The sequence below is a fragment of the Carassius carassius genome, chromosome 38, assembly GCF_963082965.1.
Source record: "Carassius carassius chromosome 38, fCarCar2.1, whole genome shotgun sequence".
Classification (NCBI taxonomy): domain Eukaryota; kingdom Metazoa; phylum Chordata; class Actinopteri; order Cypriniformes; family Cyprinidae; genus Carassius; species Carassius carassius.
In genome coordinates, this window is record NC_081792.1 from 23,951,140 (window position 1) to 24,095,318 (window position 144,179).

General features: G+C 35.8%; 6 protein-coding genes across 12 annotated transcripts; 1 reads left to right on the plus strand and 5 right to left on the minus strand.

The window, feature by feature from the left end:
• The first annotated feature begins 213 nt into the window (after positions 1–213).
• Positions 214–9,272, plus strand: LOC132119596 (speckle-type POZ protein-like B). Its single transcript, XM_059529696.1, has 13 exons — positions 214–434; positions 2,246–2,361; positions 3,181–3,288; positions 3,667–3,791; positions 3,876–3,997; positions 4,907–5,058; positions 5,155–5,282; positions 5,369–5,546; positions 5,738–5,793; positions 6,542–6,664; positions 6,781–6,923; positions 7,299–7,352; positions 8,243–9,272. The coding sequence occupies exons 4-13, from the start codon at positions 3,714–3,716 to the stop codon at positions 8,385–8,387; spliced, it is 1,179 nt and encodes a 392-aa protein (XP_059385679.1). The 5' UTR covers positions 214–434; positions 2,246–2,361; positions 3,181–3,288; positions 3,667–3,713; the 3' UTR covers positions 8,388–9,272.
• A 1,242-nt stretch (positions 9,273–10,514) lies between these two features.
• Positions 10,515–14,504, minus strand: LOC132119078 (neurexophilin-2-like). Of its 2 annotated transcripts, none has more exons than XM_059528828.1 (3): positions 14,072–14,504; positions 13,334–13,470; positions 10,515–11,466 (listed from the first exon to the last, which is right to left on the minus strand). In XM_059528828.1, exons 2-3 carry the CDS (start codon positions 13,382–13,384, stop codon positions 10,720–10,722), a joined length of 798 nt encoding a protein of 265 aa, XP_059384811.1. In that variant the 5' UTR covers positions 13,385–13,470; positions 14,072–14,504; the 3' UTR covers positions 10,515–10,719. The 2 variants fall into 2 exon arrangements, with proteins under 2 accessions (XP_059384811.1, XP_059384810.1); XM_059528827.1 differs by having other exon boundaries at positions 13,334–13,455; positions 14,072–14,503.
• A 7,909-nt stretch (positions 14,505–22,413) lies between these two features.
• LOC132119597 (phosphorylase b kinase regulatory subunit alpha, liver isoform-like) lies at positions 22,414–42,766 on the minus strand. Of its 2 annotated transcripts, XM_059529697.1 has the most exons (31): positions 42,486–42,766; positions 41,530–41,688; positions 38,338–38,385; positions 35,668–35,836; positions 35,252–35,334; positions 35,089–35,169; positions 34,923–35,021; positions 34,520–34,666; positions 33,830–33,883; positions 33,614–33,736; positions 32,710–32,805; positions 32,046–32,153; positions 31,746–31,824; positions 30,914–31,048; positions 30,667–30,776; positions 30,414–30,558; positions 30,244–30,322; positions 30,012–30,145; positions 29,581–29,751; positions 29,373–29,493; positions 29,167–29,289; positions 28,894–29,050; positions 28,184–28,263; positions 28,025–28,103; positions 27,817–27,946; positions 27,635–27,736; positions 25,366–25,484; positions 24,380–24,433; positions 23,674–23,901; positions 23,119–23,319; positions 22,414–22,835 (listed from the first exon to the last, which is right to left on the minus strand). In XM_059529697.1, the coding sequence occupies exons 1-31, from the start codon at positions 42,561–42,563 to the stop codon at positions 22,662–22,664; spliced, it is 3,666 nt and encodes a 1,221-aa protein (XP_059385680.1). In that variant the 5' UTR covers positions 42,564–42,766; the 3' UTR covers positions 22,414–22,661. The 2 variants fall into 2 exon arrangements, with proteins under 2 accessions (XP_059385680.1, XP_059385681.1); XM_059529698.1 differs by lacking the exon at positions 24,380–24,433 and having other exon boundaries at positions 29,167–29,300; positions 29,393–29,493.
• Positions 42,767–49,969: 7,203 nt separating this feature from the next.
• Positions 49,970–73,347, minus strand: LOC132119598 (collagen alpha-2(VI) chain-like). 4 transcript variants are annotated; one of them, XM_059529702.1, is made up of 28 exons: positions 73,181–73,344; positions 69,055–69,153; positions 67,686–68,293; positions 67,480–67,500; positions 66,890–66,955; positions 66,721–66,774; positions 66,535–66,579; positions 64,742–64,768; positions 64,619–64,645; positions 61,276–61,320; positions 61,137–61,190; positions 60,999–61,061; positions 60,839–60,901; positions 59,618–59,671; positions 59,492–59,527; positions 59,346–59,408; positions 59,105–59,167; positions 58,931–58,993; positions 58,694–58,756; positions 58,555–58,605; positions 58,324–58,422; positions 58,173–58,235; positions 57,249–57,284; positions 57,116–57,161; positions 56,883–57,035; positions 56,283–56,738; positions 56,152–56,190; positions 49,970–51,291 (listed from the first exon to the last, which is right to left on the minus strand). In XM_059529702.1, exons 2-28 carry the CDS (start codon positions 69,143–69,145, stop codon positions 50,690–50,692), a joined length of 3,051 nt encoding a protein of 1,016 aa, XP_059385685.1. In that variant the 5' UTR covers positions 69,146–69,153; positions 73,181–73,344; the 3' UTR covers positions 49,970–50,689. The 4 variants fall into 4 exon arrangements, with proteins under 4 accessions (XP_059385685.1, XP_059385684.1, XP_059385682.1 ...); XM_059529701.1 differs by having other exon boundaries at positions 69,055–69,149; positions 73,177–73,344; XM_059529699.1 differs by having other exon boundaries at positions 73,177–73,344.
• Positions 73,348–89,423: 16,076 nt separating this feature from the next.
• LOC132119203 (collagen alpha-1(VI) chain-like) lies at positions 89,424–118,670 on the minus strand. The gene is given in 34 exon segments (XM_059528996.1): positions 89,424–90,040; positions 90,230–90,413; positions 91,235–91,421; positions 91,609–91,718; positions 91,997–92,121; positions 92,232–92,240; positions 93,684–93,720; positions 94,915–94,950; positions 97,284–97,349; positions 103,427–103,489; positions 104,145–104,180; positions 104,261–104,311; positions 104,407–104,469; positions 104,574–104,636; positions 107,251–107,313; positions 108,022–108,084; positions 108,227–108,262; positions 108,402–108,455; positions 108,644–108,706; positions 109,313–109,375; positions 110,822–110,875; positions 112,116–112,160; positions 112,247–112,273; positions 112,421–112,447; positions 112,555–112,599; positions 113,781–113,834; positions 113,997–114,041; positions 114,129–114,149; positions 114,248–114,268; positions 115,544–115,657; positions 115,990–116,149; positions 116,266–116,466; positions 117,095–117,224; positions 118,431–118,670. Coding segments are annotated over 34 exon segments (3,021 nt in total). The 5' UTR covers positions 118,519–118,670.
• A 17,439-nt stretch (positions 118,671–136,109) lies between these two features.
• Positions 136,110–139,944, minus strand: tdo2b (tryptophan 2,3-dioxygenase b). Of its 2 annotated transcripts, none has more exons than XM_059528829.1 (12): positions 139,854–139,944; positions 139,625–139,727; positions 139,390–139,480; positions 139,191–139,261; positions 138,660–138,787; positions 138,088–138,274; positions 137,869–137,976; positions 137,667–137,778; positions 137,169–137,226; positions 136,993–137,072; positions 136,830–136,920; positions 136,110–136,567 (listed from the first exon to the last, which is right to left on the minus strand). In XM_059528829.1, the coding sequence occupies exons 1-12, from the start codon at positions 139,886–139,888 to the stop codon at positions 136,408–136,410; spliced, it is 1,224 nt and encodes a 407-aa protein (XP_059384812.1). In that variant the 5' UTR covers positions 139,889–139,944; the 3' UTR covers positions 136,110–136,407. The 2 variants fall into 2 exon arrangements, with proteins under 2 accessions (XP_059384812.1, XP_059384813.1); XM_059528830.1 differs by having other exon boundaries at positions 139,814–139,893.
• Between the last annotated feature and the right edge of the window lie 4,235 nt (positions 139,945–144,179).

A 144,179-nucleotide genomic window follows, 5' to 3' on the forward strand; every position in this document is an offset into this window, starting at 1 on the left:
TATCTTTCATCAGTCTTCGTGTCATTTAATTAATTGCCCTGATATTATGGGAGCTGCGAGTGGCTATGCATCATAAAATGTAGATGCACGTCTTATCGAAGTCATGGAAGCTGACCTAATTAAAATAACCACGATAATTACTCCATCCGTAGTGGTAAATCGCATTTCTAGCCATTGGAATTTAGCGTACGCTGCTAACTAACTGGGCTTCTCTAGAACAGATGGTTTGAGAGGAAGTTCTGTGCGCATGCGCAGTGCGCCTGCATAGAGCTGAAGCGCAGACAGCGCTATGAGAGACAAGCGAGAGAAAAACACCCCTTATCTGTAGAGAAAGGCTCAAAAGTTCACTCGTTTCGCACAAAATTCCTTCTACGACTCACTCAGGTCACATATCGTACCGTGTTTCTATGTCTGTGATGCGGAGTGTCTGAGAGGTTTGTAAAATTATTTTTATCTTATATTTTAACCACCGCTCTGAGCACTGACACAAAGACAGATTCTTACTCGATCCATACCATGATGTGCTGCTTTCGGACAAACAAATCAGATACGTGCGGGGTTTGGTAGAAGGATCTTTCTTTGTTTCGGCCGTAAATCAACATAGTTGACTCGGCTTTGTTATGGTTCTGTCTCTTGTTTGGGCCGTGCATGAAATTTAGGCCAAACGAGACGAGCCGTGCTTGGCTAACTTGGTTTCCTTCACTCTTTTTCTGTTCGTTTTCCGCATCAATTGCACTGCAAGCGGATCTAACGGAAAGACGAGAAGTGTTCGTCGCTCATATGTATGTGCAAAGTTCTTCGAACGCGGTAAGAAACGCGGTTATCAATTCATAACAGAAACTTGGGGCGGAGGGGCTGGTTTCGTAGCGCATTACACCGCTCTCCGAATCGCGAACGAATGGTTCTTTTGAATCGGATCTTATTAGTGAATCGTTTGATCCGGCTCACAAAACAGGTATGAACGATTTGTTCGCGAAACGAAATCGTTTCGAGCGGTTCTGAAGTATGGAAGCATATGGGTAGCAATATTCAATTTGGGATGTAATAAGCAAAATGACAATGCAATATGTAAAATGACAATGCATTTCTGTATTTACATTTACATTTTCCAATACATTTGTGCAACGTTTGGTGCAAAATGAAAATGAAAATTAAATTACATAATTTTAATTTGCCATTTCATACACCAGTTTTAATATGTAAAATGAATACTAATTTGTAAATGTAAATACAGAAATGCATTGTCATTTTACATATTGCATTGTCATTTTGCATATTACATCCCAAATTGAATATTGCTACCCATATGCTCCATACTGAAGAACTCACTCGTAATGAGCTTATTGATTTATAGAGAACCGATTCTTTCAGACTCGATTGACTCATTAATTCGAGAACTCCTCTTTCAAATGTCAATTATTTTATGTGAAATTTTTTATAAAGTCTATTTTATACAGCACATTTCTAGAAAAAATAAATAAAGACAAAGCTCCTAAATTGAAATAGGAAAAATAATTTTCCTTTGACAATGTCTGGACAGTTGATGCAATAACAATATCCGAAGTAACGTTAGCTGAAGATGGAGGGATGTTTTGTGACTGTTCCAGTGGTGACATGCTGATAATTGGTTGATTTTCTTTTCTTTTTTAAAAAAAAAAAGGTAATTTCCTTTGGCCATAGACTTGTCCACTTTAAACAGGGGTTCTTCCTTTTTGTTTGAAGTTATTTTATTCCAGATGTTACCAACAGCCTTGTTAGTGGATAAAATAATAATAATAATAGTAAAACATTTTATTTCACCAGACTTTTAGTGACCTTGAGTAATCTGTTCCTGTCAAGGTTTTTTGTTTGTTTGTTTTTTAACCATAGGTGCACTGCATTGTTTTTGAAAAGGTATTTTCATAAAGTTATACGTATTTTGTGGCTGTTTTAGATCTGATGGCCTCCTTAACTGTTCTACAGCTGGCTTATCCATTTCTGTGCTCTTCTGCATCAATTAAGCAAACGTCATAATGTCCTTTGCACTTTTTGCTGTGTTCTTTACATTCTCAGATGACAGAACGTTCCCAAACACGACTTGTATTTTCAATTAGTTCTAGATCATCTTGTTCACTGGACTCGACATTTGAATGCCCATATCAGTGTTATGTTGTCTGTAGTCAGAAGTGTGGGCTGCAAAGCGTTTGGGACAGAACCTGATGCTGTCCCAGTGCATGTGGTGTTAAAATACTGTTATTCCTGCCAGGGTTCATTGAGTCTCTGCTGAGAGTGGCATCCCACAGAACTGCCCTCGGCTGCCAAGATCTCCAGTCTAAAAGGCTCGCAAAAATCCCACAAGTGAGATTCAGCATTCTTACTGAGGTGAGTGTGTGCGCTTTTTTTCATGAGGTCAGTCATGGTGTGTAGACGAGTTAAATGAAGACTTGATTGTACAGAATGGTGAATAATGACTTGTCATGTACAGCCGGATTGTTTTATCCAATACAAGTTATGCTCCGTTGACCGCTTTTGTAGCATAAATAATCAGTAAATCATACAATGGAAGTAAATGGGAGCAAAGCAATAAACATTAAAATATATAGTGTTTATCATCTCAAGATATTATACATAATAGTGACAGAACTGCCCTTGTCTGTGTAAAGTTAAATCCATATTTGTGTGTGTGTGTTTGTGTGTGTGTTATCATGACAAAGCTAAGCTAATGATCTGCATATGTTCACAATATCCGGTGTTGAAAAACAGTCAAAAATCATCCAAATGAAATCCGTTTGCTTTGTCTTTACAAACACCTGTTCATGTTATGGCAGCATTCACAGATATTATTTTAGGTAACTAATATAGCAGCTCATTCATGTAGAAAATTAGTTTTCTACCTAGAAGTAAATTTACAGCTCAAACAATAAATTGGAGGAATTAGTGTTTTTACAAAAAGATGAGTTTAACATATTGCTTGCATTCCTTTATCAAGCGATTTTTGCAAACTAATGGACAAGTTGAAATTGTGTTCTGTGATAATCAACATTATGCAACAAATGCCCTGGATTGATTATGTACCGAACATTCTGGAAGTACTATACTTTATTGTGCTTTTGTATGCGGAGTTAAGTTAAATGGTGTAGAGTTTTGCTGGTGTTCATGGCATGGATGCATGTTTGGTTAATTCTGCGTCTGTATGTTTAGGATGGCTTGTTTGGAGCCTGAGGTCAGTTTGCACTGTTAGTCATTGTTTCCAGTCACTCTGGCCCAGGGATGACATGGAAACACAACCTGCTGGTCTCTGAACACAAGGTATTATTTGACTTTATATATTCCCGATGACCTCCTGTATTACTCACTTTGGGCTATTACTGTTGGTCATCTGTTTCTATCTACAGTATCAGTCTTTTTATGGTCAGTAAACATTTTTTGGTGGTTTTTCCTTTTTCAGAAAATGCTAAAATCTAGTCTCTTAGTAGAACATTGGCTAAATCTATAATTTAATTAATTTGCTGTTAGCAACCATTACATGTAAACTTTGACCTAATAGTGTACCTCAGTTGTGGTTATTTATAGACGTTTGAAAGAGCTGCCTTGTGATTGTAACCAGTTCTCATATTGGGAAATCATATTGACTCACTGACCTGTTTCGACTACCGTTACACAGTTTTGTCTTGGTTTTGTGTGTAGGCCGAGCAGTGAGCTAAATCAGGGACGTTGAAGGGTGAAAGCAGGCCATGTCGCGGGTTCCCACACCCCCCCCCCCAGGGGAAATGACATCCGGACCTGTGGCAGAAAGCTGGTGTTATACACAGGTGAGAGAGACTAAGCCAATGGAAAATTAATCGTTCTGAGTTGAGAACACCAGTCATATATATCCCTCTGTTTTTTTTTCACAGGTGAAAGTCGTGAAGTTTTCTTACATGTGGACGATTAACAACTTCAGCTTCTGTCGGGAGGAGATGGGAGAAGTCGTAAGGAGCTCGACCTTCTCCTCGGGGCCCAACGACAAGATGAAATGGTGTGTTTTTTACTGTGTTCGGAGTGTTGTCGAAAGCTCTCAAGTGGCCTCTTAATTCTTCTCTCTAATGCCTTGCCTTCCTCTTCAACCAAACATACTCGCACAAATACAGGCTGGACCTTTCCTAATATCATTGTTTGTGAAACAACAGTGGCCCATTTTGATTTAGGTTGGGATTACACTGAGTCGTCTGGGACAAATTTTAAGAACTATAAAATATTTTTTTGTCACTGACAGCCAAAGAAATGCTTTTATCGATATATCTTTGTCTCTGAAGATCTAGATATTTCCATCTCAGTCCTGGAGTGTGACTGCTTCTCCGATGGCCTATAAATAAAACAGTGCCGATAAAAAGTTTAGAATAATTCCGTTTTTTTTTTTGTATTTGTTTTTTGAATGTTGTTGAAAGAAGTTTATTTGATTTTAAAAGTTTCCACAAAACTATTAAACAACAGAAACAGTTTTCAAGATTGATAATAGTAAGAACTATTATTAAATTGAGTAGGCTACTGATGATAATTGAACAGAAAATCAGCATATTAAAATAATTTCTTGTAACACTGGAGACTGAAAATTCAGCTTTGCCATCACAGGTAATAAATTGCATTTTATAACATATTCAAATAGAAAACCGTTATTTTAAATTGTGATAATGTATTGCAATATAACTGTTTTACTGTATTTTTTTATCAAATTAATGAAGTCTTGGTAAGCATTAGATATTCCTTCCAAAAAAATAAAAATTCAAACATTTGTCCTCTAGTATGTATTTAAGTTAGCATTTTATTTATATGGATACATATAGTGTTTTCCAAGTTCTTAACAGTTATTTATAAATGATTACAATTATTTCAGATTTTTACAAAAATTGTTGAAGACTCTTCTGGTCTTGTTTGTCTTTTTCTGCAGGTGTTTGCGAGTGAACCCAAAGGGACTGGATGATGAGAGTAAAGATTATCTCTCTCTGTACTTATTGCTTGTCAGTTGCCCAAAAAGTGAAGTGAGAGCAAAGTTCAAGTTTTCTTTGCTGAACGCCAAAAGAGAAGAAACTAAAGCCATGGGTAAGAGTTTTCCAGACACTCACAGGATTGAGTTTGGTAGTGTGGAATAACTGTAAGATTCATAATTGTGCTTCTTTTGTTCTGCCCATATTTCAGAAAGCCAAAGAGCCTACCGCTTCGTCCAGGGAAAAGACTGGGGCTTCAAGAAGTTCATCAGGAGAGATTTCCTGCTGGACGAAGCTAACGGACTTCTTCCTGATGACAAGCTCACTCTGTTCTGTGAGGTACTGTAACATGTCACAATTCAAGTACACTAAATATTTGGATTTAGAAATGTCCTTGCTTCAAAACCAGTGACTTATTTGTTTAGGTAAGTGTGGTCCAGGACTCTGTAAACATCTCTGGCCAGTCGAACACAAACATGCTGAAGGTTCCGGAGTGTCAGCTTTCCGACGACTTGGGTAACCTGTGGGAAGGCTCCAGGTTCACAGACTGCAGCTTGTTCGTGGGAGGGCAAGAGTTCAAAGCGCACAAATCCATACTGGCAGGTAAGCTTACTCATCCCAACACGGCACTGACACACGTTTGGGGTAGACCCAGATTTTGCCTTGCTAAATGGCAAGCTGCACAGACAATAGAGAATGTTCAGTGAAATGATAATGAGGGACATGCTGAATTTAGCAGTACTTTACACACAGATGATTCACTTGACACTGATGATTCGTGTTTCCTTTGCCAGCGAGGTCGCCAGTATTCAATGCCATGTTTGAACACAAAATGGAGGAGAGTAAAAAAGTAAGTGATACGATGAACATTACCAGTCAGGAATGAATCAATCTACTCTTGATTCTTTAGAATGACTGTTTACCACATTTTACAATAAAAGTAGCTGTAAATAAAATTACATATATTTATGTAACTAATTATTATTATGTTGTCATATAATTTAAATAAAACTTTTTAAAGTAAAATTCTATTATAAGATGTATATTATAAAATGAAAGTACACACACAATGTATAAAATGCAATAAAAATAAACAGATATATATATATGATAATATTGATGTATGGTTAATTAGGATCGGCATTATTTGGCAGAGATAAAACTTTGAAAATCTGGAATCTGAGGGTGCAAAACAATCTTAACATTGAGAAAATCGCGTTTAAGGTTGAAATGAAGTTCTTAGCAATGCATATTACTAATCAAAATTAAGTTTTTATATATTTACAGTAGGAATCTTTACTTAATATCCTAATAATGTTTGGCATAAAAGAAAAATCGATAATTGTGAAAAAATCTTTAAATTTTTTGACTATTTCTAAAAATATACCCAAGCGCCTTAAGACTGGTTTTGTGGTCCAGGGTTACCTATGAAAATTATCATTTTACACACACTGTTATTACATACTATTAGTTTTAACTAAAATTGTTATAAAACTTACCATGTTTAAGCAGCAATGAAATGTATATATTTACAAATATTTTATTCAATTCAATTTTGAATCAGATTTTCTAAAAGTTTTTTTTCAACCCCATTGCAGAACCGTGTGGACATCAGCGATGTGGAACCGGATGTATTTAGGGAAATGATGGTATTTATTTACACTGGTAAAGCTCCTAACCTGGAGAAAATGGCCGACAACCTGTTAGCTGCTGCAGACAAGGTAACACACTTTTGCTCTGAAGGAAGAGCGCTTTTGTTTGTCTCCGTGCTGCTTATGTGTGAAAACACATAATCCTGTGATTTACCCGCAGTCTGTTTTCTTCTCTTTCATTTCAGTATGCTCTGGAAAGATTAAAGGTTTTATGTGAGGAGGCTCTCTGTAACAGTTTATCTGTGGAGAATGTGGCTGACATCCTCATTCTGGCTGACCTTCACAGCGCAGAGCAGCTTAAAGCACAAGCCATAGACTTCATTAATAGGCAAGAACACACACTCAAAAACATCCTTCGTATACTTTACTGTTCTTTGTTTTCTGAACACTTAAATTTACATTGTAAATATTTGCCAATTTAATTACTCCCAGGTTTAATTGGGCTGTTTTGAAAGGATACATGCTAGAGCAGTAATATAATATCTATATTATAAAAATAACCTTAATAAATACTATATTGAGTTTGAAGGTAAAACCATGTGCATTTTTTCTATGCCTAGATGACTGGTTAAAAGCAAAGCAGACAATTAAATTAATTGGAATTATTTGGCTGCTATATATCTAATGGTGATAGCGGTGATAGCGGTGGCTGCAGTGCATTCTGGGAGCTCTGTGTGAATTCTGCTCTGGTCTCTTTCCTCAGATGCAGTGTTCTTAGACAGCTGGGCTGTAAAGATGGGAAGAACTGGAATAGCAAGTATGTGTGGCAACATGTTACCATCTCCCAGAGTCCTCTGCAAATAAAAAGCACATCTGTATTTAGCAGGAAGCTCCTGTTGCATAGCAATTATGTGACTAAAGATATCCGTAAAACATAAGATCTTATTGTATGATCACGTTTTAAAGGAATGTTCTGGGCATCAATGCACTGTAAGCTCTGTCGACAGTAAAGTAACTGTGCAAACCTTTTTACTGTGGTAAATTCACTTTTACACGAGACCATGGCTATAGCTTTTCAAGCTATAGATTTTTTTTTATAAAAAAAAAAACAAACAAACTTCCAAACCACAATATATATTGCGATTTATTGCATCCAAAATAAGTTTTTGTTTACATAATGTGTATATTATTTATATATAAATACACATACATGTGTATTTCTAAGACAAATGTTGTTTATATATTAAATTTATTTACATATAAAGTATAAGAAAATGAATATATAAATGTATAAACATAAATATTTTCTAAATATATACTGTATGTGTGTGTATTTACAAATACATAATAAATATACACAGTAAACACATTGTAAACAAAAACTTATTTTGGATGTGATTAATCGCGATTAAGTATTCGACAGCACTAATATTAATTAAATTAAATGTGTTTATAAATTTTTTTTTTTTATTTCTATTATTTGGATCAGTTTGCAACATTTCTTTACTGTACATGTCATATTTATTTTTTTATTTACAGATTCTGTGGATAAAGCTTTACTTGTTTTGAACCCAGAGCATTCTTTTAATTGGCATGATTTCACAGAATTAATAAAAATCCCAGATTATTTTTTACTAATTTCATCAGCGTGAGACGAATGTTATATCATTGATAGTAACCTTCAGGCTTGTTTTTGCTCATTCACAGTCATGCCGCAGACATAATGGAGACTGCAGGTTGGAAAGCGATGATTCAGTCCCATCCTCACTTAGTGGCCGAGGCTTTCCGGGCTCTTGCTTCAGCCCAGTGCACCCCTTTTGGTCTACCTAGGAAACGGCTAAAACAGTCTTGACCTTTGCCCTCACAGACTGCTTAGAACAAAACGCATGAGGAGGCAACTACTCCAACGAGCCCTACTTTCCCCTCCCTCTTCACTCGCCCGTCGCCCTTACCAGAGACTGGATAGAGGAACTAGTTCAAACCACAGTGCTCAAGAAGAAATGGACTTTCGCCATGCTGTTTACTCTGGACGTCATTTGAGAAATGGCCTTAAAGGATCTGCCCCTCCGCACCTTTGTGTCTCTACGTGTAGCTACGTGCCTGCTGCGACTGATCCCAGACATGTCTGGATTGCACTAGCTCCCACATAATGCAGTAGTTTTAACATGGTGGTGTTTAGGACCTTATATATTACATGTTCTTGAGGGGGAGGGTTGCATTAGCCCTTTTTGTGAACTTGTGGTCTGACGTTTCAAAAAAAACAAGTATACACTCACTAAATGCATACCCATGCACATGCATCGAGTGCAAAGATCGTCTCCACTGACACTTTTAAAGTGATAATGTTGCCTATATTGCTGGCAGAATGTCGCATTGTATGTTTAGCATCATTCAAATTGGCGTAAGTATTAACTGAGGTCGTGCTGTAGAATACTTGGGCTAAATTACACGAAAGAGTATTACACGAAAACGGCTCAAGACGTCGATATTTTGCACCAACTCAAACTAATGGTAAATATGAAGATTTGTTTACCGTGTTGTTTACAGAACTTGTTTTCCCCTCAGTTTTCGCACAGTTAGTTCTGACTTTAGTTGAAGTTCTTTTCAATGGTTTAACGTACTCTGGATCAGGAGAGTTCTTTGTGTTGGGGAAAAAAATGTATTGTGGTACAAAAGAACTTTGATTTATTGCTTTGGAAATAAAATGAGAAAAAATGTCCTGGCTTTATTGTGATTTCCTTTTGTTTATTTAAAAAAAAAAAATCCTCCAAGACTTGATTTTTGGATGTTGTAAGCAAACTCTTTTACTTTAACCACTCTTTTTCCAACGGCCACACTGTATAATTCAGTTTTCTTGACCCATAAAAAAGTTGGCAGGTTTTTGAGAAAAAAGTGAACAATTATTTTAGAAGTCAGTCCAAGTTGTAAAAGTTTTAGCTTGAATTTTTTTTATGGTAAGTTTACAATCTTTTAGAAGTTTCAGTTTATATATCAGTACCTGTGTGGAGCTGTATGATCTTTAACATTCCTTAAGGATCAATCCCCAATGGACACTAGCATGTTGCAAACACTCCATATATTCTTTTTTGGTTTGTGGCTTCCAAAATCATTTAAATGAACTTATAAAACTTTTTTTTTCTTTTAGTCTTCAAACATCTGGAGACGACTAAAGCTGAGATCAAAGCCAGCGTGCTGCAAATCCTCAAACGCCCTGTTCATCAAGCCATGAGATTACACAGACATTATGTGTGCATTTTTTCAGATCAGAGTTTGCACATACGATCAGACCTATGTGAATGAAACCGTTCTTTCTGCTGACGTAAAACAATGTCATCAACAATGTTTTCATATGGCTGAATTTATAGAGGTTAAATTGATGAAAAATGTCTGTCCCGCAATGAGACTCTCCTCCGGTAGTCAGAGGGATATTGAGGCTTTTAAGATTTGGTAACAAATGTGGAAGATTTAAGAAGATTTGGTAACAGACTTGACCTAAGCATTGTCTAACTTCAAAACTGTTCTTTGTTTGCAGCATCTGTGCAAGGATTTCTTAAGCTGTACACCAACAATCTGCTAACATTCTTGGAGTCAAAGAAAAAAATAATACACAAGGGAGCATTCTGAAAACTAAAATCGAATCATTTGTTTAATAACAGAAACAAAAGACAAAAGAAATGAGGACCACATTATGGCTTCAACATCAAGCTTAGTTATTGACAATGTTTCTGTGAACACAAAAATATGCTGGCATGAAAAGGAGAGCATCACAAATGGCTGCAATACGAGATGTTTTCTTTTTTTCTGTTCTTGAATCACAGCTTACAAACATCACACTGATGACATCACAAGAGTCACTGAGAAAGAGTGAGGGGGTCACTATACTGTGAATCAGAAATCAGGACTTAGCTGGGTTAAGCATGGGTTTATCCAAAAATGAAAATTCTGTCATTTATTCGCCCTCATGTTGTTTGACTGACAGAAATAACGTAATACTTTTTTGGGTGAACTATTCCATTCCTCGACATAGAAGGACAAGTAAGATAGAATCAAAAGAGTGGTTCCTCAATCTGGCCTTGCTTCCATTTCTGGTTCTTTGTGGAGCAGAACAAGGAAACTACAGGCTAGAGAGGCTGTAACAATGAGATGACGCCTCAGTTACCTCAACACATCCAATCTAGGCTGTGCTATCCCACGGAGGTATAGGGAGTGTCACTGTGGTAGTTGTAATCTGGGCAGACCTTCTGTACTAGCTTGTAGTCTGCACTGAAGAAGTCAATGTAGATGCAGATGACCTTGAAGGGCTTGGAGCAAAGCCAAGACACATGGCTTTGGGTCTGTTCCTGGAAACATACCCTGTTCGGGAAATCACTGCAAACAGACGTCCTCTTGCTGCGGTCCGTCTTCTCATATTCCACTCGACAGTTGAAGGCCTTATTGTCTTTAGGTACATCTATGGTTTCCTGTTGAGTGATCTCAAAATCGACAGCCTTGGAAGGTGGGACCAGGCTGACAGACACGTTGCCCAGACCGGTGGAATTGTGTCGGAAATACACACTGAAGGTTCCGTTGCCATGGTCAACAATTTTCCCAGTAATGAGAAGGTTTAGCTTGACTGTTTTGATGTTCGAATGGAAGTCGCCCCAGCCAAACATTTTCTTAAACTTGCCAGTTTTCACATAGGGACGACGTTTGGCCCTCGAGAGGGTTCCTTCAGTATCAGTGTGGTTGGATAACCAAGCCCACAGATCCAGTGCCCCAGAGTCCTGAGCGGTTTCACGGCTCTGGCTGTTAGATTGGGACGTGTGGGAGAAAAGCCGCAGGGATTTGAGAATCCCTGAATGAGAGCCGTAAGGAGAGACGCTTTCCTCCTTATCACTCTCTCCCCAACCCAGAGGAGACACAGCTGCTCTGAGCTCTGCTCCACATGTCACCTTCAAAGACAAAACCAGGAAGGGAATTGTTAACCAAAGTGGTTGTAGATGCTAATGTATCTCAAGAAAAATGCAATTCCAATCCAGTCCAGTGGTCAAAAATAAAGCCATTCAAAAACTACTCTACTTCCATTTTCCTGCAGGACTTTATCTATTGATTCCCCAAATAGCATGTCCACATTCACATCTCAGATGTGAAATAATAGATGAATAATCTACAGTACAACATGACTAAAATCATGGCTAGCATGTAGAAGAACTCAAAGGAAATAAATCACTACATAAATAATCAAAACACAAAGAGGGGATGGAAAACTGAAAACTGTGTGAGATAGCCCTTTTTTAAATGATGCAAACAGGATGTAACATCTCACTGCAATGCAATTTTTCTACTTACTCAATAAACACTATTTACCTCAAGCATAAGACAGTGACACCCACACAGTCACAAACTCCTACTATCATTTAGTGTAAAGTTTCATTTTAATACTACAGCCAATCAATGCGACATCTTTGTTTTACACTGCAGTCGTGGTGAAAAATGAATGAACAGAAAACAGCCAAAGACCAAAGGAGGAAGATCAGGGAGGAGCTGCCCTACTCTCATTCTCTATCTTTCAACCAAGCCCAAAAGCCTCTCACATATACTTTCAAAGGCATAATTTGATAGAATGAAAGAGCGTATAAATCCCAAAAGGCTGTTTAGTCCCCGTCTCCCCAAGTCTGTCTTCATCTTCTCCATTATTTCTCTCTCATTTTCAAAGATAAAAAGCCAAAGGGGGTAGAAATTTAGGAGACCTATTTGTGCTGTACACTTCACAATTCAAACCCGTGATGGTGATTTATAATTAAAATCCAAATCTACTGTATGTTAACGCTGATTTAGTGCAAACTCATGATCCACAGAACAAAGAACTACCGACATCCTCTGCAGGTAAGGAGAGACAAGAGATGCCAAATGTGAAAAAATATTACCAGAAACCAAAAAAAAAAAAAATCTTTGTGAAAAAACTAATTCATTTTGGTCAATCATAATTAATCTGTGGAGATAATTATTCTGAAGACAAAATTATTTAAAAATAAATTATAATAATGATGAACAAATTATGATTATATATATATATATATATATATATATTATTTTTTTTTTTACAACTTAAGGATGGCAATAAATTGAGGGGGAAAAGGACTAATAATAAAAATCTGACTTGAGTGAGGGCAGTGAGAGAAAATTCTCTTGAGAGAGGACTTAAGGCTGAGCCATCACAGAGGTTGTCATTTCATCTTAAACTGGCTTAAACTGGTTTCAGGGATAAAGTCTTAAATTAAACTCTGCGTTGGGTTTGTGAAGTCAAATCATATGTATTAAAATTAATCTTTGGAAATAAAAACACAATCACACATACGCACATTTTGTTCTCCTGAGAAATTAGCAAAACTGATGTATTAAGGGTCATGAGGAAACTGGATTATTCAAAGATTTACAGAGGAAATGAGACGAAAAGCCAAGGCATATTTGGGTTATACAAACAATTTTGTCTCTTTACAGTAAATTAATAGTACAATGCATTAACATATTTAAAAAAACCCTGAAAATTATTTGTTTTTTAATTCATACCTCCCTGTTTAGCAAATACTACACTACTTTCAAAAACATAGCATGACAGTGAAGACACCTGGTATATAGAGATAAGTATTAGTTACAACAACTACAACAACAATAATAATACAAAGTGTCTTTTTCCATCTTTCACAAGTAATGCACCCTGGGAGAAGAAAAGGTTCATTAACTTTGTCAAACCAAATACCGCAGTAGTCACATATAATGTTTTTTATTTTATTAAAATAATTTAAATAAAACTCATACCATGTACAAGCAGCTCATAAGCAGGGCAGAATAACACTGACACATCTTCATGTGTTTTTTGAGTCCAGATCTGGCTTAGTAAAGATCAGGTCCACCCGTTGCAAGGTCTTGTGTCAGTATTCCTAAAAGCACAAAACCTATCATGCTCAAGATATGAGGAAATATAGGAAATTAGTGTTAACATACAAACAACAAATAACAAGAAATGGCTAAAAGTTACATTATTTCATACAACGGTATAATTATGTTTGCATGTCGTTGCCAACAAGTTCAAATGTATATAAATGCACACAGAAAGTAAAAAGATATAAAACTGTTTTACGGTTGTAATTAGGCTTTTCCCATTTTATTAACCTCTTAACGTTTTTTGCAGATTCTGTGGTTTGACAAATAAATGTTAAAAACTACAAACACACCATGTAGTCTCTCAAATAAAATTAAGTCATAAAAACTTTCAATAAAATTACAGTAATGTTGTTTAAATTAGCTTTAAATGGAGCATAGAATGACACTGCAGGAAACCGCAGAGCTTTCACAGCTTAAAATATCAAGTACCCGAATGTACTGAGCAATATTAATGAACAAGCAATTATTTTGAGAAGAGGTTTATAGTTATTTTTTGTTATATAAAGTCATATTACATTAAATAGGGGCACCAAACAAAATAATGTAAAAGCATTACCATATAAATGAATAAATAGCAAATTATGTGTAGTAATCAGTTGTAGTATAACTCACCCTTTTACTGTCGAGTTGAAACCATACATCTCTGTGCAGTGAGCATACTTATAGTGTAGTTAACGGAGTGCATAAAGAGATGAAGACAAACATCGCTCCTCGACAGTCCAAACTCAAAGTGACCAGCAATAAAAACTTATTGCATTTGATTAAAACTATACAATCTTCTTCTTTACTCAGCATGGGTCATGTCCAGCTGCATTAAATCCTCTTAGCTCTGATCATTTGGCTGCATGCCTTTCCTCTGCAACACTCATATATCCTAACACGATTATGTGTGGATGTGATTGTCCATCCAAAAGAAAATAATGATAATAATAATAATAAAACTGCTCTCTAAGCAGTCCCCTGGGTAAAAGTCCGGTTTTGCTGCATCCTTGCATGCTCGCTCTTCCTAAACGGATGTTGTGTGATGGATCAGTGCGCTTTTAGGTTGTGACAGTGGAGTCACTGAGCCCAACCCCTCAACATCAGCACCAATAACAGCACACATCACACTTCAAAGCTGTTTATCTATGTAAATCCATTTAAAACCACTAAGTGTTAAAACAACAGAATACTTGCCTTGTGGACAGGTGGTTTTTTTTTTTTTTTTTGGGCTATTCAGAAGCATTTTGACTCTTTTATCATCATGAGGCTCACCAAAAACAAAATACATTTTATGCAAATATAACACATCATATTTTTACATATTTTTACATTTCCATAGTATTATATTAAGATTTATTTATTTTTTTACTAAATATTGGGATAGTTAACTGGGATAGTCTTAAGATCCAGTAAATGTTTCTTAGTATGGCTTGGTAAAAAAAGCTACTGAAAATTGAATCCCCAAAAAAATAAATATGAATGTATGTTTATCTTATGCTACTGGGGCTAAATGTACAATTTTAACTGTACTGGAGTTAAAATTACAGTAAGTAAAAAAAAAAAGTAAAAAAATCAAATAAAAAAAATTAAAATTCAAAGCATTGCATTTTCACACAAATAATACATTTGCACAAGTTTATAAAATTTAACTCATGTAACTTTCCCCAACCTTTATGAAAAACCACAAATTAAATCTACCTTTCATAACATAGTTGACCCTTGCCTTCCTGTATACAAATGTAGTTTTATTGTCAACATTCCAAATATTATATTAGAATGTTGGTTTGGATAAAAAATAAAATCAAAATTTAAAAAAATAATAATTATAAGCTGTACAAAGAAATGTCTGAAACAAAACAAAAAGTGAAATTTTAGAAAATCGGAAATTTCTATAATTGATCCTTTGACACAAAAACCTTCTACTTCTATATATTATATCATATTTAATACATCAGCCAGAATCTCAATAATAAGGTATTAGGTATAGATGTCTAATAATCAATAACAATAAAATTTGTCCATTAGTGTGTCTGAAAACAGTGATGCAATAGAAGAACAATTTTGTATTCCCCAAACAACCTTCCAGTGAACCGTTCTTCAAAGAACCATTTTTTTTTTCTCCTAGCTTGAATATTTTAATAACTTTTCCATCATGGAACCATCAATTAATATATATATATATATATATGTGTGTATATGTATGTGTATGTGTGTGTGTGTGTGTGTGTGTGTGTGTGTGTGTAGTTTATGTATTGCTGACTCTATATGTATCTATTTAAATAAAGTTTAAAAACCATTTTCCCCGATCCACTGAAAAACACGAATTTGATAAAAGTGTGAGAAAATATTTTTTTTCAAGGTCATATATATTGTAATATTTAAAAATACAGGAGAGAAGATATGCAAGTTTGTTTGGAAACAGCTCCTCTCTGTGGTTATTACAGTAACCGCAGTTCAAGCCACTGTGGAACCAACAGCATACACAAACCGATCATTTAGAACAAGTTTTATATATTAATGCAAATGCAAATGTTAGAACATAAACAAATGGAACAATAAATAAACATAAGCAGACTATAAACAGAATTAGCAAAACTTGATAGCAGCGACGTATGTCTCTTCAGTAAAACAAGATGACTAAAAGAACTTCGACAGAGACTCATTTGCAGGATTCCTTAATAATCTGGTTCCGATTCTTCACCAGTGTGGCTAACATGGATATGAAGTTGGGCTTCTGTATAGGAGGTTTTGTAACACCAGAGGCAGAGACTTTCTTCTGGTTCCCTCGTTTAATCTTGGGCTTCACGATCTGTGGTGGTCCTGAACCCTTCCGAATCCTCAGAAATCTCTTCCTGCTGCTCATTCTGCAAACCATTCTGAGCTTCACGAATCTCTCCACATTTGTGCTTCTGCTGAGGGCTTTTCCTCTGTTCCGCAGTTTCCACAGCAACAGTTTTAGGGGTGTCATCAAACTTCAGCACCCGCCGTGTTCTGTCTATGCCATCAGACACTTACTGCTTGTTCAATTTACCCCGGACATTAGTCGTCCTCTGTTTGCTATAGAGACCTCTGAGATCTGCTTCAAATCTGCATTTAATCTTGAAATCTTCCCATCTACAAGAAGTTTGTCCTTCTGCTTCACACTAAGGTCGAGTGGATAAAGCCGCTGAGGTAATGTTCTGTTCAAGGAAGGCTTCCTTTTCGCAGAAGATTGCCAGCCAGCAATGGGCGGCCAGACCAGATCGTGACCTCTTACGATGCAGTGGTTTGGCCTTGGTAATGGACACATTGGTCTGAACAGAGAGCAGATCCTTGCAGCGACGCAAATTTCTAAATACATATGCACATAAAACAATATTTTACTAAATATATATGCATAATACTTGAGTATATTTCATCTTTCTTTGAATGTTACAATATTAATAAGTTATAAATAGTTATTTGTCATTTTTAGTTACTTTGCTAACTCTAAATCAAACTGAAATGAGAAATTGTTGGAGTGTGCACAGACTGTTAAAGTGATGCACTTGAAATTAAAGCTCCAGAATTTAATCAGTCCACCTGGCAAAGGTAATCATGAATATTATTAAAAAATAAATACCAGAAATATAACACTATTTTGTTCCACTTATGTACACTACTGTTCAAAATTCAGTCGATAAGATTTTATTTTATTTTTTAAGTGACAGTACAGACATATATAATGTTACAAACAATTTCTATTCCTAAATGCTATTCTTTTGAAATCTCTGTTCATCAAATAATCCTGTAAAAAATGTATCACAGCTTCCTTTATGTGTAATCGTAAACTTCTGAAGTTCTTATTACTTTTCATGTTCAAGTGTTCCTGGTCAAAAATGCATGGCCTACAAAAAAAAAAAATAAAAAAAAAAAAATAATAATAATATATATATATATATATATATATATATATATATATATATATATATATATATATATATATATATATATATATATATATATATATATATATATATAAACATTTTTTGTTATGTTATAGGCCTATTATTAAATGGATTCAGTCTTTTTGCAAACATGTTACATTTTAATTAGTGCAGGTTTTGTATTTCTTTTTGGAATTGATTGATCACTCATAAACTGAAGTGCATGACCTCAAACTAATGAGGCCCATTGATCTGAGTTTATTTACCTCAGCTTATGAGTGAAACACAGCCAAAATTGGGGGTGGGGGGCTATATAGATCTAAAATTATTAGCATATTTATGTGCTGATATTCAGAAAAGTACATCGCTTGCAAAGAATATAAAACAAAACTCATACATGGGTACTTTTTCTTTCATTGCTTTTTTTTTTGTTAAAGTCGGTGACACTCATCGCTCTCCTATCGTCTCTCAGTCCCTCACAATACAATGACATTATGTCTTTAAATTCTAATCAATGAAAAAACATTCCTTCTGTTGTCTTCTTTTTAATGAACATCAAAAGTTGCGCTTGAATCATTTTGCATGACGAATGACAGAAACTTGCTTCAGCTTGCTTCAGCTTCAGTTACAGTGCTGAGTTCTGATTAGCCAATCACTTTTATTTAGTTCATGAATTATAATACGTAGATCATTTTAACATTTAATTTGCACAATAAATTTTACATAATACACAACTTATATAAATCTAAAGGGGATGGTTAGGGGGGATGCTTTATATCCTTTTTTTGCAGCCCCCTCTAAATTCGAGCCCTGCAGAAAACCGAGAAAAAATGTCATTTTGCCATAAAGTTAGGGAAACTTCAATGATCCTGTCCTTTAAGACATTTTGGACATTTCTTGACCATTTTCTTTATACAATAAATACTCTTTCACTTTCTTCTTGTTGAGTGTTTAAGATTTTAAACTTCACAAGCTTGTACTCATTGTTCTGGACAAACCATAACTGGCTTCCTATACTAAACACAGCACTACAGTAAGTCTTCATAATATCAGTGTGATATCAGTGCAGAACATAACATAGCCCTTCTCCCAATGGAGGCATCTCTGAGGGTGCCATTCCTTAAGAAGAACCCACACCACAAGATAAAGATGCTGGATCTAATATACAAAGAAAAAAATGTTTGGTAACATTATAACAGGTGCTTTATATTACATATTAATCTCTTTTCAGTCTCATTTCCATAAACAGCACATCTGAAATGTTTACTTGTATCTCTGCTTTTCTGTTTTGGGGTCGTCTGTTTTCTTATCTTGGAGAAAAGTCTTTGGAATTCTCTGCATCTTACAGTATTAACATGACAAGCACCAGCTCTACCCTTTCTTACTGGCCCCCGCCCCATCATATCACGAATAAAAGACACCTGGGCCCGGTTTCACAGACAGGGCTTAGACTAAGCCAGGATTAGACCATAGATCAATTAGGACATTTAAGTAATTTTTATAAACATGCTTAGAAAAAAAACATTACCGATGTGCATCTTAAAACTAAAAAGGCACTGATATATTTTTAAGATCAGTCAGTGCAAGTTTATTTCAGTGGAAACAGCTCAGACTTACATTTTAGTCTAGGACTAGTCTTAAGCCCTGTCTGTGAAACCAGGGGCTGGTCTTTTATTTCCTCCACTCTGTCCGACTGGCTAGAGTCAGTGTCACTCAACCCCACACAGATGCTCTCAGAGTCCTTCACGTGTTCTTGCTGTTGAAGTCTTCGGCTTCTCAGGACTGTGTTGTGCCGCAGTTTCATAGAGACAGATTTGGTAGTAACCTCACTGAGAACCAAGATATTCACCTGTGATGAAGAATTAGACAAATCTAACAATTATCAAACATTATCATATCAGAACAGGCAAAAGTTTTTGATGTTGTTGTTGTTTTGTTTTTTGACTAATTAAAGTGATTTCTACCTCACTGTAGCATCCTGACTCTTGTCTGAGAGACAGTAGTAATATGCCATCAATGACTAAATCGCAGTTTGTTTTATGAACAACTAGTCAAGGTCTGGTCAAAAATCCAAATAAAAAGTAGCACATTTGATTAACTAATGTATAACTTAACCTTGTTATTTTTTCTTAGTGTGCTGTGTTAATGTAGAGACGAGGTCTTCAGCTGTCTCTTGATTGAAGAACCATTACTTCAAATAAGTAATATTATAATGTGCAATCTGTTAATGAAGCACTTAATCACGTATTTTGCCCCCTTTACGTTACTTGACTGTCTCCTGAAGCACTTTTTGAATAGCCATAACACACATTTCTTACTCTCTCTCGGAATGTCGACAGTCTGTTTGTTGTAATAACATGTCCAACATTTTAAAAAACCGAGAGACCTGGCTGCCATCAACCGGAAACTGTAGTTCAGCCAGAGTAGCCGTAAGGGGGCGCTGCAGGTTATTTTATTTTAAATTATTGGTCTTGAATAAGCATGCATATATATATATATATAAAATCATATATTGAAAAAAAATATTTCATTCATTTTTTATTCTACGTCCTTTGACACCAGGACTAAGTTATTCTAAACAATAAAAATATATGATAAAGTATGTATATAGGCAAAAACAATATTTTAACAATAATTTTTTTCATTCAGCAGTCAGTTTTTAGGTTTCAGGCTATTTTTAACCAAAGTTTGTACAAAGATGATTCTCAACTGTTTTATGAAAGAATGATTTAATATACTATTTTACTTTATGCAATACGTGCATAAAATGTCCATAGACATTCCCATTCTATACAATGTATCTATACATTGCATTTAATTTCTATATGAATGTGTTCTTGGGGCAAACCATAATGAAAAAAAGAAGCATTATAATGGGTTTAATAACTTGGCAACATCTCATATTTCATAGGAATATCGATCTATAATTTATTCCCCTGTTGACCCCAAAATACCTGACTAACATGCCATTTGTTCTGGTGTCCTCTGCAGAAGACACGTATGAAAATAATGCCATGTTTTAACAAAAAGTCATATTCCGATTTGAAACCTCATAACATTATTCTGAGACATTTACTTACGACAAATAATTTGAAAATTAGTCCATGTGGCATGTATGCTCTAAGATAAATTCACCAAAATATAATGTCCTCTACCAGGGTCCCAGGAAGATATTTATTTTACATTTTGAATTCTAACTACAATTTCTGACTCAGACTCTTCCTAGAGCTGTCAAGCTACCACAACTTTCTTGGATCAGTCTGCCTTAAAACATGAAGATTCTAGGTTTTAACTTTCTATACAGCCATAAAAAGTAATGATTACTTAGATGTAACAATTAGATTTTATTTGTCTGTAGTCATACAAATGCTTAATGTATGCTAAAATACAGTACGTCATTCAAAAGTGGTAATTCTTTTTTAACGCACTGAGAAACAACAGGACAAGAAAAAATAAAGAACCAGAACTCACACATCACATCTCTACTATCAATGTCCATAAAGAAGAAAATTTAAAATGTCATTTTGCTCTTCAAATGTCATAGATTTAAACCTACAACAAAACTTAAAACATTTTTCTTGACTAAAACAAATGTATTTAGCCAAGCTAAGTTCTCATGATTTTTTTTAAATTGACCCCTATGAAATGAATAAAATCCGATTCCGATTTTATCCTAAACAAATCACTAAATGATTCAAATACATGATTTGCCAGGTTACCAGTGCAAAATATCACAATCTATAGATCTATATCACAATCATTCTTGGCTTTGCCATGATTTATAGAATGCTGCATGTTTGCATGCTAAGATCAGACCATTTTTACATGATTTTTAGAGGCATTACATTTTGTACTGTATGTTTCGTTGAGTAAAAAGCACATATTAAATAACACCACTCGGAGTAATTTTATACTGTAATAAGTTATAGCATACAGTTACAGGGGTCATCGGATGCCCATTTTCCACAAGTTGATATGATTCTTTAGGGTCTTAATGAAAAGTCTGTAACATAGTTTGGTTAAAATTTCTCAATGGTAGTGTAAAAAACATCCTTTTTTACCATGTCAAAAATAGCTCTTTTCAGAGCAAGCGGTTTTGTAGCATTTTCCTTTAAATGTTAATGAGCTCTGCTGACCCCGCCCCTCTCTTCCAGCTACTCTCTGAGGGACTGTTTACTTTAGCAGTTGTGAAATTTGCTAATTAGCACATTATTAGCGAAGCCAATTTGCAAAGATTCATTAAAAAACCTTATACTCACCTCTTCTGTTGGTGAAGCTGTATCACGAATAATTCCCGCAAACATAGACGCATTTAGGCGCATTCCCTTCAGAAACAAATGTAACGTTAATCCACTGCGGCTCAGATGTTGGGAGTAAATGACGACTGCTATGTTCATTAATACATTCAACAACAGAACACCTCAACTGCTCAATCAGGTTTTATGAGGTCGCCGTGATTTTGCCAAGTAAGACATGTTCCTGAATCAACATCTTTTGATGATCTTGGATAAACATTATTGTCCAAAAATATAAACTTAACCCAATCCCTACCCCTAAACCTAACCCTACCAATAATTCATTCCTAAAATCAGTGGGAAATGATAGCTGATTAACAAAGCTGTAGAAGCACCTAACCCTGATTTTAAGCCTAAAACATATTTCTTGAAAAGTTATATCTCAATTCTGATTGGTTGATTGGAATGTTGTTCCAGGATCAACAAGGATGTTGATCCAGGAACATGTTGTACTTGGTGAAATCACGCTTACCTTGTGTACACACACTGCCAACACACATTTCAGTTCAAACAACTTGTAAAAGTGCATGTAGCATTCGATGACCCCTTTAAGTCCCAAAGCTTACAGTAATAATAGTGTTTAGTTTAACTAGAGACACAGTACAGATCAGCCTATAAGTGCCCTATGGACACACAATTTACATACCAATTTAAATAAAATAAAAATATTTCTATGAACATACAATTCTAAACTATTTAAATTTAAACCGAAAAAGGTCATTAAAATTATGAGTTTCTGTTAAATATATAATATTATATTAGTTATTTGCATTTAAATGAGTGTGAATGAATTAATATTGTAGACTTCAAACACATAACAGCACAGTGGTCCATTTCCTGCAGTCTGTCTGCTTCACAACATATCCTGTGATGTTTTTTAGTGGCTTCCCTGTTGATGCTTGCCTTTGCTACTGAACTGAGGTCAGCTAATTTTTATTTATTTTTTTCACTGTTAAGATTAAATAAAAACCGGTCAGAGATCCATCATGAAGGTCGCAGGTTTTCTGGGAACTGCCGTCGTTACTGCATTTGACAGCTGCTGCTTGGCAGGAAGTCTTGAACATATGTGACCACAGCTTTTGAAAGATAAGTCATAGTGCCATAGCTGCCGCTAGGAGCACTGTCATAAAACAAGTTACAGATTCCTGTGGCAGGATCCTTTTCCAAAAAATACTCATTGGCCCCGCTGGATCTCTGAAATAATAAAACCACATTAGACAGAAAGCCCAGATGTGCAAAGCTGGAATCTAGACAAAACGGGCACGGTTTGGTACGTTTTGATGTTTAACCTTTTTTCAGCAGTACATAATTCCCATAATTCCATTTGTGCTATATCATAGTTTTGATGACATTACCATTATAGTGAAATGTGGAAAACCGTAATAATGAAGAATAAGCAGGTGTGTAAATCCATGTGAACATACCAAGCTACATATTATGAGCATCATATGTAACATATAAAAAGGCATGATGATACCTGATCCTGTTGAAAGAGATCATTGGCCATGTGAACAATGCAGTCGATGTGAATAATTCCCCCAATACTGGGAAGCTCCATGTCAGCTACAAGGGTCAACACCATAATGGCCTCCACCAGCAGCTGTCTGTACTCAGGCTGTGGGACATGATTCAGTACAGACTCCACGTGAACTGCGAACTTGATCTCTCCTTCTGTCATCTACAGTAAAACACACAGACAACAGTCCATGATTATGGATATTTAAAGGAAAATTCAAAGTTTAAGATTCAATTTAATATAATATAGTAATACAGCAGATCAATATAAATAATTCTTTTTAAATGTTTTTGAAAGAAGTCTCAAACTTGAAAACAGTTGTGCTGCTTAATATTTTTATTGAAACTGATACATTTTTCAAGATTATTTGATAATACTAAGTTCAAAAGAGCAGTATTTATTTGAAAGAGATTTTTTTAAACAATGTAAAATACTTTACTGTCACTTTCGATCAATTTAATGCATTCTTGCTTATTAAAGGTATGAAATGGTGTGTATGTGTGCAGGTGGATGCACCTCACGGGTGGTGGAGGAAGGCAAGACGTATCCGGCAATGGAGAGGCCATGACATTTCTGTAGAATCTTCCAGAGCTTCTGGTAGAAGCCCATAGGCACCCTGTTTATGGCCCCATCCAGTCTGCGTCTCCTCAGCCACTGGCCCTGGCGTTCCTCCCACTGCAGTTGGGGGTCATCTGCACCGGTCGGAGACAGGATCCCGCTGGGAGTGGAGGGGCTGCTGCATCGCTACAGACACGCACACATTTACATCAGTATATCATAAAGTTATGAGCTGAAAATCTGACTAGTGGGATGTCAGCTTTACAGTGACAACACTTATCAGCACATAAAAAACACTACAAAGCATGCTTCAGGTTTAGTAAGAAGAAACTAGGACAAACATAGTTAAGATGTTACAGTGCCAGCCCATGCGCAGAAAGTGAAATGACCACAATAAGACAAGACTGACTTGTGACACATTAGAAATGTTAATTAGCTGTTATGGCTGGAAGTTTGTTCCATTTCAAATCAGTCAACTAATCTGAGGCACTGAACATTTTTTTTTCATTAAATCTAATTTATATTTATTGAGAACCAGCGGACTGAATAGACCCCTCCAAGTTAAACTGATTTTTAATCTTCAAAATTGTAAAAAGTAGTATTTGACAAAGTGGAGAGCAGGTGTTAGTGGAGAGGGTTTTGGTTGGTTTTTTCTGTAAGTTACCGTGGAACGAGGGGATGTGAAATTACTGCTGATGGAATGACTGCTTGTAAATATCTATGAGAATAGAAGCAGAACACACAAACTTTTCAAATTAAAATAACAATGGAAGGTATTTCAGATGAACGAACACTTGAGGCATCATCATACAGAGAAACAGTCAAAAAGATGCTTCATATGGCTGAAAAAGATGGTTTATGATATGGTCAAACTGAATATTATTCAAAATGTTCATGCTAATACTGATTTCATGGTCTAGACCAGTGGTTTCCCCCCCCCAAAGGGGTCGCAATGGTATTGCAGGTGGGCCGCCAATTACGATTAAAAGAAATAATAATATTGTTAATATATGTAAAAAATGTCTAAGTCATAACATAACATCATTTCATATATATAATTAAATAACAAAAAATAAATATTAAACTGTAACTATACTTCCACTATTGGAGCTCGCTGATTGGTTTAAGAATAAATTGTGTCTTTGATTTAGTACTGTGTACCCACTGCCGAGCTCTGCCTGGATCCCGTTTTGCGGAGCGGTGCCAGCCCAAGTTATTTTCTGTTCATTGCCAGTTCATTCAATAAAGACAGTTAACAATCTAGCTTCTGAGTACTAAGATATTAACCCAACAAAAGCGGGGTCAGTTAATTTTTTTGCAGTGGGCCATGCAAACATATGTGTTTGGTTATGTGGGCTGCGAGTTGGAAAAGTTTGGGAACCACTGGTCTAGACAAATGTGCTGTGACTTCTAGACAGAATGGGCTCTGCACAAAAAAGCTACTGTAAAGTATTAGATCAGCATGCCAATTTTACAAACTCAACACACTTATGGGTCTGGAGTCATCAAGCTGAAAACAAAATATTAGAAATGTCATTTAAGGTACGGTAGTATTATTTATGATATTTAAATTGCACAGTAAATATTTCACAATTTATGAAACAAAAAAACACTTAAAAAAAATTACAGATATTTCTTTTTTCACTCCACCTGTTTGATTTCAGTCTTGAGCTTTCTGATGCCCGTGCGCTCTGTCTTGGTGGCCCCTGTGTGTCCAAGCTCACGGATGGAGATGGTGAGACTGGTCGCCGAAGACTGAATCGGACGCACTTTCACACAATACAGAGCGATTCATGAAGAACAGATCACACAAAAGTGCCCATGCCCATTTTTGAATAGGAGTACAAAGTGTGTGTGTGTGTATCAGTGGTGTGTGTTGGTGTTCTGAAATGAGGAGGTCCTCAGTTTTTTGTTTGTTTGTTTTTTTAAAATGCAAATTCATGTCCCAGTCACATTGTCTTGGTTTAATAAACATTACTTACACTATCAAAAAAAAAAAAGAAAAAAAAATCTATTCTATTTTATAGTTTTACATTAAAAATGTAATCAATATTCTATTTATTAAAGCCAAATATGAATCTAATCAAGTTAGTGTTTTAAGCATTTTAAAATTATTCCAAAATAATAACTAAAGGAAGTAACGATTTAAAAAATATATTTGATTTGTGAACTAATGTTAAGCTATTCTTTTTAATAGTTAACTTTTTTTTTTAATTATACAGTTCATCAAAGCTCAAATGTTGGACACAGACGGAGATCTACTTTAAGTTTCACCATGCTGATTACTAGATAAAAACAAAAAACTCCCACAGATCAAGTTTTCAGGCCATTTTAATTCTTATTTTGACATAAAAAAAAATTTATATCTAAGTGTGCGAGTTGTTTACTTACTTGTTACAATTATGCAAGAGGCGGGAGGCGGGATTTATCACATGAACCAATCACAACCGAACATAACCAGTCATATTAAATCATATCGCGATTGAGGCATTTCCTTCTCTCAATGTGACTTTCACAAATTATAATAGCCTATATATAGGATATAGGACACCTTATTGAATTCCATGGTGAATACATTCATTCTCAATTACCTCCCACAAAACTCACCGCACGCTTTAGGGGGTCTGTTAAAACTCAATGGGCTCAGGGAGGCGAGAGAGACACAGACTCCTGCTGTTACTTTACCTGTCGCTGTTGGATGTTTCTTTAGAAAAAATAATGATGCATACAATTTTGAATGTTATATTTTGTAATATTAGCGATGTTTTATTTTTGTACTATAAATATTTCTCTGATCTAGTATTTTGAGGAAAGACTGCCTCCTCAGAGGAAACCCATGATATATAGTAATATAGAAAACAGAAGAAACAGCCGAGCAAGAGATAAGGACAGCAGCTTGTGAGTGTTTTGCCTCGTTTTCTCATTAAACTACTGTGTGATCGTCATTGCTAGGAAAGTTTAGTTTAATTACTGTGTGTCTTACCCTGGTAAATGCTGAAAGTGGTGCTTGGTTTTGCGTTTGCCTATCGCAGGACTGCCCAGTCTTGGTCTGCTAAATAGTGAGGCGTGGCCAGCTGACTTCTATATTTGCCTGATTACCTGTGATTGAAGCGGTCGTTTTCACCGCGGCAGCCCTCGCGTAAATCCTCCTCGTGTGAAGACCGAGTGTAAAGACCATCGACTCTACCTGCACGACTCCACCGAGCAAGGACACTGACAGGGCACTTGAGTATTGCTTTTTTCCCCTTTCTTCAGGTACCTTACTTTTTGTATAGCTTGTTCTCAAATACTTATTTCGGTCACTTGTAGTCACTATGTGCTTTCAGATCTCTACTATCACCACTAACACTCTGAGAGCACACAATGTACGTCGCAGGAAGGCCTATCCGACAAACCTATGGCCTGTCCCTCTGACCTCTACTACTACGCTCTCTATTCCAGTTGGTCTCTGGAACTGCCAGTCTGCTGTTAACAAAGCAGACTTCATTTCTTCTATTGCTACTCATTCCGGTCTCAACCTCATGCCACTGACTGAGACTTGGATCAAACCTGAAGACACTGCCACTCCGGTCTTTCATATTTAAAAAAAAAACACCCTGGCTATGCGTTCGGTACTAGACTAACTGAGACTTGTCATGGCACTTGTATACTGTTGTTGTTCTCTTGTTGACCTGACTGCTTCTATTGTTCTCATTTGTAAGTCTCATTTGTAACTCATTTGTAAATGGAATTCAATAAGGTGTCCTATATCCTATATATAGGCTATTATAATTTGAAACAGCAGGTTCCCATTTTGTCACTTTACCTTGTGAATGTTTATTAATAACAATACTCATAATAATACCCAAATAATAAAACCTAAATAAATACTCAAGTATTTCAAGTAAGAGCTTGAAAACTAAGGTTGATTGATACTCACTGCTCCTCTCTACACCAAACTCTTTCCCGCTCAGGATGTGATGTAAGAGATTCATCATGTCAAAAGGACTGAGGCTCATCAGGCTCTCTGATGCCTCCTCACCTGTAGACATCATATGGACAGATTTATTGCACTGAATGAAAAGAGTGGCATTCTAAAACCAAAATTTCGATTGGCTGTACCTGAGCAGTGTAAACTGCGAGCAAGTTCTGTAGCCATTACTTGAATGATGAGGCCGATGCGCAGACGCAGCATGTCTCCAAACAGAGACGGCTGAGAGCGCACATACATGGCCAGATACACCATGATCTCCTGAGTTCAGAAGTTTAATAAGTGGGAATGCTAAGTGTAAGATAGCAACATAACTTGAAGGTTTAAAATTAGCACTACCTGTGTGAGGACAGCAATGCTAATGTCTTGTCCACTGGCCTCATAAATCAAGCTAATCAGTTCTTTGGGAGGAAGAGGACTACAAATAAATGAATTGGTTAAGTAAAAGGAGAATATTAAAGTTATTGCTTTATTAAAATAATGACTAAAGACACTCACACTGTGATGACCTTCTCTCTGGGCTCAGGCGGAAGACCCACTGTCAGCTGTTTGTGATGGGAGATTAGATCTGTGCAGGACTGAGTGCATACAAACAAACAAAGAGCAAAAAATAAATAAATAAAAACAAATTAGAAGCATAGCTGTTGCCACTGAAGGTTAAACATATATAAATCATTTGTACTCTTTGTTAAGATTATTGTAGTTTTAGAAATCTAATAATGTATATTTTAAGACAATTTTCTTAATTTAGGATTATGATTAATGAGGAAAAAATTACTGTAAAGGATTTTTTTTTTTTGCACTTTCAATTCATACAAAGAAAATAATAATAATAATCCTTTAAAAGGTATAATGGTTTCCACAAAAATATTAAGCAGCCTAACTGTTTTCAACATTGATAATAATAAGAAATATTTATTGAGCAGCAAATCAGCATATCAGAGTGATTTCTAAATCATCATAATGATGCTGAAAATTCAGCTGTCATCACAGAAATAAATTACATTTTTAAATATTTAAAGTTATTTTAATTTCACAATATTTTTACTGTATTTTGATCAAATAAATGCAACCTTGGTGTGTATATGAGACATTTAAAAACATTTGCAATTCTTACTGACTCCACACATCTGAATCATAGCGTAACAAAGTTTTTAAATTTCAAAATTCTGAATATGTGCATTTTAATTATTGAAAAATAAAATCACCTCAGCAAGAACTTCCACCCTCTTCTTCAGGATGCCTGAAATGTAGCGGATGAGGCCCCATTCCTTCAACGATCCCGCCCGAACATAAAGCTCCTCCAGCAGGGAGCGAACAGTCGCCTGACCTTCTCCTGACAGATTTACTACCCAATCCGGACCCCTAAACACACACAAACACCAGAGAGGAGAATGATTTAATGATTGATTTTTAGACTTAGATTAAAGTGTAATATAAAATAAATTATAATGGATATGCAGTTTTACAAACATTCTCACTTCATAGCATAGAGGACATAGAGGATATCTCCCTGGTCCTGGAGAGATGGACAATGCTTTAGCTGATTGACCAGAAAGGCAAAGTCTGTGTTCCCATGAGAATCATGTGGCAAGTGCAGGTCAACGCTATCGACCTAGTGTGAGTTTCAGACAAAAACAGACATAAATCAAAACTATGGGCCATTTATTTCATTTATTCACTTTATGTTAGAGTGTGGAGACTTGCCTTGGTGGGATTAGAAACACTGTGCTGAGGAACATCCAGCAAGTTCAGAGACTTCCTGTGTTTGCTCATGATGGGGACAACGGGCAGATACATGGAAGCCTCTGAAAAACATAATAGAATGAGACGGCTAGCCATCCTCTAAAGGAAAGCATGTAATCCACTTACTGAAGATAAACCTGAGGGCTTACTGGGCATGTTGTGGCCCTGAACCTGGGCCATGAAAGAAAGGATGTCCCTGGTGGTGTGTTCAGCACTGAAAACGTGGTGCTGCCCCCTCTGGATGGGAGGTAGATCATATTTCGTAGCAGTGCTGTGCAACAGATATGTGAGATACTGGTCAAACATGTCTCCAGAACCTCCTGCGGGAAAACAAACCAGCACATATCATCTTAGTATTGTGCATATGTTATGTTTAGGATGATAGTGTCCCCAATAGACTTATTAACTAGCTTTAACCAACAGGATTAAGAATAGAGATGCACCGATATTTAAATTCTGGACAATAATGATTATTAAAATTCTACACTATCCTGAATAAATTAATTAAAAATAAAATGTATTTATTTATTTTGGGGAGAGATGCTTTCCAAAACAGCTGCATGTGAGTCAGCAGGGATACCTGAGGGCCCAAAACAATCTTCCTCCTCCTCTTCATATTCCTCTAGCAGATTCTCTTCAGAGTCTGCGTCTAAGAAGCTGAGCTGGGTGTGGAAGGAAGTGCTGAGGAATGAGGAGAGGTTTGCCATCTGCACCCTAAAGAGCAAAGGGATTTGTGGTGTCAAATAAATCAAATTTGTGCCTTCAAGATCATACCACGGCTCTTTTGCTTATCACGTCAAAATTTTTCTGACCTTGCACCGGCAAGATAGCCATCTTGAAGCTTCCGGATGGTAGAGAGGATACAGGGGTCAATACCGTCACCATTCTCAACTAGCCAAATAACAGAAACAAAGAAAATGTTAATATTAACTGGTGCATATTACAATATGTTTAGAGGGTACCATCGAACGAGAAGTTTTACCCAGCATGCTCTGTGTGATAGGGAATGTGAGGGTAGGTCTTCCAGTCATCCGCCAGCAGGATGAGAGATAAGCAAGCTCTGTACGCAACATCTCCACAATCATCTGGTTATCCAGAGCCAAATAGAAGTGATGCTGGTCGATGAACTATGGGAAAAAATATATATTGTATAATGTTTTTTTTTTTTTTGGAGTCTGACTGTAAAGTAGTTCTTTTACAATAAAATACTTCCATGTGAAGTCATTTTTATTTACCTGTGGAGTGAATGTGTAAGTACCATTTCTGATCTCATAAAACTTTGAAGTTCCCAAGACACCGATGTGCCTGTATGGTCGCCCACTCAGATTCAGGTTTTTACAGTTACCTGTGCAATGGAAAAAGGAACTGGTTTGAATTCAGTGTTGTCAGCTAACTTTCTTCTTATTGCAGTTTTACAGATGTAGCCTTTGCTTACTCTGTCTGCCTCTGTCCTGTTAGTCATGGTGGATCTGGATCACTTACCCAGTTTCACATAAATGTGGCTCAGGATGCGAGCTGGCATGACCCGGATGGGCGAAACATCAGAGACGGTCTGAACCTCAATCCCTTGATCCTTCAGAAGCTGCTGGATCTGCACTGACTCAGCCACTACACTCACTAAACACAACAAATAGAGCTGCTGGCAAAAGGTCAGTCGTCTCTATTCAGTAAATTATAGTGTCAAAATCAAATTCAAGTAATGAACTGAATCTGCTCCTTAAATGGACTTCAGCCCAATGCAACCAGCTGAGTCCTTCCTACTATGTAGAAGATTTTTATATCCCTGAACAGAAACTATTAGATACTAATACAATATCAAATTCACGCCTTAAAAAAAAAAAAAAAAAAAAAAATATATATATATATATATATATATATATATATATATATATATATATATATATATATATATATATAGTCTCAAACACATTGATCATTGTTCCCATATTCCCATAGATATTATGATACAAAGTTCTATAATATAATAATTTGAAAAGTTAACTTTCACATTACCTAATTGTCACTCACTTAAAGAGCCACTTTTGCCCTTTATCTGTTTATTTCCTTAATATCTTCTCGTAGCACTTTACATCTTATTAATTTTGTTATAAAACCATTGTGTAAGTTATCAAGTTATACAGAAATTCAAAAAAGCTTAAGTGCCTGAGTCTGACCAAAACATATTTCTAAAAATCTGGCATATCCTTTTTCCATAAATTACAGAAATTCAAAAGACGATCGTATAACTTAAGATAGGGCACAAATAGGTCTGTGTCTAAATATAGCAAAACTTAAAGCAATAATATTTGCAAACCTTGAACAACAACATCTGGCTTGAATTCTTTAGAAAATCGCCTATTCAGAGGATCGATCTCTCCAGGGGCCAGAAATCCCTAATTAAAATGAATAATTGGTCAAATATCAGTAAAATGAGCAGAATATATAAAACACAAAGATCTGCACAAGAAACACTGGAACTACTGTATTTTGGCATTTCCCATGTGTACATTATCGATAGATACCAAAGGTAGTGCTTCAACACCTGACATCATATCTCATTAATTTGCTGATTACATATAACATTTCATATGAAAGGGTATTCAGGATTTAGCACCTCTGCCAGCAGACAGCCCAGGATATACAAAGACTGGCCCCACATGTGTGGGAGCTGGCCAGCGACCACACGCTCCACAGAGTGAGGGTTCCTGTACTCCTCCTCAACCTGAACAAGAAATAAGCAATAGATGAAAACATTTTATTTACACAGAATCGTTTATGTCACAGTCACTGAGCAGAGTGCAAGCACCCATTCAACATGAATACATTTTCTGAACTGGCATACACATTTTATGCACCACTGTGTTTTACACAAAAATATTTGAGATGATAAATGAAAGTGAAAGGGAATGAAAGTGAAAGTGATGTGACGTGTAGCCAAGTATGGTGACCCATACTCGGAATTTGTGCTCTGCATTTAAGTGTGCACACACACACACACACCGTGAACACACACGTTGGAGGTTCGATGCCTTGCTCAAGGGTCTCACCTCAGACGTGGTATTAAGAGTGGAAGAAAGTGCTAGCCATTCACTCCCCAAACTGACAATTCCTGTTAGTACCGAGATTCAAAACCGCGACCTCTGGGTTACAAATCCAACTCTCGAACCATTAGGCCACGACTGCCCCCTGCCCCATTGTGAATTAGCATGTGTATGATAAATGATGAAATTATAATTTGTTGCAGATGAAAATTAGATATCGATGAAATGTGCATTCACTTTGTCAGCGGGTACAGTGTAGAGTTCAGGCACCAGACGAATCCCTTGTTTTCCCCTGATCAAAACTCCATCAAGAGCCTCTCTGTATTCCTGCACCTGAGGAATGACACAGCTGTCAATCATTACTACGTACTGTCACCATGTGTAAATAGGAGGGAGTTAAAGAGATAGTTCAATCCAGGGTAATACTTTCATTTAAGGTGTCCTTGTTACACAAATTACGTGTAAGTACTATTATAATAACAATTAATTATGCATAATTACATGCAAGTAACCATAAGCCAAAGCCTAATCCTAAACCTAACCATATTGTAAGTACATGTAGTTAATTAATATTACTCAGTACTTCAATATATAATTACACTGTAACAAGTACACCTTAAAATAAAGTGTAATTTCACCCAAAATTGAAAATGACCTCATGATTTCCTCACCCTCAAGCCATCCTAGGTGAATATGACTTTCTTCTTTCAGATGAATACAATCAGAGTTATATTAAAAATGTTTATAATAGCAGTGAATGGGAGTGGAGAATTTAAAGCTAAAAGAGGGGTTAATAAAGACCTTCTGAAGTGAATCGATGCATTTGTGTAAGAAAAATATCCATATTTTAAAACTTAATAAACCGTAATCTATAGCTTCTGCTGACAGTTTTACGGACATTCACGAGAGCGTGGTGTTTCAGCAGATGATGTAGGACGTAGGCATATCGAAAGCTCTGGTGCTTACAAACCAGGACAGTTTTTAATAACTCTGATTGTATTTGACTGATAGATTAAATTCATATACACATAGGATGGCTTGAGGGTGAGTAAATCATGGGGTAATTTTCATTTTCAAGTGAACTATCCCTTTAATTCTCATTCCTAAGATTTACTTTATTTATAGGATGGCCTGTTCGTACCTGCTCATGGTCTTCACTGAAGATGCCATCGAGTATAAAGTAAGTCCAAAACACTGGCCACTCACATTCAATGTTCTCAAAGAGCTTCAGCTCAGCTGGATCATAGTGAAGGCGAGTGGGGTCCTATCACAACCATAAAAACATGGAACACTCAAACTGTCAGAGAACTAGCCACAAAAAACTTCTTTTGTGTAAAACAAAAAAATGTCTTGTTACCTCTTTTGGGGTCCTATATCCATCTCGGATGAATCGACAACAGCCGTAACGTCCCTACAATGATTGAAATTTGCTGAAAATTGTTTTGTTTTTTAAAAGGGGAAACTTCACGTTTACTTGCAAAATAACTAAAATATGTTTTTTCCTCACACTTCATATTATTTCCATCATTAAGGAGTAAATGCAACATTTTTGCAAGCTAACTCAAAAACAATTAAATATAATTCTTGCTCCCATATCTCGCTTCATTTTATTTTATTTTTTACCATCACCATTTCCCTTTATGGGCTCCACAGAAAACACATCTGGCATGGTGTTATTGTTTTTTCATAACACAATATACATGGCTCATTCAGTCTCAAGTGGTCCAGAAATTGCAAAGTTGGTTGCATGATCATTTTTAATTTCCCCCCACCGGAGATAATCAACCTAAGAGTAAGGGGAATAAAAAAATAAATAAAATAATTTTCTTACACATTCTCGCACCCATAAAAATACAAATTAAGTAATACACCTAAATTACATTTGAACCCAGAAATGTACTTTCCAGAAAAAACATTACTGTCTTATACTTCAATCCTTCCTATTATAAACTGAACCTAAAAATGGAACCTTGAGCAACCTTGGATAAAAATGGTAAAGCATCCTCCGCTGGACCACTTGAGATGGATAGCATAGCCTTTTCCTTACCTGCAACTTGGAGATGATTTCACTCTTGGTGATGTTGACCAGATCTTCATCCTCCACTGCAAATGCAGGAAAGGAGATAACAGAGAGCAGACCGGCATCTATCTCTTTAGAAGTGGAAGCTCGAGGAAGCATGGAGCACAAGATAGACTAGAAACACAAAGAGAAACAAGATGTTTGACCCAGAATATCATGGATAACTCTTACTGATTGGAAAAAGCACAATTTTAAATGTGAAATCACTGACTTAAATACTCCAGAATAAACCTGAAGTGCATCTCCCAAAACCATTGCCAGCTTAAGTAGATCATATAGATCATTGGTGCCAATAATATTTTCGGGGAAAAGCAGCCCTGGTCTGTAAAATAATAGCCAACTAAAAAGCAAATACAAATGATTAATTTACCTGACAATGTTCTACTTCATCTGGGAGAACATGAATCACTGATTTTGGGCCTCCATGAGCTCCAAACAAGTCAAGTTCATCAATGGCCTCCAAAGCTGCCTAAAAGTGAACAAAAAAACAACTTCTACATGTGCAAACAGACCAAATGAGACCAGATGACTCCTACCTTAGCCATTCCAACAGAGCTGCCGTTCAGTTCAGGAATTCCTTGATTGGTTTTGTCTCCTCTCTCCCACATCCCATAATCCTGCAGAGAAGTGTGAACAGGACTGCAATGCCAGTTTGGTATCTCTGTTAACTAAGAACTTTTTAAACCAATGAGAACTTACAGCCACTTTGTACGCTGCCTCGATGTAGAACACCAGGTTCTGGATAAACGCCACCTCGTCCAAGTTAGATATGATCTGCAGACCTGAGATACCATTTTTAATGATCATGAAAATGGTTGCTAAAAAGAGAAAACACCACAGCACAGCACCACAAGTGAAGGCTAAATTTAAGACCCCATGGAAAAATGAAAATCATTTATTCACCTTCATGTCGTTCCAAACCTCTGCAGAACACAAAACCATATATTTTGAGGAATGTTGGAACCCAAGCAGTTTTGGTAAACATTTGGTCTCAAAATCTTGTTTTGAGTTCCAAAAAAGAAAAAAAGATCGTACAGGTTTGGAATAACATAAGGGTGAGAAAATGGCTGAACATTTTTTTGGGACCAATCCATTCTATAGATTGTTCGTCTCACCTGAGGCGGTCATCTGAGCCAATGTGAGCAAGTACAGCGAGGTGGCATCCACCTGCAGGTGCCCCCACTGATCATCTCCAACCACTATGGCACAGGTAGGAGTGTGATATTTGGCATGCAGGCAGTCCTTTGTGCTCTGTGTGTGTTTGAACTTCTCTACCTTTGTCACCTACAGTAATATGCACATACTTAGCCCGGGCCAGAAAGCTACGTGTTCAGATGTCGGCAGACATGAGCTCAAGAATGAATGATTAACAGATGAATAAAAGAAAGTATAATAACTATATAGCTCAATGGATGGGGTTAGTATTAGGGATGTGCAACAGTGATCGAGTAATCGAGTACTCGACCGCGACAGTGATGATCGATCACGTAAATGATGATCGAATTTTTTTTTTTTTTTTTGATTGGTTATGGCAGCACGTTGGGCGGCGCCCTGAGCTCTGATTGGTTAGCTTCCCACTTGATGCCTCAAAAGACGTAAGACGACAGATAATCATGGCCTCAAAGTCACGTAGTGATGGCTGGCTTCCCTTTGAGAAGTATGATGAAAATACAGTTCAGGGTAAGCTGTGCAGCGCCAAGCTGTCATACAAATCTACAACAAATACAATGCGCTATCATCTAAAATTTGTACATAAAATATCTGGCGATAACAGAGCGGCAAGTCAGATGAGTATTGAATCACTTGCCGTAAGACCTAAATGCAACGCAGGCAGAACCGAGAAGACGACAAAGCTATTCGCTGAAATGGTGGTGAAAGATTTGCTGCCCATTAGTTTCAGGAACAGAGAAGGTTTAAAGTTTTCCTTAACTGTGGTGGAAGGTAAATGAGAATCAGTTTCCAAAGCTAAGCATACTTGTCCAGTGGTACCTGGCTGTTCCTGCAACATCTGTTCCAGCGAAGAGAATTTATTCCACTAAATGTGAACAGGCTGCGCACTTGGCTCTCATCTGAGCACGTAGACCGACTTATATTTTTGAATAGACATTTGAATGTTTCACCGGTTGTGGTAAATATAATATCCATTTTTTTTTAAATAATATTATTATTTTAGTTTTGAGTTTTAGCCATAGTTAAAATATCTAGGCTATTTGGTCTCTGTTTTATACCTTATAATAGTTGTTTTGTTAAACTTTGGTGAACTTTTTTTCTTTATCTTTTAAAAACTAAGTTTCACCGCTGGATCAAAATATGCTGCTAAAGTTATACTGGAAGACAATGTTTTTTGTAAAAAAATTCTGTTGAATAAAGTAGCAAAAAAAGAAAATATATATATTTGTAGCCTAATTACATTAAACATATTCGTAGAGATGACGAAAATCAAAATTATTTGTTTGTCATAGTTTTTATCTTAAATACATTTTAAATTGTATTCAATTATTTAGCAATAATCAGTGATTTCCATGCTGTTAAGTAATATTTAAATAATATTTTGGTTGATCAGAAAGTGCAAATTGAATACAAAATATTAATTAAATATTAGAATACATAAAAAAAATAACGATAGTGACACTAATGTGAATTTATTGTACTTTCGTGTTTGTAAAGCGCATTCCGAGTTACACTTTCGGGCAAGCTCACATCTGCATCTGCAAATTTTTTTCAGATAAAAGTTGCAAGAGCTAGTCTACGTCTGATTAATTAACATAAACAATTATGCCGAAATCGCAGCATATCAGCAATTCGTTTCATGCTCATATAAGCAATGCCCGATGATAATGATATTGCTCTTAAATGTTTAATTTTTCTATTATTATTGTTATTATTTTAATACTGATGTTATAATAATGCAGCAAAGCTTTTTTTCCGTCATGTTTGTGGGCATAATTCAATTCATATGGCTTCGAAAACGCGCAGGGGGTTTATGGAAAATAAAACTTTAACTTAAAAAAAACTTAATTACAACTATTACACTTAATAACGTAGATGAAAATATAGCACAAATCTGGCATACATTTATAAATGGAACTTTTTAGGAATCTATAGTAAAAATCTATCTTTGCCCATCTTTCACCGAGCTGTCATGAAAACGGATCAGAGGGAGCTCGCGCGTGCGACGTATAACTTAGCATCCTATTGTGCTGATACAAGTTGTAATGTTACATCTGATATGTATCTCAGTTATCTGATTTATCATAGGATGTATCATAGAATTGGCTTCCGTTTATTGGTAGCCTATACTCTTCACCTCAGGCAGATATTTCTTGCTTCTTTATTAATAACATTGCTTGATCATAATCATAATCTAACCTGTCCTAATCATGTGTTCATGTTTTCATAGACAGATTTTCATGTCAGATTTTTGTTTTTATTTTTTCTTCATTTTCACCGACTTATATTTTTGAATAGACATTTGAATGTTTAACCGGTTGTGGTAAATATAATATCCATTTTTTTTTAAATAATATTATTATTTTAGTTTTGAGTTTTAGCCATAGTTAAAATATCTAGGCTATTTGGTCTCTGTTTTATACCTTTATGGTCATGCCACGCCCCCACCCCCCCCCCCCCCCCCCCCCCACCCACCCACACACAAGCCCCATCCCCGGTTAATCGATTAATCGTTTTTGAAACCTATCTATGATCGAAATGAGAAATTTCCCAAAATGCCCATCCCTAGTTAGTATAACAAACAAGCAAAGAGACCAAAGAGTTAAAGGCTGTACCTGTCTCATCATACACTGCAGCAGCCCCTGCATCAGCTTAACCACACTCTGAAAAAGCAACGAACATAATGATGTTAATAACACAAGAATTGATTTAATCTGTAAAAGAAATATATACACATATACACACACACACACACACACACACACACACACACACATTATATATATATATATATATATATACGCACGCACACATATACAGTACAGACCAAAAGTTTGGACACACCTTCTCATTCAAAGATTTTCTTTATTTTCATGACTATGAAAATTGTAGAGTCACACTGAAGGCATCAAGGGCTATTTGACCAAGAAGGAGAGTGATGGGGTGCTGCGCCAGATGACCTGGCCTCCACAGTCACTGGACCTGAACCCAATCGAGATGGTTTAGGGGTGAGCTGGACCGCAGACAGAAATCAAAAGGGCCAACAAGTGCTAAGCATCTCTCGGGGAACTCCTTCAAGACTGTTGAAGACCATTTCAGGTGACTACCTCTTGAAGCTCATCAAGAGAATGCCAAGAGTGTGCAAAGCAGTAATCAAAGCAAAAGGTGGCTACTTTGAAGAACCTAGAATATGACATATTTTTAGTTGTTTCACACTTTTTTGTTATGTATATAATTCTATATATAATGCCACATGTGTTAATTCATTGTTTTGATGCCTTCAGTGTGAATCTACAATTTTCATAGTCATGAAAATAAAGAAAACTCTTTGAATGAGAAGGTGTGTCCAAACTTTTGGTCTGTACTGTACATATATACATATATATACGTGCTAGGGCTGGGATAAACGATTATTTTTTAAACGATTAATCTAGCGATTATTTTTTCGATGCATCGATTAATCTAACGATTAATTTTTCCAGACCGATTCGATTATCTCCCCATTAATTGACTACTAACAATTTATACATTGTTGATTTACATATCTGAATGAAAAAACATGAATTCCTTAACATTGCAATATATCTTTATTTCTCTTAAAATTACAAAATAAAAGACTGACTAAGAATGCATTACTTTGCACTTGTATAGAGATAGCATTCAATAAAACCTTGAAGCCTTAAAAACACATAGCTTACTGAAACAAGCTTACTGAACACATAGGATCTAGCTTACTGAAAAAAAGTTCAGATGAAAATAACAACAACTTGATGTCTAGCATTCAATAAAAAAGTTCACCCAAAATACTTGTTTAGAGCAATTGAAAGAATACAGTAACCAATGTAAACTTAGGGCTTTAAGCTAATACAGAGATTGCTTTTCCAAAAAATAAAAAATAAAAATGAACAGTGGGAGCCAGCAGCCTGTCATGTAGAAAAAAAAATCTCCGAATGCTCCACGTGAAACTTTGGCGTTCCGCCCTTTTTCTATCGTGTCTAATGATTTTGGTTTATATGCACGATGGAGCGAGAGAGAGAGAGAGAGCGAGAGCAAGACAGCGCTCGTGTAGTTTGAAGACTGTGAGTGCGCGAGCGCGCGTGAAACTTGGGTGTTTCGCCCTTTTTCTATCGTGTTTAATGATTTTGGTTAATATGCACGATGGAGCGAGAGAAAGATAGAGAAAGAGCAAGAAGCGCTCGTGTTGTTTGAAGACTGTGAGTGCGCGCGCAGCCGGGGCTCTCTCTCGTACGCGCCCTGTCACTGTCACTCACTGATCAAATTTGACAGCCGCCAAAAAGAAAGATCAATGCAGAAAAACCCCTGGATTGGTTATATAACGTTGGACAGAATGTTGATCCGGCCATCGCGTATATTCAGCGCACATAAGGTAAACGTTTTGCAAACGGTTTTTAGAGAAATAAAAACAGGTCGACGAATCGATGCGCATATTTTGCGTCGACGTATTTTTTGCGTCGACGTCATCGATGACCTCGACGCGTTGTCCCAGCCCTAATACGTGCACATACAGTATACATATACAAAAAAAAAAAAAAAAAAAAAAAAAAAAAAAAAAAAAATTATATATATATATATATATATATATATATATATATATATATATATATATATATATATATATATAGAGAGAGAGAGAGAGAGAGAGAGAGAGAGAGAGAGAGAGAGAGAGAGAGAGAGAGAGAGTACAGAACAAAAGTTTGGAAACATTACTATTTTTAATGTTTTTGAAAGAAGTTTCTTCTGCTCATCTAGCCTGCATTTATTTGATCAAAAATACAGAAAAAAAATGTTATATTGTGATATTTTATTACAATTTAAAATAATTGTTTTTAAATTTATTATACTTTATCATTTATTTCTGTGATGCAAAGCTGAAATTTTAGGATCATTATCACATGATCCTTTAGAAATCATTCTAATATGATGATTCATTATCAAAGTTGGAAACAGTTCTGCTGCTTAATATTTTTTCAGAACATGTGATACTTCTTTAGGATACTTTGATGAATGAAAAGTAAAAAAAAAAAAAAGCTATGTTTTTAAAATATAAATATTTTGTAATAACAATATACACTACTGGTCAGTAATTTGGGGTCAGTAATTTTTTTTCTTTCTTTTTTTTTTACATAAAATCAATACTTTTATTCAGCAAGGATGTGTTAAATTGATAAAAAGTGATAGTAAAGAAAATATATTATTAGAATATATATTATTAGAATTTTTTTTTTTTTAAATAAATGCAGTTCTTTTTAACCTTTTATTCATCAAATATATTAGACAGCAGAACTGTTTCCAACACTCATAATAAATCAGAATATTAGAATGATTTCTAAATGATCATGTGATAGACTGGATGTTACATGTGACACTGAAGGCTGGAGTAATGATGCTGAAAATTCAGCTTTGCATCACAGTAATAAATTATTATTTTTTAAGTATATTCAAATAAAAAAAAAACTATTATTTTAAGTTGTAATAATATTTCACAATATTACTGTTTTTTTCTGTATTTTTGATCAAATAAATGCAGGCTTGATGAGCAGAAGAAACTTCTTTCAAAAACATTACAAATAATAATGTTTCAAAACTTTTGGTCTGTACTGTATATATACAATATATATATATATATATATATATATATATATATATGTGCAATATATAATCTATGTACACACTCATTCATCATGGCAGCTGTTACAGTCTTTGGTATGTGTAGTCATCCTGTTACATAAGCCTACTCAATACTAATGTACCACTTACAGCTGGTCATGCATTGAATTTCCAGTCACCTGTTCAAGTTCGTAGGCTTTAGCTTTGTCCTCATCACGGTCTGCATTCTTGCGGTAAGCCATTCCGAGTCCCCACACTGCCAGGATGCTGTAAACATTATCTCTGACCCAGGCATCCTTCTTCTGCTCGCTAGCTGGCAGTAAACCAGTCACTGGATTCTATATGAAGAGGTCAAATCCATCTTTATTAGTTCAAACATACAGCATGTTCTTTACTGACTTTATTTTTAGAAATACAAGCTCCATCTGATTTATGCAAATTTTCAGAGCATCTTATTTTATTTTTTACATTTTTAAACACTAATTCCCTGCTGAAAAAATAACAAAATAAATAAACCATTCAATAAAAAAAAATATTATTTAGTTATTATTACTTATACAGTTTCTTGTGGTGTGCATAAAGCATCAGCTCTGCTTTAAAGGAATTCACATGCAACAGATAATACAAATATTTTCCTCACTCATGGGTTATTTAAAGGTGACCTCATTTATTTTTAGCTTCCTCCTGTCAGAATGGCCCCAGTGGTGCAGAAGAATCGAATCTCAACCACAAGAAACTAGACAGGATTGTTTTTATTTGAGCTGGATTTTTATTTTATTTTATTTATTTATTTATTATTAATAATTCAGTTAAACATTACAAACAATACTGATTGTTAAGAACAGAGTACTGCAGAACACAATTCTATTCTAGAATAAGAATAGATCAGATTATAGAATAATTGTAATAAACCAGAATATATTAAACAACATATATAATATAGATTATAACAATGGAGTAAAATAGAATATTAGGGAGTAACATAGCAAATCCAAGCAGAATAATACATTATATAAATATTTAATAGAACAGAACAGAAAAGACTAGAGTAAAAGAGAACATCATATATAACACACCTGACTAGAATAGACTAGACTAGAATAGAAAAGAATAGAATAGAATATTTTTAACAAACCTGGTGGCATAATATTGTTTCTTGGACAAGTCTGGAAAATCCATCCAACCTCACTCCTGAATTACTGCGGCTCCTCATTCTGTCATCTATTTATGATCCTGACAGGTAATTTAAGAAGATATGAAAGTGAATACCGTCTCTTGCATGCAATCAGATCTTTACTGTAACGTTAGCTTAATAGTGATTCGTGATGACTAGCAAAGTCATGTGCGCGGTGTTGTCCATCCATTTAGTCCATAAAAAATCTATTAAAATTAACAGGCCCACCACACAAACAGTATTTAAGCATCATTTTCCGATGTTGACAGCAAACGGGGGCCCGCCCACATGATGACGAACGGCTGTTTTGAGTGACAGGAAAACCCGGAAGTTCAGTAAGCCTTTCGCCAGTATACAGGGACAGATGGAAGATTTGTAGCTATTTTAAAGAAGCATTCCATTTCACACGAGCTTGTTTAGGTTGTGAATGTATTTTCTTACCATTCAAACTTATTCCTCGTGCTGAGCGCTACCTAGACCTTAAATAAACGTAAATTAAAGAGTCCGTTTAGGTTATCTGTTTGTCATTGGGGTCTGCCTACGGTGTGCGTCCTGGACCAAACGCGATTTGTTTTTATGTAGAAGCTCGTCTTTTGATTGGTTCACAGTGAGTGGAATAAAGCCAGTGTTGCCAAGTCCGCTTATTATATACGACTTTGGGCTTGTTTATCTGTAAAGTCGCTTACAAATATTGGTAGTCGCGGGTCGCGTTTTTTTGGACTTGTTTCTAAAGTGTAGTTGGTTATTTGGGCTTGTTCCCAGCTCCATAATAAGTTATCAAGCAGATATTTTCTATATGTTATTTAAACGTAGTTCTAGCCTGTTCTCTCTGTCCCTCCCTTTCCCCCATACACAAAGGACACAGCTGAGTTTTTTTTCCCACCCACATCCTGCTTCTAATTGGCTCTGACCGAGATGGCAACGAGTACTAGCCAATTAGAGGCAGAGCAGGGCAATCTGTTTTTTTTTCTGGTTAGGAAAACGTCGTCATTGAGTGATGTAAACTTTAAATAAATGCGCGCGAGTTGCTACTGATGGTGACTGACTGGACTTTCTAATTATAAGATGTTTACTGTGTATATAATGTACTCGGTACATCAGTCTATATTTGATATCCCATCAGTTTTCTAATGTTAAATAATGTTAAAAGGCGGTTTAACTCCCTCTTGTGGTCATTGTCCTGAAGCTCAGGGGGGAGAAAAATAAATAAACTACCTTGTAAAACTGCGCACAGTTTACTGTCCACATGGATGTAAATTGACAGTCTGTACCCACAGTTTAAAATCCGTCCCCACGAATTGTAAAACCATGCACACAGTTTATTTATTTTTTTCTTCCCAGAACCTAGGGAGTGTTCGTAGAAAAAGTCGCTTGTTTTGGGCTTGTTTTCACAGGCCTGGTTGCTTATTTGTCTCGCGAGATCTGGCAACACTGATTAAAGCACTGTGAGGGCATTGACACTGACAGCTAAAAGTAAAGTTTCTCTAGTTTTATGAGGCCAGTGTGATGTTAGCCTGGGTCATGTGCGTTTAAAGAAACGGTTACAATATGTTATATTTATGGGAGGGGCGCGCAAGATGGCGACCGGTGAGGAGGTAGTTTTGAGATGCTGAGGAGAAAAGTTTGTCCCTTCACCTCATATCGTTCTTTTTGTTTAATAAATTGACCAATCTGACAGCTAAATGTAAGACCTTAGTTTTTACCAGATAATTAACACGGAGAGTTGCTGTAAATTGCTTTTGAACGATTATCTAGAGACTGTAGCATTGAATGGCGGAAAAACGAGAGAGGGAGAGTAACGTTAAGGTAAATAAAAAAAGCTTAACAAAGTCGCTGACAAAGATGAAGAGCAAAGATGATGAAATGAAAATTTGCAGCGCTGATCCTCAAACAGAGCACGCATATGTAGCGCAAGGCATCACAGTTTCTTTCCCGGGTTCAACGCCCAGCACCCCTGAGCCGAAGAAAAGTAAAAATGAACCGTCTCTGTCTGAAATTCAAGAAAACATCATGCGATGCATAAATGAAAGAGTTAACGGATTAGAGGAGCTCTTAAGGGCAAATACGGTGAGCATTGAAGCTTTAAAGAAAACGACGGAATTCCTCTTCAATGAAGTAAAGGATGTCAAAGATGATGTGAAAACTTTGAAAAAGGACACGAAGGCGATGCATGAGGTCAGTGATGCGCATAGTAAGAAAATGACGGAGTTCGATTCCAGGCTTAACGAGGTAGAAAGGTACAAGAGAAGATGGAATCTGAGATTGTACGGTCTGATTGAGCAGACAGGTGAAGATGTAAAGGCACAAGTGGTGGATATCTGTTGTGCAGTTCTTCCAGAGCTAACCACCAAAATACAACAGGATGTAGATATAGTACACCGGCTCGGAAGAAAACTTGAAGGAAACGCCACGAGAGGGAGAACCGTTATCATCCAATTTGTGTCCAGATCCTTACGAGATATGCTTTGGAAAGCGGCGAAAACCAGCACCTACCTGAGATCCAAGGAGCTACGGTTCGGAGAAGATTTAACGACTATGGACAAAGCCTTACGCAGACAGCTGTGGCCAAAAGTGGAGGCTGCTCGGCAGGTAGGGAAGAAGGCTTACTTCGTCGGCGTACGAGCCTTCGTTGATGGAAAGGAAATACCTCCCTAGGATTTTGAACATGATTATATGTGCATAATTCCTGATAAAGAACTGCATATGGACAAAACTTCTGCACGTGTTAGTACACGGTTACAAGTGCAGTCACAATCTGGACGGAATTTTGGGTCTTTTACAACAGAATATTTCTTTCAGTTTACGGTCAGAATGGATCTTTGTTAACTGATCTACAATATATTGCACTTGCACAGCATAGTTTTCGAAAGGTTTTGATTTAGTTCAAGTATTATTAAGGTCAATTTGGGTTGTAAGTTCTATTTTTGAGGTGTAGGAACTTGTTTTGTTTCATATTTGCTTAATCTTTAATTGTTAATATAGCATACTGGTATCTTTGTCAGTTTTATCGTTAAATGTCAGGGGAATTCGAGATTTGCTGAAAAGGAAAGCAGTTTTTTTGTTTTGCAGGAAATTTAAATGTGATTTTTATTATATTCAAGAAACACACGCATCTTTGTCAGATTATAATTTTTGGAAGAGCCAATGGGGGGATGATTTATGGATGTCATATGGGAGTAATCGATCAGCTGGTGTTGCAATATTAAAAGGTACATTTAAGGGGAAAATAATTCAAAACAAAATGCATGATTCAGGTCGATGGGTGATACTGGTTATAGAAAAGAATTCTGAATTTTTTATTTTGGGGAATATTTACGCAAGTAATTTTACCACACAAAACAAAACTTTATTTTTGGATTTTGAAGACCAGATTGAAAAAACAGTGGAACAATATAGCAATGCGAAATTAGTACTTGGAGGGGATTTCAATACAATATGGGATTCTGAAAAGGATTGTTTTCCACCTCGTCTGAGTAACAGGTCTGTTCTTCCGGAATTGAATAGTATATGTTCTACTCTGGACTTGATTGATATATGGAGACATACGTATCCAGACAAAATTCAATTTACATGGTGTAAAGGAAACCTTTCTCAACAGTCACGCATAGACTATTGGTTAATTTCAAGGAATCTATTGGATTATGTTAATGAGGTCTCTATAGAGCCTTCTGTTCTTACAGATCACAAAGCTATTTTTCTCTCATTAAATACAACTAAATCCAAAGATACTAAAAATTTTACATACTGGAAAATGAACCAGAATATATTGACAGATGTGCAGTTTAGAGATAAAGCAAAAGAGATTATAATAGATTTTTGGAAGGAGGCAAATGTAACGAATTTATTTGGGGTAAATTGGGAATTAATGAAGTATAAGATTAGAACTTTAGCCATAAGGAGAGGAAAAGAAATAGCCAAATATAGAAGAGAAAACGAAGAAAAAATTATACAGGAAATTATAAGACTTTCTGGAAAGTGTAATATAGATCAAGAAAATAAAAATAAATTACTACAACTACAATTAGATTTAGATAAAATATATGAATATAAAGCAAAGGGTGCCTTCATAAGATCAAGGAAGAAATGGTTAGAGGAAGGAGAAAAAAATACAAAATACTTTTTTAATATGGAAAAAAGGAAGGTAGAACTTGCATCTATGGTCAAATTGAATATTAATGGACAGTTAACAGAAAATTTTAAAGAAATATCAAGATATGTGGCTGAATTTTATGAGAAATTGTATTCTTATGATAACAAACTGAGTAATGCACAGTCATTCTTAGATTCTATTAAAGATGACATTCAAAAGATAAGTGAGTCTTCTATTGAAATGTGCGACCAAGAGATTTCTTTAAATGAAATATCTCACTGTATTAATAAACTCAAAGACAATAAGTCACCCGGAAATGATGGTTTAATTAGTGAATTTTATAAATATTTTCAAAATGAATTATCCCCGTTTTTGTTAGCTGTATTTAGAGAAGCGATACAACAAGGTTATTTACCCAATTCACTGAGACAAGGTTTGATAACTTTATTACCAAAGCCCAATAAGGACATTTTATTTGTAGAGAATTGGCGTCCCATTACGCTAATCAATAATGATGCAAAAATTTTTGCACAAATATTTGCAGAAAGATTGAAGAACTGTCTTGATCCCATAATTGATGAATGTCAATCAGGGTTTATGAAAGGTCGTCACATTTGTAATAATATTAGTCTCATTTTGGATTTAATCGACTACAATGAATTTATTACAGATAATAGTTTTGTTTTATTTGTTGATTTCTTTAAAGCGTTTGATACTATCGATCATAACTTTATGTTGGAGACCTTAAATTATTTTGGTTTTGGAGTATACTTTAAAAAAGCTATTAAAACACTGTACAATGACTGTAACAGCTCAGTTAAGTTATCATATGGAACGTCATCAAGGTTTAAAATTAATAGAGGTATACGACAAGGCTGTCCCATTTCACCATTTCTTTTCTTACTGGTAACACAAACCATGGCCATACATATTAAAAGAGATACATTTTGTGGTATTAGATTTTTGGAGAAAGAGTTAAAATGCTCTCAATTAGCGGACGACACTGCTATTTTTTTAAAAAGTGAAACTGAAGTTAAAAAAGCTATTGAGTGCCTTAATGTTTTCTCTTCTGTATCTGGTTTATGTTTAAACATTAAAAAATGTGTGTTATTCCCCTTGAAAACATGTAATCATAATAACATTTTTGGTATTCCAGTAAAGGAGTTAGTAGATTATTTAGGTATTAAGATCTGTAAAGACCAAAAAGAGAGAAATAATTTAAATTTTACACCAATTATAAGGAAAATTAAACAAAAATTTAATTCATGGTTAATGAGAGATCTCTCATTAAAAGGAAGAATATTATTATCCAAAACTGAAGGATTGTCACGCTTGGTATATACAGCTCTTGCATTAGATGTTCCACAATCAATTATAAAAGAGGTGGATACTGTTTTGTTCAATTTCATTTGGAAGAACAGACCTCATTATTTAAAAAAAACTGTTTTATGCAATCCAATTGAGGATGGTGGTCTAAATGTACTTGACTTTAATACTGCTAATTGCGTATTTAAAAATAAGTGGATAAAGAACTACTTTAACTCTAAAGGCAAAATTTGGAATATCATCCCTGAGTTCATTTTTGATAAGCTGGGGGGCTTAGAATTTTTTTTGAGGTGTAATTTTGACGTAAATAAGATTCCGATAAAGCTTTCTTCTTTTCATAAACAGGTTTTTCTATTATGGATGCTCATTTTTAAGCATAATTTTTCTCCACACAAATCTGTGATTTGGAACAACAAATATATTACATTTAAAAATAAATCTTTATTTTACAGAAATTGGTACAATAACGATATAATTTTGGTCAGACAGTTATTTAAGAATAATGGACATCTTTTTAATTACTGTGAATTCCTTGACTATTATAAGATCCCTGTAGCGGCTAAGGAGTTTGCAGTGGTTTTTGATGCCATTCCTAGTGGCCTTATTCAACTTTTATCAGGCAATATATCTTCCGAAGCTATCCCCATATATACTACTAATCAGTTAAGTATTGATGGCGTGAAAATTATAGATAAAAAGTTTAATAACTTTTATATTAGAGAATTATGTAGGATTACGTTATTGCCTAAATGCAAACCTTTTTGGAACTCAATGTATTATCAGATTGATTGGAAAGAGGTCTGGAACTTACCCAGTAAATACTGTCTGACCAATAAAGTTAAAGAAATTACATATAAGATTATTCACTTGATTTATCCAGTGAGACAAGTAGTCTCAAGATTTTTTAGAGACATGGAAACTACATGTAACTTTTGTAATACAGAAGAAGAATCAATAAAACACTTATTCTTTGAATGTGTATTTACCCAACTGTTTTGGATTGATGTTGAATATCTGATATTTAAATTCACAAAATTAAAAATTCAACTATCTGGTAAAGATATATTTTTGTTGTACAAAAATAAGAGTGTGGAACAAAATTTTGTTGTTAACTTAATAATTATGTATGGAAAATACCATATACATAAGCAGAAATGGACAAATAATAAACCTAACATTATATTATTTAAAATTGAGCTTAAACATTATATTGAAGCCCTAAAAGATGTTAGAAATAAAAAAGCGAAACAGATGTATACAATTTTTGAATCCTTTTCTTTGTAATTTTTTTATTTTTTCCCGTGTTATTTTTTTATTTTATTTTAATTTTATTGTTTCTTTGATGCTATTATGATTGTAATAGATAATAATACATTATGTTTCCTCTGTATATGTATATTGTTATGCAATAAAAAAAAAAAAAAAAAAAAAAAAAAAAAAAAAAAATATGTTATATTTATGGTCAGCAGGATGTGACAGACCATGTTAGGTTGACTTGTGAGTCATTTGTTTGTGACGTCATTGAGATGCGCAAGCACGTGAAGTAAAGTGTAAGCAATCACTGAGAAGCATACATGAGATTCTTTATTATTGTAATAAAATGATTAACAACAAGAGCAAAACATATAACTGAAACAGTTTCATCAACACTATTCGACTGTTCAGTATATGTACTTATAACTTGACACTCACAACAAAAGTGCCACACATTTCTGGTCTGTATATTTTCTTCAATGTTCAGAGACTTATTTCTGTTTTGACTCATGGACCAATCAAATAAAAAATAAAAATCCATGTGCATTTAGTGATGAAAGCTCCTCTGCCTCCAATTTCTCAGTATGTTTTTCAGTTTTAAAAAAAATCTGCTTCTATAATACGTAATATAGAACAGAATAGAATATAACAGAACAGAGAAAAAAATAATATACTCAAGCAGAATGGAACAGAATTAGAGTAGAATAGAATAGAATTCTCATTCAAAATCTAAACAAACCTGGTGACATTGTTTTAAAAGCCAAAGACGCCTCAATTGTGTTACCACAGATTTATTTCTTGTACTAAATTCATAATTATCTTTTACATTAAAACATAGTTGAAGAAACTTTATATATTTCACTGTAAGTCTATGTTTAATCTGAAACACTGGACTTCTATGCATGTGTTGGCTCAATAGTGAACATGCTGTGGAAGGTGCCATTGATTTATTTTAGCTCCTTCAGGCCCTGTTTAAGGTCATAACAATTAAATGTAACAATGATTTTAGACATAATTTTATCTGAGGTGATACAGAATGAATTCTTGTACCCCTAAATTAGTGCACTTTTTACCAATGTGCATTTGATAATGATATGCAGGAAAACTCTAGTCATACTCTGGTTTAGCACCTTGTGTTGAAGAATATATAAAACAGTAATTCAGCTAGAGGCCTTTTAGCATAAAAATACAGAAACTACAATTGCAACTTAGTCAAAATACACGTTCAGTACATATTCCTTGCAGTATTACTAGTAACTTAACCTCTTGGTTTACTGCTGTGTCTTCCTGGACCCAAAGCCCATCTCCACTGGTGAAATCTTTGAGTTGAAGCCAATGTAAGAGTTGCAGGTTATCCTAAGCTGTCATAAATCTTTTACCAATATATAAAAGCTTAAATTGCATAGGTTTAGTGTAAATAAAATGCATCTGTTCTATTGTACTGGACCCCTCTGACACACCAATCCCAACCTTTACTAAAAACCCACCCCACACCTCAGCAGATCCACTGAATGAAACGGTTAAAAAAGCTGGCTGTGTTCACACTGGCAAAATCCTTATCCCTGAAAACAGCCATCTGGTCTCCCAGTGAAAGCTTTTCTAGGATCTTCTTGTTATCATCTTTGCCTATGGTAATCACAGTGGGAACGCCCTCTACTCTGCGCAGTGAGCTAATGCCTTCCTCCAGGTTCGTGTCGTCGGTGAACCCATCAGTTATGAAGATGAACAACAGCTCAGCATTTCGTCTAGCCAATCGGGAGCCTCTACTTGTGACAATGTTGTTGACGGCGTAGATAATACCACTTCCCACATTGGAAGCAGAATCCAGGTACCTCATGTTGGCAAGGCCAGAAGTGATGAGGGTGATATTGTTGGTAAGTCTGAAGCCCAACAGATGTTGGTTTTCAACACTATACTGCAGAAGAGCCACCCTGGCATTGTGGTCATCATTTTCTCCCTGGGCGAGGGTCAAGCGCTTAGCAACATTCAACACGAAATCATGTGCATGGTGGAAATTCTCCTGACCCAAGCGCTCCGAGCCATCCAGCATGAAGATGATATCAACAGGGCGCTGGATGCAGCTGGCTACAGCTGGCTCTATAAAATACAAAAACAGCAATTATTGTCTTGTGTGACATGCTTTGCACTTAGATGGTAGTTCGAGCTTGATTTGCTCCAGTGGAAAATTCATGAATTAAAATAATGAATTGTGAAAAAAAATGTATAAATAAATTTAACAAAATAAGCATTTCATTTGTAAAGATATTAATTTGTTACAAATAATTCAAGTTCATTCATTCATTAATTTCTTGGAGTCCAAGAGGCTTGCCATTTTTTTCATTGCACATTTTTGATATAGTGTCATGTACATATAAACTTGCTACTAAATATACATAATCTTGTACTACCAAGAAAAATCTCATTATTGACCATGGCAGACTGAAAAAAAAGTATTCTGAATTGTACACAGTCCATTTTTCTTTCACTCAAGGACAGTCAGTATCAGGACATAATGAACATAGCTAATTCGCACTGATATGTATTTCCATTCAAAAAGATTCACTGAGATAATCATACATGCAATATATGCCACATAATTTGCCATTAACAGTTATATAAGAAGGCTACAAAAAGTATTACTGAATTGCCATTGTAGTACATGAATGCTATTAGAATTATACGTCAGAGACTCTCTAAAGTTTTCTGTTGCCTAAAAGCAGATTCACTCTTGGGGCAATTGAGAAAATATACTTAAATTTAACCAGAATAATTGTTGAATTATTTTTTTAAGAATAAAACTGTATGCTAATGGTCAAGTGGTTTATACAACATCCCTAATTGATCATCATACAGATTATTTTGTGTCTTTTTTTTAATCTTTTAAGGTCGACAATGGTAAAGCAGCACTAAAAAGCTCCACAGATACTTCACTTACCTATGAGAAAGGGTTGTAAATGCAGCCTTAATGTGCAAAACTCACAGTTTCAAATTGTATGGTTCATTAATGTACAGATGCTTTAAAGGAATAGAGCGATCAAAAATAAAAATGTTGATTTTGTCATTTTTTAAACCTGTATGAATTTCCAATTGCCGATGTAATACTTTTACAGAGTCTTTATTTTCCTTTCTGGAGTTTGACAGCCCCTGGTCACACTATATGTTTTCATTATATGGAAAGTTTAAACATTTCCTTTCCTTTTTTTTTATGTATACTACCCTTATCAATTACCAATATCTTTTATATTCAAAACACCAAAACGCCATATTTATAAAAGATCAAAATGCAAAGCCTAGAGGACCTGAGGATTCTGTCACGGTTGGTAAACCGTGATCTCTGGGTTTTGCACTTTGTGGGTGAAGTCTGTGTGTCACGCGTCAGCACTGATTAGTTTGTGGGCGTCTCCATTAATTGTCATCAGCAACAGCTGTCACTCATTACTCATCCCTATATAATGGCTTGCCTAGCATCTTGTGTTCGTGAGAGCATTGTTTCCTGTTTGTAACCCGTGCCTTGCTTTCTTGTGTGTTTCTGCGTTGGATGTCCATGTCTTCCCCGGAACCCCTTCCACTCTTCGGGACCACCATCAAGCAACACAACTTATCTTCGGCTCGCTTCCCCGCAGTTCCTGTGTCACCCTCTCCTGCTGCCTACTCACTTCCGCCTTCCGGATTCATCACTCCTCACCACCATCTTGGACAGTACATTCCTCCCAGCGTTATTTGTGTTCCAGTTTTGTATTGTCTCCGTATTCTCATTAAACATTATTAACCTCGCACTTGCTTCCCGCTCCTCCTTCACCCAGTCATCACAGAACGCTCTCACCAACCATGGAAGCAGCGAGCACCACTTCACTGTGGGAATTTATTCACCACAGCGTCAACCGCATGGATCAGCAGCAGGAGAGCATCGTGAACACCGGACGCGCAATCCAAGTGCTGGTGACACAGGTGTCCGAGCTCACCCAGCAGATTCATCAACTCACCGCTCCCACTGTGCCCACCAGAGGAGTCCAAGGTTGCGTTTGCGCTTACTCTACTATCTGGCAGAGCTGCCTTATGGGGGACGGCGGTGTGGGAGAATCAACATCCGTGTTGCGCCTCATTCCACGCCCTCTCCGATGAGATGAAACAGGTCTTCGATCGAGCCGCGGCCGGCAGGGAGGCCACCCACCAGTTCTCGGACCTGAAACAAGGAAGATCATCAGTGGCGGACTATTCCATTCAGTTCCGCACCCTGGCGACCGCGTGCCAGTGGAACGAGGCATCGCAGTGGAACCGATTCCTGCATGGGCTGGCCGACGGTGTTCAGAAGGAGATCTACCTCCTCGAGCTGCCCCCAACGCTCAATGGCCTTATCGATCTGGCCCTTCGGGTAGATGCTCGGATTAACTGCCTGGGTAGACAAGTCAGTCCTACACGCCATCCCATCTCTCCGGAAAGGGGCCGCTCGAGTCGAGAGAACATGGTCGGTCCCGTCGACAATCACGAACCCATGCAGCTGGGTAGAGCTCGGCTTTCCCGGAGGGAGATAGAGCGGCGGAGGTCCCAAGGACTGCGTTTATATATAAGTTTGAGGCTACTATCGGGTGGGATCTCCGCCGGGAAGTCCTCAACCACATCATCGACTCTCCTTCCGGTGAAACTGCGGTGGGAGAATCACACTCACAACTGTCACGCCCTTCTTGACTCTGGGGCTGAAGGTAATTTCATTGAATCTCTCATTGCACGTCACTTGAACATTCCTGTCCTTCCTGTGTCTCATCCCATCCATGTCACCGCACTCAATGGCCAGGAACTGCCACACGTCACCCACTACACTGAACCCAACACTCTGCTCACCTCAGGCAACCACAGTGAAACCATATCCTTTTACCTCATGGACTCCTCTGTAGCTCCCATTGTTTAAGGTCACCCCTGGTTAATCAAACATAATCCACGAGTGGATTGGGGTTCCAACACTGTCACATTGTGGAGTGAAAGTTATCATGAGTCTTGTCTGGTTTCCGCTTGTCCTGTTGTGCCTGTTTCCGTCTTTCAGAAAGAGAACATGGTGTTATCAAATGTGCCCGCAGAGTACTTGGACCCGAAGGAGGTGTTCAGTAAGTCCTGTGCTGCTTCTCTTCCTCTGCATCATCCCTACGACTGTGCGATAGATTTAGTGCCATGTAAGTCTCCGCCTAAAGGCAAACTTTACTCTCGTTCTATTCCAGAGAGGGAGGCCATGGAGAAATACATTTCTGATTCCTTGGCATCGAGGTTCATCCACCCTTCCTCTTCTCCAGCGGGGGCGGCATTCTTTTTTGTTGGTAACCTTTTGACACATTTGACGTTTGACGTATTGACTACCGAGAGCTGAACAACATCACGATAAAGAACACCTAAGAACAAACATTGAACAAAGACTCAATTCCAGGCAGGCTCGGTGGGCACTTTTTTTCGGTCGTTGCGATTTTACTCTGTCGTACCGCCCGGGTTCCAAAAATGTCAAACCCAATTCTTTGTCACGTCTTTTTGATCCCTCCGCCCGCCCGCCCGGTGACAGTCGTCACAGATTCAAGCAAACCAGGCAAAGCTTATGACAGCATGCTACGCAAGCTAACAAGTGTCAAAAATCCATGCAGCTATTCAAAATGTTATCATTTCATGTATTTGAATTACAGGGCAGCAGGCATCAATGACAAGAGGCAAAAGTCGCCATTTCACATTTTCATTGCAGGAATTGCTTTTATCAGAGGTTAGCAAACAAATGTAAGTGGTTGGCCATGATGTTACCGATTTAAATTCTATTTCTTACAAATTAAATTATACATCTTTGAGAGGGGTAATAGCAACTGCCTTTGAGTATTGTCAACGCAAATACTACATTCATGCATAGACCGGCTACAGTAGCTTTTTACTTGCTTTTTACTTTACAACTCGACAAGAGAGTACAACTGTACAGCAAGGTCAAATGTATTCTTTCACTTAAGCTATCAGTTTGAAAATGCCCAATCCCATGCTTCCTAACACAAGCCAAGAGGTTTGTTTGGGTCTCCCATCATATCAGAATAGATGTTTCTAAATGAGTCAATGAACAGATCAGTCCATCTCTGTTTGTCAGGTTCAGAGGACAGTTTAGCCATCTGGGCTGCGTAAGCCAATGTAGCTACAGCCTTGGTGTAGGTATCGGGGTGTTTGGCCTCTTGTAGATTGTTGATTAAATTTGGGACGCTTAGTATATTGGATGGGATGGGACTGTCCTTCCACTCCTCTGCAAAGACGTTATCTGCAAGTGAGTTTTAAAACAATAGTTTTAGGGCCTCCTAGCATCTGGCTCTGCCCTGGTTACTGTTTTGATTGATTTTAGTTTTTGATTTGATAACTTTTTTCGTTGCACATTGTGCATTTAGCTGACACACTCAAAAGGAAATGTCACTAAACAACTGTTTGCACACCACTGTTTTGATAATGTGCCATTTCTCTTGTGGCTGATTATCACATATAACAAGTGTATGATTAATATTCATAACATATACATTTATGACTTATTATTATAAAACAGTATTATTATGACTTTTACAGGCCAAATACAACCTGTTTATCATTATTAGCATTCTATCTGTCATGGCTGACACTGAAACTATTAGGCTGCATGCCCACCAAAGCATTTTTAATGACTAAAACAAAAATAGAAAAGTAAAAAATAAACACAAAAACGAATAAAATGATAAAAGCACAGTCACTAAAATGTAAACTAAATTAAAGTCAAAATACTAATAAATAGTGTAATAGTAAATAAATAACACTATTTGGATGCATTGTATAGAGTATTTTGCCCCCATTCTAAACCTGTGAAAAAAAGGCAATTTAAAAACAATTAAAAAAAAAAAAAAAAAACCATACCAAATACTTGACTGAAAGAAAAACATTCAGAATGTCTTCTCAGCCATTAGGAAAGTTATGAATAACAACACTTACCCATTTGACATGGAAGATCTGGGCAAACAACCACTGGATCTAAAACAAAGAAAAGAAAAGTAATGAAAAGAAATCTCTATTTCTAGATATTAAGACAGCAAGCTAAAAAGCATAGTAAAGTCAGGACTCACCTGGGCAGAGTACAGTCTCAATCTTATCAATGAAATCCTCTGCAACCAGATCAGCGAAACGCCTCATTCCCATGACTCTTCCTTTTTTGTTGCAAGTGATGGACTTCAGGCTTTCATTCTCCTCCGGCTGGTCAAACATGTCACCAATACCGATGGCACTCACATCAATGTTATTGGTTGTGCAGAGGTAACCGAGCAGTGAGTCATCATCACGGGGGTCATACCGCCCGTCTGTGATCACAACCACTGTCACATTAGCCTTAGAACGACGGCTATCGCGAATCAAGTTATCGTAGGCAAACTTCAGGGCTGAAGGCGTCCAGGTTCCTCCAGCGATCCACTCGAGGTTCTTCACAGCTTGTTTGAAGGCGGACATGGAGTCGATCCTGGAGTCGTTGAGGCGAATAGCCTGGAATGTTCCATTGTGACTGTACTGGACAACGCCAACTCGAATTCCTGACAAATTGTTAGATTACGTTAAACCACTTTACTGCATTGCTATTTAATATATTTAAAGCTAATTGGCACTGTAAAATTGACTAGAAGTAAATATGAATGGTGCTTCTCCATGTAAACGTTGGCTCCAAAATGTCTTTTTACCTGTTTCAGAACTTGGATCTTTTGCCATTGAGCCCAGTCTGTTGATGGTGTTGATCACAAAGTTCTTCTCCAGGGTGAAGTTGGTCATGCCCACACTTTCAGAGCTGTCAATCACAAATACAATATCCAGGGCACCGCATCTCTTTTCACAATCTGAAACATACAAGAACATTTAGTGAATATATACTGTAGCAATCCATTTATTTTTACTGCAAATAGTATGAGAATCTTACCACAGCATCCACACGTCTCTCTGATGTAGCTCATGACATCACATTCCTGAGAAAATGTATAGTATGTATACAACATTCTTTCTTAAAGTAATTGTGAGCAATGTCTTTTGGAAATGGGAATTTTAATGCTTACAGTAAGGCCAGGGTCTCCGCCTGGTCCAGGGCCACCCTGTAAAGGACACAATTTGAAAAAATTTGATTACAAGTTCACTTAAATTGCATACATTCAGACCTTGGTTTATTGCTACCATTTACTGTTGTTTAAGCACTTTTCTACGACAAAATAAATGAAATATCCCAAACGTAAGGCTGGGCAATATAGGCAAAACTATTGTTTTAAATATCAACCATATCAATATTTATTTCCATATAACAATACTTACCATTAATCAAGCTTGTTCTGCGTGTCATACGTCATTACGCTATTTTTATGTCTCTGCGCAGGCACAATACTTTTCACTTTTGTTTTTTTTATCCGATTTAATTCAAATGTTCCCTTAATCTTTAATATTTGGCCACTTCTTTAGGATAGAAATGCTACAGCCACTTTTTATTTCTTGAACAAGAACGTGTGGACATCAAAAAATAAAAAATCACAGCAAGTTTTTTAACTTTTATTTTGAAGTTGCGATGAACCGTTAGCATATTTAGATAATGATGTGTTATCCTGTGTTGGTGTAGGTTTATGAATGATTTAAGGTATTTTTTCTCAATCTAAATGTTGAATTGCTAGTGAAGTGACTCTGAGCAGCTCTGGAGATGAAGTTCATGTGGTCATGATTTCATATATTGAGACAGCAGTCACTGAAATATTCTTTGGGCACCACGCTTGCTTGAGTTTGTGTAGTAGATGAAAGAGAACATGCACTGCGACGTATTAGCGGCATGCACTGGCTAGCTGGTGTTGTGTTTATTTCTGCTGTGTGAAAGACTCAAATTAATCCATATCGAGAGCTTATCATCTTATCATTATTGCAATCTCAATATGATATTGTTTATCACCCAGTCCTACCCAAACTTCCTTTAAACATTAATATGCACTAAAAATTTAACTTACATCTCTTCCTGGACCTCCTTTAGGGCCCCTTGGTCCAGGTTCTCCTGGGGGCCCGGGCTCTCCCTGAAACAAAATGAAAAGATATTATCACACTATGAAAGTAAAACTGGTTGCAAATGGAATTTTATTTCTGAACAGCAAATTTTCTGACCGACTCTCCAGAAGTTCCCTTTGAACCCGGGTCGCCCTTTGGTCCGCAGTCTCCTCTACTTCCCCTGGGTCCAGGCGAACCTTTATCACCCTTGTCACCCTGCAGAACAAATATATAGTACATTGTAATATTTTTGTTGTATAATATCAAATCTTAAAACATAATGTGATCTAAAGCTCTGTAAACTGAAAATTCATTCAGTACAAGTACACATTTAACTCATTGCAGTACCGTAGCTCCCCTTGGTCCAGGATAGCTGAATCCAGGTCTGCCAGGATCACCCTACAGCAAAAGAATCAGCATCTTGTATTTACAACAGACATGCTAACATTGATTTTAAAACCATCAGATTTTTGTGTGTGTGATGTACCTGTGGTCCTGGAGAGCCAGGATCACCTCTAGGGCCAGCATCACCTAGGTCACCTTGAGAACCCTATAATAGAGCGAAACATGTTCTCTGTGGCTTGTTCATCCAGCAAAATAAGTTCATCCTCTGCCGTAAGCAGCAAGACAAAAAGGCAGCTGCTTTTGGTTTTGGACATTTGTAGCCTATGTGTACCATAAAATGGCTGGCAAATATGAAATTTAGCAAAATTAATTTTTTTACACTTCTGCCTGGTTCTCCAGGAGCTCCTGGTGAGCCTCTTGGTCCTGGAAGTCCGTTATCACCCTAGAAGTCAAAAAATAATTATTTTTTCAGTCATGTCCACCATAAAACCAATAAAACTCTATATTTTACTACACTCACCTATTTTTAAGCAGCCAAATCAATGACTCTTACCTTGGAACCTTGGTTGCCAGGCTCGCCTGCAAGACCCCTTGTTCCCTCAGAACCTGGTTCACCCTGTCAAACATTACAAATACTTCAATCATTCAGGACATTGTTAAAATAATTGTTTAATTACATAACATTGTATCCCCTCATGCAATCTGAGTTTATAGTACAATAAGGACCACACACTAAATGTACTAAATTGAGACCCAATTTTTTGTAAAATTATAATTCTTACAAAAACACTTACCTTTTCTCCTTTTAGCCCATTAGGCCCAGTGCTGCCTTTAAGTCCAAAGTCTCCTCGTCTTCCCTAAAAATACAATTTTAAATATCACCAAAAGTCCACCTACTGTAGTTTTACAATGCAAACATGACCGAAAAATAATTCCTCACAGGGTCGCCTTTAGTTCCAGGTCCTCCAGCTATCCCCTATAAAACAAAGCAAGGTTCTTTTTAACATCATCTCTAATTTACAATGTTAAAATAACAATAATGACTATAATTAAAACAAATACATACAGCAGCTCCTTTCAGGCCAGGCTCTCCAGGTGATCCGGGACTTCCTCTCTCTCCCTGTAGGGGGTGTCAGAGAGCACATTACAATATGAATCATTTAGTTCAGTAAAAGAACAGACACTGCAATTAAATACTTAACGTGGCTGCTCAATGCAGCCTGCCGAGCAACTGTCATTGTGTCATTTCTCCAGTGAGGAGAGTGAGTCGAGTTGACTGACAGACAAAAAGATGGCGGATGATTTAGTTGAGATGAAATGCAAAAGTGCATGTTAGGCAATATTTTGGATTTTGAAAAGCCTGTTGACTTTTGGTGGTTGGAGGTGATTTTGGAAGTTTTTTTTCACATTGTTTCATTTTTAACTGGTTCCACACTGTTTGCTGAGTTTTACTTTATTTAAACTTTGTCATTCACTTATTTTATTTGACATCAAGGTGTAAGCCATGCTGACAAGCGTTCTTATTCGTTTATCTTATAAACGTTCTATGTTTCTTATTTATTTGGTTATATATATTATATATATATATATATTGTATATATATATATATTATACATGTACTATACTTAGCCTATTTCCAGTTTTGTATACCTATTTAAACTTTATGTAAGTTATTTTATATTAGTCATAGCCTGCCCTAAAGCATGGTGTATTTGTATTTGTTTTGTTAATAAAAGTTCTATGTTTTATATACAGACTAAAGTTGAGTTTTACGTTTTATCTTGTTGTTGCATTCAAGCAATTGATGCTGAACTGCCGCTAATTCAAAAGTGAAAGTAAAATGCGCACTTCGCTTTTAAGCCATTTCACGAGTTCACACTTACATATAATAAACAGATTGAAGTGTTATGCGTATTTGGTCTGACTTTTTTGGTAGGACTTCTTTAGTTATTTATAATGGTTCGCACTTGCGCTGATTGGATAGATGGATGTGATTACTGATGATAAATTGGCCGTTTTAATTATCTGCGTGTGCTCCTCCCAAAATGTGTTATTAAAACATCACTTAAAAGCCAAGGAAAGTGAGGAAAAGAGGGAAAATTCAAACAAACTTAAAACGAACCATTGCTGAATTGCCGCTATTTGAAAGTGAAAGCATAATGCACACGCTGCTTTTAAAAGCTAGGAAAGCGATGAAAAGAGGGACTGCCCCGTCCCCTCAGTGATACCGGTGTTGTTACACGTCGATTTACCATCACAACCCTACTCTGTGGTTCTGAAATCTTACTTTGGATCCAGGATCTCCACCTTGCCCGGGTGGGCCTGGTCTTCCTGGACGACCTGGATCACCCTGAGAAGAAAGTGAGAAACCGTGACACCTCAAACCAATTTCCTAATTAATGTCTTTTAAATGTCAATGTTTCTTTTGTCTATAATTTATCAGGTACCTTTTCTCCCGGACTCCCTCGAAGACCAGGTTCTCCAGCAGCTCCAGGATAGCCATCAGGACCCTGCAAAAGGCACATTCATCAGTTAATGGACTTGCATGGCAAGAATCTATTACTCAAAGGAAAAGACTCACACACCTTGTCACCAGGGTCACCTTTGCAGCCAGGAGCGCCAACCCTGCCAATTTTTCCCTGTAAAAAAAGGTCATTTTTATTTTATCTTTTGTTTTGTTTTTTACTATCCACAATTCACTACCTCACATATACCATAACTAACCTTCTGCCCATCTGTTCCATTTCTGCCAGGTGTCCCAGCAACACCCTGTTAGACAAAGAATAACATTTTTTATAAACATTTCAAAATACATGCAGCATGGAAGATTCTGCATACAGAGAAAATGGTCAAAGGCAAGGGTTCTTAACCTTTTTGATGTCGTGGACCAAATTTTACAGTACAAAGTGGCCCAGGGCCCAATCAGATATTAGCACTGTATTGGTTTATTGATCTCACCCTTGGTTTGATTTGTTTTCAATAACTCCACTTGCAGTTTAACAGTATATTATTCATGTGTATATAAACCTGCACATACAACAAGATGCCAAACACACAATTCAGGGAACAAATCAATCTGCATCAAGAACAAAATTAAAAGATTTTAATAAGAAAAAAAAAATAATAATATAAATAAATAAAAATAAATAGATAAAAACAATAAAATGTTTTGCTTAAATTCAAAATAATAATTTTCAAATTAAACAGGTTGTAAATGAAAATTGAAATAAAGTGCAACTGAAAAAAAATATAGCTTTATAATCTGCAAAATAAAAAAATAATAAAAACATGGGCTGCTTTTTATTCTTTCTAGCAACTGATGCTGTACTGTATGTCTGTGGTGTTTTTATACAGTCTATGGTCTGTGGCCATGGCCGCGATACGATTTGGTCTCCACTTTTCCACTTTAAAAATGTCTCCGCCTGTTTCACACATACTCCGTCTCCAGTGCTTATGCAGTCCGTGTGCGTTTCGTATGTGGTGCAGAAGAAGCACGGACTCATTGAGCTTTCACACAGGACACGTTTGCAGTCCGCTACTGATCCGCGGCTGTTTAGTCTACAAACACAACATTTGTTCATTATTTTATATTTAAAATCATGTAAAAAAAATAAAAACAACAGTCTATGGTCCAACACTGTTTTTCTTGATGTCTTTGTGTTCTAACATGGTTGGCTAAATGTTAATGTTTTGTCCGGTTTAATTATGTTTATTCCAGTCATGCAGCTACTGCAATTAAACTCCACACCACTTCCCTTTTTTTAATTGTCCTTGTAAAAAGGATCGGAGGTGTCATATAATAATGTGAGGTTTTTCAACTTTAAGGATGAACCTCTTGTCATCTATTTCTGGGCTCCTACCATGAATATAGTAATGTGAAATATGATTGGGAGTCTGCACAGGGTGTTTATTTTGAAATGCACATGATTTTTTACTTCTATTTTGTATTTTCTGTGCGGTTTGGACGCGAGGTGCGTCAGAAATAGAACAGGCGCCTATCTTTAGTGAAGCGGTGCGGAGAGCAGCTTCTGGGACGCTTTTGGAAAGTTGTAAACACAAGCATAGACTAGAGTGACAGTGATCAGCTCCGGTAGCCGCGTCGGAGCCGTAACGCGCCGCGCCGCAGACGTGTGCAGTGGAAATCAGGGGTGAAACAGGCGTAACTTTTGCTACAGGCTACGGCAAGTACACCCAGCTGCAGCCTGCAGATCGAGGCGGGGCTGCACCTGGGGCGGGGTTGCACGTGCAGCCCCGCCCCACACCTACTCCGATTGGTTAAATCGTCTTTCATAGACTTACATGATAGGAAATGTGTGCGAAGTTGGTGTAGGACAGATAATGCTGTTTAATAAGCTAAAAACGCTGTACAGTTTTACAAAGCCTTTACTATGATGCAGTTTTTTGTTAACTTGACTCACTATGTCTGATTTATTGAATCAAGAGATGTTAGCTGCTGCAAGTTTACTCTTCTTTACCAGATTAATTCACAAATGAATAATTGGGACACTCTAAAAGCACGCTTAACGTGAAAGTACGTGGCTTTATGCATTAAAACAATGTTTTAAAAAGATCAAACTCAGTAAACAAATTATTAATAAAGCATTCTATTCACAGACAAGCAGATATGAGCACAGAACACGAACACAAAGTGTTTAATTTCCACCCATAACCTGCTTGTCTGTAAATAAAATGTGTTATTAAAAATGTTTACTGAGTTTGGTCTTTTTAAAACACGTTTTAATGCATTACGCCACGTTACGCGTTTTCCTTTTAGTCTAATGGTTTTCTATGGGAGGAAAACGCTTAACACGTAATTAAACACATTGCATTCTTATTCTAGACTCATCTGCCTGTCAGTGAATAGAATGCTTTATTATTAATTTGTTTACTGAGTTTGGTCTTTTAAAAACACTGTTTTAATGCATTAAGCCACATTAAACGTAGAATGTCCCGAATCATTCCAGCTGATTGAAAAGAATCGGCTCAATGGTCACAAAATGAATATCGGAGAAGATACCAATTTAATATAAATAGATGATACTTTATAAAGTTTATCTCAATATTTGACAGTGGCTGTGAGACTGCACTAAAATAAGAGCACAATTATCATGAAATTTTGTTCTTTACTATAGCAACGGTTTACAGGTATGTCCTTTCAGAATCATCACTGGCCGATTTAAATAAAACTTTATCAATTTCTTCACTTTCAAATAATGAGGAGCAGCATATTTTCCTGAAATAAAGGGGAGAAAAAGTCTATGTTTTGCATTGTAGTAAAGAAAATTAAAAGTTTCATAAAAAACTGAATTGGCAGACACATTAGACTATTGCAGTGTCATTTATCAACTGCATGACGGATAATTATATGTAACAATAATTGTCTTGTCATGCTATATAATTTAAAACAGTAATGATACACCCCTTTCATTTTCCTTTCTCATACTCTGATGATATGAAATAATCATATTTTCTAAAATTATTTAATTCATAATTCATTCTTCTATCTGAAGACCTGATCGTGGATCTGTGGATAATCAACCCAATTAATTTACTATATTCGTATGTTAGCCTAAAGATCAGCTTAATTTAACAAAACAACCATTTCAGGGACATGGCGAGTTACAGGCTAATGTTTTTTTTCTTCTTTTGTGCATTATGAAGGCTTTATAAAACTGTACAGCGTTTTTAGCTTTTTAAACAGCATTCTCCGTCCTACACCAACTTCGCACACATTTCCTATCATGTAAGTCAATTAAAGACGATTTAACCAATCAGAGTAGGTGTGGGGCGATCTGCAGGCTGCAGCCGGGTGCTTCTCGGCTACGGTTGACTGAGTGTCTTCTTCTGCTTATTAGCGCTTGTTAAGCAACTAACTGAGGCATTACAGCCACTAGTGGTGGGATGGTGTATTGTAACTGTCTCATGGATAACAGTGGTCATTCTGGTGGACCCACGGCCCTCGCGGCCCACAGGTGAAAAACGTAAAGTTTTTTGCGGCCCTCCAGGTGGCGCTCACGGCCCAAGCGTGGGCCGCGGCCCTATGGTTAAGGTGGTCTAAGGAACTTACCTTTCTCCCTTGTGCTCCAATATCTCCCTAAAATCAGATAATTTGCATGTAAGTGTTGTTGCTGCATTATCAATATGTCAGCATATTTGTTAGATCTAACAGATAACTTCGAGAAAATCATACCTTTTCACCTTTGAGACCGTATTCTCCCTAAATGAGAAAAACACAAACAAAAAATTGGGAGGAGTTTACATGCAGTAAATTGGTCAAATCCAGTGCAGTAATGCCGAAATATACATAATAGATTTTAATGAAAGTTAATTAGATGTACACAAAGTTTGAAATTAAATGCTTAAAGTGAACTCAGCATTTACAGGTGCTTCTCAAAAAATTAGAATATCATGGAAATGGTATTTATTTTTTGTAATGTAATTTAAAAAGCAAACTTTGTTTTAATCTAGAGTTTTTTGTTTTAACTCTGATGGTTATGACTTACAGCTTAGGAAAAATAAAATAAAAATCAGTATTTCAAAAATGTGAATATTTTCTCAAAGATCAATCTAAAAAAGATTTACAAAAAAATGTTCAAGATCTACAAAGCCAGTTTAATTATGCACTCAATACTTGGTTGGGGCTCCTTTTGCATTAATTACTGCTTCAATGCGGCGTGTCATGGAGGCGATCAGCCTGTGGCACTGCTGAGGCGTTATTGAAGCCCAGGTTGCTTTGATAGTGGCCTTTAGCTCCTCTGTATTGTTTGTCAGATGTTACTTATCTTTCTCTTCACAACACCCCAGATTCTCTGTGAGGTTCAGGTCAGGTGAGTTGGCTGGCCAATCAAGCACAGTAATATCATGGTCATCAAACCACTTGGAAGTGGCTTCGGCACTGCTGGCAGGTGCTAAAGTCCTGCTGCAAAATGAAATCAGCAGACGTCACGGCACCCCAAATCATCACTGACTTCAGAAACTTCACACTGGACTTTAGGATTCCTCTCCAGTCTTCCTCCAGACTCCAGACCTTGATTTCCAAATGAAATGCTAAATTTACTTTCATCAGAAAAGAGGACTGTGGACCAATGAGCAACAGTCCAGTTCTTTTTCTCCTTACCCCAGGTGAAATGCTTCTGAAGTTTTTTTCTGGTTCAGGAGTGTTTTGGTTCTAGGAATGTGACAGCTGTAGCTCTTTTCCTGAAGATGTCTGAGTGTGGTGACTCTTGATGAGCTCTCCCAAGTTCTTGAATCGGCGTTTCCTGACAATCTTCCCAAGGCTGTGGTCATCCCTGTTAGTGGTGCACCTTTTCCTACCACAATTTTTCCTTCCCGTCAACTTTCTATGAATATATTTTGATATATTTTGATCTGTGAACAGCCAGCCCTTTTAACAATGACCTTCTGTGGCTTACCCTCCTTGTGGAGGGTGTTGATGGTTGAATTCTGGACAACTATCAAGTCAGTAATCTTTCCCATAATTGTGGTTGCATGTTCTAAACTAGTCCAAGAGGTACCCAGTATTTATACTCAAAATTTATCTAACTAATCAATCTCAAAATGGAATATAAAAATTTTTTGGGATACTGATTTTTTTATTTTCCTAAGCTGTAAGTCGTAACCATCACAATTACAACAAAAAACTCTTGAAATATTTCAGTTTGTGTGCAAAAAATCCAGAAAATTAGAAAGTTTTCTTTAATTAAATAACAAAAAATAAAGATTATTTTCCATAACATACATTTTTTTTTAGATGCACGTGTAAAACAACATTTCCTTAAAATTATCTAAAAACATAAAAATAAAATGATATGTTGTCAAGGTTGTCTGATGCTCCCTTCTGGTAATCAGCAAAGCAAAAACACTTTATCACGTATTGCAGATAATCTTTAAATAGCCAAATACATGCAGATTAATTGGTCTGACCAATACATTTTGGTCTATGACTAGACATTAACATGTGCCTGAGGAATGAGAAGAACTCACTTTAGTTCCAGGATGTCCAATGGGTCCCTCAATACCTGGATCTCCCTGTAGGTTTTGACATGAGTTAATACTACTAATAAAATAGTACTGGTGTGAGAGTCTCACTGAATACAAATTAGATATTGTTTTAGATATAGAAATGCTGTATTTTACCAAATGCGTTCATGAGAACTGGTTTGTACTCACAGGACGTCCACTTTGACCCTTAAGACCGGAATCGCCATTATCTCCTTTAGCTCCCTGTAATAATCAAGGCAATAGATCAAGTGTTTAGCAAAAAGAAAGACAGGCTGGAATTACTTGTTAGTTAAGGTTTTTTTTTTTAATCAAATTTAGTTTTTTTTAAGATACCCACTTTCTGTCCCCTGTGTCCTGGTAGACCTGGAGGTCCTTTAGTCTCCAAACATTTCACAGAGTAGCACTGAAAAATAATGATGAAATTAAATTAGAAATCAGAGGATACATTTTAATGTAATGTAAAAAAAAAAAAAAATAATAATAATAATAAAAATAATTTGTGACGATGGTTCATCAAAAATTTGCATTATTATTTAAAACATATATATGGAAAATAAAGTCCACATGCTTTAAACAAAATCCTTTTTTGGAGAACCTTAATGAACCCATCATACTCTCTTAAAAACAAAAGGGTTTTATTGCCACTAATTGTTTCATGAAGACCTTTCAACATCCATGGACCCCTTCTGTTCCACAAAAGGTGGAAAAATGTTCTTCACACTAAGAAAATATGGTTCTTTGAAGAACTATTCACTGAAAGGTTCTCTGGAGAACCTGAAAATGGTTCTTCTGTTTCATTGCTGAGAAAACCTCCTTTTATTTTTAGGAGTATATACTGTAGTGACAGCAAAAAGTGATTCAAAGTTGGAAGACAATGAGAAAAATCATTTAACTCAATAGATATTAGTAAACTGATATGGATCTCACCTCTTGATAAGCCAGATGAAGCTGTAAGAGAGAATGAGAGCAAAGGAAGATTATTATAATTATAGTCCTTAGCTCACAAAAAACATCAGTAAAGTATTCAATCACGTTTTCATCATGAAATATATCTGAAAATCATCCAGTATCTTAATTTCAGAGTATTATACCACTGTTTACCCAAAAGAAAAGTATGAAAGGTATTGCATTACCATTGCATTATAAATGCGATCGATTGTTGATGTCACTATGACTGGCCTCCCTCCCGCGAGATCAACCGCCATGTATTTGTCACGATAAACTCCTGCGGGTGAATTAGCAATCTCCCTAAGTCCTGCCTCCTCTAGGTTCTTGGATGATGCGACAGCGAAGATCTTAATGAATTCATCACGTGCTTGTTCCGCCGCAACCTTGATCCCACCACATGGGTTACCTGTCACGTGACCATCGGTGATGACCACCGCAAAGCGCTTGGCTTTGGGTTCAGACGGTGTGTTGAGCAGTTGATGGGTCATGTTGGTGATGGCGCAGTCAATGTAAGTGCCCTTTCCCAGGTACTCGATTTTCGTTAGATTCTCAATGAACACATCTGCACTGGTGATTTTGCTGAAGATCACCTGCTTCTGGGAGAAGTGAAGGCCTCCTATAGACCAGCTGATCTGAACTAAACCTTTATGGTAAACGCTTTTTAGTTTCTTAGCAAATTCAATGGCGAAGTTTTTGACGCTATTGACCAAGCTGCCAGGTGGGTTCTCCTGTAGAGCTATGGTCTCAGATGTGTCGATGACAAAGTACAAGTGGATTGGGCAATGGATTGTTTCTGAAGAGACGGAACACACAGCAACAAGTCACTTAAACAACATAGACTAACATCAAAGAATGTTAATATTCATTAAAATGATCTGTTGAAACTATGGGGTTAGTAAGATCTTTTTTTTTTACAGCAAGGCAACATTCAATCAAAAAAGACATTTATAATGGTACAGTTATTATATATATAAATATATATATATATATATATATATATATATATATATATATATATATATATATAAATATATATATATATATATATATATATATATATATATATATATATATATATATAAATGGCAGTAAGATTAAAAGAGAAAGAAAAAAATGTACAAAGACATTTTCAATGTGGTAAAAAAAATTTTTTTTTTAATGTATGACTTATTTTTGTTTTAATTTATTCCTTTGATGTCAAGCATCATGACTCCAGCCTTCAGTATCACATGATCCTTCAGAAGACATTTTAATATGCTGATTTGCTGCTCAAAAAACATTTCTTATTATAACCAATGTTAAAAAAAACAATTGTGCTGCTAATTTATTTATTTATTGTAGAAACTATAATAATTTATTTCTTTGATGGATATAAATTTCAAAAGCGCAGCATTTATTTGATATATAAATATTTTGTAACATTATAAATGTTTTTACTGGCTCTTTTGATCAATTAAATACTTCCATCCATATTTTTAACTAAAACATAGGTGTAATAATGCATTCATAGAATAATACACAATTATCGGTTACTGAATTAAGCAAGTTACTTACGGTTGCAGGGATCATAGATGGCCGAAGTCTGGCCCTGTACGTGAACACCCACAAACAACAGGAGGAGGATCGATAGTATCATCATCCTCATTCTTCTTCCTTAACAGACAAGCAAACATGATGTGTTGACCATTATCAAAACATTTAATTCATTAAGATCACAAATGATCAATGACAACGTTTACATGAACATCAGTATCTAATTATTTACCTTATTCTAAATAAGCCAATATTATGATTATGGTGCTTACATAAGATGCTTTTAGAATGTTCCTTTCATGTTCCCGTTTTACACGTTATAGTATACTAATATTTTTTTGTAAACTTGTAGAAACATATAGAAACAGGGAAGCAAGATAAAAGAATATTCAAACAAAAATCTATCATAAAAATAAGAACAGAAAACAAATATTCTGGATTTCCATATGCAACGTTATAATATTATCAATTCATCAAAATCAATTTGGCACTCTATTTGTTATTTGTATGTCTAAGAGATGAAACGTCCAATTAAACAAAAAAAGGGGGAAAGACAAAGGAGATTTAAAAATTACATCATTATCATTATTTTAAACTTCCTTAAAGGTACTGTATGTAGGTTTTTGCCATAATATGTTTGCAGATATTTAGGAAACATGCCAATTTAAGATACTTGTTTATCTGAAAAACAATAATAGAGTCAGTTATTGTCCTTTAAAAAATGTGCATTACTGGACTTAATGTCCATTTTGTTTTGGTTTGTGAAACCCACCCACTGCCACTTTACCCAATTGAATTTTGGCACCCCGGGTTGCCAGTTGGTGGAAAACATATTTCATTCATTGTCAAGTGCGCTCCCCATTGGTGTCATTAATCTGGGCAACCTGCCTGTGCATCAAGTCTGAGGAGGAGGGGCCGGATGAAAAAAAAACCTGGACAGCATTTTGAATTTGGACTGCAATACCTAGTTCAACCACTCGGGTGTCAATCCTACATAAACACCTTTAAAGGTGTCATATAATGCCATTTTCCAATTTCCCATTTTCCACAAGTTGATTTGATTTTTTAGGGTCTTAATGAAAAGTCTGTAACATAGTTTGTTTAAAATGTATGAATGGTAGTGTAAGAAACACATTTGTGGCACACTCGGCTAAGGCACTGGTCCTGAACCCGAAAGGTCATGGGTTTGAATCCAGGGTGGGTAAGGTTGATCTGTTGGGGAAGTCGTGGTCTAATGGTTAGAGGGTCAGACTCGCAATTGAAGGGTTGTGAGTTCAGAGTCTCAGGTCAGACAAGTCTTGGGCTGGCAGGAATTGTGGGTGGGGGGAGTGCATGTACAGTGCTCTCAATACCACGACTTAGGTGCCATTGAGCAAGGCATCGAACCACCAACTGCTCCCTGGGTGCTGCAGCATAAATGACTGCCCACTGCTCTGGGTGTGTGTTCACAATGTGTGTGTGTGCACTTTGGATGGGTTAAATGCAGAGCATTAATTCTGAGTATGGGTCACCATACTTGGCTGAATGTCATGTCACATTCATAGTGGAACTTGCTAATTAGCACATTATTTGAAAAGGCGATTTGCAATGATTCATTAAAATACATTATACTCACTGCTTCTGTTGGTGAGGATGGATTTTGAATGATTCACGCGAACATAAACGCATTTAAGTAGATCAAGGGTGCATTCCCTTCAGATCCAAACGTAAATTAATCCTCTGCGATTTCAGTTGCTCAGATGTCTACTGCTATGTTCATTATTACATCCAACAACAAAACACCTCAGTCACTAAAGCCCCTTTCACACTGCACGTCGGACCCGGCATATTGCCGCAACATTGCCGGGTCGCCTTCTGTGTGAAAGCAAACACGATTGATTGATTCCGGCATTGAACCCGGGTCGGGGACCTAGTAACATTGCCGGGTTCAACCCGGGATGAGCGCTGTGTGAACAAAAGCCAGATCTAATGCCGTGTCGAAGTGATGACGCAGGTTATCGCGCGACTCTTTTACCGGCTGTTTTGAAGGAAGATCAACGTTCGCGGCGAAAAAATGTGCAAACTGTAATGAAGCAGAGATCAGTTAGTTCCTCACTTTCCGCGCTGACGCAGAGATCGTTCGCTTGCTTCGGTGAAAGTATAACGTGCCTAATGTTTTCGACTCGTACATTACACGTCACGCCCTGATGTCACGTGTCATTACGGGATCTTTATGGGTTGTGTGTGAAAGCACGCACATATCCCGGGTAATCACTGGCAGTGTGAAAGTGCAAAATCTAGCGACCCGGGAACAATTGCCGGAACACTTTACCTGTGTATTTGCCAGAATGGCAGTGTGAAAGGGGCTTTAGGAGTCATGCTTGTCTGCATCTCTGACTGATGACGGCTCAATCAGGGTCCAGTCTGAGCTGAAACACTGCTGTCAATCAAACAATCATGGGAGGGGCCTCCGACCATGTGACATCACACACAGCTCAATTTGAAAAAGGCGAAAACAATTAAGTTTTGAGTAAATTTCATGTTAAAATCAGTTTTTTGTTCTACAGCATAAATTTCACACAGTTCACTCAAACTTCAAATCTGAGGATTTTTTTTTAATTTTTTTTTTATGCAAGTTGCTAAATACTAACTACTGTTTAAAATAACCACAGATGTGTGATGAATCAACCATTCTTCAAATCAAAGTCAAAGTTTGTAATGTTGACATTCACCTTGTAGCTGGTTAGATTGTTTCACGACTTATAACTCTTAAGTTATGAAGTTAAGTTCTTTCTCAACTTTTTTAAATGGTTTCAAGAAACATGAATGGGAACAATTTATTGTGAACAACAACTTGTGCTTTCATGACCGAGGCAGACAACTGAAAAAAAAAAGGGCAGGTACTGTTGCTCTCTATTAGCTTAAAATAAGGGTGTGGCTTAGCTACCCGGAAGTTGTTTTCATAAGAATTCTCCTAGGTTTTTTAAACTTTTAACTGTAAAGTTTCTTCAAGTTATTATTCATGTATGACTTATTGTCCAGACTGCTGCTGAAACACCAAACAGATGCAATTGTTACTTTTCAAAGCACTGGTCAAAATGGACCAATGACATGGACTTTGCACAATATTATAAATAATAATAATAATTGCATATAGATAGCGAGGGTGGATTTTCATCCACATGTCAGATATCAATTACTGGAATCGATGGATTTTAATAATTGTACAGGTTAGTATATCAAAGGTGTCCAATAAGACAAAAGTGACTCAAAGTGACTTTCTGAGCCCCCATCCATCCCCTAAAGTAAGACTGCTTTTGTCTCAGAGGAAAGTATTTTTATTTGTTGCTCTATGTTGTAAATAGATATTCTGTTCAGCTAATCTGAGGTCAAATTCTCTCTAGACCTCATCTCAGTTTGTCAGATGCCAATTCATACTAACTATTACTATTATAAGCATCTTCTATCAAAACAGCCAATTCAAATATTTCAGCCATTTTCAAATAAATTATGTATTTGAAACCATTATCTCAGCTAGGCTTTCATGTTTATTAAAATCAGCTGAAATAAAAATGCAGAAAATCTGAAGTATGGCATTTTGTCAAAAACACCCTGTTATTCAAGCTTACATTCAATCAGCACAGGTGATCCAATGACTTGATGAATTACTAAATAATTATAATGCAAATATTGCAAATATTACATATGCATTACTCAAAAAAAAAAAAAGTTAAGTTATTTTACCTTTTATTACATTAAGTTTAAAGGTTGTTTGTTTTTAACACTGATTACACCATAACTCTAGATATTTCTGGCTCATTAGACAATATTCAGTATATTATGCAATATACAGTGAACACGTGTATTCCCATCATAAAAAAAATAATTAAGTTTTACAATCAATCAAAAAGAACAGCAGCACATATATGAGACATATATGAAGAAACCACCAGTTTTTAAATCACACATAAAATAAAGCATGCAATACCGTCTGTTCTTTTCAATAAATTATTCAATAAATTATTTACAAATTGTTGAGAATTTACAGATTATCGAATAACCGAAAAATGTGGAGACCTGTGACAGAGCATTTCCAAACTTGCGCTCTTAAGAGATAAAAACGCACTGTCAAAGTTTTTTATATAAAAATAAGTCTTCACTTACCCGGCCAAGATAAGAAAATCTGAAGAACTTTTCTAGTGCTGATTTAGGTTTAGGTTTATCAGAGATACATTCCTAACTAGGTAAAGCAGAAATCAGAACAACGTCCAAAATAAAGGAGTGAGTGAGAAGCAAAGCTGCAGGAGAAGTTTCCTCTGCGCTTCTCCCAGCTCGGAAAGAAGTCTCTCCTCCCTCTTTCGTCAGAGCCAAGGAAAACCGAGCATCTGTGCTGTGCCTTTTCTGTTCGCATGGCGGCGCTGTGCATCCACACTGATTGTTCTACACTCCCAATCCTCTCGATTTCTGACGGATAGCTGGTGATTAGAGGGGGTGCGTGGATCATCCACACGTGTTCACAAAGACCGGAGTGAGCACATCTTATCGAATTATAATGATTTTTTTTTCAAAAAACCATGTGTGCTAAAATTAATAGCAGGAATTCTCACATGGTCTGTCTTCCGTGGAAGTGCTTTAGGCATATGGCTAAAGCATCTGTCAGCAAAACGACCATACTTCATTTTCAAAGAAAACAAGAGTTTTGTGGCATCTTTATTTAGTTCCTTTACTTTATTACAGTTTTCTAGAGAATATGTGGGGAAATTACTGCCAGATGTTATCAATAAAGACATTAACATCAGCCAATGTTAGAAAGGCCTTTGGTTGTTTAGAGGTTACCCTGGGGTCATAGGCACGGGTTTTTTCTGCTGGCAACTGTTTAATTGTTGGAAATATATATATATATATATATATATATATATATATATATATATATATATATATATATATATATATATATATATATATATATATATATATATATATATATATATATATATATATATATATATAAAATCGGAATCGTTAAAAATGCAAAAATAGGTCACCTTGTTGGCAGAGACACCAGCTTCACCCACCAATGTGTGACTGGGCTAGTCAATATTGCACAAGATGGTCATTCAGTGGCGCAGGTGATAAGGCGAGTGTCATCTTCCTTTTGACGCGATCGGCCCGGATTCGAATCTGCCTTACGGCAAACTTTTTTTCTCAAACTTTTTGAGAAAAAACGGTAATGAAAATTTGTGCTTAATTATCATGGCAATAATGTCACAATCTTAATGGTCATAAAAATGGGCTTAATGTTCATATGCAAGATATACTTTCTTATTTCTTTTTTTGTTGTTGTTGTTTTAGGGAGAAAATAGAACCTGGACATGCTCTCATGCTTTTGATGGATATCTGGTCATAAGAGGAGAGGGTGCGTGGATCATCCACACATGTTCACAAAGACCAAAATGAGGGCATCTTACAGTTTAAAAAAAATGTGCTGAATTAATAGCAGGAATTCTCACATGGTCTTTCTTCTGTAGAAGTGTGTTACTGAAAAGCAAATGGCAAAAGCATCTCAACAAAATGACCATACTTCATTTTCAAAGAAAACAAGAGTTGTGGCAACTTTTTTGAGTTCTGTTTACAGTTTTCTAGAGAGTGCGTGGAATAATTACTACCAGATGTTATTAATAAAGACATTAACATCAGTCATTGTGAGAAAGGCCTTTAGTTGCTTAGAAGTTACCCTGGGGTCATAGGCGCGGGAAGTTTGTGTGCTGAGGGTGCTGCAGCTGTTTTTCTGTGGGCAACTGTTTAATTGTTGGAAATCTAAAAAAAAATCGGAGTGTCTATTCACACTAAGTGCAAATAGGTCGCCCTTGTTGGCAGAGACACCAGCTTCACCCACCAACGTGTGACTGGGCTAGTCAATATTACAAAAGACAGTCATTCAGTGGCATAGGTGATAAGACGAGTGTCATATTCCTTTTGATGCAATCGACCCGGATTTGAATCTGCCTCACGGCAAACTTTTTTTCTCCCTTTTTAAAATTTCAATTCACATCAGAAAAGCGTTTCTTTTTAATAAAAATTAAGAAAATAGTCAAAAAGTTGAAAATAAAGTATCGGGTAGGGTTAGGGTAGGTGTGGAGCTTTTGTCCGAATTAGGTGGCATCCTTTTAATCATTTAAATTAAATCAATATATTTATTTGAAATAAATCGGTAAGTTATTATTGCATACTGTTTTATAATGTATTACAATGCTGAGGTGCAGATATTTGCAACAAATAATTAGCAGAATATACTGCTATTTTAACATATTATAAATAGAATCTAGCTATTTGCACTTAGTGTAAATTGAATATCACTAAAAATAATGCAAATTTTTTAAGTGTAAATATCATCTATCACTAAGAAAATATGCTATTTTCAATTAAGTGATGTGACATTCAGCCAAGTATGGTGACCCATACTCAGAATTTTTTATATTTTTTTAAATTTTGTATTTACAACTTAATTTTCATAATAATTTTCCCCTTAAATACTGCACCTAATGCACCTGGGAGTTCTTTATTTATTAATTCACATTATTTTTTAGTGTATAAGTATTTTAACGTTCGAATATATAACTTTTTTATATTATGGTAATGAGAATGAGATGGTTTTGCATTACAGTAATGAAAATTTGTGCTTAATTATCATGGCAATAATGTCCCAATTTTAATGGTCATAAAAATGGGCTTAATGTTCATATGCAAGATAACTTTCTTATTTCTTTAATTTTGTTTGTTTGTTTGTTTTAGAGAGAAAATATGACCTGGACATGCTCTCATCAGGCTTTTGATGGATATCTGGTGGTAAGAGGAGAGGGTGTGTGGATCATCCACATATGTTCACAAAGACCGAAATGAGGGCATCTTATTGAATTTTTTGTTTTTTTTAAATGTGCTGAATTAATAGCAGGAATTCTCACATGGTCTTCTGTGGAAGTGCTTTAATGAAAAGCAAACTGCAAAAGCATATTTCAGCACAGTGACCATACTTCATTTTCAAAGAAAACAAGAGTTATGGCATCTTTTTACAGTTTTCTAGAGAATGCATAGGGAAATTACTACCAGATGTTATCAATAAAGACATTATACTCTGCTCTTTGGAGAGTTTAAATTAAACACATTTTTATTTATATAAATCTTATATAGATGCTTTTAGATCTTTGTTTCAGTTGTTTCTGTGATGTTTTGAAATACAATTACAAGCACTTCATACGTTTCAAAGGCTTTTATCGACAATTACATGAGATTTATGCAAAGAGTTAGTATTTGCAGTGTTGGCCCTTCTTTTTCAGGACCTCTGCAATTCGACTGGGCATACTCTCAATCAACTTCTGGGCCAAATCCTGACTGATAGCAACCCATTCTTTCATAATCACTTCTTGGAGTTTGTCAGAATTAGTGGGTTTTTGTTTGTCCACCCGCCTCTTGAGGATTGATCACAAGTTCTCAATGGGATTAAGATCTGGGGAGTTTCCAGGCCATGGACCCAAAATTTCAACATTCTGGTCCCCGAGCCACTTAGTTATCACTTTTGCCTTATGGCACGGTGATCGTGCTGGAAAATGCATTGTTCTTCACCAAACTGTTGTTGGATTGTTGGAAGAAGTTGCTGTTGGAGGGTGTTTTGGTACCATTCTTTATTCATGGCTGTGTTTTTGGGCAGAATTGTGAGTGAGCCCACTCCCTTGGATGAGAAGCAACCCCACACATGAATGGTGTCAGGATACTTTACTGTTGGCATGACACAGGACTGATGGTAGCGCTCACCTTGTCTTCTCCGGACAAGCCTTTTTCCAGATGCCCCAAACAATCGGAAAGAGGCTTCATCGGAGAATATAACTTTGCTCCAGTCCTCAGCAGTCCATTCACTATACTTTCTGCAGAAGATCAATCTGTCCCTGATGTTTTTTTTGGAGAGAAGTGGCTTCTTTGCTGCCCTTCTTGACACCAGGCCATCTTCCTGAAGTCTTGGCCTCACTGTGCGTGCAGATGCGCTCACACCTGCCTGCTGCCATTCCTGAGCAAGCTCTGCACTGGTGGCACTCCGATCCCGCAGCTGAATCCTCTTTAGGAGACGATCCTGGCGCTTGCTGGACTTTCTTGGACGCCCTGAAGCCTTCTTTACAAGAATTGAACCTCTTTCCTTGAAGTTCTTGATGATCTTATAAATTGTTGATTTAGGTGCAATCTTAGTAGCCACAATATCATTGCCTGTGAAGCCATTTTTATGCAATGCGATGATGGCTGCACACGTTTCTTTGCAGGTCACCATGGTTAACAATGGAAGAACAATGATTTCAAGCATCACCCTCCTTTTAACATGTCAAGTCTGCCATTCTAACCCAATCAGCCTGACATAATGATCTCCAGCCTTGTGCTCGTCAACATTCTCACCTGAGTTAACAAGACGATTACTGAAATGATCTCAGCAGGTCCTTTAATGACAGCAATGAAATGCAGTGGAAAGGTTTTTTGGGATTAAGTTAATTTCCATGGCAAAGAAGGACTATGCAATTCATCTGATCACTCTTCATAACATTCTGGAGTATATGCAAATTGCTATTATAAAAACTTAAGCAGCAACTTTTCCAATTTCCAATATTTATGTAATTCTCAAAACTTTTGGCCACGACTGTATATATATATATATATATATATATATATATATAAATGAAAATATGACCTGAACATGCTCTCACAAGGCATTATGAGCTTCGCCAAGATTTTTTTTTTTTTTCAGCCATGGTTACAGTCATAGTCGTTTCCTTAGACAAATTACACAGCAAAATATAACAAATTATTTTCAATTGTAGGCATGTGACAGAGCGTTCACCAGTCACGACTGACAAGAGTTGACTTACCTTCTCCAAATGATATACATAAACATTCATATTCTAGTAGACTCTTTCTTTAACATAAGTACATAAACACCCAGCAAATGCACACTAAACTGACTCCTGCTGAACTCTCTGCTAGCATTGAAGCACACAAGAAAACTGTAAAAGCGCACAATCAAATGGCACCACATGAGCAGAGGAAATGACGGATCATCTCATCATGCCACCTGAATGCCATTCGTCCTGTACTGCCAGGTGTGGAGAAACGGATAGGCTGAATTTGGGACTTCCCAAGTGTGGAGAGAATGAAAGGCAAACAAAAGAGTGAGAGAGAAAATAGAAAGAAAATATAACTTCCATATCCTTTCCAAAGTTCCATAGAATTTCTTATCGCTTGCACAAATATCCCAAATGAACCCAGGTTACATAAGATAGAAAAGCAGCACAGGAAGCCCTTTAAATTCCAAATGCAGGAGGAAGAGAGTGGGAAGACATAAATAGATACTGTAATAAATCATTTTACAACAAATGGGCTATAATATACAGGAAATTTGATTGGTACCTGCTCATGCAATATTCAACACCATGATGCTAGTGCCCAAGCTAACAGGAAACATTATCAGAACAGCGAAAAATGTTAATAGAATGTTTATTGAAAGTTATCTGGTTTTTCATATTCACAAAATATACACAAAAACATTATGTATACTTTATTCATTGAAAGTTAAGCTAACATTCGTTTTTTTTATTATATTTATTATTTTTTGTAACTGTATAGTTGTTTTAGAATGTTTACAGAAAATGTAAAAAGGTTTGTTGGAATAACTTTTGCAAACTGATAAAATGCAATGTACCATTAATGTTTGCATAAGAAACAATAACATTTAGAGCGTTCAGAGAACATTCAGAAGTTAATGGGATCGTTAGTAAAATGTTCTTAGAACATATTTAATTTGCTTGGGCAATGCTATACAGTTGTTAGGGTGTTCTCAGTGGTTGCTAGGGTGTCAAAGAAGTTTCTTATCACTAACCCAATGTTTGACTACAGTTAAGTGTCAGTGGAATTCACTGTGGTAAATTGCAGTGTGTATAGCTTGTAGCATTTTTGGCTCACCTAACAGCCTCAGGTAATGAAGTTTGGCGGGAGTGTGAGAAATTAACTGCAGCTTTTCGCCTTCTTATCAGTCACAGTGTAATTGATATTGTAAATTGATATTTCTAGGTGGTAAAAAAACAAACAAACAAACAAACAAAAAACCTATACACTGGCTACAGCTAGGCCTACGGTATGTAAAATAGTGAAGCCTATATTGTGATGGTTGCTGTGGTGGAAAAATTGTAGATTATTTTGTCCAATAATGTCAAATGTAGCACAATTAAAGATCATTAATGGCTCCTTTTTAATTTTTTGTTTTGTGTGGAATAAAACAGGGCCATTAAAGCTGTTTTATTAGGCATTTGAGCAAAATAAGCGTGAAACTGATGCCAAAGTGTGAAGGAGGATTAGACATTGATTATAACTTGGTAGGACTACTATAGTTAACAGATCTGAGGCTCAGATAAGTAAAAAACAGTAAAACACTCGATTGTGTACACACACACTTAAAACACATATTTCCAAGGTCGCACTCATAAACTTGCGGATATGCATGCCCTCTCTCTCTCTGACCTTGAGCTCTACATGTTCTATATAGTCCAATACACTGATTAGCAGATGAAAACAAATCTTTTCCTCAGTTAGTACTGTAATTACCTTGTTTTTCTTGATTTAATGTCTGTGTCTAGATATTGGGGTCTGCATCTCCCTGTTTTATCTGCATAATACATACATCCAAAATCCATCTCAAATTTGGGGCTTTTGGCATCCTATTTTTAATATGCTATTATTTAAGAAGCACAAGCTACTCTTGCACAGTGTTTATGATGAATAGTATGCAAACTGGGATGCAGGACCTACTGTCTGATACACGTTCAATTTTGTGCATTAGATTTGCCAAAAATGTAAAATGTTCAGAACTGGTGCAAGACTGATAAACATAGCTCTGTGAAACAGCTTTGACTCGCTCATCTAATAACATTCTGACAAAAAAAAAAAAATCAGATGTCAAGCACCTGTGTGAAGAGAAATGAGGCAGCACTGTGGAGTTAGCAGGAACACTATTTCAGCTGAATTTCTGCAGAATAACGAGGCAGTCCTTGTGAGACTGCAATGGGTTTGCATTTTTTCCCTTGTTTCTTGGCAACTTTTGCATATTTCCTTAAAAATAAGAGAAAGGGATGGAGGGGAAAAAGGGGGATGGAAGGGGTCTAAATGAAGGGTGACCGAGTTTGTTCTGTTTTAGAGACATTGGAATGGTAATACTGCAAGAACTATTTACATCCTTCTAGTTACAAGCTCAAAATCTATTACTCCACTATATCAAGACCCTGCTGAACAACTCTGCTACAGAATAACCTATACATGTCTAGATTATAACAAAAATAAAAATCTAGTCATAAATATGATTTACGTCATAATTATGTTTTATCAAAGCATGATTTTAATTTTTTTGTGTGTGTGCGTGGCAGAAATAGCTTCCATACAACTCCATATTAGTTAATTAGTTAATTAAACTGAAAATTGGACTCCTGTCTGTAATTCTGAAGAACTCACAAAAACTCTTTCTTATGAAATTAGATTTTCCTGCTTGTGTGCAACTCAAAAAAATTAAAGGTTAAAATTAGGGGAAATAAAAAAAATGTGTGTGTGCCATATGTACTCTCATCACAGGATCATGGTGCCCTATCTTGGAATTAGCAGCAGAACCAATTTCCTTTCATAGTAAACCACAGGTTTAGAAAAAAGGAAGCACAATAAAAAAAGAATATTGGCAATTCAGTGCACACACGCTTACTGTGCAGACCTGTTTTTAATAAAACCAAGGCAGCAGCCCAATCATACTTTATGACATTTAGCTTAAGATAACATTTAGTCTGCTTTTCAAAGCCAGATAAGTGATATTGCAATTGGCATCTGGTTCTATTCACTATTGTTCCAAGTTTTATAGTCAGCATAACCAGTTACATTATACTCCCTCGTTCCCCTAACCAATGATTCGTGCTGGACAGACCTTCATAACAGTGAATCCCTTTGAGAGCATGAGCTTCCCACATATTCACAGAATATTCCTTTTTTAAGTGTACAGTGTGTTGACAGTTCCACTGAGTCATCTACTTCTGCACTGTAAATACGGTGTGGTTGCGCTCACATCCGTGCCATGTTGAACAGAGGAGGGATGAATTTGTAAACCGTCATTTGATAAGACACTTTTACACTTTTATCTTTTTGCAGGTGCAGATCAGAACAAGACATATTCATTACTCATTTGCTGATTTTTGTCTATAAGGCTGGATGATTTTTAGTTGTGACCTTTAATTAGTCTTCGGAGTCTGTGTTTTTCAGCCGGTGGCCTTTAGCCTTGACAGTGTCCAATGATCTTCTTCTCAAACTGAAGAACAAGACTGTTGTCCTGCTCAGATATAATGACTGCTGATTGTATCCAAAGTTCAAATAGTTGTGCAAATTTCAGATTTAAGATGGGCAACCGACGAACAGTTGTCCAGCTGTGTGTCATCCAGAGCTCATTGATGCCACAAACTGCACACCATTACCAAAAATGCATGAAATGGGCCCAAGATCATCAAGACTGGACCATGGATGTCTGGAAGAAAGTGACCTGGTCTGAAGAATCAAGAGTCCTAGTGCATCACGTTGATGGCCAAGCGTGGATATGCTGATTACCAACAGAGGCTGTGGCCACTGGATGCAGTGTTGGGTGAACACAGACAGGTTAAGTGGTTGGCAACGTTTTCGTGGGACACTTATCCTAATAGCACAATTCCTGACAGCTGTCAGGTATCTGAACATCACTGCAGACCAAGTGCACCCATTCATGGCAACTGTGTTCCCTGCCGGTGACGGCCATTACCAAAAGTATAATTCTGGTGCTAAACATGATTATTTTAAAAAATAAATTAAAATAATGCAGACTGATGGCTTCAACAAAAGTATACACGATCAAAAGTAAATCTGAATATGATTGGAATTTTTCGTTTTTGTTTAGTTCAAAATACACTTACTGGGATTATGTGAGTTTTTTTTTATGATAATTCAAATATCAACTACAGTTCCTGCTTGTTTCCTCAATTAAATTTCAGGAACTGAATTGGAATTTAAAAAAAAAAAATTCTCATTACAGTTAAATGGCAAACAACATTTGTGACCTGTTTATCTGGAGTTCACCTTTGCTTAAATAAGTAAGAAAACCAGACACATTTCCATGAGTTGTTCCATGAATTTCATCTTAATTCAATCCAACAATTTATGATGCCAGCATTCATCAGGATGGCATAGGCTGATAATCAATTATCTAGAGTGGATCACACTGTAACAACTCCAGTATGTTAGTGATGATCCATGCTTATATTACTATGAAGTGTTTTGATTCAAGTGGGTTTTCCTGCCTAATTTAAGCCTGTGACTCAGCTTTTCCTTTGAGCTGTAACAAGATTGCATGTGTCATTTGACTAAGTGTTTCAAATGGTATTGGTATACGGTTCTCTATTGGCCGGAGTTTGTTTAAACTAACTTAAACGTCCACCATGGAACTCTCACAGCTCTCATTGCTTAAGCTAATTCATGTTGCTCACTCGCCATGTTTTCAAGTGCACTTCATTGAACCAAACTTAAACAAAACATGCATTTCAATTTCGTCCAATATATTGACCTAATCCAGTCACTCTTTGTAATAGCTCACCTCATAACTTTTTTTTGTTTTTTCTTTTTTTCTGCACGCGACTTGCATCCTTTAACTGAGATAGTTCTTTGACCACATGCCTCCAGATGTTGGCCATCAGTTTTCAAAGCCAGCTGGGAGACATTATTTGAGCACATTATAGCAAACCTCCCCGTCTCCCCTCCAAAACCTTTCCCAAACCTCCGTCTATGCAGCTTTTCTGTGGGATTTCATGAGAATTTGGCAGAAATGGGTTTGGCATGTATTTTCTAGTATAGTATATTGAACTAGTGTTTTACTACAGTATATCAGAATATTGTAACATGCTATACAGCATTAAACTTCATGTCATGGGAAGCTCCTGAAGAAACCCATGTTGCACCATTTACATGAATCAGACTGGAACATCAAATCTGGCAAGATAAAGAATTAAATATGTTGAAATCAGTCAAAAGTTTATTTTAAGGCTGAATGTCTTAAGGTTTGTTGACAATAAAAAGCAGATCTGGAACACTTAAATATTCAGTCTCTTGCTGAGTTAAGAAAGAGTTGTAATACCAAAGGCTGAAATTGCCAAGTGAGTAGGGGCAAAAAAAAGTTGAATATGAATAAGGTTTGGATGTTTAAGCAGCTGCGGCTTTTTTCAGAGCAAGGGTCCAGCTGGAAAAGCTTGTTCCTGGGAAGCTTGTTCTTAGGAAACCATGGGGAACATTATTTAAAAAATGAGAAGAAATTAGACCAGACCCTGCCATTCAAAACATTTTTTTGTTTTTATATACATTTAATTTTAAAATGTTATGCAAAGCTGAATATTCAGCGGTCATTATTCCAGTCCATGTCACATGATCTTTAAGAAGTTATTCTAATATACTGATTTGCAGATCAGAAATGTTTCTTCTTATTATTATTAATACAAGGGGAAAAAAAGTTCTGCTGCTTGATATTTTTGATATTTTTTTTGATGCTTTGATGAATACAGTAATTTCAAAATGTTCAAAGGAACAGCTTTTATTTGAAAGAGAAACCTATTTGAACATTCTAAATGTCAATTTAGATCAATGTGATGTGTCATTGCTCAATAAAAGGTTTTAATTTAAAATAAAAATGTTTAGTCTTTCTTTTAATGGGAAAACAAAGCCAAAAATATTGATGATTTCACTACAACACAATTTTTGTCCAATCAGATGATCTTGATGTTAGAAAGCAAATTGCCATCATGATCAAGCCCTTTAATGTGCCATAAACGTCCTCTTCTTTTAACATGAAATATATCAACACAGAAAACATGTGTTTTTTTGGTAATAGTTTAATGGTTGATGTGGTTGCAGGCTCCGGAGTAAGGATAGGAAACAGATGCCATGACAAAACCTCAATAGATGAGGGCAAGAATACACCTTTGCTACTGATTCCCTGACTGGAAATGACCTTTAACAACCACTTGAAAAGAATGGGATGACTCTACCTGCACATCATGTGGAGCGCAGGGTCTTGACATGGTGTTACTGAGAGATAAGTGAGGCAACTGTTGAGATCTGATGGAACTATATGGTAATTAGTACTGGGTAAATGTAATGAATGCAGACGGATACAAAAGTACAGGCTCATTAACCATATAACAGATGCTAATGATGTGCTAAAGGTAGGCTAGATGGACGGACAGTGTGCCAGGTATATGCTTGCCAATGGAAATGTTAAGTGTTTTGTTTACTTGAAAGGAATCCAGTGAGACTATTAATTTAATGCACCACAGTTGTTCTTCTAGGCAATGTCTTTTCTAGAGAAAATTAACATTAATGAGAAATTGTACAATGGTAAAACGAATCCATATGTGATATGTTTACAGCTAAAATGACTCACATTACAGCTTCCTCTCATGCTTTGTCACCTCAGGGTATTAAATAAACTGAACCAGGAGTTTACTTCATTCACTGATCTGATTTACCTGGCTCTCAAAAGAGAAGAGAAATGAAGAAGTAGAAGAAAATCAAGTTCATCAGCATATTAGACTGATTTCTGAAGGATCATGTGACACTGAAGACTGGAGTAATGATGCTGAAAATTCTGATTTGTATAACAGGAATAAATTATATTTTTAAATATAATAAAAATAAAATATATTTTCAGTTATAATACCATTTAAAATGTTACTGCCTTTACTGTACTTTTCATCGAACAAATGCAGACTATGATATAAAGAGACTTCTTTCAAATACATGGGATTTTTTTTTTACCAACCTCTAATTTACAGTCTGAATGTAGTATGTAAATATGTCAAATCCTAAAACAGACACCTGTGTTCTAAGTCATAAGGTTGGCAAGTGCATTTGTATGCCCTGTTTCATGTCTCTTCTCTAACTATTAGGCTAATTGTATAGATATGTTTAAATGGCATTGACAGATGATATCAGTGCTTTGGGATAAGGAAAGCTTATGTTAAATTGAAAAACTACAGGCAGATCTCTAATGACATATTGCATGCTGTCAGGGGGATGTGGTTGTTAACTGGGTTTTCTCCATTTGGAGACTTGGCATTATGCCTATACATTGTCGTTATGTACAAATGTATAGGCAACCCCATTCACTGCTCAACAAGTAAAGAAGCAGTGCTCGTCCTTTCCAAGATGTAGCCTATTCCTTACGGGGTGTCATTATTAATGTTTGATCACATACATATTTTTGTTCAAAAATTAAAACATTGTTAAAAAAAACACATCATAAAGTCAATTTTAATTATAAGCACCCTAAAATTAAATCAAGAGCACTGTGGTGATTGCATTTTTTAAATGTTCTCTTTTTACAGTGTGTTTTTGCAGGTAAAATATTTAGCCAATCACAGGCATGTTTGTTGATCCCTTGAACGTGATGGCCAATCAGACTCACAACGGTGATTTTGTTCAGTGCCATGTATATGTGCTCTCTCGCATTAACAAAGAACAACACAATACAGGTAAGGGATGCATTATACACTGTAGACAGCATTATTGATTTTAATATAACATTGTGAGATCACTATCTGAAATGGGTGACTGTTTTTTAGTGATTGCAAAGTGAGCATTTTTTCGCACTTTCGAGGTTATGCATAGCTATAATCTGTTGAAAAAAAGTCTTGTTTTTCATGCTGGAACGACGGCCCACATGCTTCAAAGTTTTGGAAGTGACATTTAACTGCGTGATTCATTCTAGAACTGGACAAAAATGGCATGTCAAAATAGATACACGCAATGTAAATACAGACAGATTAGGCTACTACGAGTGGTCTATTTTCTTATCTACTGTATATATATTTTTAAACTCTAATCCATTTAGGCATATTTGTAAAAGTAATGCCTTGTAAATAATCTTAAATGTCTTACTGTACATTGCTATTCTTGTTATGGTGGATCTTGTTATGAATATTGCTTTCACCTTACATATTTGCACTTTATTAGAAAACCCTCACTAATTTCAGATGGCCTACTCAGTGATTTGATTCTTAATTGTCCATCTCACAGTAAAATAATAAAAAATAGTTTTAGTAAACTTGAAGCTAATGTTCAAGTAAACATTTGTTTGTCCATCTGACAGTAAAAATAATGTGATTTATTTTTATAATCTTGAAGCTGAAGCTCAAATGACTAGTAAAATTAAAATGTATGACTCTACAAATCCGTTAAAATAATTTACAACTTTAAACAATTAATGAATTTGGATTTTTATTTGAACGTGTTTATGGTGAAGCAGTAATGCACGTGCAACAAGAATATAAATTATTCTTAATCATAATATGTTAAGTTTATGTTAATATCAAAGACTATATTATATTTTAATTTCAATTTTATTTATATAGGACATTTTAAAACAACCACGGTTGACCAATGAAAACACATTAGAAAAGTCACAATCTCCAAACTCATCTTTATATGAAAGCTAAGGAATACAGGTGATTATTAAGCAACAACTTAAAGGTTACCACTATCTGAGAAATTTCTTATGTGAAAAGGTAATCTATTCCATATAAGCAACCACTGAAAAAGCTCGATCAGCTTCATTTTGGATCTCGGGAACACCAAGGAGCATATGATTGGATGATCTCAGTGCTTTGACAGGAGGGTGAAAAGCTTTTCAAGGAGAACAGAAAAACGTCTGTCTGTCAAATACAATTGAAACCATTTGAGGGCTATGCCCCCTTAATGCCGACACACTGTTTGAGTCTGGATAAAAGAATCCAATGGTTGACCGTATCAAAGGCTGCAGTCAAAGTCAAAAGCACTAAGACAGCAGAGTTACCAGAGTCAACAGCTAGAAGAAGATCATCAGGGCTTAAAACCAGACTGGAATTGTTCATTAATACTAAATTCATCTACATTTACGACAAAATGGTTTTATGTACGTATAAAAAAAAAAAAAAAAGGTTTTCTTTTTCGCTTAAAGAAATGTTTTCCTTTTGAAGCGAGAACCAGAACTATACAAAGTTGTTTCCTGTCAGTGTTCGATTATGGTGATGTGATGTATATGCATTCATGTTTATCTTCAATTAAAAAGTTGGACTACTGTATGTATAACATGCTGCTTCATGTTTTGTGACGAGTTTTTTCATGCACTCATTATTGTATGAATTGGTGTAATGGTCCTCTTTGTTTCAAAGAAGGAAAGTACACATGTTGTTGTTTATCACTAAGGCACTGTTAGGTTAGGTAAATCACCAATTTATATCTGCAGTCTTTTATCATGTAATTACAACACAAAATCATCTGCTAACTTACTTTTAAATGTTCCAAGAGTATATTCAAAGCTTGGCAAAACTGCTTTCGTTTTTTTTTTTTTTTTTTTGGTGCATGGTGTTATTATGCTGGAAACACTCCCCTCTTTAATTTTTTTTATTATAAAATATATATTTTATGGTCTACTCTAAAGGAAACATGTAATTGCTAATAGTAAATGATTGTTGATGTTTTTTTTTTTGTCACATATTTGTAATCATCTGAATTTAGGGTATAATTTTGTTTATGTGTTTTTAATTTTTTTTTATTGTGAAACTTATTGTACTGCCATTTTGGCCAGGACTCCCTGGAAGAAGTGATTTCATCTCAATATCCTGGTTAAATAAATGATGAATAAAAATAAAAATCTAAAAATGACTGAAGATGATTAAAGGCAGCTCTCTGCCCAATAGCATGTTTAAAAACAGCTGGTACACGCCTCAAACTGAGAGATCTATTAACCAAAGATACAATGCTTGACCCAACAAAGTTAAAAACATCTTTAACTAAGCGTGCAGGGATACTTTTAAAGGGGCAGTTTGTAGGACGTAGCTGTTTAAATATGTCAGTTTAAATATATCTTCCTCACTGTATTTAAAAATGTATCCTTACTTACGCATTAAGGGGAAAAAAATAGCCTATAACTACAAAAATTAGTTGAACCCGGTTGAACCATATAACTTCAATAGATCATATTTGTGTTCCTTGATAGCATCCATTGGCTTAAGTCATATTTTCAAATGTAAAGTAGCCATAAATTGATGGAAGACAGTAAGTACTTGAAAATTTGTTGCATATGCAAGGAGATAAATTACTGAAAAAAGCATTTCAGGATATTCCACGTAAACTGACAGTAATCATCCACAGTGTCTTTTGGTGGACTGTGGAATTTTCACAAGACAGACACATGACAGAGGCCTTAGTGGTGGGGTGTAGCATCCTTTATTTGAAATACCTTTACAATAGCCTTGAGGATGGTCTCAAATACATTTTGGACACAAGAAACCTATTGGTAAACTCTTGAAGAACAATTTTGAAGAAACCTGCAATTGAATAACTGAAGGAGCTAATGTAGTGTTGATATTGGTAGCACCAAATTTATATTCAAGTGAGTCCGCAGACTAATGAAGATAAAGAACTTTTGGTCAAAAACAAATGCCAATACCTTTTTTATTTCAAAGTATTTTACAGTATATATGCATGTATGTATGTATATATATATATATATGTGTGTGTGTGTGTGTGTGTGTGTGTGTGTGTGTGTGCATGTGTGCGTGTGTGCGTGCGTGTGTGTGTGTGTGTGTGTGTGTGTGTGTGTGTTTGTGTGTGTGTGTAACGCTATAGAAAACCTTCGTAGTCACAGAAAGGAGGAGGCAGGAACCGGCGGATATATATATATATATATATATATATATATATATATATATATATATATATATATATATATATATATATATATATATATATACACACACATACATATACATGCTGTCATAGATAGATAGATAGATAGATAGATAGATAGATAGATAGATAGATAGATAGATAGATAGATAGATAGATAGATAGATAGATATAATGCATATTAAGTCTGCATATATATAAGAGTTTAAGTCTGCATCATTATAGATGATTTCAGCTCCTGACCATTGAAGAGAAAAAAAAAGAATCCATGCCCTCAACAATGGATAATGCTCATTTCTGGCGGTCACAGACAGCAAACTAAATACAGTCATAAAGCCAAAGCACTAGAACCAACTACAACAATTGACGTAAACTGTGAAATGACTTGAATAATCCCTTTACTTTGCAAAGTGACATAAAAAATAGGTATTTTGTTAAGAATTCTGACACAATAATTTGCGGTCTTTTATGAAATCAAACAGAGACTTTGAAAAACTTTGAAAAAGTTCAGTTATGTCATTCACATAAAAAATTGACAAAAAAACTGAAACAATCAAAGTTTGTACTATACTGCCGCCCACTCCCTTTATTCCTGAACCCCTCCCACTACCGAATCACCCCCTCTAATCCAGGGAAATCTTGCGGGATACAGTTTGGTAAAAGACCCCAGTAAGCAATGAGTGGTAGTCAGCTCTTTTGAAAAGGTGTTTGTGGACATACGTGTAGTTATAGGGAAGGCCTTGGCTCACCAAGGTGAGCAGGTGCATCTCATTTAGATGGTTGTTAATGGCCAGCACATACAGCTCAATGCCAGCAATGCTCACCTGCCTCACAACATTTTTAATCTGGATGTTGTCGACGCCTTGGGAACGACCATCCGAAAACACCAGCAGCTTCTTCTTCCTAATTCCACCACCTTTGAAGCGCTCAATGGCAAAGGTTAGAGCATTTGTTACCCGAGTACCTGCACCCTGGTACTTGGCTTCTGCGATTTGAGCAATCACCTCATTGTAATCTGAGCTAAATTTGGCCTCCATGTTGGCATTGCTGCTGTACTGGCCAACACCAACATTGACCAGGTAGCTTCCTCCTGCTGTCAAAAAGCGCTCAGCCAGCATTTTTGTGAAGTCCTTGGTCATCTCAAAGTTCTCTTTGCCCACGCTGGCTGAGCTGTCCATCATAATGAGGATATCAGTGTCGCCATTAAATGAAACTGGACAAGAGGAAGAAGGTGTAACCGTTATCATCTCATGGTAAAAACACTGACAAATGTGGTTTGTGTTCAATACTTACTTGGACAAATATAGTTGGGACACTTCTTGTCTGTGAAAAAAAGAACAACATTGTAAATATCTCTCAAAATCAAATCCAGAACCCTCAAAGCTCCCAAGATGTGCAGTAGAGACAGCAGTAAATACAGTACTTAACCTACCTTCACAAATTTTCTTAGTCAAATTTTGCAGGAAACTGTCCTCCAGAAGAACACCATAGTTGTCTAAGATAAAGGAGAAGCTATTTGTGCGATCAGATTCACATGCAACCTGATTAATCTGTTCTCTATTGGGCTTCCTTTCTGCATAATCCATCACTCCAATGCCTCCAACCTGCCAGAAACCAGAAGAGAGTCAAAAGTTTTCATCTACCAGTACATCCTTTCTGGTTGTGAATTTAATTTAACCTCATGTCCTGGGACTGTACTTGCATGCCAATAGCATCAAATGTCATTGGATCACAAGTTTTCCCTAACCATGTTTGATTCATATCATTGAATAATAAATGTTACTTCTGTGGAAGCTGTTTCTGTACACCTCCTTGAAAACCACACAATTGCATTAGTTGATTAGCACAAAGTTCAATGTAGGCTCATTGGAAAACTTTGCCACTTCTGCGAAATGATATTATGTTGCTTCTTGCACATTTTGCTACACTTTTAACCTTAAATATCCAGTGAGAGGCACTCAAAGCATGCTCAGTTTAATCCAAAACAGAAGTACGTGATATAGGCAATGTTTTATTATGTTGGTTGTTGTACATATCACGTCAGTTCAGAAATGAAATGTCCAGTGAGCGGAACCCTACAATGAACCTAATCAATTCTTTTTAACAAAAGCTGATGTGAATGGATGTTTTATATATCAGGATGGCCATACATATGAAGCTGGTTATGTGATGCAATTATCAAAATGTAGAAGTACAGGTATATAAAAGTATTTTGAGTTCATTGTGCAAGTAACTGTGCTAAAATAAATCCTGATTAATTGATAATCAGCATAATTAACAGGAATAAAAGTTGTTGGTGCGTTACTGCAACTTGTGTTTATTTCAGCTGGGTATTGGAAAATGCAATTGTACGCTTTGTACAGGTGTGTTTTCAGAGTGTTGAGGCATGCTTTTTTTTTTTTTTTTAAATATTGTCCAAGTTTACCTTCAGTCCCTTTCCACACAGCACGTCTAGGGGCACTCTATCCCTTTCGGTGTTGGAGCGTCCATCAGTAAGGACAATGACCATACTCCTATCCGTCGCAACCTTGCTAATCAACCTGTTTAGCGAGACACTCAAAGCTTCTCCAGTGTACGTGGCTTCAGCCAGCCAGCGGAAGTTTTTCACAGCTCTAAAGTGAACGACAAGATATTTTTCCTTTAATTCTTTAGATACAATGCCAGATTTGTGCACAAAATGCAAGCTTGTATGATGAGAAAAACAAACTTTTTCAAACTACAGAAGCATATCTTAAAGTTGTTTTTGCCATATTGTGTGCAGACTGTGGCTCTTAACAAGAGAACATTGATATTTCATACTGTTTTAGGTCTGTCAGGGTCGTAACGTTGGGGTCACCAAGCTGTACGCTCTCCTGAGCACCTGCACCACTGTACTGCAACACGCCAACACGAGACTCATTGGCACCAAACTGAAAGAAACGACAAGGAAGCTCAACTTTAATACAGCATAAGTTAAATTAATTCAAAAGAGCTTATGCATCTAGTATGTAGCCACATATTCGACATTGGAGAGGAGGACCAAATGTAATAATTTATGAATCAACCATTGAAAACCCTATTTAGGTCGACCACTAATCTTAATAAGAAATGTGTCTCCCTCTGTGTATATGGTTGTTATAACTCAACAAATCAAAATTGACAGATAACTGAAATGTTAATGAGTCTCATAGTGATTGAAAAAGTTGACCTGTCTTAACTTGAGCCGGTCCATTAACGTCACAATGAAGTCTTTAGCGATGGCAAAGTTAGTAGCTCCAATACTCTCAGAGCTGTCCACAACGAAGACAATATCCAGGGGTCCGCATTTGCATTCTTAAAAAAAAAACAAAAAAAAAACATGCATATAGAGATGGTATTTCAAAACGCTAATTAAAATCACACTTTAATTTTTTTTTTATATAATTCAAATCCGTGGAACTTACCACAGCAAGCTGAAAGAAAGAAATTAAGGAAGAAAGAGAGAACACATTACATTTGCATCAAATTTGAGAACAAAAGATCAGGCAGATCAGAAACGCATGTGCTTTCAAAACATTCACAATAAGGGATCCACGGGTATTTGGCAGTTTTACAGATCTAATCTGGATATAATAAACATTTATAAAAGTTTATTAATTCATGCAATAATAAAAAAAAAACAGTTAATGCACTGACCTAAATAACTGACATTTTTATTATCTTATAATTCAAATGCAGAATTTAAAAAAAGAGCATAATCTGTGTTTAATCTTTGGTGGCAAAAATGAACAGAACAATGGCTTACATAAGCCTCTAATATACAGACACAAAATAAACCAATCTGTGAAAGTCTGGACAGAGCAACACAAAAGTAATATGTCTGGGAGTAAGAATAAATGGTAAAACTCTAACAGACACAAAGCAGCCTAATCTCAAATAAATGGTCCGACCTATTTTTCTTTTTGGCTGAAACAGATATTTATTTAGGACAATTTTGTCTGCTTTTTTTCCTTTTCTTTTTCTTTCTTTTATTTTTTCATTCATAATACATTTTTAACACAGATTTACATTTATGACTCATAGTGTTTTACTGTACATGACTAATGTAATTTATAAAATTACTGACACAAGTGTTTATTATTATTATTATTACAATAGCAACTTAATATGAATGCGCAGGGCTTAAGCCCAAGGGTCATACGGGGAGAACCCTAATTAACTTAAGTCTTAAGTAAAACAACAGCCCACTCCCTATTATTGCATCTGATTGGTTAATACTGTTGAATCCCCTTCCTTCAAACTGGCGTGTGCTTTCACACTGAGCCTTTGCACAATTCTGGTCAAAGAATCAGAATTTTCTCTCAAATTAGACTAGTCCTGCTTTCACATGCCCAGATGGTGATATTAAATATCGAAGTTAAGCTTCCAAAACTAATGTTTATGATATGCACAGTTAAATGAATCCATTCTGGGTTAAAGCCTATGGCTCCAACAAGAGTCATGAAACAAAATAATGAATATCCTTTCAAAAACAATTAAGAGATGATTCTGTGACTTAATAATCTGAATAATAGTTTACATCTGGCATATATGAATGCATGATTTCTTCCACATTGGAAGAGTATATATAAATGGTGGTATTACTTAGTATCTTGAAGTATTATCTCAATTCTTTCACACCTTACTCAACTCTCTCTATTGGTCTAGTTTGTGAACTGGGTTGTGAACACTGAATGAACACAGTGAATGAGTTTTTGTGAACACTGAGCTAGCAAGGTGGATTGCTGTATCATCACTTCATGACACGAGTCAACATTAATTTTTAAATCAGTGTTGTTGACGGGCAGTACTCCATTTATGGAGATAGTGAAATGAAATAGTGAGTCATGGGTAAATACAAAAACAGGTCTACTCACAGCACATCTTCATGATGATATCCAGAATTTCACATTCCTACAAAGAGAGAGAGAGAGAGAGAGAGATAATAATAGAGAAGACTGCTGCCTCTGCAACTGATTTTCTCTGTTGCCATTTTGTATCACAAAATGGAGCCACAAATCAATGTTGTTTTAATTACAGGAAATTCTGCAGCACTTTCTTCACAACACTCCCCAAAGACTCACAATTACTGCTAATACACTTTTTAAAAAGCACATACTATACCAACATACAACAAAGAGGTAATGAGGAATTAGATTTCCTGATTTTTTGCAAAAAAAAAGTTTGTACTAAAAAGTATTGTGATGCATTAATTTCTTTGCATATGCAATTGGAACAAGCCAGCTGTTGTGTGCTATAGAAAGATGCTTTTATTCCACAAAAGGAGTAATCTAGTATGTGCTTGGCTAGAGACTTCCATTGCTACTGACTATCAGCGATGTGTAATTCACAAAAATAATTGAAAGTGAATTATGGAATGCCCAGAATCATTTATTATCAAGATCACAGTCACCATTTGCACTGCTATTTGTCTCTTCATACAGGAACTGTGCTGGAACATTTGCATTAGACTACATCCAATAATGTGTGCCTTTCTTAGATTTGTGCATTCAGTTAAACTCAGTTTGTTTAACCTGTTAACCAGAGCCCCCATTATGGGACTCACAGCTGAAAGTGAAAGTGACCTGATTTAAAATTGCAACAGTTCCTTACTTATGATTGTTACACACATACTTTTGGTGTCTTTGGAAAGAAGACCCTTTGGGCTTTACTTTTTATCAACCAGAGTTGACAATGCTCAAAAAATTTAGACACTAAAATATAAAAAGCTTTAGACACTAAAATATAATAAGCTTTAGACACTGAAGTGCCTTGAAAAAAATAATAAGTGGGATATAAAGCTGTGGATGTGTTTATGACTCGTTATTACGACGAATCTTGTGTGTACTGCATTTTTATTCTTCATGTTTCGATGTGTACTGTTTACACAAATTTAGCAAATACATTTTTTAGAAGCTTTCCATTGAAAAACAGCGATCTGTCGTCAATGCTTGAGGCTTAGATCTTTGTAATGATATCTAGTTTGTCAAGATAAATTTTGTCCTGTCTCATTTAATCTATTCATAAACATTGACACTTGCAAACAAAGAGTGTTCAGTTTGCCGGCGTCCAGGTGCATGTTAAAAAGGTTCAAGTAAACTCACTCACATCAACTCCTGGAGGCCCAGGTGGTCCTGGTGGTCCCTGTGCGTGAAAACAAGATTGATGAAATGTACAATGTGCACATGAAATCCCACACCAAATGCAATTATGACTTGTCCTGTAATATCGAGCGACATAAAGAGGTCTGCACAAAGGTCACTGTCTGCTTTGTTATGTGTTACACAGATGTAATTCTGCCAGAGCAAAGAAGTTCTTAAAGGGTTCATATGATGCTTTTTTAAAGATCATTATTTTATGTATTTGGTGTAACGGATTACGTTGACATGCTTTAATGTTCAAAAAACACATTAATTTTCAAATACTATACATTATTTTAGGTCCTCTATGCCCGGTCTCTCTCAAATGTGTCGTTTTCTACAAAATCCCTCCTTCCGACAAGCGCAGTCTGCTCTTATTGGCCAAATAACCCAGTGCATTTGTTATTGGCAGATCCACACGCGACGTGCAAAACTCAGCATTTGAACATTCAATAGCAAATACTTAAACTAATAACCATAACTCATTGCTGTTCAGAACTGTTCAACATAATTTAAGATCTGTACACTTAAGAACTTTTCTTGCCTCCTCTGGACAGTATAAGAGCCAGGTTGATTACTTCTGAAAATATAATAGCATCAATCATCTTGTAAATGTATCTGATTTGGATTTAATTTTTTTATTTTTTAATCTTTAATCAGGTTCAGGTCCAGGTTTTTGACATATTTAGGGCTGCAACTAATGATTATTTTGTTAATTGCTTAGTTGGCTGATTATTTTTTCGATGAATCGGACTAAACCCCCTATTTTCTTTATTTTAATTTTACTGACAAAACACACTACATTCTGCCCAATGTCCTTAAAACAACTGAATGCTATGAAAACATACAATGTTTAACAATTTATTAGACCACCTGTCATAATACAAAAATTAGGATTGGCATTGTTTATGTACTGTACGTTTTGACAAATTGGGTATCTGAATAATAATAAAAAAATACTATAAAGCACTTGACAATCAGATAACAGCAATAATTGTATTATAGCATTAAAAATAGCTTACTACTGTTACTAAAAATTTTATGCATATTGGAGGTCTAACCAATACAGAAAGCTAAAAAATGATTTTGGTAATTCCCAATACTGTTAGTTAAGAGCAGCAGTGGCACAAACCTTACAAAATTGGTTAAAGACCTTACAAAAATTTGTTTTAAGAAATGTGTTAATTACTGTAGGCTATATAGTGAATATAGTTTAAATCTCTAGATCAAAAATTAAACAATAAAGATAACAAAGACAAATAAAATAACAGAAAGCTCTGCAGGAAGATACGTCGCGTGCACTTTGATCACAGTCAGTCTCCTCTTACTGTAATTTCTTAATCCTGTAAAAATGTCTAATATTTATATTCAGACAATTACACGGTGCTGTCCCTTCACAGTTCCTACTCTAATAAAGTACTCGCACTGCGTGTTGACTTTTAAACCTAAATGTAAATGTTAAACAACAGATATTTCAGCACAATAAATGTTTTTGCACTGAATAGTGTCTCCCTCTCTACTGTGGGCTTTTATTTCAAAATGGAAAGGTTTGCGTGAATTTGTGACATGTACAGATAAGGATATGACCGTTAACTAAAAGTTTTTTGCGCCGAGGACACACACACACACACACACACACACACATACATATATCTGTAAAAGCTCTTGAAATGCCATTATGCTAATGCATCAGCTTGAAGCTTAAAATAAAGATTTATCATGTTTTTGGGCAGCGTGGATCACATAGTTTTCCTGCAAGAGCTCATTCTATTTCCTCTAATATTTGTAGATGCATTTTGTCCATAGAAATGCATTATTCATTGCTGTAATTTAATGCGACCGGCTGCAGTTGTATGTGCACTGTGGGCAGACCAGACTAATCGATAATGAGAATCATTGTCTGTGATTTTCATTATCGACAATAATCAATTTTATCGATTAGCTGTAGCAGCCCTAGACATATTTTAGGGTAAGTGAGCATGTGTTTTTGATACTATATCAAAATTTTGGGGTTAGATTTGTTGATCACATTCCATTGAATTTCTCAACAAATGGTCGAACTGAACTTTCTTGTGTCTTTGGACATCAGACATTTGTTGCAGATCTCAAAGGTTCCAAGACTCAAATCCAACAGTAGATCAGTTTGTTGGTTTCACTGATCCAAAGCATGGATGCAGTGTTTAAGCTATGCCAGGATACTGACATAAAACACTATAAATGGTGCAGAACATTGTGCTCATATGAACGTTCATTGGAGAACAATGAACATTACATTACGTACACTGGTAGGGTAATATTCAGAAACCAAAAGCTAAATACATGGAATGCCGAACTCACCTGGTTTCCTTCTGATCCTCTGTGACCTTTGGGTCCTTTAGGCCCATCTGGTCCCTGACTGTCATTCTGTGGAACACAAGATATAAACATTTAGGCTGGAAAATACAAAGGTGTTATTAGTAGCTGCACTATTTTAATGTGGTGAGTATCTGTCATTTACATCGCTAATAAAAATAATAATAATAATAATAATAAAAATAAATATTATAAAAATGTATAAATATTAAGTAAAATGTGTTTATAATTTTTATTTAGTTTATCATTTTCTGTGTTTCCCATTTGTGACCATTTTATGCAGTGGAATGCACTTGAGAAAATGTGCCACTATTTGCCCTTTTCTAATATTATTATTTACATTCAAGTTATATCTTCAGTATAACATTTTAAAATTTATATTATTTTAAATTATGCCAACATTCCTTTACATGTAATGGCATAATTTCATCTGCAGGTTTAAATTCTCTCATAATTCCAGATTTTCAGATTTACTATTATATTATTACTATAAGCATCGCAATCAGCTGTTTCAAACTCTCCCAGACAGCTATATCACACCATATAAACAATTTAGATGGTCGCCAATAATTCAGCTGCATCTGCACGGCTCTGCCTCCGACCCAGCAGATACATCCAGATTACAGTCAGGCAGTCAGATAATACCAACCACCTATCCCCATTTTCAAGTTGTTTCTGCAATGCTGCTTCAACTACCTTCAAATTCTTCATTGTCCCAGATGTTTTCCTAACGAGCTCACAGTAGAGACAAGGTTAAATGACAAGGTTAAACTCGCAGTTAACATCTTGCATTTCAGACCTTTTTAAGTTAATATTTTGCAACTGATCTAATGTCTCATAAATCATGAGTTTTTATCTCAAAATTCAGACTTTTCTCTCACATTTACAAGTTTGTATTTCAAAATTTGGAATATTCTTTAATTCTAAGTTTACAGTATATCTTGCAATTGCGATTTATGAAATGCAAATTGTAAACTTGCAATTCTAACTTCTGACTTTTGACTGAGTTTATTTCTCACAGCTCTGAAAAGCAAGGACAATAATTGCTTATTTCCAGCACAGATTTATAAAAAAAAAAAAAAAAAAAAAAAAAAAAAAAGGAAACTGCGACTTTTTATCTCACATTACGAGTTTAGATCTTGCTAATGAGATTCCATATCAAACAGTCATGTTGCTAATAATCCATTGTTTCAGACACAATCAGTTTGGCTCTATTTATCAACAAAACAAACATACAAACTAGCAGGTGGGTGTTCTGGTTGTTGATATCATGTTTAATTGATTATAAAAGTATTTTTAAAAACATGTTGATGAGTTGCACCCTAAGCACAAGAAGAGGTAATAGTGAGCAAAAACTACTAATAACAGATTTCTTCATAAACAGAGAGATCAGCTGTGTGTAATGTTTGAACATCTGAGACACATATGCTGCAAAATGTTAAGATAACATGTAAATATTGCATTTGAATAATAAAGGCCTTTTATAGCCCATACATTCATGTGTGTGTTCAGTCAGTTCAGTTCAGTTCAGCAGTTTAAGGTAACTCCAAATCATTGTTCAGCATGTTAAATTGTTCTTTCTTTTACATTACTGTGGATGTTATTCCCTCCAAACCTGATGTTTATTCTGAAGAGACCCTAGCCAGTCTTTAAGATTCAGTTGTAAAACGTTAATTTATACCCTCTGCAATTCTGCTAATGATTTATTTTGGAATTATAGTCAGTTTGCTTCTTTTTGATCCTAGCACAACCAAATGCATGTTTGCATTTGCAATAATCGACAATTAGGATTTTTGTCATAATCGTGCAGCCCTATTAGCATATATTTTTATAATCCTACTGCTAAAAATACCTGGGATTTTCCCAAAATAACCAATAAGGAAATTATAATTAGACTTTCATAATGATTACATAATTACTGTAGTTATTATGTTCTGAACATCACATCCTTTCTTTCTCCCTCAGATGTAATTTATCAAGAGGTTGAATAAAAATTAAGAGCTCTTGTTAATTTAGAAAAATACCTCAATTTAGCATTGACAGTTAGCATCAGCTAACATTATTGACTTATTTTCAGCATTGCTAGTTGATCCAGATACATAGTAACATGTTTGTGCTGACAATATGGCTAAATGCATAGCATTTTAGTAAAACTGCTAACATTACAGCAGCGGGGAAGATTAACGTGCATGAGTTATTTTATTTATCTGTGTTATGCTATCTATTTTTATCTTTTATCTGTGTTTTTTGACCTAAAACATAGAGACTCTGTCAGATTTTGTCTGCATTCAAGCATTTCAGTGGGCTAAAACAGATCACCCTTTACAGCAAATTTAGTTCGCAAACATCTGACAGCTTTGACCTAAATATGATTTTCCGTTACAACAATTAACCCTAAAATTCGACATCAGTAATTTACAGCATCAGATGCGCGGGCGCTCACAAGATCTCCCGGTTCTTACTTGGGATTGGGAATTCAGTAACAGATAACTGGAGACTAGCACTAAACGGATCATTTGAATCAGTGAGTTGTCTGCTCAAGAACAGCTGCAATCGGATCATTCCAATTGGCCAATGAATCTTTAGTGGGATTTGCGAACCGATTTAATGGTTCATTGAAAAGAATCAGTTCGTTCATGAATCAGAAGCCACTTCTGCATCTCAGAGCATGTGATATATTATCAGGAGTAACAATACGTTTTATGAAATGTAGTGAAGTAAAAAGTATGATCTTATACTTTAGAATGTAGTGAAGTAAAAGTACAAGTTACTCAAAATAAAACTATTCCAGTAAAGTACAGATACTTAATTTATAATTAAGTATCTGTACTTTTGGATAAAAGCGTCTTTATCTTTTTTTTTTTTTTTTTTGGATAAAAGCATCTTTATCTTTGGAAAAAGATGCTTTTATCCAAAGCAACTTACAATGCATTCAAGCTAACAATTTTTTCCTAACATGTGTTCCCTGGGATTCGAACTCCAAACCTTGTGCTTGCTGATGCAATGCTCTACCACTTGAGCTATAGGAACACGGACACTTGAAAAATTTACTTAAGTAGCCTGAAGTAAAACTACTTCATTACTGTGCACCATTGTTCCTGTGATGGCAAAGCTGGATTTTTACATGATCCTTCAGAAATCATTCTCATATGGCAAACAAACTTTTGTGGAATCCATGATACATGTTTGCAAGGATTCTTTCAACAAAAGTTCAAAAGAATACATTGTTTCCTTTTTTTGGCCAATTGCTTAGTCCGAACAAGTTCAATAGCACGAGTTTAATTAGACATACGAAAACAGCATAAGAAACAGCAACAGCCTTAGCAAACAGACAATATCAGAAGTCTGCAGAAAGGCTATATTGTATGTCTTTAATAGAAAGATCACCATGTGTAAATGGTTTACACACATCTGCTGCAAAATGTGTGTGGCATGTAAACATAAAGGCCTTTATGAAGCCCAAACATCTGGTGTGTGAATTCTATCAATTCTCAACAAACAAACAAAAAACGAACTAACTATCACTCTTTTCATGTGAGAAAGCGATCATTTTAAAATTAGAACATCATTTCTAAAGAAAGCCTTGAAACCATGAAAAAGCCAAGAGCTGTAAAACAATTCTTCTACATATGCATGTCTCCACCACTACCTTGAAATTTTTGGTTTTGCATGGACAAAGACAAACACAGTCTGAAGCAGTCTGGGCATCAGAACAGCAAAAATCAACTCCAGATGACCGAAGATGAAAGACTGCGAGCATATGTAGTAATTGCCATTGTGTCTGCTTGTACAACCACAATGAAGTGACGTAAAAATGAAACATGAGCTCAGCGCTTTGATATGTGTGATGTTTACAGCGACATTCACCTCGCCACTCAAGGTCATTTTTTATCACAGGATATATTACAATGTCGTTCTTTTTTTTACTTGGAAATTCAAAAAGAATATAATAAAAGCAATATAAACATATAAACTCAATATTAATTTAATTTTAACAATACTGACATATTTCTACCATCACACAGTATAGCATCACACTGCCCAGTCCTATAATAGATATGCTCCAGATGTAAGGAAGTGACATAATGAACAGTATGGTGGGACATTACAAAGTCTGCAGTCTTTTCTTAGTCCTGTTGCACAATTTATTCCATTGGGATCTAAGTTTGGGTTCTTGGCTTACAAAACAAACTGCTCAACATCTACCTGCTGATTAGATCAAATGAAAAGCACTGAAGCGTTGTCTAAGATGAAAATGCTGTTATCTTAATCCTGCAGATGTGCAAAATGGCCTGATCAAAGCACTGAACATGTGAGCCGTTTTGTCAAAAATTTGCACTGCAGAAGTGCACAGCTAGACAGGAGAAACAACAATATTAGCCGTCATAACTGTGGTCAGTTCCCTGTCAAATCTCCACAGACTTCCATCTCCTGGTGGGAATAAGCCTAAATGACGAATGCACGGGATCAAACTCTTTGTTTTCAGGCTACTAGTGGTATTTTTGACCACCCCAGATGGATGGGGAAGTTTATTTTGGCATGAATCAGAAAATTTCCACTTGTAAACACAGACAGGGCAGAGAATGATTGCTTCTTTGAGATGTTTGTTCTTATTTGTGGGAAAAAGACAGCCAGAGATAAGGCTTAAGTACAATGCAACTGTCTCATCTGCTTTATTATAGATAAATCAAATACTATGTACTAGCATGCACCACAAATAAACCTAAAAATGTAACAATTGGAAATTGCATTCTCTCAAAAGGAAGAGATGTTAATGCAGTGGCTAAATCAAGCATAGCACTAATGCCTCCACTGCAACAAATGTCCTATTAGCTGTTCTAAAACAACATATCGAAACTTCACCGGATAGCAGGAAGTTCATTTAATGGACCAAATACAAAACTCTTTATCACAACTTCCACCATCTAAAACCAATCATCTGCCCAAAAAAGAGCCCTGTGTCCAAACGTGTGACTCTTTTGCAGCACATGTTGTTTTGTGAGAGTGCTGGAGATCCATCTGTTGAACTGAATGTGTGTGGGGGCTGTTACAAAATGTAAACCAGCTGAGGAGTCTGGCTTTAAAAAAAAAAGTGTTAAACATGAACTTCCAGTGAATTTCTGCTCTCAAGCAATCTTGTTTTTCCATCCAGTTGGAATAATCACAGGTCTCTTAAAAAAATTCTTTATTAATGCATGCATTCAAGAATGATGAAGTTGTTTACCCTGTGTAAGTTAACTGAAAAAAACTTCTGATGAAATGTAACAAAATAAGGCAAAATAATGTATCTTAAGAAGTCCTTTCTAGCTGTTTGAAACTAAGTTGAATAAAAACATAGCCTTAAAAAAATTAGGAAATTAAACTTCCTTGAATCCATGACAAGAAATACACAGCTGCCTGAACTCAACACTGAAGACGGCAACCAAAACTCTAAGAGAAGCTCAGTTGATTACAGTACTTTAGATATTGCTTAACTTGTATTGAACCTACACCAATTCTTTAGAAGAGAAGTTATTTATTCAAATGTATGAAAAACAGGTCAAGATGGAAGAAAGACAGGAGAAAAGTGATAAGCAAGCTACGGAAAACTTGGACTACGAGACGAAGAGATGAAATGTGGCCCTGGACCAACAAAACCATTTTAAGTGTCAATTTATCGAAATTGAGATTTATGCATTATCTGAAAGCTGAATAAATAATATTTCCATTGATGTATGGTTTATTAGGATCGGACAATATTTGGCCGAGATATAACTATTTAAATATCTGAATCTGAGGGTGCAAAAAAAATCTAAATATTGAGAAAATCGCTTTTGAAGTTGTCCAAATGAATTCTTAGCAATGCATATTACTAATCAAAAATTAAGTTTCGATATATTTACGATAGGAAATTTACAAAATATCTTCATGGAACATGTTCTTTACTTAATATTATAATGATTTCTGGCATAAAAGAAAAATCAATAATTTTGACAAACACAATGTTTTTTTGGCTATTGCTACAAATATACCCCAGCGACTTAAGACTGGTTTCGTGGTCCAGGTTCACAAATGATAAAGAATCTAAGGAGGAAAGAAAGAAACAAAAGTAAACAGTCCTGAGCACAAGTGCATCTAAAACGACTCACATCTCTTCCGGGGTCACCTGGCTCTCCATCATCTCCCTTGGGTCCAGGGGTTCCTTTTCCACCCTTGAAAGTGAGAATTTAAAGAAAGTGTAAGAGAGAAGGAAGATTAGTTAAGAGGAATTGTCTTTGCTGTGTCAGTGTCACTATAAATGTAAATAAATAAATACATAAATAAATATGACAAAATCACAACAGTGTATGTATTTGATGAAGGAAAAAACTACTCAATCACACTCAAAACTATATAATTATAATTAATATAATATTAAGTTGATTGTAAGTTTAAAGTTCCGTGCAAAATATTCAAACATGAAAATATATAACTGTTTTGAAAAAATATTCAAACATGAAAATATATAACTGTTTTGAAAAAATATTCAAACATGAAAATATATAACTGATTTGATTACATCATTCTCAATGATTTATGAGAGTGGGAGGTTTTCAGCAACAGCAACTGTGATTAATGGCTCTCTCTCTCTCTCTCTCTCTCTCTCTCTCTCTCTCTCTCTCTCTCTCTCTGCAGACTGATTTGGCACTTTACTGTAAATATAAGTTTTTTATTGAAATGAGCATATATCATTACTTAAATTAAATGTGTTACTCATTATCAATAAAAATAAGTTTCTCAGTGGAAGCAGTTAATGGGAATTTTACATTTTGAACACTGTTGGGTTGTATTCAAAATGAGATCTTCTGTAGGGTTCAGGATACTTACAGGTGCTCCTGGATCTCCCCTGGGCCCAGGATAACCCTAAAACGACAAATACACACACACACACTTAAACAAGAGTTTCGAGAGAAAAATGTTTAATAAATTGAGAGGTCTTCTACCTGGAAGCCATGGCAACCCTCGGTTCCATTTCCTGGTGGTCCATCTACACCCTAAGCAGGTAAAAAAAAAAAAATATTGTTACATTAATGGACAACTGCCTTTCGTTGGTTAAAACCAGTTCTGAAGATCAACAGGATTAACTCACCCTCTCTCCCATCAGGCCTCTGTCTCCTGGGGCGCCTTTGATTCCTCTGGGCCCTTTAGGTCCCTAAAGCACAGACATGCAACATGGGAAATGTAGATCAGTCATGGATGCAGTAATAGGTCAGGTCAAAAGGTAATCAAGAGTCAAGACTAGTTAACTTTACCCACCTCTGGCCCAGCAGGACCCTCATCGCCACGGTAACCTGGTGCCCCTGTCCTTCCTGGCTCGCCCTGTTGGAAATGGGGGAAAATTATATCCCTGAAGGTATACAAATATATTAGGGATCACTCTGTTGAGGCTGAAAAACACTCTTAAAAAACCACAAACTCTTAAAAAAAACCAAAACCCTTTTAAAAGAAGCCAGCAGGCCAGTGTGACCTCACCATTTTTTTTAATTAAATGTGAAATTATTTAAAATATATATAATTTATTATTTAAAATAAGTATATGAGAAGAAAGAGACCATAAGTGTCAATAAATAAGCATTCCATTGATGTATGGTTTGTTAGGATAGGACTATATTTGGCCGAGATACAACTATTTGAAAATTTGGAAACTGAGGGTGCAACAAAAATAAAAAAATATTGAGAGAATCACCTTTTAAAGTTATCCAAATGAAGTTCTCAGCAATGTATATATTACTAATAAAATAAAATACGTTTTAATTTATTTACAGAAGGAAATTTACTAAATATCTTCATGGAACATGATCTTTACTCCTAATTATTTTTGGCATAAAAGAAAAATCTAAACATTTTTGGCTGTTGCTACAAATATACCTCAGTGACTAAAGACTGGTTTTGTGGCTCAGGGTCACATATATAACATTTATAACTATTTTAAAATGTATTTCTAATTTATTAATTAATATATATTAAACCATTCTAATAATATTACAATATATATAATATACACATTAAATGTATTGATTTAATGTAACATTATTTTACAATAAACTGTAGTGTAAAGGTGGAGGATCAAAGTCAATCAAGAGTCAAAGGTGTGGACACTGAAGACAGAGAGCCATTCATAACAACATGACCACATATTGGAATCATACAGTTCAAATCATACATACCTTAAAAATCAGAGTCATCGACTAAAAATATACTTTTGTTAAATGACTCGCTAATGAAAAAAAAAAAGGTTGGTTTTTAGTATTTACTGCAGCATTACATTTCCAAGAGGGGAATCTTACAAATAGGCGAATTAAATTGTTAGTTCACCCAATAATCAAAATTATGTAATTAATAACCCTCATGGCATGAGGGTGAGTTATTAATTACAAAATTTTGATTATTGGGTGAACTAACTCTTTAAATCAGTTAAAAAGCAGGCTTTGAGAAAGCAGTGGCTCATGAGTTCAGAAGCCCATCCAGATTTCCATCTATTTAAACACTTGGTTCTTTCCCATCCCTACCACTCAAACTCTATTAGAAAATACTTCCGCCAAGACAAAGCCAACAGAAAAATGAGAGCTCACTCAGAGTTACTCAGAGTGAAAATTAAAACTCATGATTCACTGGTAACTTCAAGCACAAAAGTGAGCATTCCTCTGTAGTCTCTAATGAAGATTATGTGAGAGCCCTAAGAGCAGCAGGGCTACAAAAAATGGCTGTTTTTAAGAAACAACAGATGACTTTGAGCACGACAGGAGCCACTGGGCACGCACATGCTCCAAACACTCTCACGTAAGCTAAACAGGAAATTTAGAGCCCTGAGAGGCAACGGAAATTTGTCGGCCTGTTTGCAGTTGGACTGGCCGATTACAAGAGCTGTAGAGAGAAGTCAAGTGCTGACAGAACTAACATGCATAGAGTTCTGTGGTGCAGCTGGTGATGTTGTAAGCCTCAAGAGTCCAAGTTCAAAATTGTCAGGTCAGGTCTGGCATGTATAATCACTCCCAATGTCCTTTCTAAAGCTACTCAATGGCTAAAAACTAGCCAAACCCTTTGATTGAGACAATAATTTTTTAACGCATTATGCACATATCGTCTATGTAAAAAAAAAATTAAAAAAAGTTCTAGATGGTGTCATGAAACTATAGAGGGTGCAGGCCGATCTAACTCAATCTGATATAATAATGTCATTATACGCATGGCGTATCCAACTGGTGTTTGTTGCATCAGCATCCAATGGGCTTGCTGCTCAACATTCAAATACTTGTCCAGTGTCTGCCATAGCAGTTTGGAGCGCGCTTCAGAAACCCTCTACCTTGCCCAGCTCCACCTGTATAGATCTGCTATGCATAATCTCACGTATGTTTTATGTGCTGAAGCAGTATTTCTTACATGCTCACAGCAGCAAGTTTAAGTACTTGCTCTTCTGCAGCAGCAGCGTAGAACATTAACCTTGCAAAGTATATTACCATACTAATCTTTCTGAGAGTTGTCATGACAGAACTATAAATACATACATATTAAACAATCTAAAACAATCACCAGTGCTTTTCTATGTGAAATTATCTATGTATTTATGTTATTAGGGCCTGGCTGGAAGAACTTACAGCCTAAATCAGTTTCAGACACTCAGTCAACGAAAACAATGTTTTTTTCTCAGCTTTTTTCACCAATGGAGTTTTGGTTCCTTGCCACTGCCGTCTTTGGCTTGCTTAGTTGGGGACGCTTCACTGATTGCACAGACACTATTGGAAGAAAGCTGACCTGGATGATGGCATCACTGAATCATCAATGAACTGACTTTAGCTGGGAAAATTACTCTTTGGTTTTTTCCTCTTGCATTACTGACAAACTATCTTCCTGCTTGACACAGTCAATTTTGTATAAAGCGCTATATAAATAAAGGTGATAACTTGACTTATAATGGTTTTCTTCACTCACTCACCGGCTCTCCGTTTGGCCCTGCTGATCCCTCACGTCCTTGTTCACCCCGGGGCCCAGGTTCACCCTGCCAGAGTTAAAAGTCCACATTCACTTCACTTATCATTCTTTCAAAACGTAATTTTTTTTCTTGGGTGCATAAACACCAAAGGCTTAAAGGTGGGGGTATGCAAGTATTTTTCAAAAACACTGAGTCAGGCCTAGTACCAAGTAAGATATGTTTAATAAAGCAGATAATAATACAGCAGATTCCGCCATAATCGTTGCCTGGGTTGTGTACATATGTTTGGGGCGGAGCTATCAAAATAGGGGCGAGACCCTTTTGGGGTAGGGGCGTGTTTGTTTTGGTGATTTGAAATATCAACACTGACTACCAGAATTCACAACCTAAAATTTCTAAAGCATAGAAATCTTTGACATAAAACTATGAGTTTGTATCTCATAATTTCACCCTTTTTATGTCATAAGGAATTTACAGAGTTAATGAGTTTCAGACACTCAGTCGACCCTACAGCCTAAAATAATGTCATCTTTTACTACACAGGTTGTAAGATATTTCTGTCAAGGAGGAAAATTTGTTCACATGTTTTTAAATATTAAAATGCATCTGTTGAACTGTATCTGACGCTCAAGTCCACAAAATAACTTATTATAAATGGCTTGAGAATGTCATTTTAAATCATTTCAAGTTTACTTTAAATTATTAGCAGGGTTTTACCATTGTGTTTGGAAGGGATGTATTATGGGATATTTTCTAAATGTGACATATACTCACAGGGTCGCCTCTGGGCCCTCTGTTACCACGGGAACCTTGTTCACCTTTCTCACCAGGTATGCCCTGTAATAGAAAAACACATCCGTTCAGATCGCTTACATATATAAAAAATGCAAAAAAGACCCACATCTGCAAACAGCATGAAACACAACCATTCACATGTCAAGCTACTATAATACAAAAGTAAATAAAAATGCTTGGTTACTCTTTCTCCTCTTGGGCCATCTGGTCCTGGTGATCCCTAAAAAGAACAAAGAAACTGTTAGAATATACTAAAAGCAGGTCTGTCACACATTACTTGATTGCATGTTTAGAATCCAAGTCTTAAAAAAAAAGTAAAATAAATAAATAAATAATAAAAAAAGAGTAAGAACACTTACATCATCTCCTCTCTCCCCTTTATCACCATTGGCGCCACGAGGACCCCTTTCTCCCTGAAACAACAAATAATTGGATTGCAGATAAGCCAATGTCCTTTAAAACGAGTTATGATGTAAAATCCCATAAAGTCAAACAACAGCATTAGTAAATTATAACTAACCATTGTCAAAGGTTATGTTACATTTACTAGCCAAATAAATGTGGTGAAATAAAACTATATTAAATGCAAGATCCTCTGTACCTTTGTTCCTGGAGTCCCATAGTTCCCAGGTCTTCCTGGTTCACCATCTCTGCCAGGATCTCCCTGAAATCAAACCCAGAAGATATGTTTCTAAAGATGTTTTACCGCTTGAAATGACTCATAATAAGGTTATCACAAATTAAATCGCATTAAGACAACATTCGAGTTTCTCACAAGTCTCAGACGTTTTTCTGAGAAAATGTCTATGTCTCAAATTGATTTGCCAAAATAAAGCCAGCAATCCAAAATCAGAGATCTTGGTATAAACTTTTAATTAATGAATAAATAAATTGTTGTAAATAAAAAAGGACAGATTTCTTTTTTTGAGCAAGGATGCATAAAATGTATCAAAAGTGATTTTGTATTTCACAAGATTTCCATATAAAATTAAAGTCTTGAAAAAACTCTTGAAAAAAAATCTATAACTGTTTCGACAAAAATATTAAGTAGCACAACTGTTTTCAACATTGATAATGATAAGAAATGTTTCCTGAGGACCAAGTCAGCATACCATCACAATAATAAATTACATTTTTATTTATTTATTTATTTTTGATCAAATAAATGCACCCTTGATGAGAATAAGAGACAAAGAGCTCTTGTTGATGTCCGATCTTGATTTCTAACTTAATCTAAATTTAAAATCAACCTTTCATTCTTATCCCTTACTCTTTCTCCTTTGGATCCATATGGGCCGGGATCTCCTTTAGGACCTGAATCTCCTTGCAAGCCCTACCAGATGAAATAAAAAATTCTTTATGAATAAAGGAGAAAAACACACAACCAAATATACTACTTTTCTATTAACATATTCTTTACACTACAGAATCTAAACAAAGTACAAACACCGTGCAGAGTTGTGAGAGCAGCTTGGATGTCAAATTTGGTAAATGTTTAGCTGCTTGTGAGGCAAACATCCCACATCCTGGTCTCCAGATGCAGGCTGTGTAGAAACAGCTGCTCATAAAACTGACTGACAAAATGCTCAGCCTATGAGCATTGCTTAAAGGGCTGGGAACATCCACAGTCCTAGTGAAGTGATGTTTTATTGGTTAATGAGCCAAGTTCTCAGCTAATAAGATTCTGATATCTAAACTTGTAGAACTACAGTATAACTTAATCTATAAATCTCAAATCATACTGGATCAACAGAAGCTCAAATGCATCTGGATCAAAGTAGTATGAACATGTGAACATGTAAACATGCACTCAGCTGATAGACAGTCATGGGAGCCAATGAACACGCAAAAGTACCCTGTAAACACTTAATGTAAGTCAGTACAAGTATAAAATCTGCAAGTAATTTCATACTATATATATATATATTTATATATAATTTCATCCTATAAGTATATGCACAAAAAGAACATCTGGCGAACAAATAGGATTTATATAAATATATTTTTTGCACTCTAACCTGTTAGCATGTAAATAAATATACATATACACAGTGTTATCCCCTACCTAGTGTCCTTGCCAAAATATATGGAGTTTTCATTGTTTTATTATGCATGACCTCATCTGCATAATCTCCTCATGCATGTTGTCATGCACACATGTGATACTAATGCATTTAATGATACAAGAAACTAGAAATATAAGAGATAATATGGATTGTAAATGCTGTTTTGCTAAAAAATAAACTTTTTTCCCTCAGTAAAAATACCTAAACATCCTTTAAACAAGATACTGTAACTTTAAATGCATAAAATATCAATACTTGTTTTCTGTAAATCTTGAATATGTAGAATATGAATATGCAGAATCTAGATTATTATTCTCACACCTTTGAGGAATTGGAAATAAAAAATTTTTTAACTGGTTTAATGAAAAATTATAAACCTAACGTAACCTATGCAATTTTGTTTTCCTGGTATTTTTTTAATAAAATATATTTTTTCGATATTTTAGCTCCAAATAAAATAACACAACCCAATTTTTTCGGAAACTCAGAATGTGATGCAGATGGTCAATGAGAAGTCTTTTGAAATCCTCCATTATCATGCTCATTAAAAACACGCATATAATATATGTTTAGAATATTAAAATGAATATATAGCTTGATCATGACTACCTCTGATTTAATTATGGCTTATCCATGGCTAAAAAAGTGCAGATGATGCACTCTTTTTTCCCTTTAAAAATGACATATTTTTTACAGATAATAGTTGTACTTACATTTGGCCCTGGTGACCCTTTGCAGCCTGGAAGGCCTGAGAATCCTGGCTCACCCTATGAAATATAATTCAAAAACACACAAAACATAAACACTCTTCTTCATTGTGGGAGTCAAACACCCTGAACTGAATGTATAACCTCAAAGGTGACACCATGCAAAGAAAGAGTGAAGAAATAAAGTACTAAGAAAAGACATTACAAATCAAGTTTGCATGCAGTGGAGAACGAAAATAACAACAGAAAGTTGTACATCACACTGAGTTTTACTGTGAACTCAGCTGTATCATGAACGGATGGGGGAGTGAAGTCAAGAGACAGTGACTTGTTGAGGGGAAAATGCCTTGGAAAGAGTTACAGTACAATGCTGAGAGCTAATCGAGGAGCAAATCGACTCAAGGATGAAGAATGGTGAAGTCAAGGGTCAGAGACACAAGACTAGGCTGTTTTCCCAAAGGGCAGACACACTTAAGAGGAGACAGAAATAGAAGCAGTAGTGTCAGCAAATAAGAGAGATGGCCATGCAATGTTTTTGGTATCTAATGTTCACATACTGTTAACCTGAAATCTGACACAGGATGCCAGAGAAAGCAGCACAGGAAGATGAGAGAGAAATAACGTCAAAGCTAACAGCAGAGTGTTATTTGTCAATATTCAATTCATTTATTCATCCTCATGTAATTTCATACTGGTTTGAAGCATAAAATGAGTTATTTTGCAGAACATTCACACTTCTTTTCGTGCACTGTGAAAGTGAAAGGGGATGCAGCGCTGTCAAAAAAGCAAATAAAAGACGAACCATACAATTTGTGCACTATATTCCAAATCTCCTAAGGCCATTTGATAGCGTTGTATGAAGAACAAACCAAAATGTAAGAATTACTAAAAATCCTTGAACCATCATTTACATTTATACATTTATAATTTTTCACAAATTTCCATTTTCCGTCATCCCACTTGTTGAGGTCATGAACACAAAAAAAAATTGGAAAAATATGGAAGGTCTGAAAACTATCAGAAGGGTTTCTGGTTGAAATAATCTAATTTTCAGTGTCATCTCTTTAAAATATAGTCATATATGGCATTTTCTTCACACTTATGATCTTTTGAAGTCATTCTTTGACCTTGATGATCCCTGACTCCATTCACTCCTAACATATGGGAAATAGCTGCAAATATTATGCAAAATGTCTCATTTTTGGTTCATGGAAGAAGAACATTTACACAGGTTTGGTCAATTTTTATCTCTTTAAAATGCTGTTTTTGTATCATATAGGAAGAGGACATAAGCACTTACCTTACGTCCATCGAAGCCATCAATACCATGACGACCTTTTTCTCCCTAAAAGTAGGATTGGGATTCAATTCAGCATGATAAACAACATGCAAAACTGAATATTTAAAGAGAGCGCTAATAAATAAGCTCACCTTGAAGCCTTTATGACCTCTGTCACCCTACAGATAAAACACAAGTGTATTTGTGACGTTTTGCAGATCCAGAATGAATTATGAGATAAAATAATCAACTGGAGAATCTTAGAATGTGCTTTAGATAAAAAAAAAGTGTCTGTTGAATCAGTAAGGAAGCTCTTTCTCTTTTACCTTTTCACCTTTTATTCCTTGGTCTCCCTGGAAGGAAAGGAAAATAGTATGGATTATCGCTTCGGCAAGAGCGCACAAATTAACTGTAATATAAACAGAACGTAAACATTTGTGAGAGAGAGTGGAAGAGAGACCTTCATTCCTTGGTAACCGACTGGACCGGGATCACCAGGTTTTCCCTAATAGGAGAAGGAAAGAAACATTAGATAGAATGGCAAAAAGAATTTAGCTGGATATGGTAGTGCTATTAATAATTAATGCAGAGATATTTGCTAATATGGCTGCCCTGAAACGTATAGTGACAATATCAAGAGGGCTTAAGTGAGGATAAACAAGGATAAAGCCAGATTAAAGTCTGAGATTGTATCTTTAACCAAAATATTTCTATATACAGGGCTTTATGGGGTCAACTGTATGCTGTGATCATTGTTATAGTATGTCTACACAATCAGCGTTTGCTGTCAAATAATAAAATAGCTGGCTCAGTCACCATTTGCTGTTTAATATCATAGCTGGATGCTTCCCAGTGTGTGTGCTTCTTTTCTGACACTTCAAAGGAGTACATTTTAGAAGACATCCTTACAAACATAGTAAAACCGTATGCATGTTTCAGACAGGAAGTCCACCGGCAAATTCAGAGAGGAAAAAAAAAACCACATTTGAACAGATCATTGAAATCGTAACAGCTGCAGAAGATGAAGGACCTCGGAGTCAGTTGGGCGTTTTGCTGAGATTGGATTATCAACAAAGAAATCCAGAAAACCTTTTTTGCTAATGCTAAACCTTTAGCATACTGTGTAAAGCCCATTCAAAACAACAGTGACTACAATAACGACATCTATAACGATAACTATATTAGCATCCACTTCAACGCATTATTTTATTCAATTTATTAAAAGTGTGCAGTGCAGTTTTGTCGTCTGCTCTTTAAATGATTGAGCTTTTTAAAGATCATAAGGATTCTAATTGGCTGTCAGTGTTTTGTAAAACCTTTCTAAAAGTGAATTCAAGGATATTTGAACATGTAAATGGGCTTTTAGATGTAAGTTATGACACCTCACTTCTGTTAAATCTGCAAAAATAAACTAGATTCTTTAGTAAATTGTGATTTTTTTCTTATATCTAATCATCTGCCAGCAGAAAATCATAGGTCAAAAAGTTGTGAGCTAAAGCTGAATAATTAAGCTTAAGAGTCTTTTTTAAACCCCTACATTAAATATGAGCAACTTCAGCATTACAATTGATCCCAAGTGTTTTATGAATCACAATGAATGTGGAGGAGCTCAGAAATTTCTGATTTACACCTACAAACACCCACTATCACCTCTGAACAGGAGCGTATCTAAAAGCTGATGCTTACCGGAGGTCCAACATCTCCTTTCTCTCCTGGCATGCCTGGTCTTCCAGACTCTCCCTGTAGAAAAAGAAAAAGGTCAGACCACAGTCATCTGTGCATGCTGAGAGTGAATTAAACATGAATAACATTTCATATGAATAAACAGGTGCTTTCTATGCATATAGAAGAACAAGCAACATCAAGACATAAAAATGGACCAGTCTTTTTTTTAATACTCACTTTATATCCTGGGTCACCAGGTGGTCCTGGAGGGCCTTCAGGGGCCTGTGAAAATATTGCATGAAACATTAAGAAACAGAAAACAGTCATACCAGATCTGTTTGAATGGATTAGACAAGTAACGTTACTTACGTGGCAGTCAATGGAGCAGCACTGAAGAAAAGATTAAGAAGACATAATTAATATCAAAATAAACAAAATAAAAATGAGTATTGCATTAAATGTGCAAAAGCTATGGAAAAGCCACATACCACATCCGTTGTTTCATTTGTCTAGAATAAAAATAAAAAAGGAGGAGGGGGGTGGGAAAATCATTAGACAAAATCTACACACACAATTGTTATTTTTACATTAAATTAAATGTTTTTGTTGTTGTTGGTTGCCACTGTTAGATCACATATCTCACTTCCCTTTATTGATCTGTCTATCACTAGCATATGCTCTGCTGTTTTTAACCAGTTTGAGCCTGTGTCTCTTTCTTCTTTGAGAGATATTATTGGTCAAATGAAACCATCTGCTTGCTGCATGGACATTGTCCCTCCACATTAAAAAAAAAGTGTTTTTGAACGACTGGTCCAAATATTCAAATAATTATAAATAGCAGTCTCACCTCAGGTGTTGTACCACAGAATTTTAAACATGCAATAGTGGAACCAGTGATCAAAACAGCATTGTTCTCACAAAGCGATTTATGATTTCAGACCTATATCAAAACTGCCAACTGCCAGTATTAGAGAAGGTTATATTTATACAATTGCAATCTTTTCTAGATCTACATGAGTTTAAGGAAGTGTTCCAAACTGGTTTTAAATACATTCTGTTATAGCAAGATCTTGATTTCCCGCTCAGATCATTGCCAGGCCTCCCCAATACATTTGCAGATAGTACAGAATTTTGCCACTTGTTTGTTAACAGCAACGTGCAAGCGAGAAAATAGAATGCCAATAGTGGCCTCCTGTTCATTTTAGAATTGATGTTAAGATTTTGGTTTGTTTCTTTGGTAAGTCCAAAGACATTTTTCTGATTTAATACAGTTACGTATTATGTGAAGAGCACATCGTACTAGGCACTTACTTTTTTACTCCTCGAGCAAGGCTGAAAATTTGGGAGGACTGTGCTTTTGCAGTGACAGCCACCAAAACTTTGGATTAATTTGCCTCTCCATATACACTTTCTTCATTTAAATCTAGTCTCAAAACTCATTTCTACTCTTTGGCATTTAACGCAGTATGAGAGCATATTATATTTTGAAAATATTTTGTAAAATGACTGTATAAAAAGAGAGAAATTGTAATATTTTCTTCATGAAAATAAATTACTAATCCCCCAAAACTTTGACTGGTAGTGTAAATAGTTCAAGGTGTACACTATGTTTATGGCATTGTAATCTTTCTTCAAATAAACATTTAATCATGCAATTTCAAGCAAAGTTTCTTAATTATTTTTCTTTAGGCAATCCTAAATGTGTTTGGATCAGCCAACACATAAATCCACAGGAAAATCATGTAAACATGCTTGTTGTGGTGAGTTTGTGTTATGACACTCACAATCATCTCAATGATGGTGTTTATAGTGGTCGATTGCAAGGAGCGGTAGGGGTCTGCAGCGGTGAAGTTCTGTCTGTAGTTTTTATCTGTGGCAATGATAGAGAGTCTGGTGTCCTGAGAAAACAATTGGGAAAAAAAGGGAACAATTACTGCTTGTCCAAATACATTTGCATGAGAAAAAAATGTCTCTTAATCACCAAAACCATCACATTTTGACTTTTGACTCCACATTGCTGCTTATTATAGTCACCCACTTACAAAGGAAGAATATGTCTGATTTATTGCTAAGATGCAGTTTTATACTTTTTACTTGCTACAGTACGTGTTTCAAATAAAACTCAGAAATATCTTTCAAACACACACACTATATATATATTTTAATATTTTAATAGAAAATGTCATGCAACGCACTAAAATCCAAGCAGCATCTGTTATTTGCACGGTACCTCCTGGTCAGGTGAGATGGCCACAGCGAACACTTTGATACCATGTTGATGTGCCTCATTGGTAGCCTCCTGGATCCCACCACATGGCTCCTTGTAGCCAGTCAAAGGGTGACCATCCGTGACCACCACAATGTACTTATTCTGATGATAATGGGAGCCCCTGCAGGCAGATGTATGTGGCTATTTAAACGCAATGTGACATGCAATGGCTATTTGTAAAATATTACATTTTAAAATGCATATGCAGTTTTAAGTAATGCCAAAAAATGTACATACGCTTTGACTAGCTCAGCGATACCCTCCTTGATGGCACAGTCGGTGTACGTTCCTTTGCCAATGTAACTGATTTTATCTATGGCAGCCTTCAGCTCCGAACGCTTTGTTTTCACGTCAACTAACCCCATCACCAGCTCAGTGTCGTCACTGTAGTGCAGCGCTCCAGAGTTCCAAGTCAAAAAACGACTACATGGTTGTGATCTGGCAACAACACAACAGATGTGATCAAATTCGACTTGTAGCAAAGCAATAAAGTAAAAATGTACTCTTTATTAAAGGTGCACTAAAATGTTTTTTGGCACTGACCAGAGTTATTATCATTTACTAACTAAAATGAAACACTGAATAAAGCTGAAATTCATGATAAACATTAAATGCCTTGGTTACCAACTGAAATGAGTTTAAGATGTAGCAGTAAAATGACAGAAAATAAATTCAAACTAGAACTAAAACTAAAATAATAATAAACAAAACCTAAATGGTAATATTAAAAATAATGACAAAATTCCTAAAAAGTCAAATTAAAATACAAACTTAAAATATAAAGATAATTATATATATATGCTAAATGCTAAATAACGCAGGGTTGTCATCTCTTGACAGCACTGAAGAATCACACAAGAAAAAAATAAAATAATATTGTTTGGCCGGGTCATACACTCAATATGGCAGCCTAACAAGGGAGGCTCCTTACATTGAATCGGCATTTTCTCAGATATACATTGTAAACCTTTTACAGCATATTCTAGATATTATAAAAATGGATCAATTTCTTGGTTAAAGTATTTACAATATATCAATCAGAATATGTAATTAAATGATAGCATACATGTCTTGCAGCTGATCGATGAACCGGTTGGTAAATCTCTTGATCTGGTCGATGTAAAAATCTGGAGGTTTGGATCTGAGGGCCACACTTTCAGATGTGTCCAACACAAAGAACAAGTCCACAGGACACTCTGCAGGAAGACAGGAGGAGAATCACAAATTTATTCATTCTTTTTGGGTCTAGTCTATCTGGTTAACGTACATCAGCTCAAAAGCTTCAAATGTGAGTTTGCATGAAAATAGTTTTGTAAACAGTAGCAATACACTCTCATTTTCTTAATGATATATATATATATATATGTATATATATATATATATACATTTTCTGTTTTTACTGACTTTCATTTATCACTTTCTAATCACAGTTAGGAAAAGTATTGAGCTCCCCCTATTGGTTGCTAAGAAAGTAGTTGCTCCGTTAGCAACCTCAGATATTAGAATGACCTGACCTACACCCTGCAGTCACGTGACATTACAGGTCATTTGAAAACAGTATTAAAGTGTATGAGATACTGTATAGAGGTATGTACAGATGTATCCACATGTAAAATATAAAATAAACTGCACCAATGTCATTAAATGTTTACCTTAAAAAAATAATAATAATAAAAAAAAAACTCAAAGTTCATCTCTTTGGAAGAAAATTATATACATACATATATATATATATATATATATATATATATATATATATATATATATATACATACATATATATATATATATATATATATATATATATATATATATATATATATATACACACACACACACACACACATAAAGCACATTATATAAGAGGAATCTATACATGTGGACCAAACCAAAATCATAAGTTGCATCTCAACAAATAACTCACTACACTGATTTCCTTTGCATTGAATCATAATTTTGTTTATGTGTGATGCTTCAAAGCATAATAATATCCTGCATTCACTTTGAAATAACCAGCATCACATCATCATCAGGTATCTCCTGATGAATGGATTGATGAATGGATTGATGGATGTCAATTTGCATTGGATAAACCTTTCTATGATTCCATGACATAACTCGCTACTTCAGTACACAATACCAAATACTATGATTTGAAATACCTCTATACAACTTCTTATAAAGTGTCTATGTTTATTATAACAAAACAGCAAACGTTAAAAGCAATAAAAAAAATCATATAGTGCAGAATGTTGTATGTTATGCATTTAATATCAGTTTAATATAACTTATATTCGACTTTTACGCATAGGGACAGCAGTAACACCGAACAAGCAAAACATATTTTTCCATTACAAATAAGACGATCAATGCAGCATTAACGGAAAAATATTCATAAGTACCTCTGAAAGGCTGTATTTTTTCATCCAGAGCGAAGATTCCTGCCCAAAGTGCACACAGCACGGTCACAATATATCCATTAAGCGCCATAGATCCTGGTGTTAATGCACGTTAACCGTGCACACTAATGTTGAGGGACACAGAACAGAAGGATGGATATCACTGCAGGTTAAATAGAAAAACAGGTTTGGGTGAGATGAAGTAGTGAAGAGTGGCACGGTGGTGTGTCCTCTCAGAGCGCAAAGTAGAATGAAACGCCTTACAGCAGGAGGGAAGAGGAGGAGGAGGAGGAGTCTGGTTCACTCATGACTACTTCATTGCTTCATCTGTGCAGCTGTACACTGATGTTAGGCCCTGAAACACTTCAAAATACGAGGTATATGCATTATCAAGAAGCACTTTGTGAACATTATTATGTTTAATGTGCCAAATGCAGACTACTTCTGATGTTTGAAGACGCTTTTCTGCACAATGACCCCACCATTTTACAAAAAAGTAAGAAAATAACCAAAAAGATGCATTGCATTCTTACAGTATTTCACAACTGCTAAAACACATTTTTTGAAACCTTTAACCATATTCTCAAAACTTTAAACACAAAACCCAGTCTTTAAACTATATTCATAAACCCCTGACTCTTCTGGCAAAATCAAACACTTGCCTCAAAACATAGACACAGCCATTCATTATATAAACACTCATCAGCATTCATTAGACACTACATCAAAACAACTCTAAATGCAAAGCATATTACACAAAACATTGTGCAAAGTCAATGAGAGACTCATTCTGCCTCAGGATCCCGATGGTGGAGAACCCCCCCATTGCTTATGGCTGCACATAGGGTGACATTGCCACCACGCTGGCCAGGGACTTCCACAATGGCACGTTGTCCAATTATGTTCCAGCCTCTCCTTCTCCTCTTCGCCAGATTGAACCCTGCTTCATATTCATGGGGCCTTTCCATGGAATCCATTTCAAACACCCTCTATATATAAAAGAGATAAATAAATAGTTTTGTAAGTGTTACAGAAAGACATACTTCCACAAAAGTGTATGTATATATATATATGCACTCCAGATTTACATACACTACAATGTAGTGCAGTTACAGTGACAGTATAGGATGATAACTGTAGGCTACAAACTCTTCTTTTTTCCCCACTCCCCTTTCTATTGACAAACTGGTGTACTATATCAAATGTCAAATTAGAAAAACAATACATTTACCTGTTCTCTTCTCTGAATGTCCTGATTATGGTGGCCACAGTTGTCCTTACTCTTCCTCCTCGTCCACCACCTCTTACACAAACCCTTCCTCCTCTTCCTCTCACATAATTTCCATCCATTGTGGTATCAACACTCACCGTACCTGGGCCACCTGTACGGGCTTATATTCTAGACAACTGATTTGATCACATCATTAGAAACAAGTGTGAACAATTTTGAGTTGTTGTGTGTAAACGATGACAGTTGTGTTGTAGTTGTGTTTAACTTTTGCCACATGTATTTACCATTTTGCAACACAGTGCAAAATGTGTTTTAGTGAGTAAGAATGTGTTTAGAGTTTTGCAAAAAGAGTGGATGAGATTTGCAAACAGTGTCTTAACTACCTGAACTTGTTTAAGATTTTGCCTACAAAGTGACTGATTCGACAAATGTGTTTAGGCCACTGAGCATTGGGTTCAGAGAATGGGGTTTAGTGTTTTAGCAATTGTGAAATACTGTAATAATGGCCCATATCAATATAGATAACCTTTAAATTTGAATATATACATTTTATGTTTTAATATAATTGTATTATTTTACATCCATTAATTTGACAAGCGTGCAATGCTTAACATTTCATATTGTAATGCAGTCCATTAGTTTGAAATATCATGAACTGTAATGCATGTCTTCATATATATCCCTTACCAAAGTGCAAACAGCACGGTCACAATATATCGTGAAAACGTTTTATGCCACAAATGTAGGGTTTTGGTGGTTGTTGATTTTGTTTTGCTTTTGCAGAAAGCTTGGTTAATTTGAAACTAAATGGGTAACATTTTGGCTTGTGTGAATGTGCAAGTAATGTAAAGCTCGGAGGTTTTTGGATGGGCAGAAGCAGAAAGATGCTCTGTGTGGAGACACATCCTGATGAGGTTATGCAGAAAGAGAGGTGAGATGTGTGATGTAGTCTTTGTACTCAAAAAAACACAACTGTTAAGAGCTGAGAGGCGAGAGAGAGAGAGAGAGAGAGATAGAGAGAGAGAGAGACAGTAACTAATAAACAAGACATCTAACATGTCTTTTTAAAATCCAGAGGGGGAGGGTAAAGATCTTTCAACATCTGCATCTCGTCTACATAGACCAACTGATGAGGAGAGAGAAAGAAAGAGAAACAGCGCCACCAATGCGCGGATTTTAATGTCACCTTTTTACTCACTGAGATCCTTATCCTGAGTGTTCATACTTCTCTATAAGTGAATGTCTGCATTTCCTTTCTTCTACAAAATGCAGGTGTGTGGCTCATTATGTATATTATGTTATAATGTCTTCTGTCATTTTGAGGGCTAAAAATGAAAGGCCGGTTACATATGTTTTACTTAAACAATTAAAAACCATATTTGTCGAGCATTAATCTGAATATTGGATGGGACGGGTTCATCATAGTGGTTACAGTCCTAATGTCTCTGGTTTGAGATCTTCACAAGAAGCTGCTGTAAATTTAACACACCAGATGTTGTCATAGATTGAGATAAATGATGATCTATACCTTTGTGTTTATAATTTTTTTTAGAACGGTGACTGGATCACAGTGGAACAGTATTTCACTTGGCCCGGGACTGTGAATATCTGGAGTTTATGAAGGATGCTTTGTGTCTGGGTTGATGTCTCACATTAACACTACAGTAAATTCAAGATGACACTCTTGAACACTATAATTACAACATCGTGAGGGAAGAACGACATTATCATTCACCCGCATACACAACAACAGACTCACATACACATGTGTGAAAGGATGGGAATCTAACTGCTTTGAGAGAGTCCAAGCAAGAGCAGCTACGTTTTAATACTGAGAAAGAGTGACGGTAAAGTGAAGACACTACATTCACTGTACAGCCGTGGCCAAAAGTTTTGAGGATGACACAAATATTAATTTTCAAGAGTCTGCTGTCTCAGTTTTTATGATGCCAATTTGCATATACTCCAGAATGTTATAAAGAATGATCCGATTATGATTACAATTAATTACAAAGTCCCTCTTTGTAATTAAAGCGATCTTAATCCCAAAAACATTTCCACTGTATTACAGCCTTGCCACAAAAGGACCAGCTGACATCATGTCAGTGATTCTCTCATTAACAGAGGTGAGAGTTTTGATGAGGACAAGGCTAGACATCACTCTGAGTTAGAATAACAGACAGGATGCTTTAAAAGGAGGGTGGTGCTAGAAATTATCGTTCTTCCTCTTTTAACTATGGTGAACCTGAAAGGAAACGTGCAGTTATCATTGCTTTGCACAAAAAGAGATTCACAGGCAATGATAATGCTGCTAGTAAGATTGCACCGAACTTAATCATTTGTCGGATCATCAAGAGCTTCAAGGGGAGAGGTTCAACTGCTGTGAAGGAGGATTCAGGGTATCCAAGAAAGTCCAGCAAGTGCCAGGACCATCTCCTAAAATTGATTCAGCAGCAGGATCGGGGCACCAGCAGTGCTTTTCTCTGATGAATCCCCTTTCTGATTTTTTGGGGGATCCAGAATAAAGCTTGTCCAGAGAAGAAAAGTATACAAAGAAACTGATCCCATGTACAGATGCACATTAATGTCATCTCCTGTTGTATGCTTCAGCAAAACCTCACTCAGTTTTTCCTAAACACTGATCATGTGACAGGTTGTAAACAGCGCTGTAAAGTCCGGAAAACACATTAGTTCAAAAATACCTGTTAGGAGAAGAGAAGCAAAGACTACAGCCATTACAGAGAGAACAATTCAAAATGAACTGCAATTACTATTACTAATATACAGAACTGTAAAATACTTGAGTAATTTTACTTGATTACTGTACTTAAGTATTATTTTGGGGGATTTGTACTTTACTCAACTACAATTTAAACCGACTACTTGTACTTTTACTTGATTATATTTCTAAAGAAAAAACAGTACTTTTTACTCCTTACAATTTTATTTCATCTTGAAAAGTACATTATATTTTTATTTTATCTTATGCACATTAAATATGGTAAACAGAAGCTAAAACGTGTGTGCCTGATGTGAGAACTAATGATCATTGTTTTCATGCATCAAACACAAACATTTCTACTTCAATTATGACTTTCATCAGGTAAATGTCTGGCTTGGAAAGTTCACCATCAAATCTGAGGAAGCATACTGAGGTAGCAAAGTTGGGTTTTCCCGCCCAAAAAAGTTTATTCATTATTTGGTCTGTTTTGATAGAGCCATTAAGTATGTAGATAGATGTAATAGATTAGCTGAATGCACAAAATTGAGTGCAAATAAAATCAGTGATGAGAATTTAAATACAATTAATATTTTTGTGGAATTGTTTTTTATTAAATTTTACAAATCCAAAAAAGTGTTTAAATAAACATTATATGCTAAATTAATTGTGATTCATGTTTAGTGATGTTCTTACCAGGTGGTTGATATGTTGTATTACATTATATGAAACATTAAATAGGAATTAGGACTGTCTGTGAATATTTTTTTTTAATCTTAAACGTCCCGTTCTTCGTGATCCCATGTTTTAGTTAGTGTGTAATGTTGTTGTTAGAGTGTAAATAATATCTGTAAAATTCTAAAGCTCAAAGTTCAATGCCAAGCGAGATATTTTATTTAACAGAATTTGCCTACAACGAACGACCAGATGTGGGTAGTAACGAGTTACATTTACTTCGTTACATTTACTTGAGTAATTTTTGGAGGTAACTAATACTTTTTGGAGTATATTTAAAGATGGGTACTTTTACTCTTACTTGAGTACATTTTCTGGGGAAAATCTGTACTTTTACTTCGTTACTGTGGGCGACGCTCCTCTCGTTATTTCTCGTTGTTTATCTTAATGCAATAAATGTTATAACTGCTTCAGTTTATTCCAAACGCGCCGTCTACTTTTCTCTGGACAATGAGCGATGCTCATTCGCGAATGATTCATTCTTTTGAGTCAATTCTGTTCAAAGGCTTGATCAAACCAGTTGGCAAACGAGTGAATAGGTTCACTCAGAGTTGTAACCATAGACAGTAAAAGAAATAGACACAGCGACCCCATTGGAACTCAATTGAGACAAGTGAAGCGTTTTTTAGCACTTCCGCTCTGACTCAAACTAAGCTTGATGATTAATTATTTTGTATAGTATTTTAAAATGTAACGCCAGTACGCCATATTAAGTTAATTGCCTGCGAGCTTCTCCTCCTGTCTGTATGGTAATGCGACAGAGAGTCGAGTGGTTATGACGCAATCGTTAGCCTATTTTTTACAAAAACTGTTTCTACGGGGCCATAATGTAACATAGAAGGTAATGGAGTCCTTTATACATTGTCGTGTATCTTTAGAAATAAATAATGGACAAACGGAGTCTTTAAACGCTTCAGATGTAAAGTTATTCACTGTCAAAGTGACGCCAAAATGAATGGGAGGTCAATTGGAATGGTAACACAAGTGAAGTTCTGCTACAAGATGGCGCCACGCGGCCGACTTCAACTTCCGGTCGACTTCTTTGCTGCCTGGTTGTAACGTTTAAGAATATCAGCAGCATTGAAAATGTGGCTATGGAACTGCACTGAATTGAAAGCGAATCTGCAAAGGCTATTATTTGCTTGCGATGGAGATCCTTATTAGATGAACACCGCGTGTGCTGTCTACTGTTCAACAGGTAATAACTTGGGCTACATTCGATTACAGTACACGATACCACTGTGACATTAGTTTGTTGTACGTGTGTGGCTTATAACAGAGGGGAGTCAAGTTGAATGCAGCTTCCAAAAGACAAAAAATAGCCGATTAAGATTTTATTAATTTTAATACAATCACACCGGTGCTAGTACGTCATCAGCTACTAAATTCAGATCTGTGATCGCTTGCTGGCGCTTAGCCAGAGATAGATGCGTTTATACAGCGCTGCGCATTATAACCAATCACACATGATTCTTTTGAGCTTATTAAAGCATTGGCCAATCAGAGGCGTTCAGATGAGTCATCGCTAAAATGCCGGTGCTTCCTTCACTCGCTCACTGACTAAACTGAAGCATTTATAACATTTATTGCATTAAGATAAAGTAACGAGAGGAGCGTCGCCCACAGTAACAAAGTAAAAGTACAGATTTTTCCCCAAAAATTTACTCAAGTAAGAGTATAAAGTACCCATCTCCGAAAATACTCCGAAAAGTATTAGTTACCCAAAAAAATACTCAAGTAAATGTAACGAAGTAAATGTAACTCGTTACTACCCACCTCTGACACACACACATACATTACATACATTTTATCTATATATCTAGATAAAAATAGACTCAGTATATATGACCTAATGTAACTAGTAACTAACTACTGGAGTAGATTTTTTATCCGATACTCTTTTACTCTTACTCAAGTAACTATTCAGACTAGTACTTTTACTTTTACTTGAGTAAATATTTCTAGAAGTACTTTTACTTGAGTACAGTTTTTGGGTACTCTACCCACCTCTGCGAACGACCAGTTTGGACAACAGCCCTCTACTTCCTGCAGTAATGATTATCATAGTTGGGCATCTTATCTGTGGCCCACTTGGGTGACCCAGCTAGGACCCACATGGGTGAACAAAAAGGCTCCCCATGTGGTTCCCAGTAGGGTAATTAATGGGAAATGTGTGCATGGGCTCAAAATGGGCTACACAAGGGACCCTATTTGTTTGATCAAATATAATTAATCACTTATAGGGTGATTACATGGATATATAGTGCACATATGTGTCTTTAAAATATTTTTGGTTGTTGATTTGACACTTGGTTTACTTAATCAAAATCTAACAATTCCAACACTAATGCACCTGTACGCAATTTTTCACTGACATTTAGCCAAAATAATAATAAATAAATAAATACCAGTGACACTTCCATTAATCTTAAAGGTGCAGTTTGCCAACCAGATGGAGAAAGCTGGTAGAGTAACATTGGGACACAGTGACGATGTTTACTGAAAATCTCGTTCCGAGAGGGGCTGCACTGAGTATAAAAACAGCATCTGTAGAGACTTCCACAGAAACAAATCTGCGGAGCAGAATCACTTCCAGAGAAATATGCTGCCCAACAAACACATTCATATGGGGCCCAAATAGGTTACACATGGGCTACAGGGGTACAGAGTGGGCATGGGCTCAAAATGGGCATCTTAACTGTGGCCCACTTGGGTGACCCATCTAGGGCCCACATGGATGAAAAGGAAGGCTCCCACTGTGGTTCCCAGTAGGGTAATTAATGGGAAATGTGTGCATGGGCTTTAAAATGGGCTACACAAGGGACCCTATTTGTTTGATCAAACATAATTAATCACTTATAGGGTGATTACATGGATATATAGTGCACATATGTGTCTTTAAAATATTTTTGGTTGTTGATATGGCACTTGGTTTACTTAATCAAAATCTAACAATTCCAACACTAATGCACCTGTACCCAATTTTTCACTGTCATTTAGCCAAATAATAATAATAATAATAATAAATAAATAAATAAATAAATACCAGTGACACTTCCATTAATATTAAAGGTGCAGTTTGCAAACCAGATGGAGAAAGCTGGTAGAGTAACATTTGGACACTGTAATGATGTTTACTGAAAATCTCATTCCGAGAGGGGCTGCACTGAGTATAAAAACAGCATGTTGAGACTTCCACAGAAACAAGGTTGCGGAGTGGAATCACTTCCAGAGAAAGACGCTTCCCAGCAAACACATTCATATGGGGCCCACATGGGTTACATGGGCTACAGGGGTACAGAGTGGGCATAGGCTCAAAATGGGCATCTTATCTGGGGCCCACTTGGGTGTGCATGGGCTCAAAATGGGCTACACAAGGGACCCTATTTGTTTTATCAAATATACAAGTGAAAACATAATTAATCCCATATAGGGTGCTTACATGGATATATAGTGCACATATATGACTTTGAAATAATTTTTGTTGTTGTTTTGACACTTGGATTACTAAACTTAATCAAAATCTAAAAATTCCAACACTCATGAATCTGTACCCAATTTTTCACTTAAATTTAGCCAAATAAATTTTGCAAAATACAGCCACTAAAGGCTTACAGCCACTAAAACCTTTTCATATTTTATGTTGTGTCATGATTTACTTACGATAATAACGTTATTGTATGTTCATTTTGCATTTCATTTAGGCCTATGTATACCCATTAAATTCGCTTTTTGAAAGAACAACAGCAGCAGTGTAACAGTTATTTGAAACACCTGTATTTGGTACTTGCTACCTTATATTTTTATTCTTTCCTTTCTTTCATGGCTTTGGAAAACTTGTCTCGGATGTTTCTCTGCGTCGCTTTTTGCATAACTCCGGATCGTCGACTCCAAGCTTCGTTGCAATTTCTGTCTAGAAATTAGATTCTTTCTTTGAATTGTTAAAGTCTCTCCGAGAGCGATCTTAGAGAGCGGATATATTTGTGCCAGCTTGGATATTCAACACTCCAATGTGTTCATTAGGAGATTTATGTTCTCACGTCTGCTCTATGTTGGATGAGAAACGAACCGGGAAGAAACAACTGAAACACCCCTACTTGACCGATTGCATAACCACCACGAACCAACTGAAGCTCAAAGCAGTGTTGCCAATTTAGCAATTTTGTTGCTAGATTTAGCAACTTTTCAGATTACCCTAGCAACTTTTGCTTCCAAAAGCACCTAGCAACAAATTTAGCTATTAAAAAAAGGCAATTTTATCAACTTTTGAAAAATAACTCAAATGATAAACACATTTCCCATCTAAATTAGACAAAAAGAGGAAACCAAAGATGTCTCGCAGTACACGTGAATTAAGTTACCTTCTATTTGCAATGTTTCAATAATAATAAGTTGTGTTCAACTTGAAGCAGCGCTGCGCAGACCGATCGGTGTATGACATCAAAGTACCATCAAAGCTAAATAGATAGCAGACTGATCTGCATGATTTCGAATCTCTCTCGCGGTGCTTTGATGTCAAACACCGATCGGTCTGCTTCAAGTCCAGCACACTTATTATGATACACCTTGTACCTGTGATTGTTGATCAGTTACTTGATCTAGAAAATTTGAAAGGTAATTTTCCAGGACTTTATCCATTATTAATTTATCAGTTGTATATTTAATATGCAATTTTAACAAAATTTGTTAAGTGGTCAATAATTAATTATTGTATTTAAACATACAGTTAATTATATATTTATATTTTTATATTATGCATACATTTTGCTTGTGTGAATGTGCATGTAACATGGAGCTCTGTGGTTTTTGGATGGGCAGAAGCAGAAAGATAGAGAAAAAGAGAGAGAGAGAGAGAGAGAGATGAATAAACGAGACATCTAACAATGCATTTTTTCTTCCAGAGGGTGATGGTAAAGGTCTTTCAACATCTGCATCTCATCTCCATGTAGATCAACTGATGTGGACAGAGAGAAAAAAAGAATAAAGAGGAACATATGCACGGCAAAAAATATCGCCTCTCCATTATGCACGTTGGTTTTTGAAAGAGAAACAGCGCCACCCATGTGCAGATTTTTAATATGTCACATTGTATGAATAATTTTAGAAAAACGAGACCAAGCGTTGCTTAATTTTGGCTCACTGAATTCCTTATCATGAGGTTTCATGCTTCTCTATAATTGAATTTTTGCCTTTCCTTTCTTCTACAAAATAAAGGGCGGGTGTGTGGCTCATTATGTATGTTGTGTGTGTCACAAAATATTAATATTATAATGTGGTAATTGTAATGTGTAAATGTATATTAACATTATAATGTTTTAAATGTCAATCACCATTTCAAATTAGAAAAAACAACAAGAATTATTCAGCTATAATGTCTTCTGTCATTTTGAGGGCTAAAAATGAAATGAACAAGGCCGGTTACATATGTATCACTTAATTAAAAAATTAATTGATTGATTAATTGAGCATTAATCTGAATATTGCATGGGACAGGTTCATCATAGTGGTTACAGTCCTAATGTCTCTGGTTTGAGATCTTCACAAGAAGCTGCTGTAAATTTAACACACCAGATATTGTCATAGATTGAGATAAATGATGATCTATACCTTTGTGTTTATACATTTTTTTAGAACGGTGACTGGATCACAGTGGAACAGTGTTTCACTTGGCCCGGGAATGTGAATATCTGGAGTTTATGAAGGATGCTTTGTGTCTGGATTGATGTCTCCCATTCACACTACAGTAAATTCAAGATGACACTCTTGAACACTATAATTACAACATCGTGAGTGAAGAACGACATCATCATTCACCCGCATACACAACAACAGACTCACATACACATGTGTGAAAGGATCATGAGGAATCCAATAGAGGAATATTTTTTCCTCTCTCAGTCTGTAATGAACACTGCATGAGCTGGAACATCAGAGTCACACAGGGTGGTCCCTGGGTAAACCCTGTCCTGGTTCTTTACACACACATAAAAAGCGTACCATGCGGTGGTACCATGGTACTAAATGATGTGTACATGGTACTATAAGGTACTATGGGCAAAAAATGAGGTAATATCAGGATTGTGCTTCAGAGAGGGAGGGTTAAAGTGTTAAATGCGATGTTTACTGTATGAGTTTTGGATCAAAATAGTGTCCTGGTGGCAACTGAATGGAAATGGGTGTTTCCCCCCTCAAGAAAGGATTAATTTCTCCTTAAAAGTTCTATTACAGGAGTCCAAAGTTTGGCCAGAGCTCAGGAAGCTATTTCCAGTGATCTTATTTTCTTTGCTTCCATGGAAGGAAAGAAAGAAAAAATATTTTTGTACCCTGTAAAAAGAGGTGGGGGGGGGGGGGGGGGGGTCATCTGGTAATGATCAGGATTTAATAATGGAGGCTTATTGTAATTCTATGAAGAATCTTGACAGCTGCACTGGTTTGTTTGGCCTGGGCAGAAGGAAGGGACTTCATCAGTGTGATTGACATCAGGACTCTTTGCTATTATGTGTGAGAGAAGCATGCTGTAAGACAGCAAAAACCAGCAAAACCAGGTAGATGTGAGAACAGACAAGACGAAAGTTCAAAGTGCAGAGCCTTTAAAATGAATGTTATTCTGACATGTTAAATGGGAAGCGAGGGAGGGGTTCAGCTTGACCTCTGGCTGTCTAGGGAGCCTCAAAGGTTTAGATTACAATCACAAAACAGCAGGTGACATAAACTCCCAAACTCCAAACACTGTCCAGATACGTATTAAAGGTTTGGGGTCGGTAAGATTTTTGAATGTTTGTGAAAAAAGTGCAGGTTGCATTTATTTGCTCAAAAACACAACAAAAAGCTAATATTTTAAAATATTAGTTGATAAAAAAATAACAATTGTTTTCAATTGTATTATACTTTAAAATGTAATTTTTCCAGAGATGGCAAAGTTGAATTTTCAGCATCATTACTCCAGGCTTCAGTGTCACATGATCCTTCAGAAATCATTCTATATGATGATTTGCTGCTCAAGAAACATTCCTTCTTCTTTTGAAAACAGTTGTGCTTCTTAATATTTTTCTGTGGAAAGCTGTGGATACTCTGAAAGTTCAAAAGAACAGCAATTTATTTAAAATACAAATATTTTTGAAGCATTATACAAGTCTGGTTAATAATTTATATTGCACTGTTTTATATGACTTTGCTGTGGTGAGATTCTGGAAGGTTTCTTCTTAAGAAAGGGATAGACAGAGGAAAGCATAGATCTGCAAATAACAATCATCCATATGTTTTGACCTTCTTATAATTCATCAGTCATATATTTAGTTTGAGCATTGGGGAAATCTAAACTTTTCACCATATTAATACTTTGGCCTTCCTTATCAGATCTGGATCTCATTAGGACAACCTGCGATTTCCATGGAATGAGATCGTAAGCTCTTGAAGATTGCTCCAAGAACATTTGAATACAGATGCCAGTTTTACTAGAATTTTAAAATCTTTATAGCATATGCATCAAACCGAAGGATGATGGAGTTATGTTATACAATAGAATCAAAAGTAATCTATGTGGATAAGATCATTACTTATATTCAGTGTTCATATTGTAAAAAAACAAAAAATAAAATAAAACAAATCGGGGGAATGATGTGGTCAATCTGTTTTTTTTTTTTTTTACACGATTACAAAACTTGTCTAAAACGTTTTTTAATTAATGTAAAATTTGCCTTTTGAAGCCTAAGGCATTTTGCCTACAAAATGAAGCTTTTTTTCTTCTTCTTCTGGGGCCTGAAACGGAGGAAATGGGGTCAATACTGTTAATTAAACAATGTTTTGCTGAATGTGTTTTTGTGCTGGTACCTTGGCTAGTTTAGGAATGTCATGGATAAGATGACAATAAAACTGCTCTTAGGTGACAGCAAATCCCTGTTTTAATAAATGTTTTCTTGAATCATTCAAATCAAAGGATTCATTCAAAACGGCTGATTCAATTAGAAATGAAACAAGTGAATGGACTGTTGAATCACTGGCTCACATGAATTGTTCAAAACAGCATTGCTTGTTCTACACTGTTGTATAAAACTATTAGCATATTTATGTGCTGATATTATGAAAAGTACATTGCTCATGCAATGAATATAAAATCATAAAAACTCATACATGGGTATTTCTTATTTCATTGCTTGAATTATAAGGTCATTCTAAATGCATTCTAATGGGCTTCATCGCGCAGTGAATTGTATTGCAGTGGATTGTATTGCAAGGGGGAAAAAAATCTATATATTTATACTGTAGATATTGCTATATTAACTACATTAACTATAGGCTGTTATAAGTACACTGGGAGAAAAAAAGCTTTCATGGGCAGCCAAAATCATGCACTTTTACAACAAAATAAACTTTTTTCTTTATTGAATAATAATAATAATAATAATAAAACCTCTTTCTCTGAATCATTGTTTCTACACTGGTGATTTTCATAATCATATCTAGAACATTACATTATTGTTTTGAGGAAAATATTAAGGCCAGACCACTATGGTAATGGTAAAGGAACTAAATATATAATAATATTTTTTTTTTCTTTTTTGTAAATTAATCAATCTGATCTGCAACTACTATTTTTAGCCATTTTAAAATATGCACACATTACATTTTAGTTATATTCCTAATATCTTGAAAACGCAAGACAGAAAAATGCTGTTGTCGTCTCGTCACAATAATTAGGAATTACATGAATTCCTCACAATAATTAGGAATTACAAATTACAAAACTAATTTGACAAAAAATAAAAATGAATATAGCATGAATATAGCGCGCCTTACATTCAGCTTAATATGCTATTTTATGATTGTTTAAGCAGTTTCAATTTATAGCTTAAACTTCTTAAAATACAGTCAGTTTCAGATTAGTTTTAATCTATGCACACAAAAAAACAAAAAACAAATGGGTCCATGCCTGGAGCCGGCCTGTTGCCTTTTGTCATTTTTTTCCCACCAGGGGGATGCCATCCCCCCGCATCCCCCCTCAATTTGAGGCCTGCTTCTATTGCACAAGAACAATTCAGCCCCATTTCCTCTAGTGATTTTACATTTTGTGATGGTGAACAGATGTTGTAGCAAGATCTTGCAGATGTTAGATCACCTACATGTTGAAGGAACATGGAGAGTTTAAATCAGGTGATATGTGGATGTGTTAATGGGGAAACAAACTGATCCCAGACTGCACAGATGCACATTAGTGTCATCTCCTGTTTTATGCTTCAGCAAAACCATGATGAAACCTCACTCAGCTTTTCCAAATCATGTGATCATGTGACAGGTTGAAGCAGACACATTACAGCGCTGTAAAGTCTGGAAAACACATTAGTACAAAAATACCTATTAGGAGAGAAGAAGCGAAGCCTACAGTCATTACAGAGAGAACAATTTAAAATGAACTGCAATTACTATTACTAATACAAAAGGATAACTCTAAACCCTGACTCTTCCTTATGTTAACACTGTGAACGGGATCTTGGATAGCAGCTGTTTTTCAGTGCCCAGTCTGTGAGTGTTCACTCAGCATGGTAAAGTATGATGCTTTCACAAGTGTGTCATGGAAATATGATGAACATTGCTTAGCTGTAGCTGCACTAAACTAAATCACCTCCTGAGGGTGTGAAGAGACTGAGAGACAGCGAGAGTAAATACTGAAGAAATTCAACAGCATTCTGAGTTCTGACCACAAGAGTCTAACCACTCTATAAATACCTCCCAGAAGATCAATTTGGATCAGTCATCATGGCTTCAAGCTGATTCAAAACAGACCTGAGCTGCACTCAGACGGCTGCAAGCGCTGTGACACTTTTATTAATATATAGGCCTATATATTATATATAATATATTAGTGCAGTCTGCCAACCAGATGGAAAAGCTGGTAGAGTAACTTAAGGACACTGTGACGATGTTTACTGAACATCTCGTTCCGAGAGGGGCTGCACGGAGTATAAAAACAGCATGCTGAGACTTCCACAGAAACAAATCTGCGGAGCAGAATCACTTCCAGAGAAAGACGCTGGACTGCCAATATCCACAACAAACAATGAATATACCACATGATAGCATAATAATGATTAGCATCACGAATTGGAAACACATTTCAAACAAAAGAAAGAAAAAAGAAAAGAAAAGGTTTCTGACAGTAAAATCTAGTTCATGATGAATTACACTGGCAATGATTGGGTTTTCGTAACACGTGGCTCTGTCTGTATGTTTTTGTTTCTGACTGCATCGACAGCTTTTGATTAGAGATAACTACAGGAAATACTTGGAGGAAGGGGGAAATCAACTGTGATAGCCTACTAAGGGGACTAATTAGATCTCTCAAAGTAGACGGATTTCCTGAATTGGAGTCCAACCCAGCGAAAATATGTCCCTTCTCCAGCCCAGCAACACTCTAGAATCTGCCCTGTAGTGGAAAAGTAGGCTACAACTCTGTCTGTCTGTCTGTCTGTCTGTCTGTCTGTCTGTCTATCTATCTATCTATCTATCTATCTATCTATCTATCTATCTATCTATCTATCTATCTATCTATCTATCTATCTATCTATCTATCTATCTGTCTGTCTGTCTGTCTGTCTGTCTGTCTGTCTGTCTGTCTGTCTGTCTATCTATCTATCTATCTATCTATCTATCTATCTATCTATCTATCTATCTATGTATCTATCTATCTATCAGTCTGTCTGTCTGTCTGTCTGTCTGTCTGTCTGTCTATCTATCAATCTGTCTGTCTGTCTGTCTGTCTGTCTGTCTGTCTGTCTGTCTATCTATCTATCTATCTATCAGTCTATCAGTCTGTCTGTCTGTCTGTCTGTCTGTCTGTCTGTCTGTCTGTCTGTCTGTCTATCTATCTATCTATCTATCTATCTATCTATCTATCTATGTATCTATCTATCTATCAGTCTGTCTGTCTGTCTGTCTGTCTGTCTGTCTGTCTGTCTGTCTGTCTATCTATCTATCTATCTATCTATCTATCAATCTGTCTATCTGTCTGTCTGTCTGTCTGTCTGTCTGTCTGTCTGTCTGTCTGTCTATCTATCTATCTATCTATCTATCTATCAGTCTATCAGTCTGTCTGTCTGTCTGTCTGTCTGTCTGTCTGTCTGTCTGTCTGTCTGTCTGTCTATCTATCTATCTATCTATCTATCTATCTATCAGTCTGTCTGTCTGTCTGTCTCTGTATGTCTGTCTATCTATCTATCTATCTATCTATCTATCTATCTATCTATCTATCTATCTATCTATCTATCTATCTATCTATCTATCTATCTATCAGTCTGTCTGTCTGTCTGTCTGTCTGTCTGTCTGTCTGTCTGTCTGTCTGTCTGTCTGTCTGTCTGTCTATCTATCTATCTATCTATCTATCTATCTATCTATCTATCTATCTATCAGTCTGTCTGTCTGTCTGTCAGTTCGTCTGTCTGTCTCTCACTGTGCACTGACTGTGCACTTCTGTCATTTTCTATGCAAACACAGCCTCAGCAGGTTAATGGCCTCTGTATGTCTGATTGTGGACAGTGCTGTTAATTTTTTAACTGAACTCATGTTGTTTCCCTACATATGACACAAATCACCTCAGTTGTGTCCTGACCACACAACTCACACAAGCTTTATGTACAATACAAAGTTACAGGTTAACACTAAAGAAGACTCGAAACAGCTGAATAGAAATATCAGTCTGGTCATAAGTTTGAGTTGCTTTTGGGAAAATAACATTCATATACTCACACAAATGCAATAATAAAATGTAGCATCAATAAAACGTCTAGCATGAAAATAGCAGTCAAAAACAGATAGCATGTACTATTTTTAAGATTTAGTAATGACCATTTTACGATGTTGTTATGTAAAGTATCTTTTAGGGGCTTTATAGACATGTTTTTGTCTTAGATATGTATGAGAGCAGTATGCAGAGCAGCAGGCTCAGGGTCATGTGTTTGTCATGATGCTCAGCATTATATATGCTTCACAACTTATTTTATTTAGATGGAACAAGCTACAAGGGATCTGTTGAATTTGTTTACTATAAATCAGTTTTTTTTATGAAAAAAAGGATGACAAATGTCCTCATTTGTAAGTTAATGGATTATATAACACGAACAACGAGGAGCGTATTTTAATACCATTTGTTAATGTTTTTTTTTTTACATTAGATAGTTCACAGTGAACTGCTGTTAACAGATACAACTTTTGATTTAAAATTATGTACAGTATTTTTAAATATTGACATTAACTTATTATTAAGATTATGTAGAAGTATTGTTCAGTATTAGTCCATAGTACTAATATAGTACTATAGTACTTTTTTACCAAAATAAAAGGGTGTGCGATAAGATATTAGTGTATTATCTTTTTCTAAAGATGAAACTAAATACCTCTTCCCTAGTTTCACTGATTTGGAGCAGTTCAATCTATTATTAAAAGGGAAAAAATGGCAGGGTGACCCTTAATTCAAAATGAACATCTCAGAGTGACCGCGGTCAAACAAATATTTACCAACAGAAGCCGGTGAACTGCGATGGAGAAAATTCTGGAAAGATTTTCCTTTTTTATTTTACAAGTAGCATAAAGAGAAAATATAGCTTGTGGTGCACAGTATCATCAGCATAAAATTAGCATTACAACTGTATAGTCCAAAAGACATTTTACATACCATCATTCAGCTTACAAAAAATATATTTCTCATCCCAAGGCATCATATACTGACCCTTTTGACATTTCGTCAACATCCTACGCACATGGCACCCTCTAGCGTCAATATTAGAAGCAGATAAAAATGGGCCAGAAGGCGCCTCCTAGCGGTCTAACCCTAACCCTCACCCTAACCCTAACCTTAACCCATAATCTGTGTCTCATATTGACGCTAGAGGGTGCCATATGCGTAGGATGTTGACGAAATGTCAAGAGGGTCAGTATATGACGCCTTGGGATGAGAATGCGTTACAGACAGATAATATATCTCATATGATCAGACAAATCTATGTGCTTCATTCAAAAAATATCTTTATAGTGGTACAAAACAGACATTTTTTTACATAAATGCTTAAAATATAAATAGCATGTACAAGATTTCTTGATTATTATATATATTTTTATAAATATATACACAATTAATTTATTATTACACTTTCTTTACCTCTACATCAACTTGAGAGAGGTTTCTAGTTCTTTAGTGTCTCGGTAAAGCAATCAAACACAAGTATGGAACAAAAAGCACAAAGTTTGGCTGATCGATACAAAGCACTTGGCATTATTCCCGAGTTTAAGGACATCGTCTGATTTTTCTAATCAGAATCCTCGCTGCTGTATGAATTGTACGAGCTGTCATAACACTCAGCCATGTAGGGAAACTTATGGATGCTCGGGTTCAGTTTGGGCACCCAGGCACGAGGCACCAGGAATGTCGCGAGGTTGAACAAATCCACAAACACTTTGTAACGATCACTGAAAGATGAGAGAACGAGGCGTCACTGATTTATAGCAAAAACTTCATTTTATTAGCACCTTTCAGGGGGTAAAGTGTTATTGTTTATGACAGATTTTTATCACGGTCTGAAACTCCCATAAACACATTAAAAATGTGAATAAAAGCCTTTTATCAGCGTCAAACACTTGTAAACCATATCAGTGGAGATAAGTGAGCATTATGGATCACAATCTGAGATAAGTAAATGACAACATATTTCATTTCTCCGCAGACACAAACCTGACAGTGGAGCGCAGGTAATGATAGCCTGAAGATCCACCTGTCCCTGTCTTACTCCCAATCATTCTGTGCACCATACAGACGTGGTTATCTGGAGGGAAAGGTGTGTGATGTTAGCGTGGGGTATGGCTGCGGTATGTGTGGCTCAGAATCAAAGGCTTACATCTCCACTTGGTCATGAGCGTATCGATCTCCATCAGTGCAGTCAGCAGCTGGAAGGGCACCTGGAATCGAGGCTCTTCCCTGGAAGAGGAAGAAGTTAGGATGAGGATCTCCACACATGCACAAAAATAGCTCTATGAATAAAGAGGATATGGGATGAAATGTAATCGTAGATACCTGTAGAAATTAATCATTAGAGCTCCCTGAAGGGCCTTGTAAGAAAGTCGCCGTTCACCTTTTGGAAAAAGATTGAGACTCTTACTTTCAAGCACCATAGATGGTGAAAAATACTTTCAAAGTAGTAAATAAAACAGATTCTAGGAAAATAGTTTTTCAGTCTTTACTATAAAGCGTCAGTATAAAGAGTGAAAATAATTCAAAATTATTGTATTGAAATGGATACTATAAGGTCTTGGTAGTGTCCAAAACCATGGTATTACCATCATTTTACCTTTGTATAGGTGAATGGGTCTCCATAGGCCCAGACCAAAATAGCATTACCAAAATTTTGAATTAGCTTTCATTTAAAATGTTTATGTTTTTCCATCTAATATTTATATTTTATTTCTACAAACAAAAATGTATTAATAGTTTCAGTTTTAGTTAAAACAACACAACAACCCTGCTAATCTACACTACATTAGTACTGGCTAAGCATTGTGGGCCAATCTTCACCTTTGCTTAAAAGATGCTCATGGCGTTTTGGGTCAAACAGGGCGGTGAAGACCTCAGTCTGTTTGTTTAGTTCAGCCAGACGGTCCTCCTTCTCCTCAGAATCTTCCATTTTCTGTAAGTCAAAGCAACGAGTTAACCTTGATAACTAACATTAATGAGAAAAAAGGAATCACTGTGAGCGGAAAAAGAAAGCAGAACGAACTTCCAGTTTCTGCTTCTCCATCTTGAGACCCTCTTCGATGCTGGCTTGCAGTTTTCCCCAGAAATTAAATCCATCATTTTCCAGCCCAGGAGTCCTCTCCAGCCATTTCTACAATATACATAATAACATATGACTGGGCTAGCACATTTATAATGCCAAAAAATAGTGACAAAATTCATTATTTTGTCTTGAAAGTGTTTGTATTTTGAGAGGTTTTACCTCCACCAGCTGAAGGAGAGTGGCTTCCTGCTCCGAACTCAGCAGCGTCTTGCTCTCTTGTCCGTGAAAGTTATCTTTGTAGTGTCGTCGGTTGTAAGGGACTCTCAAATGATCCGCCACACCAATCTTAGTCTCCAGAAGACGGAACTGAAGACTCTGGAACCCAGAGGCTGGGGACAGATACTCCCTACAGCCCATTAACAACATCTTAAACCAGTGAACCAATCTCTATAAATCACTATACAAATTATTATTATTATTTATTTTTTTTTGTTTTATTTTGTAAAATTGATGCCTGCTGTTCAGGGATGTTTGAGCTTGATCCATCCAAATCTCATGAGAAAAACTATGCATTTTATGACGTGGTGGTTTTTTATGAATTAGCATGTGATGTGGTCATGTGATTCTTATAGAAAAAAACTAAAAATGAAGGTCCACCCCTAAACCTGTGTCCACCCCTAAAGTCAGTGGGGTATGAGTAGATCGTATGAAAACAAATGAATTCATAAACGTTAAATAAAAAATGTAAAATAGCTCTGAATTAACGTGACTGTGATGAATATGGATGTTACCTGAAATCAAAGAAGTCCAGGGCTGTCATGGTCTCCAGGACAGCAAACTGCTCCACCAGCAGTTTGAAGATCATGGTGATCCTGTGGATCCTGCTCACCACCTTCAGCATGTTTCTCTCATCCCGGACCTGTGAACAAAGTCCACATTTAATTATATAATACATACAAAAAAAAAAAGTATATACACCTACTACTATAAAATAAAGGATCCAAATGTGTGGTTTTGCAGTGATACCATTGAAGAAGCATTTTTGGTTCCCCAAAGAACCTTTCAGTAAATAGTGAACTGTTTTTTTTTTCTCAATGTGAAGAACATTTGAAAAATCTGGAGAACCCTATTTCACTATAAAGAACCTTTTGTGGAATGGATAAGTTCTATGGATGTTAAAGGTTCTTCAAGGAACCGTCGATGCCAATAAAGTATTTGTATTTTTAAAAGCTGTAAAGCTTGATGAACATTTTTTCTCTTTAAATGCATACTTATTTTTTAATTTAATATAGCTCGTTATTCATTTTGTTAGTTTAACTCACGTGGTTTTTAATGAATAGGTCCCGAACTGAATCAAGCTCCCATAATATCTGCTTAAACCACAACTCGTAAGCTAAAAGAGAAAATACAGGATGACAGTCAGGATTTGTGGAAATGGATCCTCAAACTGCAAAATGTTTTGATGATGTTATGTGAGAGCTAACAAGTTTTCATATAGAATGAATGGACAGAAATTCATACCTTGGTGGGTAACAATGAAAAGATGCTCATCGTGGATTTTGTCACCTTTCTGTTGACTCTGCAAAACTTGAGCGTTCAGCACCTTGTCAAGCTAACAGCAAATAGACTGAAGTTATGACACCTTAACGCATTTCAGCCTTTCTTGCTGTGGTTAGGTCATTTTGCAACAAATTAGACATGAATAATTCATATTTGGATAAATACAGATGTCTATGAAGGCTGGTGACTTGATTACCTGTAGGTATTCTCCATAGACCATTCCTCCATTAGTGGCTTTGTTGATGCCTTTTTGGGACTCATCCTCTTCCTCTGACTGGCTGGGAGCACTGGTAAACAATCTAATTTTGAGATAAAGAATAGATTTTATTTTATATTTTCAGGTAAAAAATAAATAAATAAAAGCATTGTATTTTATTTTGATTACATTATATTTAATTAGATTTTGACAGGAATTAAAAACGCACTGATGCTTTTTTCTCAAAAAAGGACATCCACTCATGTTTTTCCTCAAAATGTCCCCAAGGTTCTGGGTGCTTCAATGCAAAGTGAAGCATATAAAGATTTGCAGTGTCCAATCAAATGATGGATAGCCAAACCCTGCCCATCAAAGTAAACACAGGGCACGTGTGTGTGTGTGTGTGTAAGTTTATGTACAGTTTCTGTGATTGTTATGGATTTTATATTTTATTATTATTTTTTAAATCAAGCCATTTACAGCAGGGTTGTTTGAGCTATAGTTAATAAATAAAAATAAAAATTGTGTTAATTGAAATAAAATAATATATATATATATATAAATATGCCACACCACATATATATACATTTATATATATTATTTATTTATTCAAGCTAGCTGCCAAAGTAATATTTATCTTTTTCAATTTGTTTATCTTGATGTATTAAAATATCTAAAAACAAATAATAATTATATTGAATTTATATATATATATATGTATATATATATATATATATATATATATATATATATATATATATATATATATATATATATATATATATATATATAAGAAAAATGAATAAAAACTACAAAAATCACAGAACAAAATTACTAAAACTTTGCAATTAAAATAAAAATGGAAAATATAAAAGTAAAAACTATTTAAGATATCAATAAAAAACTATAATAGTATCCTTAAAAAAAAAAAAAAAAAAAGCCAACAATTGTTATTCCAAACACCACATATGTGCTTGTGGGATATTTAATTTGTTGTTCAGTTACTTGCCATGTAATGCAGTCTTGAAATTCAGGAATACACTCATTTAAATGTTCTTTATATTGATAATACGCTTGTAGCTTTACGGCTTATCTTGTATTCAAAGCATTAGCTTCTCCTCTAATGGCAGGTAAATATTTACTTGTCCGTATGGTCTTACTCTCTTAAAATTCAACTAAATCAGCCAATGGCAGTGCACGATGTTTAGCGGGGTTAATCACAACAGGGTCATGTGATGTCAACAGAGTACACTTCAGTGTAGAAGCTAATGATGGAAATAAATCAAACTGCAAATACATTTTGAAAATGAGATGAACCATAAAGCTACTAGCACATTATCAAAATAAAGAACATTTTACAGACTGCAATACTTAGAAGTAACTGAACATCAAATTAAATACTTCACAAGTACATATCGCTGTGGTGTTTGGGTATCCACTATTTGGAAGCTTTAAAATTCACTTAATAAACAAACGCTCAAAGTCACTAAATCTTACTGAGAGTGGTCATTTGTGGATCATAACAAGACTGGTTGTTATATAAGAACAGACATTTGCTCTCTTATGTTCCTGTTGGACCAGCATCCTCAAAATATCAGCTGGAGCCCGACCAGAAGACCTGACCTAAAAAATAAACAAATCAATATTTCAAAGACAGAGCTTGAGGTCAAAGAGTGTCGTATATTTAATGGGGGCTTAAGTCGGGTTAATGTACAAATTTATGGGCAAACACGAAAAAGAAAAAAAAAAGACAAATCACATGCTGACACATAAGCACTACTGACGCAGGAAAGAGTTCACAGAAATGTGGCGCTTAAACAAACTGACCTTGACAACCGCTCGGGTCACATGATGTGTTTGTCTTTTGAACCATGTCATAAGAGTTAAAGATTTCACCAACTCGAACACATTAAGAGTCGAAACACAGGTATTTCTATAGATCTCAGAGATAGCCACCATTTGAGATGCAGGAGAGAAGATCCCAGGTTTTATCATGAAAGGACTGCTCACCCTCACTGAAAATGAAATAGATCGATTTTCTCCATGGCCAGTGTTTTTCTAGAAGCTTCCTGTGCTATACTTCTCTCCCTTTTGGCTTTTCTGCTGCCGTCACATCTACTGGAAAACTTTTTTATATCAAGTTATTCAGAAATGAAAAACAACCAATAAGTCACACCAGACAACTAAATATTATTTTCTATTTTAGATTTATTGCACAAATTAATTGTGCTATTGTAGTAAATGTTTGACTTTTGATTAAATAGCAGTCAAAAGCTACATTCCTTTTTTTTTTTAAACGAAATTACCATTTTATTCAGAAAGGATGCATTAAATTGATCATAAATGAGAGTAAAGACATTTATAATGTAACAAAATAAGTTTTTTAGACTTCCTATTCATCAAAACAGCATCAAATAAAATATCAAGGAATAATAGGAAATAAAAAGAAAACTCCAGTATGATTGCCCTTGTATTGAAAATTACAATAAATGACTAATTCAAATATAAATCAAAAGTCAAACACACTGCACAAGTTTGTCTTTTGTTTCCAGGATTTTTTTTCTTCAAACTGTGTGGTGATAAATAACATACAAAATACTAGGCATATTGTGAACAGTACCTGCTGTAACCTAATTAGGACATGGTTATAAATTGTACATCTCTCAAAAATAAAAAGTGGTGGGATTTAGAATATCTACTGAACAGGACCAAGAATACAGACCCATGTGATTTTTCCGTACTTATTTATTTAGCATCAATCATTACAAATACACACATTTTTCCTGAGGAAATTAACCAATCCAGTTTTAAAAGAACCAGTGGCTGAACTTTTGCTCATGTTTAATAACACCATTCTCACATGAAAATTAATACAACATATGGTACAAAATGAACAAGCAAAAAGTAAGGAGTAACAGTGTGAACTGAATTACTACCTCCGGTGATCAAACACTCTTATTGCTATGTATTTGTATCCTATAGAACTGCAGATAAGACAAGATGACGTGAACATGGCCCCAGTTTTGGAAAAATCACTTTTCAGAACATATATGACTGCCATGGAACATAAAGAGTGACATGACTGATATTTCAGTGTGCAACTGAAGATGTGAAAGTGAACAAAACCAATTAAACCCTGCATAAGGTGCAGATTTGTTATTGAGACAGAGGATTTAATGATGTTCTCCAAGGCCTAGCATCGACCTACTGCCTACTAGAGGAAGAGAAACTAATTGCCACACCACACAGTTCAGATCAAGACAAATGAAACTAATTAAAAAAAAAAAAAAAAAAAAAAAAACATAACTCCACATCAACAAGGACAGTAATTAAAAAAGAAAATAATTTAACATTCCCCAATTCTAAAAGCATTTAGTATTGCATTCACATCTGTTAAAGACACACACACCCACACACACACAAAGGTTGTGTTCGTTTATCCATCTGGGCTCAGTAGATGTTGCGAGCAGATGCTTTGAGCCGGTGGTTTATAAAACTGAAACATCGTTTAATAGATCATGTCATTTAATAGAGCAAGGAGACTTTTTTTGTTGCCTCGTTCAAGGAATGCCCAGCAAACACGTTTATGACATAAACAAACATACTGATTCAATATCAGACAAATACGGTAGAAAAGAACACATTGCAATTATTTCAGATTATCAATACCATTTCAAAAATCAAACAGTACCAAAGTATTGCAGAAATGGAGCATTAAAAAGACAGACAGATTCAGCCCTTTTTCAGATTAAACTGAAGAATTAAAAAATGCCCCATACAGCAAAATAAATCAAGATGAATTTGAAGACCAAACAATACATAAATGCAAACATGGAAGAAAAACTGTGATCAGATTGTAAGATATTTGTATGTAAGATACTTATATTGTACTGTATGAACTTCAGCTTCATGGAGTCCTTTATAAAAATTTGCACATTTCTGTTTTTCAAAGAACATTTTAATCTTTGTTCACAAATTGTTTTATCTCATATTATTTATTAAATGAAGTGCAGTCCAACAGACAGGCAATTGTTCATGTTTTTTTCATAGTAAAATTTTAATATAAAATCAATTCCATTTGCAATTTTTTGTGTGTTAAAATCCATCAAAAAAAAAAAAAAAAGACACCAACCTCAGCGTAATGACTGAACAAAACTCTTCACAAGCACTATCACTGGCAAGGATGTTTAGCAGAGTGACAGTACAAACTGTCAGGTAAAAAACAAAGGTGATCACCTTATATTGCTTAGTGGTTCATTTCAGGAACAACACGTGTACAAATTTATATATGCAATCCATTTAAACTATTCTGGTATTCTTACTTGCTGGTATTTTTTGTTTTTATTTACATATATATATACCAGAATAGTTGAAATGGATTGCATAAATTAAGCAAATAAATCACATCTGGAAAGCCGGAAGGGACCATGTGCAACATTTCGAAAAACATTTCGTTTTTTTTGTTTGTTTTTCTAGATTAGCAGCAAAACCGTTAAGGCATGCACAAGTAATACGGTTAACTGGCCAACTGTGAGTGAATTCATTGGCAGTATGA

Coding starts and splice junctions, on each gene's coding strand:
- LOC132119596 (XM_059529696.1), top strand. CDS start 3,714: ATGTCGCGGGTTCCCACACCCCCCCCCCCAGGGGAAATGACATCCGGA. Junction 5,547..5,737: donor GCACAAATCCATACTGGCAG/GTAAGCTTACTC, acceptor TTCCTTTGCCAG/CGAGGTCGCCAGTATTCAAT. Junction 6,924..7,298: donor GCCATAGACTTCATTAATAG/GCAAGAACACAC, acceptor CTCTTTCCTCAG/ATGCAGTGTTCTTAGACAGC.
- LOC132119078 (XM_059528828.1), bottom strand. CDS start 13,384: ATGAAGATGTGTCAGTGTTATTCTGCCCTGCTTATGAGCTGCTTGTAC. Junction 11,467..13,333: donor TTATGAGCTGCTTGTACATG/GTATGAGTTTTA, acceptor TTGTCTTTGAAG/GTGACATGTGGAGCAGAGCT.
- LOC132119597 (XM_059529697.1), bottom strand. CDS start 42,563: ATGAGGAGCCGCAGTAATTCAGGAGTGAGGTTGGATGGATTTTCCAGA. Junction 35,335..35,667: donor GGCTCAGATGACCGCCTCAG/GTGAGACGAACA, acceptor ATGGTATCTCAG/GTCTGCAGATCATATCTAAC. Junction 22,836..23,118: donor ATCTCTTTCAACAGGATCAG/GTATCATCATGC, acceptor TTATTATTTCAG/AGATCCAGCGGGGCCAATGA.
- LOC132119598 (XM_059529702.1), bottom strand. CDS start 69,145: ATGAGGATGATGATACTATCGATCCTCCTCCTGTTGTTTGTGGGTGTT. Junction 59,168..59,345: donor ATGGGCTAAAAGGAGAAAAG/GTAAGTGTTTTT, acceptor AATGTTTGACAG/GGTGAACCAGGTTCTGAGGG. Junction 56,191..56,282: donor TGAGACTGTACTCTGCCCAG/GTGAGTCCTGAC, acceptor TCTTTGTTTTAG/ATCCAGTGGTTGTTTGCCCA.
- tdo2b (XM_059528829.1), bottom strand. CDS start 139,888: ATGAGTGGATGTCCTTTTTTGAGAAAAAAGCATCA. Junction 139,728..139,853: donor TTTTTGAGAAAAAAGCATCA/GTGCGTTTTTAA, acceptor TCTCAAAATTAG/ATTGTTTACCAGTGCTCCCA. Junction 138,788..139,190: donor ACCTATTCATTAAAAACCAC/GTGAGTTAAACT, acceptor CTTTGTTCACAG/GTCCGGGATGAGAGAAACAT.